Source organism: Cimex lectularius, unplaced genomic scaffold (assembly GCF_000648675.2).
Source record: "Cimex lectularius strain Harlan isolate CLEC.00 unplaced genomic scaffold, Clec_2.1 scaffold94, whole genome shotgun sequence".
Taxonomy (NCBI): Eukaryota; Metazoa; Arthropoda; class Insecta; order Hemiptera; family Cimicidae; genus Cimex; species Cimex lectularius.
In genome coordinates this window covers 312,450-456,628 of record NW_019392668.1, presented here as the reverse complement: position 1 = coordinate 456,628, position 144,179 = coordinate 312,450, and the positions used below count along the sequence as shown (strand labels likewise).

Sequence of the window (144,179 nt, the reverse complement as noted above, 5' to 3'; positions counted from 1 at the left end):
GTATTTTTCCAGAGCTCTATCGTTGGTCTATTATCTTCTCCAGTCCAAGATGAAACTTTCCCGATACATATATATTCCTGGCGCCTTTTTTATTTTCTCCGGCCCACTTATGGTAATTCATGCCCAGTCCTTGGACACGCTACCATTTTCCCGATTACAAACATCGTATTCAACTGGTCCAGTTTCTTTTAATAAATCGTTACTTCGGATCGTTTATATTTATCACTGTCTAGATGGTAACAATTTTCTTTCATAACATCATTTAAGTAAAAGCCTATTACTTAAATTGGGTGTAGTTCGCAGTTTCACAAATCAAAATCGCACGTCATGGTTTTTTTCTCTCTCTTGCCAGTCGATAAAGCGTTATGTAGTGTCATTGTTTATCGCTTATGTCCATGTCTGGGGTCCTTTCGTCATGCACGGAATAAAAGTACAGAAGGCGATAATTTTGAATTGATTTAACATTCAATTACACATTTAAATAAAGTCATTATTCTCAGTTCTACTTAATATTTTTCGATAAAGGACCCTTAACAAATATAATTTTGTCAATTTGGAGGAATTGCCCCCTGGGAGGCCTAAGCGAGTCATAGCCACTCTCCTCAATAAATATTTCCTTTAACATAAAAGTTAACTACACCTGAATTATTTATAATTTAAATTTTATGCTTTGCTGTTTTAATTTAGAATTGTGCTGCATTGCTAAAGTTAGCACACACAATTTATTTATTTATTTTTAATATACACGGATTATTCTTCAAATTATGAATTAAAACTGTCTAGACTTTTTTACTTTTATGAGGGATTTGTAATTCTTCTAATGCCCTAATCGCCCTCGAAACAACTTCAACATTGTCATTTCCGATAAATTTGGCCTGCCTATTCTCGCCGTTTTGGTATGTCAGACAATGTCATCGAGGATATAAGCAGGGAGTGGCAGGAACACAGACCAACCGCTGAAGATGGCGAAAAGCTCTTACCTGTGGTACATGAAGGCTTTTAACTTTCCTCAGTTTATCTGAATCCTGAACGAAAGGATAAAGAAACTGAGTGTATGTAGCTACAGCTCAGTTTTCGTCTAGTTGTACCATTTTTAGAAAATTGCTCAGTGTATCTGTATGTTTGTCTCAATCTAGATTTGAATAGACTGAACGACGAACTGAACTAAGCGAATGTAGCTCAGTTTGCCACATGAACCTTTGATCAAGATATGGTCTTGAAGAAAAATTGGTTACATTGTATTTATACTGTTATATTTAAGATTGTTTTGCTCTGATTATGGTAAAATAGGTCGAACTCTTAGCAGTAAAAACTTAATTTGCCTTTTTCTTCAAGACCGTACCTTGATCCAGAGCATTCAGGAGTGAAAAAGTGGTGTGATACTTCTAACATTGAAAACGGCTCAGTTTCTTAACTGAAAGAAAAAAATTTAGCCAGTTCCTCCATTTTTCGAACCCCATGCATGCTCAGTTTACCTGAATCCAGATCGAAAAAAAAAATAACTGAAAGACAACTCAACTGTCTGTAGGTCATAGCTCGGTCTTTCGTTCCATTTTCTCCATTTGGGGATAAACTGAACAAAGCAGGTTACAGCTCGCTTTTACGTCGTTTCTCAATTTTCATTACGCTGAAGATGGCAAAAAGGTTCATCACCACGTTGACTCTTTCGTGTGTTATACGTAGACGTTTAATTCATAGTTAAGATTGCGCTGAATTTATCATTAATATTGTAACCATATTTCACACTGGCAATTTTAAACTCACCAACGATCTTTTTAATGAACAATTAATTTTTTCTCTGTGCAGAATAATATTTACATTACGCAATTACATTTCTTAGTATTATGCGTACTCTCTATAATATGTTTTATAGTAAAAAAGAAATTCAAGTAATTTTATTTACCATAAATTATAATTTGTGTGATAATTGAAACTGAGTTTAGCAAAAGACCGATATCGATGCGAGGTTATACTAGTAAGGCGTTACTAATGATTCACCATGTGCGATAATTCCAGTTATTACTAATTAGGAGCTCAATTAACCTAAGTTTTAATTGGAAACGCGGCTGTTGGGCAAGCACGAAACCGTTCTTTTTAAATGTATTAAATAAAAAAATACGAAAGTAAATTTTTTTTATATAGTAAATTGATAAAATTTAATGTTGAACTGATAATTTCATAGAATACACACCAAGCTAAGTTTAAGAAATGTTTTTATCTAAATGGCTCTTTCTAAATGTTATTCTTAATCTTTCCTTTTAAATGTTAACTCACTATAATACTATTCATTTGTAGACTTTTGGAACAATTTCCAGTGCTTAATGGGTTTCAGACCTTTATTTTACTTGACAGCCTTTAATTTATGTAGAATTCCCAAATAATAGGCTTAAAATGTATATTTTATGTGAATAGTTTTGTGAATCCTGAACGAAAGGATAAACTTAACGATTAAGTGAACTGAGCTTATGTAGACACAGTTCAGTTTTTCGTTCGGTTGCACCATTTTTAGGGCCCTATTTATCAGACCGATAAATATAAACTGACCGATCGACTAAACTGAGTTGATCAGTTTATTGTTTGTTTCTCGTTTTTTAGTTGTTCAAACACACTCAGTTTATCTGTCAGTTTTATGCCCGGTTTCTTCATTTAGGGCTCAAACTCGATTTAACCTAGTCCATATCAAAATCACTGAACCTAACCAAACTGAGCTTTTGTAGCCACATCTCAGTTTTCGATCAGTTACTACATTTTTAGGGCGCTATACGTGCTCAGTTTAACCGTCAGTTTTTTGCTCGGTTTCTTCATTTTTGGAGCTCAAACACACTCGATTTAACCGAGTCCATATCCAAAATCACTGAACCTAACCAAACCGACTTTTGTAGCCAAATCTCAGTTTTCGACCAGTTACTACATTTTTAGGGCGCCATACCTGCTCAGTTTAACTGTCAGTTTGCCAGAAACCTTAATAAAAGGATAAACTGAACGATTAAATGAACTAAGCATATGTAGCACAGCTCAGTTTTTAATACAGTTTTCCATTTTTAGGACCCCATACATGCTCAGTTTATCTGTCAGTTTGCCAGAAACCTTCACAAAAGGATAAACTGAACGATTGAATGAACCAAGCATATGTAGCACAGCTCGGTTTTTTCATATAGTTTTTCCATTTTTAAGGCCACTAGATGCTCAGTTTATCTGTCAGTTTTCCAGAAACCTACACAAAAGGATAACTTGAACTTTTAAATGAACTAAGCATATGTAGCACAGATCAGTTTTTTATAAAGTTTTTCCATTTTTAGGGCCTCCATACATGCTCAGTTTATCTGTCAGTTTGCCAGAAACCTTAACAAAAGGATAAACTGAACGATTAAATGAACTAAGCATATTTAACACAGCTCAGTTTTTATACCGTTTTTCCATTTTTAGGGCTCCCATTTATGTTCAGATTATCTGTCAGTTTAACTGAATCCAGATCGGAAGAAAGAACTGAAAGACAAACTCAACTGAGTAGTAGAGGCCACAGCTCAGTTTTTCCTCTAGTCTTTCCACATTGCTTTCAGTTATGTCAGTTCTCCTTTCAGTGTTATGATGTGCTAATCACAAAAAGTATGTGGCATGTGCCTTCTCAACTCGACACACAATAATGACACATCTACACAGAAAATAAACACTTTGAGCCCTGAAGATGATCTCAATAAAGATCGAAGCGTTGGCATGATAAAGAAAATGTTTTTCTAAAACCTACGTCACACCAGACCGCATCTCACGATCTCCAAATAAGGAAAATATTAGCTTGCGACCGATTCATCCCACCAACAACGTCAAGGAAAAACTGACACAATTAAAAAAAAGATGAAAAACTGAGTTTTGACTTCAGTTTGTCAGACCACCTGACTCTAAATCGGACGATAACTGAGCCACAGCTCAGTTCTTCGTCCTGTTTCTCATGTTCGACACTTCTTACAAACGGGCATACAGTTGACCATTCAATTTACCTTTTTTGTTTATTGAACTACTTTGTTAAATGAAATTTGTAATATAAGAAGATAACGTTTTGCATTTTTTTTTTCAGGAAGGAGACGTGGTGTGGACATGAGGGAGGGAGCTATGCGGTTGTCGCTTCTGCCGCTTATCTCCATCTTGGCTCTCCACACGTTCGGTTCTCTAGTGGGTGAGTAACTGCAATGTCGTTATTGGCCTTAGCAAGAAGTGTAAGTAGATATTGGGGAGGAAAGGTCTGCGGTTTGTCCAAAAAAGGCTTCTTCCTCGGGTGGAAACTCTGCGAGCGAGTCTTATAAACGCAGTCGTATAAAACCTTATTTACGAAGTTTAAAAAAAAACCTACTCTTAAAACGATGCTCAGAAATAAAATTCAAATCTATTCATTGATCGTACCTCCTCAATATTCCTTACTCAAAAAAAGTTTTTTTTTGTAATTAGATATTTTCTGTAGCTAACGTTCTTTAGCTCAGCTTTGAAACTGGAACTAATCGTGGTTAACCTAGTGCATTTTTGGTGAATTTAAGTAAATATTTCACACGTTACAAATTTGTGAATTTGGTACGCTAACTTTGGTGTTTTGTTTCTGCCAAAATGACGTGTCAATGTTGCACATTACTTTTAATGAACTTTGAGTGTGTTTTGCCAGCCGTACGGCTTTTCATTTTATGTAGTTGACATTTTTCTAATTTGGCTTTAAATTACATTCACTAGTTTTCGTGGTCCGCTTGACCAATTAATATCATTCAATTAATTAAGGTTTAGCTGAATACACAAAGATGGGAAGTTAGGGTCAGAGTAGATCGAAGCCACGAGTCAATTGGTAGAGCAGCGGCGTATTTAGCCGAAGGTCGTGGGTTCGAATCCCGCTCGTGGCACTGACTTTTTTATCTCGACTAAAAACCTTAATTAATTTAAATTATATTATAATTTTTGTTTCGTTGTGAGGTAAATTGTCTTAAACACCATTTGTTCGTTGTTTCCTTCTTTTCCGGTCGTTCTGGTCGATCTTCGTTATTTCTGCGGGCGTTTAGGCATTCGCCGTCTTCAGTCCGTGACATCAAGGTTATAAGCAGGGAGAGGCCGGTACACTGAAGCACTTAATATGGGGAGAAGTCGAAAGCGTCTGACAGACTAAAACACCTTCGATTGCCTGGTCAAATATTGGGATACGACCAGACTCAATATGAAATCTCATTATTTCATTAATTATTTATGTTGTCTATCATCAACCAACATAGCCTCGCAGGGTTTAACAATTTTTACTAATACCACAATAATCTGTGGTTTCCCACATGTGTTTATTCACTTTGATGCATTTATATCACCTATTTCTCGTAAATTTGAATAATTCGATAATGATTTAAATTGAAATTGCCATGCCAAACTAATGTCTCGTGGAAATGTATTGTCATAATTTGTTGAAAACCATTGTAAAAATAGCTCGGACCTGAATGAAATTAAATTTCAATCGTTTATAACTCTCACTCTAACTCTTTCTCTCTCTCCCATTCATTATGCTCTTTTTCAAGTCATTTTTGCCGGTGTCAATTTCGAATTGTTCAATTTTCCGCGGTTTCTTATGGGAAAAAAAGGCAACGAGAGGCTCCAGCATTCCAGCCTCCACGTTTTAGTATAGCATTTCACAAAGATCGATACAAGGAGGTTACAACCCCGAACAAATAATCTTGGCCTCCGCCTACTAGAGAATCAATACACACCAATTGAATCAGATATGAGAACGTACGAGTATGTGTAGAAAGATGGAAAATGGGCCAAGTTTTCAAATGATCCGATTGAAGAGTAAATTTCAATCAGGAATGTCGCGTTTACCCAAGAATTGGGAATATAGATTCACGTGGTCATGCTTCATCAGTTCATTATCCATTAAATTTTTATATTTAACGGATCATATAATTCAAATAGAATTTAGCTTACACGGACCTTTTATCAAAGGAGAAATTTTCATCAATTCTTCCAAGGTGTAGTGTGACAGGAACGAATAGAAACAAGTCTTCACTATTGTAATAAGAAAAATCGGGATCCAGTTTTTATCGTGTCATTAAAACTAATTTTTTACAAAAATTTCTTAACAGCTTTAATTATTGACTTCATAATAAACTATGTTTTTCTTCCGTTACAAATCTCCCAGTATATCTAGAATATTGTCTTGATTTCTTAAAATTTTGTATTGCTGAATTCTTATTGATACACTTGGCTTGAAGCGAGAATAGTTGCCTTATGCAATTCGTTTGTAACTTCCTGCAGACCTTTCAAGTACAACGAACGGGAAGTTAGGAAAGAGTTAAGGTTGTAAAAAATTAACGTATGAACCAACTTTCACCTAATTTGAGTACGTTTAACGGTGAAATACAGGCACTATTGATTAGACATCAATTACAATGACGTTTAATGGTTTAACATCCGTTTGTAATATTTCTGCAAATAGGCAAAACAAAAAATGCCATTTTTCGAAATCCATCTACTCATTTGAGGTGACCATCCCTAACCATTTTATCTAATTACTTTCCCATTAACATCCAATCCAAAATATATCAGTTCTGATTTACACATTGTGATATTGACTTTAGCTCAGGTCATAAGCTCTCGACTATTTACACCCTAAATTACTAATGTATTTACTACTTTTATTACTTTTTATTATTATTACTAATATTTGAGTTTTCTGACTAAACCACACAAAAATCGTGGAAATTCATCGACTTCTTTTGGCTTTTTTTTCTTTCCCTAAAAAATATGCTTAATTTAATATATAAATTTATTTTATTTTATTTAAAAATTTAATTTTAAAATCATTTGCGTTTTCAGACTGAACTACCCTAAAATCGATGAAATTCATCGATCTATTTTGGACTTTTTCTTCTCACAAAAAACATGCTTAATTTAATATGTAAATTTATTTCATTTTCTTTATTTTACATTAACATTCATGTAATATTTTTATTTGTAAATAGGGACAATATTTTCGTTTTCTGATTGTACAACCCTTTTAACTCATGTAAATTCATCGACTCCTTTTGGACTTTTTCTTTCCCCGAATAATTATTATTAATTTAATTTGTAAATTTATTTAATTTTCTTTATTTTACTCTGATATTCATATAATATTTTCGTTCGCACATTGGGAAAATCAAAATTATTTCGTTTTCAAACTGAACTATCCTAAAATCATGGAAATTCATCGACCTATTTTGACATTTTTCTTTCCTCAAAAAATATGGTTAATTTAATATGTAAAGTTATTTCATTTTCTTTAATTTACATTGAAAATCATGTAATATTTTCATTTGTAAATAGGGACAAAAATATTTGCGTTTTCTGATTGGAGACCTATTTAAATCGTGGAAATTAATCGACTCCTATTGGACTTTTTCTTTCCCCCAATCATTATTATTAATTTAATTTGTAAAATTATTTAATTTTCTTCATTTTACGCGGATGTTCATGTAATATTTTCGTTTGCAAATTGGGAAAACCAAAATTATTTACGTTTTCAAACTGAACTACCCTAAAATCGTTGAATTTCATCGACCTATTTTGCACTTTTTCTTCTCACAAAAAATATGCTTAATTTAATATGTAAATTTATTTCATTTTCTTTATTTTACACTGTTATTCATGTGATATTTTCATTCGCAAATTTGGAAAACCAAAATTATTTGCGTTTTCAGACTGAACTACCCTAAAATCTTTGAAATTCCCGATATATTTTGGTCTTTTTCTTTCCCGAAAAATATAAATGCAACACCTAAATTCTTTTAAGGGATTCGTTAATATTTTCATTGGAAAATTGACCAAACCAAAGGTAAATTCGTTTTTTGAAAGACCTTACCAAATCTGAGCGAAAGATCCACATCGGAATTCATCAATTTGTTAAATTAAAGTAAAGTTATTCTTAACCATTTTTCTTCTTTTATTTTAACCAAAAGTTTAAGGTGTCGGAAATCTTTCCAATCTTCAAAACAAAGTACAATCTTGAAGTATGAGTTCGATGTGGATCACTAGGTCTCTTTTATTGCTAATTGCTTGTGAAAAAATTTATGATTAAAAATGCTAAACTTAAAATGCTACAGTTATTGTAATATATATTTGTTAAAAGTTTCGTAAATTTGGCAAAAAGTAAAATATATTCTTCCCACGCTAACCTATTTATTTCTTTGTGTCGCGCCGCGTTTTCGGCCAGTACGAAACAACCGTTATTATTAAATGGAATAAACTGTGATGATTTCCCATGAACTTTAAAGCATGTTGATCAGCTATGAAAGGAGAGCGAGTCCGGAAAGCGGAAACGGGCTCTACTTTCATGGTGCCATGGTTGGTATAAGGGCAAAAAATTGAGAAAGGGAAAGCGAAGCGGACAAGAGAATCAGAATCAGAATGAGGAATCTCTTTTGTTTTACAGACGGTTGGGAAGTAAAATTTCCTGCCAATTATAAAATACCACGGGGCAACGAGTAATAACAATATTGCCACATTTTGTAAACCGATAATTATTTTATTATTATTATTTTAATGATAACAAAAACTCTCATACACATTCGAACCTCTTTATTGTTTGTACAAAACAAAATGAAAATTTTTTCGGACAAAACAATCAATAATTGAAAATTTTTCGAAACTTTTTGCATGAATAGATTTCTAAATGAATTGCTATATAAAGACATCTTATTTCATGATTAATCTCTCTTGGAACTATTTTGTATGAAAAATGAATCAATACTAAAACACCTCGTGGTGAGGATGTCACGTGAGTCAAATTTGACATGAGGTAAGGTATAAAATTTAAATTAATAATCGACTAAGAATTATCCTCAATATTGACAATTAATCCCAATCCTTTTCATACCCAGTAACGAAAGAGTTGATTATCAGGCATGAAATTTAAACAAATTTTAACCCTTTTTGATTCCTGGTTCCAACAATGGTCATAATAGAATGGTGATATCAGGTATTTCAGATATATTTAGCCACCTTGGGCCTAGGATCACATAGACGGACTGTAGACAGGAAACCTTGCCGGAAATAGTATCTGGCTAGACAAAGCTGTCTTACCATCGTCATCATCATCATACGAATACGCAGTCACATATTTATGTATGCCTTGTGTTTTCCGTCTCAAGTAAAAAACATAGTTTCCGTCCTACTGTCTAATCCCGGGTAGATTTCGATCTTTTTTAAATTAAAAACGACACGCTGGTTAAATTTAATACTTTATGCTTAAAATATGTCCGAAGATATATTTAGTCAGTTTGGAAAGAAAAAACTCGTCCAAATACTAAAATATAAACTTTTAAACTGATAAAATGTGCTTATTTTGAGGTGTTACACACCAACTGTATTTTAATCAATTATGATTGACCGCTCGTCTCATAAACTTCGTATGGATCTTTATCCTGGAGCAATTTAGCAAAGGTTTTCTCCTATCCTATATAGTTTCGAAAGTAAAATAGTAAAGAAGTTTTAATTGGATGAAGTCTATTGAAATATTGACCAGTTCGATGATGATGTTAACTGAAATCATATCTGAACTTAAATTACAAGCTCAGAAATTGTCAAAGCTGTGGTTGAAAAAAAAATTATTTAATATATATTTAATACTGAAATTGGTTTAACCTGGTCAAAAGAGAAAATTGCTATAATAGTGGCAGGAAAATGAGATTGCTAAAATTACATCACTTCTGTTAGTTGAGTAAAAATTTTCATTTTATATAGTTCATAAACATATGGGCAATATGATCAATTTATGTATCCCCGTTTCCGATTTGTTTATTAAATACTTCAGTGTGTCATCAATGATATAAGTAGGGAGAGAGAGGCAGGCTCACAGCCTCATAGACTCACCACTATCTTGCACATGTCGGTAGATCGATAAAGGCAAAATTTTTGGTTTGTTTCCCATCGTTTTCGTCTGTGTACATTTGCTGTTTTGCTCTGCCGGGCGGGCTTAATGTTCAGTGCGTTGCATCAAGGATATAAGTAGGGAGCGTCAGGTTCTCAGACCCACCGTTGATTCGTGTCCATTGTGTCCTGCTTATTTCGTTAGATCGACTAAGGTATAATTTGCGGTTTTGTCTGCCCATCCTCACTTTTTGGTTTTAGAAAAATTCCGCATTTCGTCCTTTTGTTACGTGCCATCAAGGATATAAGCAGGCAGAGGAAGGTTCATGGTCTCACAACTTTCTTGTTAATCCTGTCCTCCACATCCAGGTAGTTTGGTAAAAGTAAAATTTGTGGTTTTGTCTGCCCATCCTCACTTTTTGGTCTTCAGAAAAATTCCGCATTTCGTCCTCTTGATCCGTGCCATCAAGGATATAAGCAGGCAGAGGAAGGTTCATGGTCTCACAACTTTCTTGTTAATCCTGTCCTCCACATCCAGGTAGTTTGGTAAAAGTAAAATTTGTGGTTTTGTCTGCCCATCCTCACTTTTTGGTCTTCAGAAAAATTCCGCATTTCGTCCTCTTGATACGTGCCATCAAGGATATAAGCAGGCAGAGGAAGGTTCATGGTCTCACAACTTTCTTGTTAATCCTGCCCTCCACATCCAGGTAGTTTGGTAAAAGTAAAATTTGTGGTTTGGTTCATTCCGATCATTTTTGTCTCTATTTGATGTTTTATTCGGGATGTAAACAGAAAGATGCAGGCTCTCAGGCCCACCTTGTTCATTCTGCCCTGTAAATTTCGGTAGATCGGCAAAAGTACAATTTGTAGTTCTATCGTTTCTGGTTATTTTGACCTGCCTATACTCGGTATTTGGGTACGGCCATTTTGCCATGTTTAGTGCATGGCCTGAAGGATATAAGCAGGAAGAGGCAGGTGCCCAAAGAAACACTAAAGATGGTGAGAAGGTGAAAAGCAACTGTAACCAAACCTGAGGGTACAGGCTGACCAACGACCCAATTGAACGAAAGGATGAAACACACCACAGATTCAAGAGAAATTTCACAAGTTATCAATATTTCTTTTGAATTGTAATTGATGGGTCTGTGTCGTTCATGTCTATTTTATAAGGTTCTTGAAATGCGGATGGAGAATCATGGTGTTATTTTTGCCGTTTTGCGTCAAGGATATAAGCGGGGAGAGATAGGGAAACCAAAATAATCGCTAAAGAAGGAAACAGTACATTATATAGTTTGGTCGTTCTTTATCATTCTGGTCTGCTTATCATCGCTGGTTCGGTCTGTCAGATGCATTTCAGCCCTTTGATATTTTTATTTACGCCGATTCGCTTAGGAACTTAGAAAAGAGATCGGACTAAACAGGAATCACCAATACAATTAAAAATGCAGGATAATCACATCGTAGACCCCAAGAGGAAATCTCACGAGAAAACAAATTATAATCCTCGTGTCCAGTTTGGATGCAAAAACCTAAAATACAAGCCTGTTGAACACAAATCAGAAATATATTCGTTACCGAAAGGAAATAACAACGACTTGGACGATTAAGGAAGCCCTTGTGGCATACTATCGATCTGGCTGTCCTGAAAAATGAAAAAAACTCTTGAGACAGTAGAAATTGTTTAACTGCAAATCAGATACACGACACTGGAATTTTCCTTTTATGAAATTCTTGAAACTCGATTTATTCGTTTGTACTATTTTGGAAGTAGAAAACCGTTCGTGGAGAGTTGGTGTTTAGTTCAACGTCCTTTTTGTAAAGAAGAATATCGGATTGCGTTTCATTTCGCTCGTTTTAATCACTTGAATTCTTCTTATTACAGTTAAATCGTTTAATATTTATCATTTACCCCATTTTCCCTCCAACAGGAATAAAATACAATTGCAATATTATTAATTTATGTCGGTGTGAAAATTATTAAATTTTGAAAGTTATATAAACATTAGTACGAAATTACGTGGATATTTAGAGTTTTGAAATTTACTTTCCTTCTGTACCGTTTTTTTTTTTTTTGGATCTGACTGTTTTCTAGCCTTGGTCCTGGCATTGGATAAATCCTGAATTTATAGGATGGGACCAGGGTGAACGCACAGTCGCGTGTTCTTCAAACAATTAATGTCAGTCACATTATGACTAAAGACTTATTTACGAGGATTTTGTAAGAGAAACGTGAAAAATTGATATGACTGCACGCAACAACCTGCGTGAATTTTCCTTCTATAAAAACGATTACATTTCATTGAGTTGGACTTAGAAACGAAAAAGGTGGGCCATTCTAATAATACAAAAATATTAATCAAGATCATCGAGAGAGCTTTTCTCAACTCTTTTTTTAATTTCAAAGGGCTTGTAACATTTCGATTTATTTCTCAATACAATCCATTGCACTTATTTTTTAATAGACAGCATAATAATTTACAGAACATTTCCCTGACAAAATTAAAAAAACCCTTCAAACATACAATAATGTACTGAATTAAATCAATTACCACCAGTAAATTGAATTTGTAATTGAAACGTATGTGACATTTAAAGTAAAAATATTAGTCATTCAGTAAATTTGAACGCCTTGTAGACATTTGCTTTGAACAAAGACTTCCAATTTTTTTTCTCTGTGGTTAGGTGTTCATAGAGCATTCATATTTTAAGCATCTATGTATAGGAAATATTTTATTGTTAATATCTAAACTAAATAGCACAGTTGATTCGATAGAATTTCCCCTTTTCAGTAAATTGTTCAGTCATGACGTCACACATGAAAACTGCCGGATAAAATGATCGTAGGGGTCATTTAAACGTCCTAATATGACGTCACACATGGATAACTGTTAGATGTGTACGGTGCGTTTATATGTCAGTTTGGCATGTGTGAACGATTAACTGAAGTAGGTGCACAGTTCTTAACGGCGAAACTTCCGGTATCTGGCTTGAGCTTTGGGACCACGGTTACATCCGGTCAACTGACGGTCCGTTTAGGAAATCGTCAGCTCAGTCAATTAAATTCAACACTTCGTGATTGCTCCAATGTAAATTCTTTCATTTATTGAAATGTATAGACTTTTTCTGCGCTACTCAATTCTTGAAGCAGGTTTTCATCGCCAGTTATAGCAGCATACGGATTATAGTTGGGAGGTTTTGATTTTTTCCCTGCAAAGGTGAAGCAGCTGCAAAAAGGCATAGAAGTAATTTTTTTTGTTACCCATGACACAAATTTTTCGCGACATCATTAACAGCAAGGAGGATTCATACAAACTAAGGAAAAACTGAACCTGTTTGTTATGCAGGGCTCGCACATTCTGTGGCTATAAACGTTCTGTCCAGTTAATCGTTCAGTTTTTGTCCTGATAAGGACTCGGGTAAACCTTGTGGGTTTGGAACCGTAAAAATGAAGAAACTTGACAAAAAACTGACAAATAAACTTTAGTGTGTTTGAGGCCCAAAAAATCTAGAAACATATAGATAAACCGAGCGTGTTGGGAGCTTTAAAAATGAAGAATCGGGACAAAAACTCTCCGATCAACAAGTGTGTTTGATGCCCCAAAAATGGAAGAAAAAACTGGACAAAAACTGACAGTTAAACTAAGCGTGTTTCAGGCCTTAAAAATGAAACTGATAGATAAACTGAGCATGTTTCATGCCCTAAAAATGAAGAAACAGAGATTAACTAACGTTTTTGAATCTCTCATACTGAATAAGCTAGCCAAAGCACAGATAAATGAGTGTGTTTGAGCTCCTAAAAATAAGAAACAGATAGATAAACTAGGTATGTTTGAGGCCCATAAAATGAATAAACCGAGCGTGTTTGGAGCCATAAAAATGAAGAATCGGGACAAAAACTGACCGATCGAGGAGTGTGTTTGCTGCCCTAGAAATGAAGAAAAACCGGACAAAAAAAATCAGACAAAAAACTGAGCGTATTTTGAGCCCTAAAAATAAAGTAACGGACAGATAAACCGAGCGTGTTTGGAGCCTTAAAAATTAACATATCAACAAGTGTGTTTGCGGCCCTAGAAATGAAGAAAAACCGGACAAAAAAAAATCAGACAAAAAATCTGAGCGTATTTTGAGCCCTAAAAATAAAGTAACGGACAGATAAACCGAGCGTGTTTGGAGCCTTAAAAATTAACATATCAACAAGTATGTTTGCGGCCCTAGAAATGAAGAAAAACCGGACAAAAAAAAATCAGACAAAAAAACTGAGCGTATTTTGAGCCCTAAAAATAAAGTAACGGACAGATAAACCCTGAGCGTATTTTGAGCCCTAAAAATAAAGTAACGGACAGATAAACCGAGCGTGTTTGAAGCCCTAAAAATGAAGAAACTGAAACTGAAGAAGAAATAAAGAAACAGAAGAAATTAAACTAACAGGTTAATTACCTGAGTGTTACTGCAAACCTTAGTTCAGTTGATCGATCTTTTGATCTGCATTCAAATAAATTGACAAATAAACCGAGCGTTTCTAGGCCCTAAAAGTAGGGAAACCAGACGAAAAAACGATATGTGCCTGTGTCAGAGAAACTGGCAGATAAACAGCGTCCAAGGGGGGCCCCCCCTTCAATTGTATTGTGTTTCGGGTCAATGTTTATTTTCTCGGCTCGCTTCAGTTGACAGACATTAAATTCATTGAATGATTCGAGGGCGGCTAGGGATTATGTGCAACTTGTGTGGCTAGTCGCTGCGTTGACGCGTGGGCGGGATTGCCTTTGTCCCATTGTTTCATTAGCCTCCTAAACGCCGCCACCCCTACTCGGCCCCATCTCGTCCCATTTCCTTTCCCTTTCCCACACACCAACGCCGGCCTCTCGTAAAAGAGACAAAAAATACAAAAAACTATAATCGGTAAAGGTACCACAACCGATCAGTAGTCAATTAAATTAACTGCAATACAAAGAAATCCCAAAATATTTGTCTAAAAAAGAATAGCTATTGTCCAAAACTATCAACGCTCGCTCTTAATCCAATTCTTATTTAAACATGCTGTTTCCTACACTGCTGTTTTATTGTTTAACTGTATGAAATCATTTGCATTTCACTTGCTCCCAGTTCAGGTCGAGAAAACTGAAAGGATGTTCGTTTGTCTTCTTGTGAGGTCGGACATTCTCGACGATCGACTTATAGGACTTATAGCTCTCGTTGAGATTAAAGTCGTCGGATGGTACGCCCCAGTGTAATGCGCATCTCTCAGATTGGTGCCACCATCATAAATTATGCATTGTAGGAAGGGGTGCTGCAATATGCGCTCCCTCACATTGGCGACTGATACAGCTTGCATTCATATGGGTATTTCTATCCATTTTGATTCGATTTGTCCATCTTGCAATTTTACTTTGAAGACGGCATCGTACGTATCTTAGGTCTTGCTAGTATATCGATATTTTATGATAGTTCGGTAAACGACACACCTCTTATCGAGAAAATGATCCGAGGCAGGTTGAAGAGGTCACCGCCTCTATGATATTTTTTGATGTTCATATCCACTCTAAAGAAAAATGCCAGTAAATTAAGACAACTCTTTTATAAAATAAGACCAATCTAGCTCCATTGGCCCTAAAAACAACATATTTAGATTCCAACTGGCAAACGAATCCGTGTTACGGAAAATAGAGTGGGGCTTATTACATGAAAAACACAGCGTTTATGTTGAAGTACATACGGTTCGCAATACACTTATTAATTTTTAAAAGGCACTACAAAAAATATAGCGTCATGTTTCAATATGGAAATTTCGTCCATACGATTGGCCTTTTCAGAAGATTATAGACCAACCAAACATGGATAAAGGCTAGGGCAAACTAGACGACTCAGTTAAAGCTGTGATAGTGTGATTAATTATATATGAATAAGTGAACTATCACAAATGAATGAAAAAATGGTGCTACAACTTGATGTTAAACTGAACTGTGGACAAACTCTCAGTTCAGTTTGTCTTTCAGTTTTTCTTCCGCTCTGGATTCATGTAAACTGACTGATAAACTGAGCGTGAATTGGGCCCATAATAATGGAGAAACTGGACGAAAACCAGAGCTGAGCCTACACACGTTCTATTCAGTTTTTTAATTCCTGGTTCAGGCAAACTGACAGGTTAACTGAGCTCGTATTTACATTTATAATGTAACGAAATTGAGATGTATGTTTTTTACATCCAAAAAATCATCAAAACAAGACATTTCTCAATAGTCCTAAGTTTATCTGTCAGCTTTTCGTGTGTGTCATCATACTTGAACGATTGACTCAATAATAATCATAATAGAACTAACTATACACTTCTATCCGGCGAAACTTCCGGTATTTGGCCTGAAATTTCTCCGATTTTTTCATCGAAAACGTAGGGATAATCATTTCATTTTTCGAAACGAATTGATTCTTCTAGGCTAATTGAGTTCAAGCAGATTTCCATTACCACTTATCCATTTTTCTAACCACACTTTTTTGCCGGGTTTTCATTCTTTTTAACTCGCTAAGTAGCTTAAAAAGTTAAGAACTTAATAAGAACTAAGGCTAAATAGAGAAACCGGACGAACGGTCCAATCGTATTGTGGATATAGCCCTTAAAATTTTAGATAAACGCTAAGTTTATTCTTCCGATAAAGTTTTAAATTTTATGAATTTTATGCTCAGTAAAGTGGGTAGTTATTCTTGTGACTTGATTCGAGTAAACTGACAGATAAACTGAGCGTATATCGAGCCCTAAAATTGGAGAAACAGCGATTTCTCGGCCCCAGAACAAGAATGTGACACAAACGCTCACTTAAATACGTATTTCAGTTTAGTTTTCCAGCCCTGGATTCAGGTAAATTGTGCATATATGGAGCCATAAAAATGGAGAAACTGAGCTGAGGCTACAAACGCTCACATAAGTAAAATAGTTCAGTTTATTTTTCCAGCCCTGGATTCAGGTAAATTGAGCATATATGGAGCCCTAAAATTGGGGAAACTGAGCTGAGGCTACAAACGCTCACTTAAGTATGAAGTTCAGTTTAGTTTTCCAGCCCTGGATTCAGGTAAATTGAGCATATATGGAGCCATAAAAATGGAGAAACTGAGCTGAGGCTACAAACGCTCACTTAAGTAAAATAGTTCAGTTTATTTTTCCAGCCCTGGATTCAGGTAAATTGAGCATATATGGAGCCCTACAAATGGAGAAACTGAGCTCAGAGCCGGATTCAGGTAAACTGACAGATAAACTCAGCGTATATGGAGCCCTAAAATTGGAGAAACTGAGCTGATGCTACAAACACTCACTTAAGTAGATAATTCAGTTTATTTTTTCAGAGCCGGATTCAGGTAAACTGACAGATAGATAAACTCAGCGTATATGGAGCCCTAAAAATAGAGAAACTGAGCTGAGGGTACAAACGCTCACTTAAGTAGATAATTCAGTTTATTTTTTCAGAGCCGGATTCAGGTAAACTGACAGATAAACTCAGCGTATATGGAGCCCTAAAAATAGAGAAACTGAGCTGAGGGTACAAACGCTCAGTTAAATAGTTGGCTCAGTTTATTTTGTCAGATCTGGGTTCAGGTAAACTGACAGATGAACTGAGCGTATAAGTAGCTCTAAAATAGGAGAAACTGAGCAATGGGTACAAACACTCACTTAAGTAGATAGTTTATTTTTTGAGACCTGGATTCAGGTAAACAGACAGATAAAGTGAGCGCGTACGAGGCAATACAAATGAAGAAACCGGCCGAAAAACTAATCCTTGGTTACACAGGCTCGATTTAATAGTTTATTATTCGTACGACTTAGATTCGGGTAAACACAGATAACCGCAGTTTGATTTTTTCATAAAATTCATTATTTCAGTAAGTCAATAATAAATAACCATCAAAGGTACATAAACAGATGCAGTATATCGTACACATTTCTGTTAGTTTACATTTAAAATGCTTTAATTCTATCTTTAAAACCTGTTCTATTATATTTTCTATTGTTTGAATACCGAGATTTGTAACTCTTTTAGTTTGCAGTAAAATTGTTATGTATTTGGTCTAAGTCGTGAGGTGATTAATTCGTCGTCTGACCATCATAATTGCCATTTTGGATAAGACAAAAAAAACAATCGTTTAGTTTATGCTTTCTTTGTCGCATACAGAGAAAGACTAGTATTCTATGACATTTATGTAAATCCAAGGTTTAAATATCATGAAAATCCAATTCGTTATGCGAGACGGTACGATGGTGTTTATTTGTCGGTGTCTCTGAGAGAGACGGTTGTACAGTCGGTTTTTGTACAGTGGCCGGCCTCCCGGGGGTAGGGGCGGCGGGTGGTACGTGTACCCGACTGTACGCTGTACACTTTCATTCATAAGAGACGGGAGTCGGAGTGCATTCCTGGCCAGATAAAAATAACATGTGACTGACTGGAAGGTTCTTCATTCATACCTGGCTACGGAAGTTTCGCCCCTGCCCGACACCTTTCCTCTACCGGGCTCAAATCTAAACCGGCCTCGCTCCCACCGGAAATTACGGAACTTTTATCGAATTAATAAATCTCTATTTTTTTAACACGGTTTTATGATATTTTTACAAATAATAAAAAATTAATTACGTTGTTTAAAAATTTTATTTAAGTTATTGTTAGGATTCAGATCATCCGCAGCCAGGTGCACCTCTATTTCCTCTTGATTGTCAAATTAAATCAACCTAAATGATATGCCTTTCATCTCAATAGATAATTAACTACAGGTCGATTATTTACACCTTTACAAATATAGTTTTAAATTGGTTCTATTGGCAAACTGTCATTAAAGGGGTTGGAGAGTCTTCATTTTTAGGGACTCTCAGATATCTGTCTGTTTTCTTGAATCTTACTAATATAAACTGAACGGTTAACTGACCTGAATGTTGTAAAAAGAAACTTAACTGAGCTTTTGTAGCCTCAGCTCAGTTTGTCGTCAGCTTTCTCCATTTGTCTAGATCTCAAGCGCTCAATTTATCTCTCAGTTTGATCTAGATCGAAAGAAGAAACTTTGTCATCCATTTTCTACATTTTTTAGAGCTCAATTTATATGTCAGTTAACCTGAATTCAGGTCGGTAGAAGAAACTTAAGTGATTCTTTGTAGCTGCAGCTCAGGTTTTCGTCTATTTTCTCCATTTTTTAGGGCTCAATTTATATGTCAGTTTACCTGAATCCAGGTTGGTAGAAGAAACTTAAGTGAGCCTTTGTAGCTGCAGCTCGAGTTTTCGTACATTTTTCTCCATTTTTTAGGACTCAATTTATATGTCAGTTTACCTGAATCCAGGTTGGTAGAAGAAACTTAAGTGAGCCTTTGCAGCTACAGCTCAGGTTTTCTTCAATTTTCTCCATTTTTTAGGGCTCCATACAAGATCTTTTTTTTGTCAACTTAACTGAGCCTTTATACCTGCAGCTCAGTTTGTCGTCAGCTTTTCTCCATTTTTAAAGATCCATATTTTTTTCGCGGTCATAATTGACCATAATAATTATTCTTTTTATCTAAGGTTTATGGTTGAGATGAACAAGCCGACGATCGTGGGTCGCAATCCCGCTCTTGATACTGATTTTTGACCTCAACCAAAAACCTTAGATAAAAAGAATGATTAATTGGAATTTTTAAAAACGTTTATGAATAAACTGAACGATCATCTTATCTGATCGTTTTTAGCCACAACTCAGTTTTTCTTCAGATTTCTCCATTTTTACCGCTCCAAACTCGCTCTGTTTACCTGTCAATTTGTCCCAATCCAGATCGGAAGAAGAAACTTAACTGATCGTTGGTATCCTAAGACCAGTTTTTCATCCAGTTCCCCCATCTTTAGGACTTGTTTCACGCTCAGTTTATCTGACGATTTACCTCCTAATGGGCAGAAGATATTGAACGAATAACTAAACTGAGCGTTGTAGTCTCAGCTTAGTTTTTTTGCAGTTTATTTATTTTTTGTCATTCTTTGCTGTTATTGATATGCGACCAACGTGTCGCGAAAAGTGTGTGGCATGAGTGAAAACTAAAGAAAAATTTCTATTTGGCGATTTCTGTTTCAAAAGAGTTTCAGTTTTTTGTCCAGTTTCTCCATTTTTAGATCCCAATGCACCATCAGTTTATCAGAATCTAAATAGGATCAGTTAATTGTTTGGTTTATTCCTCCGATCTGGATTCAGTCAAATTGACAAATAAACTAAGCGTATGTAAGAATAAAATGAACCATAATATCTAATAACCGTTTGTTCGTTTATTTTGTCCAGTCTCTCCATTTTTAGGACTTCCATAGACGATCAGCTTATCTTTCAATTTGCTTGAATCTAAATCGGATCTCTTAATCATTGAGTTTATTCTTCCAATCTGGATTTAATTATTGCTGACTGAAGAACTAAGGGTGAATCAGATAATACGAAATAAACGATAACTCACCTTTGATTTTTGAGATCGTTTCAGAATAATCTGAATTATTACCTTACCTGAGCGTTTGCAGCCCCGGCTCAGTTTTCCTCCAGTTTCTCCGTTTTCAAGGCCCCCATAGATGATCAGTTTGTATAACAGTTACCTAAATCTAAAACGATTTAATTGTTCGGTTTATTTTTCCGATATGGGTTCAGTCAAACTGACAGATGATCCAAGTGTGTTTATCAATAAACTGAACCATAATCTTACTTGAGTGTGAGCAGCCACAGTTCAGTTTTTTCTTGTTTCTCAATTTTTCTTCATTGTGCCCATTTCCTGAACGTTTTTGATGTGACGGTGTCGGGAAAAGTTTGCTTTCGTGATAAAAAGTTATAGTTTTACGTTTTGGTACAACTAATTAATTACCGTACATTTCGCAGGATAAAAATAGGCAGTTACATAAGTTGTCTTGTTGATGCATGGGCGACTGATAGTTTAAATTTTGAAAAACCTTTTTTTTTACGAGGGTTTGCAACAGCAGAGGTTATATCAACCCTCGGGGTGCCGGTGTTTTTGAAAAAAAAAATTTGTAAGTATGTCGGATTCGAATGCAGGGCCGCTGGATTCGAACCCGGGACCTTTACCTTACAGTGATGAGCGCCGTGTCTACGCTTAAACCGTTGCGGCCACCGACGCCCAAAAGGTGTAATAAAGTAAAGACCTCATTCAAAGTTTACATTACTCACATTAAGAGGAATTATGCGATATTTGGATTGATTGTCTAACGGACAATTGGAGTGTTAATTTATAATGATTTTTAGTGTGATAATTTAACGTTTTTTTGTAAGATATTGCTGTGTAATATATTGCGCGACACTGTCGTCTCAACATTTGCATACAATGGGGATCAACGGAAACGAACCTGTCTGCAGACTGTACGAGAAAGAAGAGGATTCTGACTCACTTATTATCTTCTTCTTCTTAACTGTTAATCCACAGACAAATCTGGCGTGGCGATATTGTAATTAGTATCCCTCCCTACACACAATAATAAATAAATTAAATAATTCATATCATATACCATAGCGCACATTTTTATATACATAAAATATACAGAATTGGTGAAGGCACTTAAATTATGGTCGCAATTTCCATCATTAAACACAGGTGCGTGTATCGTAATTAAAATTAGGTAGCGTTAATTAAGACGGCTCATTATTTACTAATAATGCGTGAGGTAATTCTCTTATGAATAGCAACTTTAATAAATATGAAATAAATAATATTAAAGAGATATTAACGCTTTTAATAAAATTAGGTGGAATAAACTTTCACACAGCGACATCGTACATCGAAGAGTTGATTGAGCAATAAATTATATAAGAAAGTTCTGCTTGAAAAAATTGTTATAATTACACTGGCGGTAATTATCTTGATTTTTGTGATATGTCTTGGGGTTTGTAGGCTGACGAACCATTGGTTTGGTCGATTTCCATCTGTTGCGCCTATTCTCGCTACTTGGGTCTGTCATGATGATTTCGGCTTCTTTCACAATTTCACGTGGGTGCTTTTCATTCGCCCTTTGTATGTTGGAAATCTGCGTCTCAAGACCAAAAACTAAAGGTCTTTTCGCAACAGCCTATCGCGCTTTTTTGATGAAGACAACGTAAAACTGAGTCGAACAAGTTCGTTGTATTTTCTGCCCTTTACGTGAAGTGAATTCCAGTTCAGAAGATCAATTTTATTCAGTTTTTCAACAGCATGAGTGAGACCTTTGAAGGCACGTACGTCCTAGAAACCCTTACCCTCGAATCACGTATTTAACCTAATTTTAATTTGAAAATTAAAGAAGGTAAGGTTCATTGGCAGGGAGTTTTCAATCGCTTGGCCTTTACTTTTCTAAGTCTAGCGTGGGAGGACTGGTAACGCCACGAAGTCAAGATACGGTCCTTTAGAGAACCGAAATCGCCAATATGAGGAAGACAGGGAAATAATGACAATTTACACCACCATAAACGTACCCTTTTCCTCTTAGATTCTGTTTTTTTAGTAAGATGAAAGTATAATAAATATAATTTCCAAACGCCTGACGTATGACCTTCTTCGTACATCTTCCTTGTTTTGCCATTTTCTCGTAATAACCTGAACTATTCGAGCAAATAAGTGATAATTGAATATGGCATGTCGATTGGAAAAATACCGCTTAAATGTTGGATAAAAAATGTCCACTTTTGAACAGAGAGATTAATGGTATGCTGTAGTTCGGTCGTTTCCGATCTTCATGGACTACCTAATCGGCCATCGAACAGTCCCAAAACAGCGATGATAGACAACGGAAAAGGCCCCAAAAGGGAATTTTTTGAATTATAGAACGAGGATTCATCAAACCCACGCTATTTGGTCCTCGAAATTTGGCCACCAAGTTTTCAAATAAGGTCGCATGCGATGGAGGTATTCAAAAAACCCCAAAAACTGTCATCGTTGACCTCTGAAACACGAACGCATCCAGGATCATATTTTAACTCTAGTGTTCCCACCATTAAAAGATCTATATCAAAACAATGCACCATCTCTTCTCTCCGCAAATCTCTTTAGCCGTCGTCTTTCTAAAACGCAGCAAAATTGACGTTGACAATTTTTTCCCTGGTATATGGATAAAGAATAAATTAATATAAGCAAAACGGTCAAATATTGCTAAATAAAAACATTTTTAATATTATAAAATGGCTTTGTTAAGAAGTATCGTCCTCATTTTGGAGAAAGCGTGTACAAAACTTTTGAAAATGGATTAATTGGGCTTTAATGCAACTACGATGGAAGGGTTTTATCAGGTTAAACGCCGAAAAAACGTGTGTCCAACAGTGAACACAGGGCTCCGCTATAAATAACCGGCCCTAACATCGAAAACAGACCAAGTTACATTACTTTTCGTCCTGATTGTTTCATTACAGGGAGCTAAATAACTTTCAAGAGAGACAGAAACTGCCATAACACTGTCAGAAGGTCCGATTGGATTTAAAAAAGCATGGCGTATAAAGTGGTATTATTTGTAATAAATGTAAAAGTAACGAAAAATTTGATCCATTTTCTGTAAGAATAAAAGGCATGAGTTTGAAATTGTTATTTATTTAGGAAACAAAGCAAACGTTTAAGAAAGGTCAGCGAGGTTCCTACCATAGTAGGTCAAGCTTTTGTGACTTATAAAAACTAAACAATTAAACAATTTATTCAATATAAAAAAATAAAATCAAGATTTTTTCAAAAGAAAAAGGTATATTATCCATGCTTTTACTTAAATCAGTATAAACCGTTTGCCAGTTTATTCAGTCGGTCGATAGGTCGTAAACATGCTTAGCTTACTATGTCAGACATTTAAAACTACTTTGTTATGGACTCTTTGTGTGTAGCCAAAGCTAAATATTTTGTCCATTTTCTCAGTTTTTAGGGCCCCCAATAGACGATCAGTTACCTGAATCTAAATCGGATCAATTAATCTTAGGTTGATACTTCCGATTTGGATTCGGTCAAACTGACAGATAAACCGAACGCGTTTAAGAATAAACTGAACTATCATCTTACCTGAGCGTTAGTAGCCAGAGCTCAGTTTTCTTCAGGTTTCTCCATTTTTACGACTCCAGATTCGCTCAGTTCATTTGAATCCATATCGGAAGAAGAAACTTAATTGAGCGTTTGTAGCCACAGCTCAGTTTTTCTTCTGGCTTCTCCATTTTTACGGCTCCAACCTCGCTCAGTTTAAAAAAAAAATCCAAATCGGAAGAAAAAATTCAATTGAGCGTTTGTAGCCACAGCTCAGTTTTTCTTCGGGCTTCTCCACTTTTATGGCNGCGTTTGTAGCACAGCTCAGTTTTTCTTCGGGCTTCTCCATTTTTAGGAAGTCACCATAACTAATAACAGTATATAATGATATTAATGCATAACGAACGCCAAAGTCCGCATAGTTGAAACTAGGTTCGAGATATTGATGTGAAGAAAATATGGGCAGGACAGGCCAATTGGTAAAGCAAATAGTCCTACATGATCGATGCAGTGCTGAAGTCTTTTTATCCACCTCAATGAATCTAATCCAATCCACCTGGTAAAACCGTAATGGCCCGAATAATAAAGGATTAAAAAAACTTGGTTTTTAATCTTCTACCGACCAATTTGCAACTTAGGCTAAGTTGCCTTTCGCGAAATCGCGATAAATAGCGGTACTGAGTTGCAAAAGATAATTCCAATTTTTATCGGAAAGACAAAAAGTCTTAACAATTTATTTTCAGTTTGGTTGTTAAATGGGCCTTTTTTAATTGACAATATAAAATAAACAGATTCAATCCACTTTTCCATTCGTTTTTATCGACAAAAAACGGCAGATTTCGACGGATTTGGAGATCATTTTAATTGGAAACCTTCAAAAATAGCGTTCTACCATATTAATTTGGATTTAATCAAAACTTCCAGACCAGCCTAAAGACCAAAAAGGAGTGGGATCGGGGAAAAACACCCACAGTCAAGGATGTACAACCTGTCGATACAATCAATAATATCATGTCGGTTGGCTTCAAATGTGGGCATGTAAACGTCCATGAAATTGAGAGATGTACTTAATTCAACCTAAATTTAGAATACAAAACCATCAGGTCAGATTACCAAGCAGCTCTGACAAGATTAACAGAGTACAAAGTAAAATATCATCGGTTTGAAAATGGTGCTTAATCGAAACTAAATAGGTTATGTCAAGCTCGCGTGGAATCCACCGGGTTCCAGAATATGAAGTAGAGAGAAACCTAGATGCGGACGCCATTGTCATGACACACCTTTGATATGACTATGTGGCAAAGTAAAAAAGAAAAGGTGAGAATGAGAAAATAGGGCATCTGAAAAAGATTGGCATGAATCAACACGGTATGAGGATGCCTTCAAGGAGGCAAAGGACACCACAAAACACACCTGTTATTAGTCTGTGGTGCTACTCTTCCACGCTGGAGAAAGTGTTTTGGGATCAATGCAACCGCAAATCAAAATTCCTTAATAAAATATGTCATACTATACAGTACAGTCCAGGGGATGTATATCTTAAAAGGGTGCAGTGGCAACCTCGTGAATCTGAATCTCCATCATTTTTTTTTACATATTTAGAGTTATGTAAATATATTTTTTTAATCTTCTTAGACCTAGATAGGTGTGTCATTCATTATTTCTATAGACGCTGAAATGTATCATTAGGCTCATAAGGTCATTAACTTGACGTCTCCCCCACATACGGCGCCCCTCTCAGCTTGACAGTTTTGATTAAATAGTGTACTTTTTTGAACGGATCGGATATTTGATTTTCGACCTCATAGCAGGTATGTTGTGTAATAAAACGGGGCGTGGAAAATGTGGGCTGATGGTGCCGAATGCCATAAGAAGCCTTAGAGAGAGGCCATATGCTTCCGTAATTTTTATATCTCGCCTACCTTTTCGTTATATCGTGTTGCTCACTTCCTTTTCGTACAAAAAATAATTGAAAATTAGACTCGGCCAGTTGTCGTCGGTGAGGATCAAGGCGAATAATGGGATGGAAAACTTGTTTTGAGCGTTACGTAAAATGAGGGAAGCCGGCATCTTTTGAATGAAAGTCGGCTGCTCTGGGACATGAAAAATAAACACTTCGTTATAGTTTTAGTTCACGTCTCATTTATTTTACCAAAGCGGAAGTGCTATTTTATACTAAGGGAATCGATTTTGCCCCTACCATTTTATAAAAACAAAATCCTGTCTAAAAATAGGCCTATCGACGAACTATGAATACTTCCCTAGTGCGACATGGGTTGTGTACTCAAGCAAAAGATTTTTTTTCTATCCTATTAGTAGTAGAAAAGATCGTTTACGATGATTACTTACCCGTTAGTGCTTTGTTTTCTTTAGTCACTGGATTTTCTCAGGGACCGACAAGGTTAAAGTTTTTAGCCTCCTTTTCGAACTGATCCCCGTCATGTCTCACTGACCACGCCGTCCTTTGTCACATTACGATTTCGTGAATTTCGATTAAAGAAGGTATACTACAACAAAAGAAGATGACAAGATAGTTTTAATTAATTTATTCGAAGAGAAATGCGTTTCATTAAATTCATTTTTGGGGTCTGCTGTTTGATCTGCAATTTCGTCATTTTACATTTTACATGCCTGTCTTCCATTCGGCACCTCGGTGCGTTCCATGAAGGATATAAGCAGGGAGAGGCAGGCGCTCAGGTGCACCTGACGGCCCAAAACGATTGAAAATAGAAAGATGTCCGACTCAAAAAAAACAACCGGTATATTTGAAACGTTTTACCGATTGTGGGTTGCTCCTTCGACAAAGTGTGACAGACGAGACCTTTGTTTAATAAAAGATGTGGTCTAGTTCCTTGAAGCATTCGTGCTGCAAGTCTTTTCAGAGGCGCAGTTCCTTTCATCGGCCCAGAAAAAAAATCTCAAAGCGATCGTTTTATCGGAAAAAATATGAACAGAGAAGTTTTGAACTTCACACTGGTATGTTTTATTTTCGTCTTCTGTTGCCTTGTGTGTTTCTCCTTTATGCCGTCAATGATGACCTGTCTCCTCCGGAAGATGCGTGCAACGTAAACCAGCGAAAATAGAACAGCGAACGATCGATGTTGAACTGTGTCACTTCAAGAAAAACTAAATCTAACAAATATAACTGTAAAACCACTACATTTGGAAATAATTAAACATTAAGTTCCAACACGAGGAAGACTATTTGATAAACGCAGTGGTCTATTTAACAAAAAAATATCTGAAAACAGCGAGAATAGATGGACCCATGAAGTGATAAGTCGATCAGTTCAACACGAGTCCATCCACTTGCGACACAAACTTTTACTTCTTTGTTATTAGGGGGTTTTCATAGTTGGATTCACGATAATAGCGTACGACCCACTTTTTACGGTTCTTTTTGTCATTTTCCTTCCTTTTCTGTAGGTTTATAAAATAGTACATGAGGAAATAGAGGGCGTTTAATACTTTAAAAAAAGAATCTTATCGACTAAGTCTATTAGATTGGGGCGTAATCAGTATACATTATACATCTTACGTTCTGTCGGAAATTGAGTCTTAAAAATTTGGAAATACCTGTTGATTAGCATTTCACTCTTATCTTTCAGTTTATCATGACGGAATTTTTTAAGTTTTACTCCTTTTCAGTAGAAAAATATGCACGAAGAGCCGCGTTTTTACGGGCTTGCCAAGCTTACGATCACCTGGGGATATTGGATGTACTTTCACGTTCCTATGAAATAAAATTAAACGAAATTCTCTCCATTAAATTCGAGATATCGAGAACCATATCTGCGAGCAATTAGCGTAATGTACACTATACAATTTTCTCTCTCTCTCTCTCTCTCTCTCTCTCTCTCTCTCTCTCTCTCCAGGTCTTCCAGATTATAAAAGGATGGGCGGTAGCGAGGGTGAGGCAGATGTGAAGGGTCCTCGAGGAAAATTATAGAATTAGGTACCGCATCTGGAGCAACTTTGGCTAAACACCTTGACAAACAGAACGGACCTAATACGGAAAATCGTGGCCTGAAGATAAATTATAACCAAATGTTCTTGTAGGCGTAAAGAGAAAGGAAAACAGTCCTGAACCATGAGAAACTCGGACGGTTTCTGTATAAAGTGATCTTCTGAAACCGAATCTTCAGAATTAGGTGTTTTTATAAATATAATCTTTTATCTAATAACCAAAGTAGGTGGTAATTTCTCTTCTTATTAAAACTGGTCTAATTAGACCAACCATTAGTTTTTACGATGACATGTGTATGAAGACTGCTAAAAACGTTGTAAGTGCAGAAAATCCCGAAATATTTCCATTCGTTCTTATTGTTGAAGTTGCTTCCTACACTAGCACAGCAAAAGGATAAGCGTTTTGAAGCGCTTCTTCAATAGAAAAAGGAAATTGTGCGAACCAAAACTTTCCTTGTGTCTTGTGCAACCTGCAAGGACGTTCAGTCTAGCTTTATCAGTTCCATTCCACACTCCGCAGTTATGGCTGAACAGGTTCTGTATCTTCCATGTCCAAAACAGACATTAATTCTCTGGTACGACAATTGCTAAGGCCAGAAGAAAAACTGAGGTTTTCTGCCAATAATGCTCACATTAGTGGCAAAGGGGTACTTCACAGAAACCCATAAGTTTTCCCAGTGCGTGGACACTTTTGTGAAAAAGCTAAACGAGGCAAAAGACCAGTAGTACCTAGAGTCCTGGTTAAAATTGGTCTTCAACACCGAATTCTTTGTATGGATGGAAGTAGTAGACCAACTTTTGGATTAAAAAAATATGAGTATTTCTAAAGCATCCATGATAAAAATTTGGTGTCATTGGTGTAAACAAATATTTCACTCTAAATAAATGCTGTTCGTTATCAAGTTAATGGTCTAAAGGTCCTATATTCAAGAAAAATATGTCGGAGGAAGGTTGTTATCATTTAAGCATAAAAATGGAAAAAAAGTTCCTTGTCGAAAGGAAAGAAAAAGTACATTAAAACCTGACACCATATTTGTCAACTGATAAAAAATTTTATGAACATTTTCTGGATTGGAATGAACTTACCTTTTTCATTTGCAATATTCTTAACCTCAAATTTTAAGTGCAATTTTTTTTGTAAATTTAAATTTGTTTATCGCGTTGGTTAGACCCAGTTTTAGCCGTTTAAAGGTGGAAACATCGGAAATTCTTCTGGCTTTAGCCGCAAAGCCTTGGTAATCCTCACTTTAACCGGATAAACTTAGGTTTACCTTTTGTTCTTGCTTTATCCGTAACATCTACAATAAATAAATGTTTACATTCTTATAAACCCATTGTACAATAAGATTTACTATTCACTATTCAAAAAATTATTAATTGCTTAACTTCAATGTTCTGGGCTGTAAAGGATGGTCGCTTCCTCATTCTCGTGTTGGCTGAGGCGAGATGGTGTTTGGAGATGGAGTATTGACCATGTTTCCGCATTCTCGTGGCCGAAAACGAGACTAGTGTTTGGCGGCGCATCTTTGCATTTATCGTGACCTCAGGGATCTTAAGATCCCTATTCCTTATGTACCGAGGTGCATTGGCCACGTTTCATATGATTTTATTTTGGAATGTTTGTATACTTTTTGTATTGCTGTTTGGTATAACCCCATAATTGAATATGATATGCCCACACAGGCTTTAGGATTTGTATAATAATAATTTATTTTGTAAAGGATGGTTGGAGTCGCGACCTAGCAAGCAGTACAGTTGTCAACCTTAAACCTATTTCTGTCCTTTTTTCTTCATATGTTCTTTAAGATCCACCAGATAGCTGTATCGTGTATATGTTATAAATAGTTCCATCCATTGTGAGACATGGAACATGATCCACTTTTTTGTTTATAAAATTTAATGTACACATTTATGATGATTGAGCCTGATTCTCCATTTTTTGTCCATTCGTTTATCTTGTTACAAGCCTTTTGAAGGATTTTGGATGAATGGTTGATCGTTAGTCCTAGTGACACCACCATGATCTGCAAACGTTGGAATTTTTACAGTTTACACCATCTATATTCGGAAAAATCACTGCTAATCACAAGTAAAGTAATGGACCTAACATGCTACCTTGTGGCACACCTGCATTTGTTGTTTTTCATTCTGAATGTTTATCAACTTGTTTGATTCTAAAATGTCTGTCAGAATGTACTACGTACTGCTTTAATAGCATCAATTTTAGCTTACTGATGAGTCCTTCATGCTAGACCTTTTCAAAAGCTTGTGAGACATCAAGGAAGATAGAAAATGTTTGTTTTTCTTCGATTTTTTTCTATTACGCCCTTACTCGGTGAATTTGTCTATTGTTTCTTGTTCGGGATCCAAATTGGTAGTCAGGAATGATTTTCTTTTTTTCTACAGTGGGTTTTATTCTTCTTCTTGACTCTAAAATGTTTGTCAGTTAGAGTTTTACATACTGCTTTGCTGCTTTGGTAGCATCCATTTTACCTTACTGATGAGCCTTTCACGCCAGACCTTGTCAAAAGCTTGTGTGACATCAAAGAAGATACTAGAAAAAATTTGTTTTTCTTCGAGCGTTTTTTTCTTCTTCTTTCACACTAAAATGTTTGTCAGTTAGAGTTTTACATACTGCTTTGCTGCTTTGGTAGTATCCATTTTAGCTTACTGATAAGCCCTTCACGCCAGACCTTGTCAAAAGCTTGAGTGGCATCAAAGGAGATACTAGAAAAAATTAGTTTTTCTTCAAGCGTTTTTTCTATTACGCCCGTTACTCGGTGAATTTGGTCTATTGTTGTCTTATTCGGAATCCAAATTGGTAGTCAGGAATGATTTTTCTTTTTTTTCTACTGTGGGTTTTATTCTTCTTCTTTGACTGTAAAATGTTTGTCATTTAGAGTTTTACATACTGCTTTGCTGCTTTGGCAGCATCCATTTTAGCTTACTGATGAACCCTTCACGCCAGACCTTGCCAAATGTTGCGAGGCACCAAGGAAGATATTCGTTTTTCTTCTAGTGATTTTACTGTTACGTCCGTCACTCGGTGAATTTGGTCTATTGTTGTCTTGTTCGGAATCGAAATTGGTGGCCAGGAATGATTTTTTTTCTACAATGAGCCTTATTCTTTTCAGTAATACTTTTCGAAAAGCATAGAGACTGTCTGTAGTATATTCGTCCATATTAGTCCTCCGGTTTTTGTATCATAATAACTTCTGAAAATTTTATGATACTGGGAACATATTTCAGTCTGATTGTAGCATTAGGTATGTTAGTTCAACTAACTTCTTTTTCGGCAATTTTTTGAAAATTTCTTCAGTGATAAAGGTCGTAAATAAAAAATAAAAAAAACAGTTATTCATCAGTGAAAAGTCACTCTTGTAAAATATCAAAATACCTAGTCTGATTAAGTTGTATAAGACTCTAGATTGAACCATGAATATGAATAAGAAAGCATTCAACTAGGCTCAGCGTTCATTTCTACATTTCAGCGTATAAAACATTTTAAATGATAAGTCGAAAGACGAAGATTTATTATGAAATGAGGACTACTTAAACGTAGATTGCCTTGGAAGTGAGTGAAGTAATAGCTGAGAAGTTATCGCGTCTGCGGTTGGTCGCGAAGGCGAACCGGTTTTCGATTTGGTTTCAGCTACTCTACTCTGCTTGTTCTCCGCGCTGCGTCTTTTCTTTCACTCATTATTTTCTATATCTCACCGACCGCAACGTCACCTCCGGTTTTTCCGTCTTGTGGTGGGCTCCCACTCCCACCGTTGGGTGTTTTTTCTTTTTTTTTTCTCTTTTCTACAAACAACCACCATTTGGGTCATGGGAACGAAATGTATTCCTTTTTGTTGAAAATGGGAGCCACTGTAATTAAGGAAACAATTACGGCAGCGTAAACGTTTAAGAACTCGACCTTTCTTTTTACGGTAAAAACCGCAACCGTCACAAGTATACGAAGCTTGAACTGCTAATCGAGACATGGAATCCTTTTAAAAGTCAAAGCCGGTTATTCTAGATTTCATGTGGACGTAGTTTTTAAAATTCCACTCCATCTATTTGCATGAACGATTACGAGAGCTTGAAATTTAACGTTTCGCTCTTAATTACATTACGAAAACACGATTGGTTGTAGTAATGGTTTGGGTATGGCTCAAATTTTGTGATGGTTTACGAGAACGTTTTATAAATCAATAAACCCGTTGATAAATAAGCATCCATGGTTCAATGGACTGGCCTGAACAAAAAGACTGCAATAATAACCAGGCTTGGTCGGGTCAAGGCATATGTGGGGTTTACCTGCATAAAATAAAACAACGCTGTAGTAATCTATGCAGAACATGCAACACCATTGTGGATTTAGAACACGATGTGACGGCTTGATCTACTTATGAGAAGGAGAGAAAAAATTTGCTGGACAGAATATAGCAATGAAGGAAGGGTATTGTTCCACCAATTATGAAACCTTGCTCCTCTTGAAGGACGGTGATATACATAAATGCCTTCTAGACTATGTTTATCGCTGCGGGATCATGGTAAAAATAGAATGGGATGTCCGAGGGCATGCAGTTGGGTAGGTGTTTTTGGGGCGGTCGGGGTCCTGCTCTCTTGTGGGTATAGGAGGTTGAGCTTCCAGAGCAAGTTTAGTACTTGGAAGTTAGAACTTTTCCATTATTATTTTGAAACAAATGATTTTTATCCACCCCTCCAAAAAAAAAAACCTCCTTAATGGAAAAATCCAATAACTGTTAAATGAAAATAAATGGGCATGTCGGCCATCTTTTTCGGTTGCGGTGCCGTCCACTCGGCATTTGCCAAAGGTCAAAAAAATGGTTAGGCTACCATAGCACCAACGTTGGGACGCTAGAAGGAAGGATGACACGTGAAGAGCAACTTTATTACCTTCTCCACATGATTAAACAATTTTTATTCTGTAATTTAATAGTTTCCGATCATTTCGACACGCTACCTTACTGCGCCAGTTTTTCCTGCTTATACCCTAAATATATGTAAGGATAAATGTAACAACTTTCACATACTTACGACTAAATAGGAAGGACCTTACCATTTCAAATTCAAAAGATGTTATTTTATTTATTGACCATTAAATACATGCAATACTTTTTTAATGGGGGTTGGAGTTGATACAGATTATGACAATCCTTTCCACACTGCGACCTGAGTAGATCTATTGTGGAACCCCTAAACCTTTGAAAGTGAGGTTTTTTATATGACTATTGTAAGCATTTTCCTTAGTGCATCTTCTCGGACCTCCTTCTGGACTAGGAAGGACTTCTAGGTCATTTATCGCAACTAGGAAGCATATAGGCCCCAGAATTGACCCCTGTGGGACTCCACATATTAATGAGTCATATATTTCTCCATCGTAGCAAACCATGTGCTACCTGCGTGACAAATAAATTCTAATTAATTTTACACTTTTTCCATCCATGCCGTAGGTTTTTAGTCTTTCCAATAGCAGCTCATGAGAGACATATTCTTATTCTCTGGAAAGGTCACCCAATTTTCATTTTTCTCAAATGCTTCGACTATTACTTTGACTAGATATTTTGCTGCATTGGTAGTGGACTGATTCTGAAGCTATACTGTTCAGCTATGCTGCTAAAAGTTGTTCTTTTAGAACGCTTCAATTATTTAGGAAAATGTGGGCACTTTTGCTGTTGGTCTAAAGTTATGTATCATCATGTTTGCCTCTTTTATGTTTTGGTCAAATAACGGTTTCTTTCGAAGCATTTGAGAATATACCAATATTGATGCTTATACTGGTTAGCATGGTTTAGTGAAGAATCAGTCCATTAAAATTTTTTTATTGAACATTTTGAAAGACCCAATGACCGTTTGGCATTTGAATAAGATAATCTTTTTTATTACATCACTTATTTTGTCACCAATTACAGTTGTAAATTTAAAGCTGCTATTGATTACAGTTAACTTACTCATGGCTATGTCCAAATCGTAGTTTATAGTGCTAGTAACTTTTTTACATTTTTATAAAGAATTTCTTGAAGTCCTGGACATTAAGAGCATTACTTTCGACGGGTTTGTTGCTTTTTCCTGTGATAATCCTTCATGAGGCTTTTGCTACGTTGTTTGATGAATTTATATAGTTATTGGTAGTTTTTTCCTACCTTGGTTTTAATTTTATATTCTTTTAATAGGTTCTTATACTCAGCTGAATATCTTAAAGATTAGAGTTGTCTTTTTTAGGTCTGATAGGCAATTAAGAGGTCATAAGTAATCCGATTTAGGGTTATTTGAGAAGAATCAAAGTTTGTATAGCGTAAGATGGCAAAGACTCGGTTTCAAAGCCGCCCCAAGGAAACGAAACTCGTTATTCGTCTAATTGTATAGGGACCGGCCACCTTTTTCGTTGAGTGGAGGGTGACAAATTACAGAGGGCTAACACCAACAGGAGCGGACAGCTTAATGGCCACTACCAGAAATGAGCGGCGGATTTCTGAAAAGACAGGGCCCGCTTTTTTTTACAGTACAAAGCCGAAAAAGAAATGTCTTATTTCGAAACAACGATGGTGGTCGAATTTCATAAGAAAGACTAGGTTTATTATGAATAAATGTTTACTTGTGAGTTGTTTGATTCTCTGATCATTTTGATCTTGTCTAGACTTTTCGTCATCTTCAGAGGTATCGAATAAAGAGGCTGAAGATTTTCCCTCACTCCGCAGGTCCCCACGGACACCCACGCATCCAACCCACGAGGATAAATGCTAGTTTTTCTGCGACCAAGTTTTCAAAGATGGCGGTTCAAAGTTTAGGCGGATTTGAAAAAGCAAATTGAGTCTTGGAAGCATACAAATTCTAAACTAAGAACGACGAATTCCCTCTGATTCTGTTTACTTTAAATTTGAAGAGTGTGCCGGTTTAATCTTTTCCTGTTGGTGCTTGTCATCAAGGTTCAACAGGGCGTGGTAGACGAAAGACTGAAGATGGCAAAAAGCCGAAACGCCTCTGGCCCATCAGAACAGCAAGGTGGATCGAAATGAGGCCATCTGAGGGACAACTTATCCTAAACCGTCGTTTGAATTTCAAATTTTTGGTCAGTACGAATCAGCGTTACAAGATCGTGAAAGGTGTTATCAGTGTCAACTTTGACAGAGTCTTCAGTTAACCAAGCTTCACGACCATCATCCTGCCGAATCCAAGAGTTAATATAACCAGATAACTAGGTAGGAATGCAATGGAATTTAGTAACTGACGATCTGCATCGTATGATTCTTGCTTTGTCTGGTCCATTTTTTAAATTTGTGAAAACTAGTAGCAGTGTCTCGGTGTCATCTTTGTCTTTCGGTGTTTTCAGGTAACCAAACTTGAGGTCCACCACCTCACAAACGTGAAGAGGAAATCGTGAACTATAATCTTTTGAAATTAAAGTGTTTTGTCAGTGTGAATCAATTGTGTAGGGTCGTGAAAGGAGAAAGTTTACTGTCATTATTGTCAGGTGTCGTCAGATAACTAAATATCCGAGCAACCACCTTGAAGAACTAACAGGAAAATACGCTTTGTTAACTTACTTTTGTGTTTGGGTAGACAATTATAACAATGATTTGGCACAGTTTTTTTTAATGTTCCTCATACTCTAATTATTGGTTGCAGCGAACAATTTTACAACGGCGGAAAAAAATACGTTCCGAGTTAGAGCGCAGCACGCCTTTAGGTCAGGGTATAATCATTTGCGAAAGCGGAGGTTAGAAATTAAATTCGGCTGCGGCATTCGGCCTGGCATTAGTGTGATTAGGGTCTAACAAGAAGAAAAGAGAGGAGCATATGGCCTGCGGGTAGATCTCGACCGCATGCCGTTACCGTACCCCGATACGTCCACCTGCTTGCCGATCACAACTCGTTACGCCGGCTTTGAAATCAGACGGCCCTCCGGAGGAGTGAACTCGGCCAAGGCAGTTGTTAATGAATAGAAACACAGATGCCGGAACAAACCACCGGTCATGATTAGGGACGTTAACCATTTTTATCAAAAAGTATATCGGACAGTTATAATTGACAGATCACAATTTAAGATTAGAAGATGATATTGATATAAATATTGTTATCTAGAACTTAATATTAAAAAGTGTAATTTAATACGCTTCCATCGTATTCAATGCCCTCTAATCTGTGATTATAAAATCTGTGATGTTAAACTTTCTTCACTAGACTCCATGGTCCTAGGGGTAATTTTTGATTCTAAGTTAACGTTCCTGGAACAAATAGAATGTATAAAAAACAAAAACTTATATTTTGCTTTGGTCAGGTCCCACTTACAGTATAACTCACCTGTTTGGTCACCCTACTACAGTTATCATGTATATACTTTAGAAAAAGTGCAAAACAAATTTTTAACATCCTGTGGACTCAAACTACAAATACGTCTTGAACCAGATGACCAAACTCAACTGAGATCCGAATTAGGTATAAACTCACTAGAATGTAAAAAGATCAATGACTGATGTTCTAATATTGTTCAAAATTACAATATTATTAAATGCCCCTTTCAACTAGAAGAGATAAAATTTCATGACCTGCCTATAGAAATAGACAGAGTTGTTTTTTAGCACACCATAAAAACAATTATATGAAAAATGTTCCCCTGGAAAGGGCTTATCAAATATAAACTGTGTAAACGACCAACTTGATATTTTACCAGTCACAAAACTGTTATAAAAAAGAATTATTGTCAATTCTAAACCACTGAAGGAAATCATGTAAATATTCAGGTCTGATTATACTATTTATAATGGATTTGTTATATTTTAAATGCCTCTATTATGAGGTATACATACCGTGTAAATGGAAATATTTTCCGTAAATAAAGGCTTGTACATAATTGAAACGATTGACCCACACTTCAATTTATATTGGAAGAGTCGCCAGAATTATTTGTCTATTTTACAAGAAGGGCAAATACAAAAATTTCCTCTAACTTTTAGACAAGAGAAAGTAACAGAAATTTTCTTTAATTTTAACAGGTCGAGACAGCAAAAATTTGCTTCAATTTAGATCTGAAGAGAAAACAGAAATTTTCTTCCGTTTAAACAGAAATATTTATACAGGAAGACTTGACTGACAGTTTCTTCAATTTGAACAGGAAGATAGAACAGAAATTTCCTTCAATTTAGACTTGTAGAGTTGACAAAATTATTTGTCTATTTTAACAAGGGCGAATACAAAAATTTCCTCTAACTTTTAGACAGGAGAAAGTAACAGAAATTTTCTTTAATTTTAACAGGTCGAGACAGCAAAAATTTGCTTCAATTTAAATCTGAAGAGAAAACAAAAATTTTCTTCCGTTTAAACAGGAATGCAGTTCAATTTATACAATTATACAGGAAGATTTGACAGAAATTTTCTTCGATTTAGACTGGAAGAGTCGACAGAATTTTTTTTTCTCTATATTAACAGGAAGAGCGAACATAAATTTTCTTCTATTTGAACAGAAAAAGAACAGGATTGTAATTCAATTTAGAGAGGATGAGTCGACAGAAAGTTTCTTAAATTTATACAGGAATAGCCAACAGAAATTTTCTTCCATTTATGTTAGAAGAGTCGACGGAATTATTTGTCTATTTTAACAGGAACTTGAACATAAAAATTAGATATTTAAAATAAAGGACGTGTTTAGCTTAATATAAAAAACAATTATAAATAAAATAATAACAAACTTCAAAAGTTGATTGACAGCCAAACAAGAAACACTTCGGATAAAAGATACAATATTTCAAAACTACTTGGCACATGGGAAGCTCTCTGGGTGGCGAATACAAGTGCCCTCATCCCCTTCACCTTTAAGTGTTTTTTCGGCCTCTTTAGGATATGAGCTGTTTAGTCGGAAGAACATGCTTTGAAGAGATTTATAAATATTTTACCCCTGTATTATCGTCTATGCTCGGTTTACCGGCCAATTCTCGTTTTAGTTTTCGGTCGGGCTTGTTCCGGTATTTATTCATTTTTCGCTGGCACGCTATGAAGATGGCGGTGTGAGTTTTTATTTGTATAACTTAGAATACAAACAATTATCCTTAGCATCCTGTTTAATATATTAGCATAGTTCAATTAGCATTCTTGAATGAATAGGAATGTGGTTTGAAATGAAGAAATTCTGTTGCATAATTGCATGTTTAAATTGAATATATATTTATTATATCGCCGCCAGTTTCAGATACATTTATGCCACATACCGTTCTGCCTAAATTAAATTACATTTATGTTGTCTTCTTTTTAAATAAACGAAAATTTCTGCCTACTCTTCCAAACCAAATGGAAGAAAATATCTGTTATCTCTTCCAGTATAAATACAAGACAATATTTGTTGTCTGTCACTGTTAAAATAGAAGAAAATATCTGTTGCCTCCTCCTGTCTAAATTGAAGGAAATTTCTGTTCCCTCTTCCTGTTTAAATTGAAGAAACTGTCAGTCAAATCTTCCTGTATAAATTGAACTACATTCCTGTTTAAACGAAAGAAAATTTCTGTTTTCTATTCAGATCTAATCTGATGCAAATTTTTGCTGTCTCGACCTGAATTCTTTCTGATCGCCCTTCCTGTTAAAATAGACCCAAAATTCTGTCGACTCTTCTAATATAAGTTGAAGAAAATTTCTGTTACATTCTCCTGTCTACAAGTTAGAGGAAATATTTTTATTCGCCCTTCCTGTTAAAATAGACAAATATTTCTTTCGACTCTTACGATATAATTTGAAGAAAATTTCTGATGGCCATTCCTGTTTAAATTTAAGAAAATTTCTGTCGACTCTTCCAATATAAGTTGAAGAAAATATCTGTTGTCTCTTCTAGTATAAACATAAGAAAATGTTTGTTGTATGTTACTGTTAAAATAGAAGAAAATTTCTGTGCCACCTCCTGTCTAAATTGAAAGAAAAAAAAATCTTCCGACTTCTGTCCCTTCCAGTCTAAATTGAATTACATTTCTGTTCGGTCGGAAATTTTCTGTTCGCTCTTCCTATTAAAATAGAAGAAAATTTCTTTGACTTCCACCTGTCTAAATTGGATTACAGTTTCTATCGTTTCTTCTGTACTCTTCTAGTTTAAACATAGATTTCCGACAGAAATTTTCTGTTCAGTCTTCCTATAAAAATAGAAGTTTCTCTTCTGTTCCTGTTTAAATAGAAGAAAATTTCTGCTGTCTCTTCCAGTCTAAATTGAATTTATTCCTATTAAAATATAAGAAAGTTTCTGTCGACTCTTTCTGTTCCGTTTTTCTGTCTAATTTGAAGTAAATTTCTGTTAGCTCTTTCTCTTTAAATTGAAAACTTTTGTTTGTTTTTCCTGTTGAAATAGAAGAACATTTCTGTTGACTCTTACGGGCAAATTTGAAATTACATTTCTGTTTAGGGATGGTTAGGTGGTTAGATTTCTGTTGTCTCTACTTCTTTATGTAGAAGAGTTTTCTTTCTCTTGTCTTTTCCTGTGTAAATTATATCACATTTCTGTTGCCTACTCCTGTACAAATAAAATTACATTTCCCCTGTTTCTTGTGTAAATAGAAGACAACTTCTGTTGACTCTTCCTGTGTAAATTGAATCACATTTATGTTCTAGCTCCCCTCCTTTTGAAATTCAATCTTTCATCTTTAATAGTGTTAATGTTTACTTATAACTTAACAAATTTTTGAACCACCTCTGATTTCGCTGTAGTTTTAAATTTTTGCGTACCAGCAAAGGGCAGAATATGATAGACCAAGGAATTTGAAGATTTTTTTCAACAGATTAGGTCGGTTTAATCTTTTTTTATATGATTGTAATTAATTATTTATTTTCAGAGGGATGCTCAAGCAGATCGACACCGAAGCCGAGGCCTCCGGTGTTGCCCGTAGCCCGTCCGAACCCTAATTTCCACACCACGACTTGTCCCCCGAGTTACGCTGACTCTTTCTGCCTCAACGGGGCGACCTGTTTCACCGTCGACATAGGAGAGTTCCAGACATACTACTGCGAGTAAGTACGAAATGACTTTAATGTATACATCTCTACTTTCTAAGAATCTAGTTCATTATCCTCGGGTCCGGCCTACTAATCCTCCACCGCTTGTGGGAACTCACGTATCGAACAACTGCAGGTACCCACATACAAACGATTTTGCGCTCCTACTTACTCTATTTCATGCAGGTAAAATGTGTCAACGATTCTTTATATACAGCAGGGGGTCTCGATCCTAGCGTTCTTTTACGATCCAGGCATTTTTGACTTTTTCTCGCCCAATTACGAGTAAACGATACCGACGCCTTATTTACATATTGTACCCCCTTCACTTATATCCACATCAGGCTTATTTTAATGTAGTTGTGTAATTACACCGCTTGCCTTTGTAAAGACAGGTCGGCTCTTTTTCCCACACAAGTGGCCAAGGGATTGAAGAAGGGCAATTATTGTATTTTACCTGGGCCGGGAAAGACTATCAAGCCGTGTTCGGGCATTAAGTTTTGAGGGCATGCCCGCGCATCCTAATGCACTACATTCCTCAGCCAGTTGGAAAATGTCCTTTTCCCCTGTCCACTCTTCACTAATTTTCTATTGTTATCCTCGCTGTTCACTCGCTCGATCTTTCCGTGACATTCATTTCTCTATTTCACGTACTTTTACTGGCTTCATAATTAAGCTATTGAACTAACGAGCTTCTAATTTTCAGGTGCGCTGACGGTTTCATGGGAATGAGGTGTGAATTTAAAGACCTTGACGGATCGTATACTCGTAAGTGCCATCAAAATTTATAAACAGGAAAACAATCACAACCTAATTTTTTTTTTTTTTCAATGATTTTAGCATCTAGGCACAGGGTAATGCTGGAGACAGCTAGTATTGCATCTGGAGCGACGATTGCTGTATTCCTTGTCGTCTGCATCTGTATATATGTTTATGTAAGGATACAGAGAAAGCACAAACATAATCTCATCACTAGGTAACTTTTTTTTAAAATTCTGCTTAAATTATCTATCGATTTATTTGACTTACGTTGTTTTTGCTATTTGCAGCCATTGTGAAAGCAGTGGAGATTTGGGAAAGCAGACCCCTTTCGGGAGAGAGATCCCACGGATTGCATTACATCACGTCTCAAGAGTAAGTTAATATCTAACATTATTTCTTGATATTAGTTTTGATATTTTACCAACCCACATAACCAAGATCATAGTCTATGTTTATTGATTTGAAGTATTCCCTGCAATGAATATTTCATTGTTTGTCCAAGAAAAAATTGTATAAAAATCCAATAATTTCTTACGGTATCTGACCATTATTGGATAAACGACCCAACATTTCTTTTCTTAATTTTTCTGTGTGAAAATTGTTCTGGATCCAATTCCTAAATTTTCTTCAAATTAAAAATTCTATCTTCTGGTATATTACTCGTACATAATGTAGAATAAAACTAAATTATTGTAAACAATAAATAAAAAATTATAGCACATTTTTTCCTAGAAAGGTCATTCACATTGCCCTACTCTCACACCCACATTCACTCCTTTCATTTAAAATTTCATTCCTTGCTATTTCATAATAACAATTGTCTTTAATAATATTATTCACAGAAAACTAAAATACAAGCTTAGGCAAAATAATCTGAATACGAAAATTACACTTATTTTTTTCATAATTATTAATATTTATCAATTAATAATCAATTAATCAAAACACAACAGAGCTATACAATTGTCAGAATATAAAATAGGCGATTTAGTCATTTCTGCCTATCCCTTCCTTGTGCTAAGACTTGTTGTCTCACTGTCTTCAGTGCATGGAATCAAGGGTATAAGAAGGGAGAGAGGTGCATAAACCTCATCATTGGTTTTGATGAGAGGCTAAAACATCTCACCAAAAACAGCAAGGTTAGGCAGAAAATGATCGGAAACAACCAAATTTCAGTTTCATCTCCAAAAATTAAAAATGTACCACAATAAATTATAGTAATTAACAAGTGTCATTCATGTAGTTTAGCAATACTTCACCGTTATTGGCCCTCAATAAAAAATATTTTACCCCTAAGTTAATACTGCACAAGTGAAAGAAGTCCATGTTTTATCTACCCTAGAGAGTAAGGGTAACAGCTATGCTTTCTAAAACAGTTATAATTATTGAATATTCATCCGATCCATGGAGTACTCAACTTTCATTAAGTATATACACTACTTTTCATTTAAGTCTCGCACCCTTGTACTTGTCAATTATAAAAACTATGCTAATCAACTTAGTATCTTTGTTTAGGATGATAACTTTCAAAACTTATAAAATATGAGAATCAATGGCCACAACGGTCAAGGCATTGGCACGGGGCTCCTGTAAGGTAAAGGTACCATGTTCGAATCCAGCAGTCCCCCCCCCCAAAAAAAAAAAAAAAAAAAAAAAAAAGACAGTACAGACAGAACAAGTAGGTCAAGGTTAAATGAGAAAGAGGTGTGAAATCAGTCACTGCAGATTGAGATGCTTTGTAAGGGGTCCTGCCAGATTACAAGATATTTAATGGAAGAGTTACCCCGTGCAATAATCCCACAAGTTAAAACAGAGTGGCAGAGAGCATAATAAACAATTTTCAATAACATTTGAGTTAATTGAAGTCACGTTAGCTCAAGCGGTAGAGCACCGATGTATTTAGCCGAAGTTCCGGGGGTTCGAATCCCGCTCGTGACGCTGACTTTCTTTTATCTCAACCAAGACCTTACATAAAGACTAATTAATTGAAAGAAGTAACTTGGTCAATTGACCACTAAAACATAAATTTGAGTTAACATTTTTCTTAAATCATTATTAAGAAATCAAAAAATACTTTGTTTGAATATAAAAAATATATTACGATTAATTAAGGTTTTTAATTGAGATAAAAAAAAGTCAATGGCACGAGCGGGATTCGAACCCACGATCTTTGGCTAGATACGCCGCTGCTCTACCACTTGAGCTATCGTGACCTCGATCCACTCGGACATCTCCCATCTCAACCCCACCTTTTGAATTTTCCCTCCTTTTTGCCATTTAACCCCTTTCATAAGGTGGTGTTGAGGTAGGAAGTTGATGTCCGAGTGGATCGAGGTCATGATAGCTCAAGTGGTAGAGCAGCGGCGTATCTAGCCAAAGATCGTGGGTTCGAATCCCGCTCGTGCCATTAACCATTTTTTCATCTCAACTAAAAACTTAATTAATTGTAATGATTTAATTGGTCAAGCGGACCACGAAATTAGTGAATTTAATTAATTATTTTTGTTCAAATTTTTTTGTTTTTATTTTTGCAGGAAAGGGGCACTGGTGACAATATCAGTTTAGGAGTTTATGATTTTCAAGGGCACAGAGAGCCAACATAACAGGAGGTTTGAGACTGGTGTAACAACTCAAAGACGCGCTTTTTGACTCTTTTGTAAGGGAGAAAAAATCATGTTATTATATTATTGTTTTGTTTTTATTATTATTATTTTTAATACGGACTATTCGCTTTTTGGGTTCAAACATTCCACATCCTCATCAAAACGGATTGGTTTTTTGTTTAGTTTTTTTTTTTTTTTTTACCGAGCGGCATGCGGATAAGCCCTCGTCAATTCACCAAATGAAACACATTGTAAACTATTAAGTGTATTCAAAACTATTTAATGTAATAATATTATCATTGTATTTTGTACAAAGAATTTTTGTAGATATTTATTTTTCCATACATCAGAAGAAGGTGAACTCTATGCTTGTGTAATCGAAAATTCCTTATAATGATATTTAAACTTTATTATTTAATGTTAAGTGACATAATGTTCATATGTGGTAAATTTATATCCATCATGTCAATTAATTGTAATAATAAAAACTTACATATAATTGTATGAACTTGGTTCCTAATTTATTATTAACGTATGTTTTAGATGAATTTCTGTTTTGTGAATAGAATTTTGTTGCCAGTATTATTGTCTCTTGTTGCTCATTGGTATATTTTTTTGTAAAAATTTAATTTGTACAATATACCAAATAATGGCAAATACAAAAATATTGAGCTCTTCTAGCAGAGATAATGTTTCCAATATTTTTTTAAAATACAATTTTAGCTAACAAATAAGTTCAGAACCATGTACCAAAGCTAATTTAATCTAGAGTAAATACCTTGTCCAAAAAAAATTGTTTTGCAGCTTCACCTATGGCTAAAGACTTATTTTAATTGTGTTTTTAAAAGTGGTTGGACTATTTATCTTAAAAACTAGCAAAAATTTAACATAGCATACTAATGTTCCTCTTATAAGAACATCCACTTCCAGTTTAGTGGGATAAAATTAACAACATTATTAAAAAATTAGCAATATTTAATTTAAAAAATTTAACATAATTGTGATATTTTTTCATTAACGTTCAAGACTCTTGGAAAATTATCTTTTACTCGTGGAAAAAATTGTACGTATCGAGTAACAATAGATTAATCATTATCTGATAGTGCAGGTGGAGTGTGCATCTACACATAACAATCTGTGTGTATTTAAATTTATATAAATATTGTAATTTTTTTTTGTACATGTGACATTATTGGGCACTAGTCAGTTAGCTAGCAGCTTACAATCCATAACTTATAGAATAAAATACTTTTTTTTTTCTTAGTCTGCCTCATTATAGAAAAGGGATATATTTAATACAAATATACATAATATATGAACATCTCTATTTTTTTATTTAAACCCTTTTAATATCTTAATTACTATCTAAAGGTTGAAAAATTCCTAATTAATATAAAAAGATTTATCTCAACTAAAAACCTTAATTAATTGTAATATATTAATTGGTCAAGCGGACCACGAAATTAGTCAATTTAATGATTTAAAATGAAGTATACTTCACTAAAGCTCTCCGTGACCATTTCATTTGTCGTCGAGAATCCAATCGGATTACACGACATAAAAAATGGCAAAAAGGAGGGAAAATTCAGGTTGAGATGGGAAGTTGGTGTCCGAGTGGATCGAGGTCACGATAGCTCAAGTGGTAGAGCAGCGGTGTATCAAGCCGAAGATCGTGGGTTCGAATCCCGCTCGTGCCATTGACTTTTCTATCTCAACTAAAAACCTTAATTAATTGTAATAAATCAAATATTTCAACCACAGATAACTTGGGATTTTTCAAACTTTAGATAATAATTGCTACAATCCGTGGATTTTAAGAAAAAGATGATATCTTAATTACTACAAATCACATCTCTCTTCATCAAGAGGTTATTTTATTCTTTCATGAAGAACGTCTCTAGAGTATTGTATGACATATATCTAATTAACTGTAAATAATATAGCCGGTTGTAATCTTTTTATTTGAGGTAAGATTTATCTTAATTTTTAAATATGATCAATTATTTTGCATCGTTTCTTTTGAGACTGTACAGCATGGCCCAAAAATGGTGACCTCTTTGGAAAGGCGTTATTGATTCCTAAAGAAATAAGCAAAAAGGAACCTTTGCTCAACTAACTTTAGATTAGTGCACTTTTCGAGGTTTGGAAATAAAGGAGAGTGAATTAAAAACAAGAAAGAGACCCCCCAAAAATGGGAAAAAAATACTTATCACCTGTGGTGTTTAGTGACTGTTAGTCAATGATTATTCAGAGATCGTGAGATGCGGTCTGGTGTGACATAGGTTTTAGAAAAACATTTTCTTTGCCAACGTTTCAATCTTTATTGAGATCATCTTCAGGGCCTGGGATTTATAACATTGTTTAAATTTTATAAATACATGTAAGAGATCAGAAAAAGTGAATTTATAAAATGACAGAAAATTTTAGATTAAAAAAATTAATTTGTACAATGCTAGAAAATTATAGATTAAAAAATAAGAAGAAATGAATTTATACAATGATGAATTTATATGAATATACAATTATGAATAAAAAAATGAATTTAAACAATTATGAATAAAAAAATGAACTTATACAATGCTAGAAAATTTTAGATTAAAAAAATTCATTTATACAATGATCGAAAATTTTAGATTAAAAAAATTAATTTATACAATGCTAGAAAATTATAGATAAAAAAAAAGAAAAAATGAATTTATACAATGCTAGAAAATTTTACAAAAAAACGAGTACAAATACTTTGATTGAATCTAAAATTTTCTAGCATTGTATAAATTAATTTTTTTATGTAAAATTTTTTAGCATTGTATAAATTAATTTTTTTAATCTAAAATTTTTTAGCATTGTATAAATTAATTTTTTTAATCTAAAATTTTCTAGCATTGTATAAATCCATTTTTTTATGTAAAATTTTCTAGCATTGTATAAATTAATTTTTTTAATCTAAAATTTTTTAGCATTGTATAAATTCATTTTTTTTAATCTAAAATTTTTTAGCATTGTCTAAATTAATTTTTTTAATCTAAAATTTTCTAGCATTGTATAAATTAATTTTTTTAATCTAAAATTTCCTAGCATTGTATAAATTCATTATTTTAATCTAAAATTTTCTAGCATTGTATAAATTCACTTTTTCCCATCTCTTACATCTATTTGTAAAATTTAAACAATGTTTATAAAATTCCAGACTCTGAAGATGATGTCAATAAAGATCGAAACGTTGGCACGATAAAGAAAATGTTTTTCTAAAACCTACATCAGACCAGACTGTATCTCCCAATCTCCAAATAATTCTTATTACGATGTATCATTTTATGAGCAAGCTTTTACCATGTGGGACTCTTAATGTACCTTTCTCAAAGCAGAGTACTAATATAATGACTCGATTCTCAAATTCTTCTATGCAGTTCACTTTGGTCTATACATGGTAAAAAAAGCAAAATTAATAATAAGGAGGTTAATTAATTATTTAATTAATAATCAATAATTTAAACAGTTTGATTTAAAATTGTTTAATTTTATTTCCTTTGCAGTATTGGCAATTATTGGCAACTTTATATTTCTGAAATTTCTAACATCTAAATACGTACAAACTACATATCAACTTAACTATCCACAATTTTAACCTAGCCAAAAGTTGTCCTTTTTTACCAGTGTTACTCAAGTTTTTGTTAGTGTTCCTAGATTTATAAATATTTACATTATGATGTATTGACTCGGTAATATCATTCTTTATTCAAGAAGGTAAGGCTTTGTAGCTTAACTCTTAAGGATTTTTCGAAATTATTTATGTATATAAAAATTATGCAACAATGTTGCACAATGAACCCTTGCATTATTACATCAAGGATTGCAAACATATCTATAGAACAGATAGGTCGATTACTCATAAAAAGAAGTCTGAGAGTCTAGGCTAATTTTGCTAATTATACTAGGCAAACTCTCGATACTGCTTTCAACGCTTAATGTATCAATTGTTTCAATGCTGGCATCACTGTCTTTTAGGTGGTCTTCATGCTCTTCTATGGCCGAAAGTGTCGTTTTTATTTTTCCACCCATTTCTAGACCCAGTCTGTCGTATGTTGCAAAGCTGTCTTCTCCAGCGCGGTCGCTGTACACGCTTGATGTACTTGATGATGATATAGGTGTGCTTACACTCGGGGTGGTTAGGTAGTGCTTTTTAAGCCTCTCTGCTCGTTTCGAGCGTTGCTTGAGAACAAGCGGCTCAACTAAGGAAGTCGCACTAATGGTGACCTCTTTAGGCTTCACTATGATGTCACGGATTTCAGTGCTATCCGAACTAAGCATTGATACTTCATCAGTAGTGACTGAAGAAGTGGTAATGGTGGTGGTCGCTTCGAGATCGCTCGAATCGATGTCTTCGAGTCCCCTTCTGCTGGGACCGTCTGTGTCTGCATCTGGGTCTTTTGCTGTTAGCAACGCAACATCTTCTATGTCGAGAGTGAGGGCATTTATTTCTTTTTCTGTTCCAGATTGGCGCAGTCTCTGTGCCATGCTGCGCCAATTCTGTTGCAGAGCCCTCACTCTTCTCTTATTCGCCAGCACGAGGTTTCTGTCAATCTCTCTGTTCTTCATTCTTGTAAACCTCTTGGCGTGCCTCTTCGCATGCCTGTTCTTAGTCGTTTGATATTCTTTCAGTATTTTCTTTTGCCTGAAGTGTTCGGCTTTGATGATTTCAAACTGCTCGGATAGTGAGAGGTTCCTGATTTTGCTGTTTGTTATCCCGTGGCGAATAAGTTTGTTGACCATGTTCTCTGACGATTTTAAAATCTGGCAGATGCCCACCATGTGATCTACACTTTGAGATCGTATTTTACTTATGGACATCTCAAAAAGAGCTGTCTTTTCTTTTATCTGTTCCAACTCATAGCTGACCTTCTGAAGCCTCTGGAGGGACATGAAAAGATCGCTCAACCCCTTATTGTCCTCTTTGAACACCTCATCACGATAACCTTGTATTTTCAAAAGCACCTAAAACAACAAATATTACAATCAAATGTGAACTTTTGCAGAAAAATTAAGCTAATTCATTTGCTTTAATAATATAACAAAATTATTTTATAATATAAATAAAACATCACCTTGGTATAGGTCAAATAAATATACAATCACTTACATCATTGTATTTGCTTGCTAAGCGTTCTCTTGTCTGACTTAATGCTTTGTATCTGACAGCAACACTTTGGGATGAGGAGTAACGGACAGAGTGGCCGGCTACTTCTTCCATGAACGTCACATAGCAAGTGTTCGATTCAATGAGTTGTTCAAGAGCATCTTTGATGTACAGAAGATCCTGCGCACATCTTATGTACCGTCTGTTCTTAAATGTGCACTTATTAAGTTCCTCCAGGTTTTGCTCCATTTGCTTCAGCGTACGTTGCCTCTTTTCAGAGTTGTGCTTTATGAATGTTGTGAAATTGAGCATTGTTTCTTTATAAGCCTCGCACATTTTTTTCACTTCCTCGAGATCCTCTTCTCTTTCTCTCTTTTTGATCGCACACTCTTCAATTTCATATTTGAACGCTTCATGTAAATCATGAACCGTTCTGTAAACAAGGAATGAGTTTCGGCCATTTGAACTAAAAACAATTTACTAACCTTATCGTGTCGAATTGCTTGTAAGTCGTAGTCAAAGGAGGAAGCATCTCTTGTTTTTCATGCTTGACATAATCTTTTTCCCACCGAAGGACCAAAGCATCGCTTATAGTTTTCGCTATAGTCTTGTCTATTGTCACCGGCTTGAATATTGGAGGTGCTTTGTCATCTTCATCCTCATCACAGTTCAACATGTTTGAAAAAATTGTTTCTTCACTTAAGAGCTTAACTACTTGAAGCCTAATTTTATCTCTACAGCTGTTATTTAATTTTATAAAAATAAAAAATATTCACTTGAATTAAAATATGTTTGGGGATAATCAATAATGTAAACTTTATTTAGTTCTTTAAGATTTAATCCAACTATAATGTACCTTCATGCGATACAATAAGCTGAAGTGCATAAAAACTTAAGAACCGAACAGCATACTTTAAAAAATTAACTTATTTCAATAATTAACCTCAACATTTTTGGAATTGTGAGATTTCTTTATGTGGTCTGCAGGATGATCAACCTGTAATTTGGTCATTACTGATCACTATGATCTATCCTCGGTGCTTTGACCTCTAGCCATTTTCACTGGTGATTTTGTGCACCTGCCTCACCCTGCTTATATCTACCATGCACTGAAAATAGCAAACAACAGGTGCAAGGAAGGTAGATTAAAATGTTAGTTTATTATTTTTGATGGAACTTGGGGTACATTGTTTTCTTCCATACAAAGTGATAAGGCTTAAATAATACATTTAAAACATACACATCCATACTACTATACACCTAATCTATGTTTGGCAGTGCACAAGTTATTCAATATGTCACTAAGGTCTGACAATTCATGCTAATAAATACATTCACACAACTATAACCTTTCAGTAGCAGTATATACAGTTGTAAGCGGACGACGGCGCGGCGGCCGAATTATCTCTCGATATTCGCTTGTTTTTCTCTAAGTGACAAGAGATTAGTCGGCGTAAGCGCGTCGCTACTTATTCTTGTGTAGGGGAAGGTAAGGTTCCAGAATTCAATAAACCAGAGAGCGTATTCAGTAACATTTATTGTACACAATTCTTTCTCTTAATCTTTAAAACCTCAGAATCTTACTTAATCTACAAGTCAGCCACAACTCTTAATCTGGGATGAGTCTATCAACAAAGGGACTTACCCCAAACGATGCTCGCCACGATCAGTGTCCACAGCATCTCTTCTCTCAACCTCTGACTTGGCTCGATTGGTCGCATCGGCTGATCCTCGCTGGCTGAGTCCTCTTGTTGAATCCCAGACGGAGTGTGGCTGCTTCTCTCCCGGTCCTTGGTCTTGACTGCCTGGGGTGAGTCTCGGCTGGTTCTTTGACTGGGGTGAGTCTTGTATCTTGACTGACTTTTGATTTTCTAGTCATCCCTTTTATACCGGGTCTCTCCCGGAGTAGGGGTGGAAAGGAAATTCAAAAGTCGGGGGAGTTCTCACGCCGCGGGTGGGCCGGCAAAGTCGGTGGTCTAGCACAGGGTTGACGCGTCCCCAATTTACGATGTCCCCCTGGCTATGGATTTCCGACCGTTCTTACCTGTCTACCTGGGTAACCATTTCCAGGCTACATTTGCCAGATGTGTCACGTTGTTCCTGTCTGGGTGGTCGCCCCTTCAGAGTACTACCTTTGTCCCTTTTCATCGTTTACCCTATTTTGTTCGTATTTTAACAATTTAAACTTATCGCTAAGACGGGAACCGGCTTACACAGTTAACAAGGACCATAAACATTTAGTAAGTAACTTACTTTAGGGGATATTTGAGATATTATGTATTTTGCCATTCCATACTCAAACACTCACACTAATAAATGCATTCATGGATAAAGGAAACCTTTCATATGGTATGTTGTTACAAAGAAATAATGAGCAATCAGAATATTTGATATTACACTGGTGTATCACTGTATAAGCAACTAACCTACTTTGCTAGGCCTGATGGTGCTCTATATTCTGCTTCAAACACTTGCACTAATAAACGCATTCATGCAAAAAGGAAACATCTCAAACAGTATTCAAGTTCAAAAGAAATGGTGTGAGATCAGAGTATTTGACATTCTGTAACCAACTAACCTACTAAGGTGATCTGCGGAGCACTCTATTTTCTGCTACAAATCTAAATTCTCAAACACTCATACTAATTCATACAAAAAAGAAACCTTTCAAACAGAATGTAGAGTTAAAAAGGTTGGCAAGTGACCTACTTTGGTAGGTCTGTATGGTACTCTATATTCTGCCACAAACACTCACGCTAATAAATACATTCATGCAAAAAGGAAACCTTTCTAACAGTATATACAGCTAAAAAGGATGGTATACTGGAGAATTCAGTATGTCGCTGATATGTCACCATCATTCACTGTACAAGCAACTAACCTACTTTGTTTGGTGGGTCTGAAAGTTACACTATATTTTGCCAGATAAATAAATTTATTCATAAATAAATATATTCATGGAGCCTTTGTTCAGTTACAAAGAAATGAGCCATCAAGGTATTTGGTATAACACAGGTGCCCCACCACCCACAATAAAAATCTAGCTAATAAATACATTCACTCAATAAAGGAGTGAGAGAGCTTTCAAATTGGAACCTTGTACATCCACTTCAGGTAACCAATCAATTTCTCGCTTCAATCTTAATTAGATTAGATTAGAAAAAATGTCATCCTCTTTACGACCTACGTGCTGTGACTAGTTTTAGTCTATTGTACATTGTTATCTAGAGATCCTCATTTAGCTTATAGCTTTTTACCAGATCCCAAAGCTGTCATAAGGTGTCCCATGTTTAATTTTCCTTTACCAGGAGTAGGAAGGAAGTCTTCACACCAACACTAGACATGTTCCACTGTTTTTTTCTTCTTCTGGTAATGTCTGCTGCCCTGTATGCCTCTGGAGTCTGCAGAGTAGTCGTAGATTTAGAAGTTCTGCTGTTAGTTTCTATAATAAATTTTTTTTTGGATGACTAGGTCCTGAGATACATTACCAATAGAACCAAGGACTATTGTTAACACAGGCAGTTTGGTATGCTACAAAAGGGTTCAAGGCCAATAGGTGTCCTCATTGAACATTCCTTGGCAATAAATCAGTTAACTGACCACTTACCTACTACTGCTATACCTTTTGTTTTGATCAATAATTTTAGTCAATTATAATAATTCTATGTACATTATATTATATACAAATAGAATCCAACTACGGCAGTATAGGAGTAAATAATAAACACAATTCATTACAAAATTATTTATTTACAAATAAATATGAAACCAATAACAATTATATTTTGTGTTTAATATTAATTCAATGTGAACTAATATAATTTTTTTTTTCATATAAGACTTTGCTAACTAGAAAATATACATTAAAGACTGTTCAGTGATTTCAACCTGGAAAACCTTTTGCATAAGGTTTGTTCGCATTAGTTGAAAGGTAAAAAATGCCTCGAGCCCTGAAAAATCGAATAACCATTATATAATGAATGCATTAAATATTTTATTTAATTCCATATTTACTTATGAGACAAATGTTCGCCCATAAGGACGTATTCGTTAATATTGGACGGTTTACAAAGGCCAAGATTGTATGAGAATCTGTTTGGACAAGGAACAGCCCAAAATCCAGTTTTGCTGTTTATCGACTCGATAAAATACGGAGTCACTTTTGTATGATCACAAGAGAGTGTTTCTAAAATAAATTGGTAAAATATTAGTTAAGGTTAATTACAACTTGCACAAGGATCTTACTGATTATGCTTGTGCTTAAGCACCCGGGCTGACTCGTTCCACCGTTTACATAAAAGTCTGCGTGTCCGTTTGGTCCCCACTGCCCTAAAATTCCAGCTCCAGTGTGAATAACGTCTACAAAATTTGCATCGGTCGGATCCAAGTCATGCGAACGGTTGGTACCCATGTAAAATATAATTGTTGGGTCGAGCCCTATAAAAAGTTAATTAATTCAGTTAATCATTTAGACAAGAATACACATGAAAAATTAGAGTTGATCAACTTTTGCAATAATATAACTGTTCATGTCGTTGCATTTGACATAACACTGTAACCAACTAACCTACTATGGTGCACTCTATTTTCTGCCACAAATCTAAATTCTCAACCGCTCACACTAATAAATACATTCATGCACAAAAGAAACCTTTCAAACAGAATGTACAGTTAAAAAGGGCCTGGAGTGTGTATGAGGGTCCTTATAGAAATGTGACATTTACCGTTTGCCAAATTACTTTACCTCTCGTCTCTTGTCTAATTCAACCGACCTATCCAACCTAATATTCTTTATGAAATTGATACACAAAAACTAGAAAAGCTGAATGAAATATTGACCAGTGTAAAAAGCATTGAAACACACTCTTAGATCTATTGATTGTTCAGTTTATATTTCCGATCTGGGAAAACTGAGCATGGATGGAACCCTTCAACTGTTCATGCATGATGTCTCATTAAAAACTGATAATCTGAGTGAATACAAGGGTCATTTAAATAAAAATATGTGACATTTACCCTTCGCCGAATTACTTTACCTCTTGAGTCTTGTCTACTTAACCTATCATACCGTATACAATAAATCCAACCCCAATCTCTTTGTCTTGACATACAAAACAAGAAAAAACTGAGCTGTGGGTACACATTCTTAGATCACTGATAAATTGAGTGCATAAGTTCAGTACGGACCCTTTGGCAAATTACTTTGCTGCTTGTCTCTTGTCTACTTCACCTAACCTCTTATACAACCCCACTTTCTTTGTGACATTGTTACACACAAAAACAGCAAGAAAAATGACACAACTGAAAGTAAAAAAATAGATTATTTGGAGATTGTGAGATGCGGTCTGGAAAAAATAGAAGAGCCGAGCTGTGGGCAGTTTATATTGATAATTTAGTATATAAACTGCTAAAAAATGAATAGGGATATTTGTAATTTATTCTTATTCTATTAATTTTAATTAAATTAACTAATTGATATATTCGTGTTAGTCAGATAAAATGAAATAAATACTCCTCATTTTTAATAACAGATTTACTTAAAAATAGTAAACATGAAGATTACTCTTTTTGAAAACAAACATCTTTTCTCCAGTTGTATTTTCTTTACTCTTGGTAAAGCATCATCTTCAACCAGAAGTTCGCAATATTATTGTGAGAGTGAGCAAGTGGGTATTGCCGTTGGAGTTTCCCAGTGCGTGGTCTCCTGGGTTTTAGCCTCAGGAAGTGCAAATGAGAGGCCTGGTAGTGGATATCAGCACATGACGACACTAGGGAAGACAGAAATATTTCATTGCTGCAAGGCGAAACCCTTTCCTTAGTGCCCGCCAGATCCTAAATGAAGTTTATCGGCAAGGCTTTTAATGTGAAGTTCGCATCACATCGCACGCCCCTTTGAGACGAATTGCAGAAATAACCCGCCACCAGTAACTCAGGAGAATATGGTGCAGAGAGCGCCTAGAAGTGAACACCAATTGGAATGCTGTTGTGTTTAGTGAAGAGTCACATTTTTGTCAGTATAGTGATACCAGGTGCTTTGGAGTCTACCTAGAACAGGGTACAATCCCCCAGATCATGCTCCCTTCAGTGCAGTTGGAGGAGGCAATTTAATCTAACTAGACTCTTGTATTGTTGAAGGCAACCTGACCGCAGTTCATTGAGTCTAAGAAATTATCGAGGACTACATCCCTCAAACCAGGGATCTCATTGGCAGGGAATTCGATTTATGGATAAAAATGGCAAAAAGGAGGGAAAATTCAAAAGGTGGGGTTGAGATGGTTAGTTAGTGTCCGAGTGGATCGAGGTCACAATGGCTCAAGTGGTAGAGCAGTGGCATATCTAGCCGAAGATCGTGGGTTCGAATCCCGCTCGTGCCATTGACTTTTTATCTCAACTAAAAACCATAATTAATTGTAATATATTAATTGGTTAAGTGGACCACGAAATTAGTGAATTTATGGATAACAATGTCACACCTCATATACGCAGAGTGGTTCATCAATGTTTAGAAAACTTGAGAATTTCCTATCTGCCCCCATTGTCTCTAGACCTCAATCCCGTTGAGCACAGTGTGAAACATTGCACAGAAGGCTTTTTGCTCACCATCCGCAGATGACCGGCAACAACTGAGAGCAGCGTTGCAACATCTATGGAGTGAAATTCCTTATAAACAGTATTCCTAACAGGTGCACAGAAGTTTTAGTTAACAGAGGACATTATACAAGGTATTAATTGCTTAAAAAATTGTGTCCAACAAAATTATGTAATTAAAACCTTTTTTGTTATTTTATAAAATCTATTAATTAAATTTTCCTTCAGTAACAAAACAATTTCTAATAAAATTTACTGCAATTAATAATAAAAATGATAGGGAAAGTAAATATTACAAATCTGGCAATATCCCTATTCATTTTTGAGCAGTTTAGTTTCCAAACATAAAGTGAATTGGATTTCTTGAACGAACCCGTATCGGTGGATGATTTCTAATCGTTGGAAGCTGTTTTGAGTTTTGCTATGACCTGATCCACCGTCAATTGTGAATCGGATATGAGAAGGACTTTGTTCTTGGATTTGTGACCGGTTCCGAGTGTGACGGAGCTTTTTCTAAGTCCGAGGAACTGGGCCATGAACTTGATCAGCTCAGAATTGGCTTCGCCGTCGACGGGCGGCGCTCCGATTTGCACGAGGACGCCTTCATCTTCGAATCCGACGACTGCACTCGTCTTGCACCCGGGCCTCGCCGACACTCTGATCCTGATGTGGCCGTTTTTGTCCAAATCAACTTGCTTCGGAGTTTTGCATTCAGGCTTTTCCTTGTTTTTCTTAGACATGCTACGATGTTGGAAGAACGAAGGGACGATTCTCCTCATCAATTGTTAACCCAACTTATTCGAAAACCCGACGATTTTTAGCACGTTCTCTCCATCACAAATTCCGTCCGTAATTTCTTTGTAAGAAAACAGACACTCAGCAATCACGAATAGGGATGGCAACAATATATCGATATATCGAATGAAGGATGAATCAGGATATCACCAGAAAGAGATCAGGGAAGCATCGAGTAGCGACGCATGACATAGCAACGGGTAAGTGTGTTCCCGGCTTAATACACGAGTTTGGATAAAAATATGAGTGTCCGGGTCTTTTGTCTTCGACTCGATGCTACCCGACGAAAATCTGGGCAGTGGGGATCGCAGAGCGTAGAGTAGGGTAGCGTTGCGTGGCATCGGGCAGTTGTGCACAGGGGTATACGATCTTATGGAAAAATGTACTTTGGATTTGCGTCGGGTGTGTTCTCCGCTTTACTTGTTTTGATGACCGCATCCCTGATCTCTAACTTTCTGGTGATATCGATATATCACATATCGACAAATCATTTTTTTGGTAACGCACAACCACAAAGGGTGATGATAGAAATGACGAATGGTGAATTGTTGTTCAATATTTTTAAAAAGATAGTTACTACTCACACTAAGTTGTTTTCAACGATCCGTATTTCGAGCTAATAGCTCAACATCAGGTTCAAGGAGTTCTACAACATGAATGAGAAAAAAAATCTTTTCAAATCAAGCAACAAATTCATTAAATCTGTTCTTTTTTGGAAACGCTATGTCGACGATAATAATTTATGCATATGATCGGGAATATTAGAGGATCTCAAAGAATTCCTCTAACTAATTAATGCTCTACACCGTAATATAACTTTTATATTGGAAATTAATAAAGATGATTGTTTGAACTTTTTATACCTAAAATTGTCCATAATAAACAACCTAATTGAAATAGACGTATATAGAAAACCCACAACTACAGACACTATGATACCAGCGGATTCTTATCACCTATCTCTCATGGGCCCAAAAGGCTGCTCGTTTCATTTGGCTCATAGACTGTATGTTAAAACTTCCATTAACTCCCACTAACTATAAAAAGAATTATAAACTATTAAAACTTTAGCAAAAACAGTGGATATCAGGAAATATTTATTGATAGGTTGCTAGTTAAAAGAATAAACAAATTAACTTTAAAAGAAGGAACAATAGGACTCAGCCACCACCATGAATCATTAGGTTTCCGTTGTTTGCCATACATTGCTGAACTATAGTAAAATTCTTAAACAAGAAGGTTTTGGAATAGCTTTTAGAAGTGCGTGTTCACTTAGAAACATCCTCTTAAAAGGTAAGACTAGGTAGACAACTTGGCAAAAAGAGGGGTTTACCAGTTTAATTGTAATGATTGCGATTATGACGACTATGACTCTCTTCCGATTTTAACATACATAAACATATTGTTCCAATACGTTACTGCCACAAAACCTGTGAAATGGAAGGAAAAGTTGAATTTTCGTGATGATGTAAACAAGTGGTTAACGACAGCAGAAGCATTTCGCGACTAGCGAGCAACCTACACCTGCCACCTCTCAGCTTTTCTGTGAGTACTCTCAGAGTACTACACCACTAGCCAAAACAGCTCTCGATAGCCTCTCAAGAGTAAAACATCTCAAGTGGACAGCACCTTGAAAAGAGCCTCGCTCAGATTATCTGAAGTTTTCCATATGGGCAATTATAAGTTTCCATACATCACGTACATCTAATTCCTTTAGAACCGTTAGTGGCTGAGTCTCTAAGACTGGAATTCTAAAAAATACAATACAAACTGAAATTACCTGTTATGCGCCCCAGTTTGGCTCCTTCTAAGTAATTAGCTGTAAGACCAGCAATGTGGGCTCCTATGCTGTACCCCATCAGGTGGAGCTTCTCCGGCTGAATTCCTCGAGGGTGCTGAGACAGATAATACACCATCTGGGCGATGCATTGAGCACAGAATCCTGGCGACCACTGCATCTGACTCAGGCATGGCAGACGAACGAGGGTCGAATAATCGACTATGATTATGTTGTAGTCTCCTCTTTTAAAATAAGCTGAAAATATTTTTAAAATTATATAGTCAAATTTCTTTTTTCAATTCGTGCGTTTGACTATTAAAAAACCAAAAATTATTTGTACTGTTACCCGAAAAAGGTCAGTACCGTCTGCACAACGTCTTGACCTCTATACAATGAATTATTTACCATCTCTTAAATCAGTGCTCGGGGAAAAATTTCTTCCACCCTGAAAACCGTGTATAATCACTTTTGTAGGATGTGCAGGATTAAAATGGCTATTGTACAGGGATTCGGGATTCGTCGTGTCTAGAAGTTCAGGGTTCTTCTGTGTGTACCTGAAAAATATTTTTGAATTGTGGCAATAATTTTGAAATAATGTACCTGTTCAGTTTGCTTTTGCAAAACAGGAAGAAGCATATATATACAACTTAAAATACACGTTCAAAAAATTGTATTTTACAAGTAAAATATGTTAAATTGATTACCACGTAACAAAAAAAGAAGTCAAAAGTCACTTAAAAAAATAAGTTCAAACCCATGAAAATACAATAATAAAAATAAATAAGAAAGAATCAGCTTTATTAAGCTCCTCTACAACCTCATTGCAAGCAACTTTTTCAACTATTACAATTAATTAAGGTTTTTAATTGAGATAAAAATTCAACGGCACGAGAGGGATTGAAAAATGGCAAAAAGGGGGGAAAATTCAAAAGGTGGGGTTAAGATGGGAGATGTCCGAGTGGATTGAGGTCACGATAGGTCAGGTGGTAGAGCAGCGGCGTATCTAGCCGAAGATCGTGGGTTCGAATCTCGTTCGTGACACTGACTTTTTTATCTCAACTAAAAACCTTAATTAATTGTAATATACTAATTGGTCAAGCGGAACCACGAAATTAATGAATTTTTCAACTATTTCGCCCTATTGTTCCTTAAACCTTTATTAATTAAGTAGTTATCATCAATTAAATTTGTATGAAATGTTTGGTTTTGTATTCATAGTTATTTATTATTTTATCTGTCGTTTATCAGAATTCAGTCAGGAAGAATAACTTAAACGATTAACAACACTGAGCTTATATAGCCACAGCTCAGTTTTTCTTCCAGCTTCTCAGTTCAGTCAGTTCTCCTTGTCGTCTTCCAGTGTCGAGGAATGTGTGGAAGGAAATTATCATTTTGGCTTTTGGTAGCGAGTTCAACTTTGTAAAAGGAACAAAATGAAAAGCATCCCTAAAAAAATAAGAGTACGTACCACATGCACTATCAACATAGTTCAGCCAGTCACATGTTAAACTGAGGATTGTAGCGGTATGATGGGTTAAGGACTTTTGATTTTCTTCCTTTTTCAAAGTTGACCTAACTGGCAAAATTGGTAATTTGTCAAGCATGACAGTTTTGCGACACCATTATACCAATAACCGCAAGGAGAAGGGACACAAATGAAAGTAAAACCTGAGAAACTGGACGAAAACCGTTCTGTGGCTGCACTCGTTTATTCAGATAGTCGTTTAATTGTTTTCTTACGATATACATTCAAGAAAACTGAGTATGGGTGGAGCTTTTTTTTCTGATTTGCATTCAGGAGAACTGAGCGTAGGCGGAGCCTTAAAACTAGATGAAAAATTGATCGGTGTATGCACCCACTCAGTTCAGTTAGTCGTTCAATTGTTTTGTTTCGATTTGCATTCAAGCAAACTGAGCGTGGGTGGAGTTTTAAAACTGGATAAACTGGACGAAAAACAGAGCTGTGCCCGTACACTCTCAGTACAGTTTTTTCTTCCGATTTGCATTTAAGAAAACTGAGCGTGGGTTGACCCTTAGAACTGGGGAAACTACATGAAAAACTGAATTATGGATATACCCACTCAATTCAGCTTGTTTTCAATTGTTTTCTTCCGATTCGCATTCAAGAAAACTGAGTGTGGGTGGAACTTTTTTCTCCCGATTTGAATTCAGGAGAACTGAGCGTGGGTTAATCCTTAGAACTGGAGAAACTAGATGAAAAACTGAACTGTACACCCATTCAATTCAGCTAGTTTTTCAATTGATTTCTTCCGATATACATTCGGGAAAATTAAGCGCAAGTGGATTCTAAAAATATAGAAAAACTAGACCAATCACTGACTTTGGAAACACCCACACAATTCAGCTATTTGTTCCGTCGTTTTTTACGATATACATTCCAGAAAACTGAGCGTGGGTGGATCCTAAAAACTGGAAAAATCTAAGAAAAACTATGGTAGGACTAGCTATGAATGGTTAATTATACTGCTTATTCTTCCAATCTGAATTCTAATTCGGCAAAACATAATATAATATAGTTTCAAATAGAATACCTGGTATATAGGAAAAATTGTATTCTTGGATGTGGACACACGAAAGGAGGATCAATGCATGATGTCGTTACATAAAGGTCGTTGATGTTTTTCACCTGCGTCTCGTTGTGAGCCTGCCCAATGCCTAAAGTGATCTCTAAAAAATCAACATCAATTTAGGAAGAGTAAGATATAAGATTATCTTTTTTTTATGATTTATTTTAATGTAGTTCATTTTCCCAATAAAAAGGAATTTTCCTTATGAAATTTAGGGAAAGTATTAATTCTTTTCTACTACTTTCACCGGTAGGTATTGGCAAACTTTCTTAACACCTACGAAATATTATTTCCTTTTATGAAATGATTTTTTTAATTATTATATTCTATATGTTACAGAGACAGATATTTCTACTTTTGAACAGTTTTGGTTTATACACTTTTATTAGGTTGTTTACAGATTTTTTTCTTTTCTTTTGTGTCGTTTCCTTTATATAAATCATACCATAGGATTTTTTTAAATGCATTTCGTATCTCGTGGAAAATTTCTTTCTTTTAATCTCCCAGCAGTGATATCAACGGAGAGAGTTTTATGTAAATGTCTGTAGATTAAGGATTAAAAAAAAATTAATAACGTGTCGAGAGGAAAAATACGCGTGCAATATCACAACATTCACCTTACTTGACTTTAGATTAGATTTTTGACTTATACATCAAATATGAAATTATTTACAAGTTTGTTGTGAATTAATTAATCTGCCGTAAGTCCCCGGGTCCATTTTTTTTAGATTGAGAGGCAAATTCTTCGTCTCACAAAAGTAATCCGAAATTGCGCTTTTTATTTGAAATATTACGTTTAACTATTAGAGCTACCAATATTTTTAAAAATTCCATGTTATATTTAAAATATGTCCTTTTTCAAGCTAAACTTCTGAAAATGATAGTCTTACACAATTAGGATTAATAAATTAGTTACGCAAAAATAATTGTGGATCCAATCGCCAGGTCCCAGCCAAAAAATGCAGCCCTCTCCCATGGACGCGAACCAATACTAGTACACTGGAATGTGCGGATAAGATGGAATTGGAAAAATGGCTTGAGATAGAAAATCTTTGTACATAAGTACCAGGCAAGTTAAGAGATTTACAAATCTTCCAAAAAGGAATGCGATGGTTCTCTTCTCTCTCAACAGGCAGGACTTAAGAAAAATCATAGGCCCTCCTGCTATCACCAAAAATCATCTAAGATGGGCAAAGCAGAGACAGAAACATGCCGTCAGGAGGAACCGGAGACATCGTCTCATGCCCTTTGTGAATGGAAAGCATTTCCGGTTACGTTACACCCACTTCGCTAGAGTAATTCTCACACCGAAAGAGGTGTGCGCGAAAAGGCACAAAGGAAAGTGCTTTGGATTTTAGGAAAAATGGCACTTTCCAAATTTTCAAAAAATGTCTATCATTTATAGGGTTCCACAATAGATTAAAAAACAAAATAAAATAACGTCGACAGGTCACAAAAGTAATCGGAATCGGAGTTTGTTATTTCAGTTTAGTTTTCTTCTATATATCGCAACATCTTCAGCCTGTATATCTCGTTTATTCGATCATCTCTCTCTCTCTCTCTCTCTCTCTCTCTCTCTCTCTCTCTATCTATCTATCTATCTTTCTTTACATAAGCGACAGAGGAGTAAACCTTTCTTTGTTCTTCTTGTTCAATCTCTTTCTCTCTATCTCTCTCCCTCTCCTCTATGTCCCCTCTCTCTTTATCTTTGACTCTTTCCCTTCCTCTCCTCTCTCCCTCCACTTTCTCTCTCTCCTCTCTCTCTTTCTCTCTATCTAACTATATGTCTTTCTTTACCCGACAGAAGAGTAAGCCTGCCTGTGTTCTTCTTCTACTCTCTATCTCCCTCTCACTCCCTCTTTCTCACTCTTTTTCACACTCTCTCTCTCCCTATCTTCTCTCTCTTCCTCATTCACTTTCTCTCTCTATCTATCTCTATCTATCTATCTCGATCTACCTACCTATATATCTATCTGTCTATGTTTCTTTCTTTACTCAATTTTTATTATTTTATTAAGGATTTTAATTTTGTTATGGTATATTTAGTTATCGTAGCGTTTTATTAGTTTAAATTGTCAAATCTATACGCAATTATTTTTGGATTGAGGTAAGCGCACTGGCAACGGCGAAAATCTAGATCTGGGAAATTCTATTTTAACATAGCGCCCTTACCTACATCCCAAACACCTAATAAAAATGGTAAAATTATACTGTTTTCCTGTATTTGTGACCTTTTTTTTTTACCATTGATCTTTGCTACATTTGCTTGGATAAAAAGCCAGTGCGATAATAGAATTATTAATTTAAAATAGTGTAAAACCTATTATGAAATCTAACTAAAGTCAGTCAACAATAATCTATAAATGGTTATTTATTAAAATTCTACTAGATAAGCTATATTTCGCAACGCCTTACCTTTGTAAATTAAAATCAGAAGGAGGGCCCAGTGTGAAACACTCATGATCAACTAACTTTTCCTTTTGGCGAACACCATCTGAAAATTTGTACAAACATAATTGAAGATTGTTGAAAATTTGTTCTTTTAATTTAAAATTTTATAAATGGAACTTCGTGTGATTATTCAGTATATGAAATAATAGTTTAATTTTTTCCCCGCAGGTATTATCTGATAAAAGTAGTAAGAACTCGCTCCCATGCATTATTTCAATAATGCGGAATAGTTTATCAACTATTGTTTTATAAATGGATAATTAGTAGATGGAAGCTACAAAACGGGTCGTTTAATTTAATTTGTATTATTTATCTTTATTATTATCTTCTTAAAGTCTTTAGTAAACAAAGAATAATATGGAGGGGGCGTCGGTGGCCGCAACGGTAGACGTTGATACGGCGCTCATCACTGTAAGGTAAAGGTCCTGGGTTCGAATCCAGCGGCCCTCCAATTGAACCCGACATGGGGGACAAATGGGCTTTTTTTCAAAAACCCGGCACCCTGAGGGTTGATATGACTTCTGTTGAGCTATCCTCCGTTCTGTACTTATAACACATCGGTGAGTTCTAGCTAATCAAGAAATTTGATTGTTAGGTACGGTTTCAACCCAAAACACTTCCTCCTGCGGGCAAATGTGGTGCCACAGTTTTTTAGTTGGCGTGTTGCTTCCTTGCAAAATCTGCACGTGCCCTGTTGGGTTTTCAGGCAATTCAGTCTGTAGTCTCCAGTCAAGAATGCTGTCAGGATTCAAAGTTTTTTCCGGCCTCCTTTGATGCATTCGTTGTTTCTTTCCTACCAAAATTTGTTAGAAGGTTCTTGCACCGTTTATGTCCGACGAGTGAACTCCACTGTTTTCTCATTTTCATTTTGTCCTTTTGTATATGGTATCCATTGAAATTCACAGAAGGACCATCCGCAAAACTTACAAAAGAATTACTGGGGGGCAACCGCAACCGAACCAGGATTCTGGTTTGAATCCTGACGGGGCCCTGCCACTTAAGAAAAAGATGCACCGGATAGGAGTAAAGACAGAAGAAACACTGTGCAGATACTGCCAGGAAGAGGAGGAGCCCGCAGAACACATTTTATGTTTCTGCGAAGGTCCATGTAGGTGCAGGTTCTTGCAACTACGACAAGAAAAACCACAAGCAAGATCTTACAGCAAGGAACCGCTGGCAAAGCTGTGGAGGCTGATTAATAGCCTGAAGCTGGCCAATGAGTTATAATCAGCAGAGGAGCACAGTAGATCTATTTAGGTCGAGGTGCAGTAGGCCTTGTGGCCGCCTCTCTTATCCCTACCCATTGATATTGTGAATCCGTATGCCAGGACCTAGGAAGGCCTCAGGACCTAGCAGAGGGTGACTTTATTTCGCATATCTAATCTAATTAGTTTAGTTTTGCAGTCCAGCACCATCATTGAGCAGACGTGATGGCTATAGTCTTATTTTTGTATCCTTTGTTCAATTTGAACTGGGTAAATCTCTCAATTTTCCCAATGTGTTATGAATATTTGGTTTTAGGATCGAATGCTCCTGCCTCGTACCTTCCTGCCTTCTAGATCTGTCAGTGTACCAGCAGATGGTGACGTTCTTGACGGTTTTTCTCCTCTTTCCCATTCCATTTTTTTGGAAATTTTTCTCGAACTCGAACATCCTGTCATGTCATCTCTCGGGGCCATAATTATTCCTTGATTAGGTTGTTATTTAAGAACGTGCGTTGGAAATCATCAACACAGTCAGTTTAGCGCTGAGATCTGTGCACCATAACATAAAAGTGCCTGAAAGCAGAACTTAAACACTTTCATTTTGGCAGAAAATGCAATTGAGCTTTTTTCAAATAATTAATCTTTATGTACGGTATTGGTTGAGATAAAAAAGTCTACCACTTGAGCTATCGTGACTTTGATCCACCAACTTCCTATCTTTGAAAAATGGCAAATAGGAAGGAAAATTCGAAAGGTGAGTTGAGATGGGAAGTTGGCGTCCGAGTGAATCGAAGTCACGAGACGAGCGGCGTATTTAGCCCAAGGTCGTGGGTTCGAATCCCGCTCGTGACACTGACTTTTTTATCTCAACCAATACCTTACATAAAGATTAATTAATTGAAAGTACTTATTTGGTCAATCGGACCACGAAATCTAATGGATTTACTTCAAATATTTGCTTACAAATTGCATTTACACCTTGTATTATTTAGATTATTTTCGTCGAGATGCCTATGATAAGAAAGAGTCGGTAGTTATGCTGATTTGTATTATTTATAATAAAAGTTTGTGCAGCTTTTAAGATGAAGATAAAATCGTGGATAGCTCAATACCTTATTACTCAAATTCGTTCAGCCTGTATTGCAATTGTGCGTATTTCTTGTATAAATTGAAAACAATTACGCAACCATCAACATCAACAGCGTTTCACTGGATGAAACTATAGTCCGGAAATGTTGTCACCTTTTAACATATCTTTATCCTTGAGGTTCCATGGCCTCTTGCCTAACATCCAGGCCATCGAAGTGCTTTCTGGGCAGATTGTTGCCAACAGTCGTCGACGAGATAAACAAGGCTTTAGGAAATCCGTTTTAATGTGGTCATGTGGTTTATGTTTTAACCTTCTGCTAATTATTTTTTTGGTTTTGCCATTACCTTAATTTGACAATGTACTAATGTTTTGTACATAATGGAATCCAGTGGATACAACTCAACCTACCGAATGAATTTCTAATCAATTTAACTTTAAATCATTTTAATTAAAATGCCAAAAACCGCATTACAAAGCAAATTGGTAAATAATAATTATTGCGTAAGAGAAAACATCTTGACTTTCACTGACCGCAAAATACGACTCGCAGGCTCAGATATGATCATACTGCGGATAACGGAAGTCAAGGTCGACAGATTCTCGATATCACCCACTCTTTTCTTCAGATCATAAAATCACGCTGATTCATTCTCACACCTAAAATAATTTTTAGAAGTTCATCATCGATCCTTGTGCATAATAGTTATGGAATTCATAGTTGTTTTCTGTCTATTTAGTCTTAAAAGTTTATTTTTGGAACTGAAAAAAAAACCGCCTATGTAATTATTATTGTGACTTTTCTCTTGCGGTCTGTGGCTCTATAGGTACTTGGTCATTTTTTCTGCCGATCCTTGCTGTTTTTTGGCTGTCAGACGCGCTTCTCACCATCGTCAATAGTTCATGTTCGGTATGTCAAGAAAAGTAAAATATGTAGCGTTGTCGTTTCCGATGATATTAGTCTGTTTATCCTAATTAGCCTGCCATGCTTCGTGGATAAGGGATATAAGCAGGGAGAAGCATACCTACGACTAATTTCATTTTGTCTTGCATATTGAGTCAAATTTGTATTTTGGTCGTTTTCGATCATACTATCCTGTCTATCGGCCTGTCATTCATAGACTTCCTGGCATTAAGGATTTAAGTGGGGAAAGGCAGGCGCCCAAACTTACAACTAATCCCTGTCCATTCTATTCTAAAAATAACCGTGGTCTGGTAAAAGTAAATTGTGTAGTTTTGTCGTTTCCGGTCATTTTTGTCAACCTACAACACAACATTTTGGCCGCTTTCAGTGCGTACCATCACGGATATAGGCAGGGATTGGCAAGAGTAAATCTCCACCACTGATTCTGGTTTATTCTGTCCTGTGCACAACCTTTATATAAAATTTGCACTTCGATCGCACATTATTCGTTTTCGTAGGATTGTGCGCGTCTTCATCTCCCTGCTTAAATCCTTGATTGACGCCACTCAATGCATGATAGTGAGAAGCCAAAACCTTTTGAAAGATCAAAACAACGAAAATAGGCAAAGCAAAAGGATCGGTAATGATTAAATAACCAAAAAATATAATCAGGATTTAATCAATCAGATATTTTGAGTAAAAATGTAAAAAAATTTAAAAATAATTTCTTTCGATTTCGTCATTATTTTCATTAACTTTACTGTAAAAAAGTAGCTTTATAATAGTGCGTAAATTTTAAACTTCATTAATGCTAAATAAAAAGTGTGTGTTTCTTAGTGACCGGTTTTTTCATAATTTGTTGGAAATCGTGAGGAGCGGTCAAGAGTGAGGTAGTTTACAGAAACACCTTCTTCATTTTTGCCGACGTTTCGACCTTTATTCGGGTCAACTTCAGAGCATAAAGTGTGGTGCTATTTTTGTGTAGTCATATCGGTTTTATTTGAAATGTTGTGGGCATAAAGAGTGGTCTTATTCTTGTGGTGTCACATCGGTTTTATGTGAAATGTTGTGGGCATAAAGTGTGGTGCTATTTTTGTGGTGTCATATCGGTTTTGTGTGAAAGGTTGTGGGTATAAAGTGTGGTGCTATTCTTTATCCTCTGAAGACGATCAAAATACAGGTCGAAACGTCGGCTGTATACTGAGGACCCCAAACCTTCCGAAAGAACAAATCAACGAAACTAGGCTGAGCAAAAAGATCGGGAATGATTAAATTACCAAAAATTATAATTAGGATTTAAACAATCGGTCATTTTGTGTAAAAATAGAAAAAAGGCTAAAAACAACGACCTTTTAAATTGCTTTCGATTTTTTGTTATTATTTCCATTAATTTTGCTGGAAAAAAATATCTTTTAATAGTACGTACATTTTAACCCTCATTAATGCTAATTAAAAGTATATTTAAATACTTAAGTAATGGGCTTTGACAAACAGGAAAATAAAATTGTCTTTAAGTGAGACCCAAACCGTTTCTAGAGGTGTGAAAATATTCTGTTTGCGATTAATGCAAATGTCCTCGTTTATTTTCGGTTTTAAATTTTCTCATCTTATAAAAATTCCCAGATACGTAATATAATAATTAAGTAAAAATAAAAATTGTTATGTACTGTTTGTACATGTCGCCCGATTATATAATATAGACCGTGTTGGAGGTTTTTTTTTTTTTTTTTTTAGTTTGGAATTTTTTTTTCTTTTTGTTGCAAGTATGCTAAATCGAGGCGAAAGAGTCTCTTTAAGTAGGTTAAGTCTTTATATTATGCAACGAATTCAGTAACTTTGGCGAACGACGAGTCACCGTATTCCGAAGTTACGCGTTTGATTATCAACATTAACTTCTTTGAGGACGATAAAGGACGATTTGCGCAATACAAAACGGCGTGGGATTGTCGTTTGTCAGGGTTCCTCGGCTCTTCGTTTCGTAACACCTTAGCCCGGATGTTAAAACTGGATTAACAGTCGTATAATAAATAAAAACAAAAGGGAAAACCGAAAAACTTTCCGTATTTGCATTGAGCGTTACCACGTTGTAACGTAGTCCGACTCCTCATCCACTACATCCAACGTGAAGTTGGAAACTTGCTTCCTTGATTACAGGATTTACAAGATTTTTCTTATCTACGATTAAATAGAAAGCTAATATTACATTAATAAAAAGTTTTATCAAAAAACAATGATAACGCGTAAATCTTATCTTTAATTCATGCGGCATTTTTTAAATATAAGGAGTTTGATTAAAAGTAAATAGTACTAATTAGTAAAAATACTAATTTGATTTTAAATTTTACTACTTAATAAGTAAACTGTTCCGCTTAAGCACCGCGTGTAATGTACCCTTCCAAAATCTTAGGTAAACATTCAGGTTGAAACAACTCACCCTCAGTATACATTGTTGAAATTTAAAATTCAGACCAAAAACTTATTTAAACATGTTGAAAAAACGTAATCGGCACTCACGTGAAATATGGAGAGAAGCAGTTGAAAACGAAAGTGGTAGAAAGTCGTGCTGGTGCGAGTGGTTTGTGACTGACTCTGACTGTGAAAGTAAAAGAGATTGCCCCTCCCAACTGTTCTGCGGAGGCCGGGGTAGACCAATTGCCACATCTATTCCCTCCAGGCCTGAGGGTCAAGCCGTGTTGTAAATGATTGGAATTAGCGACGGAACTTTTACATTTGGGGACAGCTATGGCAAAAAACCGTATCGGACAATTGTCATATGTGGTGGTGATGTTTGATGGAATTCAATTTCCATGGGCATCGATACTTAAAAAAGAAAGATGTCACTGACAGTAATATTGACTTTGCAGGGTTTCGTCAATATTGATTAAATCCTTATTAGCACGTGCATGAGATAACTGGTTGTGACACTAAAATCTAGTTTAAGTTACATCGATACTTACCCTTATTATTACAGACGATGTAGGTTGGTATATATATTTCCGCACTCTCAACACGACACACAAGAATGGCACAATTACGCAGAAAACAAACACTTTGGGCCCTGAAGATGATCTCAATAAAGGTCGAAACGTCGGCACGATAAAGAAAATGTTTTTTCTAAAACCTACGTCTCAACAGACCTCATCTCACGATTTCCGAATAATTACCTATAATATTGTTCGGTTATATTTTCCCCTAATTTTTCAGGAGTTTTCTCAGACGACATTGTCCTACGTTGAGCCCTATCATTACTTTTTTATCTTGTATTTCCTGCTCTTATCCATTTCTCGTTTTGCTTTGTGAAAAGCCCTTCTGAGATAGAAGATACTATGTTTAATCTTGTTATTCTGATTGTATGTTCTGGGGCGTCCTCGAATCTTTTGACAAAATTTGACCGTGCAGTCCTCCTCTGACTAGTCTGTTTGTTCTTTACTCAAAATACGTTGGGCTCTGGCACCCGTGTAGTTGGGTTATATTTTTCATGGTTTTAGGTTACGTCTCCATCGGCAGTTTCTTCCTCTTCATTTCGTATGTTAAAAATGTGTTCATCTTTGGATATACCCATGGTGGGGATGTTTTCTCAGTGACCAGTGACTGTTCAAACTGTTGAACTGTTCAGTTTCTCACTGAAGATGGCGCAATGCCGAAACGGGTAAAGACGGACCCAATGTCGGTTCAGCATGAGTCCACAGACTCGCAAACCAAAAGCATCAACTCTAAAAAGAAATTACCGGATTCATGCGGCGACTTTGGCATAAAAGTTGCCAACAATTGATGATGACACGATTTGATGAATACGAAAGGGAGAAATCGTTGAGTTTTATTTTAAAATACATGAGCGTGAGGAACATTCATAGCAATGTGGCCAACCAATTAAAAAATAGATGAGGTTAAATACCTTGGTATAATCGTAAATGCCTCGAACTCGCCTTCTCAACAGCCGACTTGGCTACTTACTGATCAGTTGCTGCACTCGGCTACCTGCTGCCCTAGACCTTCAACCTCTGCAGCATTACCTATACTCGGCCATGGACCTTAGCCAACGACTCTCGGTCACGGACCACTACCAACGGCACCCCCGGTCCCGGCCTCATCCATCGTCTGTTCACCACAGAGCAACACGGCCCCTTATTATGGCCACCAAAACTCCCAGTCAATAACCGCGTAAAAGAACGTAGTAGATGATGGGGCTTGATCTGCGAGTTGGTGAACTCATGTTGAACCGGCACACGGGCACTACTGGGTCCGTCTTCACTCGCGGGTTTTTTGTTTGAATAACCCAAAGTGCCCGTGTGCCGGTTCAACAAAAAACGTTGTTTTAATCACATTTGTAATATGTACGAATATTTATAGGGTAAAAACAAAATAATGGTTATACACAAAAAAGAAAACCGGACGAAAAACTGAACTGCTGGCTCAGTATAGTTGAACGTTCAGTTTATTCTTCCGGTTTCGAACTGATAAGAATTGAGCTTGTATAACTGCTTAGAGTCATTATTTTCATTCGCATTTACTTTATTATTTGCAAAATCATCAGAATACCATAGTCGGTTATTCATTTGGCATTGTATTATTACCTCCTCGGCTATATTTTCTTTAGAGGTTTCTAAACGGAATAGAATATTGTGATTAAACTATGGTTTGATATTTATTTTTTGCTCGGCTTCATCCGACTGAGGATCTTCGACTTAACTCTAGAAATTGCTTGTTTGTGTTTTTTACTGTAAAAAAGAATGTAAGTTAAATTTTAAACGAGCAAATACAAGTTATTTGAAGAAATTGGACGTCGGCGAGACATCGCAGTTTTTAAAAATTGACGATCTATTTCAAAGTGTTTACGGAGTAAAAAGTATTATGGATCCAGTTTAAATCATGAATTAGAGGGAAGAAAAAAAAGCGGCAATTATGTTTTGAAGAGAGGAAATGAACTTGACCAATCATGGGTTCATGGGTTGCGGCTGCGAGGAAATGAACGGGAAAGGGGTTTCTTTTCAAACCAGGTCAAGCGATGAAAGCTTTTTCCGTAAAAAATTGAGCCTAAGCAGAAAAATACTTTCGGAAAATATAATCGAAGTGCATGCTTATTACCCGCCGATCCAAGCCGAGGGGACAGAGAAAACGTCAAAATCAACACAAACAGAACTCAAAATCGTTTCGAAACCGAGTCAGCTGGCAAACATGAGCGTGGATGGGGCGAAAAAAGTTCCAAAATCTTTCAACGAGCTGAAAAAGACCGTTGAAGTGGCTTTGGGTGTTCGGCCGGATTTGTGCCGTTCTCTATCGCTACTTTTTTCAGAAGATTCAATCAGACGCAACAAGAGGAATGTATACGAGAGGAAGGCTTCGAGTGTCCCCAAAGACCTGGAGTGCCTGGAAAAACTACTCCTGGAGGCTCTCGGCGAGTTCAGGTCTAAAGGTGCAAAGGAACGTGCGAGTAAAAAGGGAGAAGCCGCGGTAAAAGTGCACAAAGAGATGACGATGTCGGACGACTCCTGTCTAGAATACCGTTCGAAAGTATATCAAAAAAGATGCAGAAAGAACCTCCAACTCGATAGTGTGCAAGAAGAAAACGTCAACACGTTTCAAACTCTGAAAGAAAACATACAGCATATACTCGGCCGCATAGAACACCCATTGCACAAGGAAATGTAAATATTTCAATAGCATTATAAATAATATACGACTGACATTACATTTCTCACAATACATAATCGAACGATACATAAATGTATCATGGCGCCAGTCCATGAGGTCACCTATTAATCACCTCGTGTTGTGTAAAACTAAAGCATATTTGCACTGAACAAACAAATCTCTATTTACTACTGACTAGCCAGTAGAAAAAAGGCATTTTGTTATTACAAATTTCATTAAATCAAGAATAAAATAATGTAACTAAATGGAGAATATATTATTTTCGAACGGCCTTCGAGGGGAGTTTCCTCTTTATTAACAATAAAGAATTATCGGCAATTTATAAAAACAAGAAATCATATCAGATCATATATATGTATTTTAAATTATTTTCAAATCCAAATTTTAAATTTAAATTTTCGTCTTTTTAAACTTTATTGAGCAAAGCACATTACAGTTGTGAACTTATACTAAATATAAAATATGGTTAAACATTTGGTGAAGACAAACGCCCAAGAATATTAATAAATTTAGTAAGAGTATCTTGCAATAATTAATTATCTAACAATATTAGAGTAGGATTGTACAAGATTAGATTATCTCTTCCTTTTTCAATTGTGTTTGTGATCTTGGAGTTGGCTCTGGGCGATTTGTTCATGCAACTCCTGCCTTGGAGATCTTCCCAGAGAACTTCCCACCACTCCATATTTTAATCCAAGGAGAAGACAGAGCAGCTGGTCACAGACTCATAAATGGATAACCATCTTCAAGGATAGCCCATGTAAACAAACAATGGAAACTGAGGGAGGAGATTCAGGCAGATGCCATAGGCATGCCAATCGATGCTACTACTTAAAAGGAACACCTAGAGCCCCATAAAATCCTGGTTCGGTCACGGTTGCCCTCCAGTAATTCCTTTGTAATTCTTGCGGATGATTTTTCGCGTGCCTCATTCCTGGGGTATTGTTTCACTGCGCTTTGTACTAATTAAGAATCCGTTTTTGGATGTGTCCTTTTTTTGGTAAGATGCTAGGCCACAGTAGGGTTCGGGACCTGGAGAATTGACATTCAGAATTGGCTCCTTTTTTAGCCAACATGTTCACTTTCTTATTGCCTCTGTTCCGAATGCCCAGGAACCCATGCCGGATCAGGTCGTTGGTTTCATTGACATTCTACCAAGGCTCCCATACAATTCCATGCACTTTTTGCCTTTACCTCGCTAGGGCTAAGAAGTGTCGACTGATTGTCAGAAAAATAGCAAATTCCTACCCTTTTTATTTCTCTAGCGCAGTGTTCAATTGCTGTGATTTCAGACTGTAGCGTATTTACCTAAGTTTAAAGTCAGTTCCGTCTTCGACGATTGTCGCTCCTGTACCCTTGTCGGTTTTTGAGCCGTCTGTGTACCAGTTTTCCCATCTTTCCCCCAATTCATTCCTGGCTTGGGGGTTTGTTTTTCGACCGTACCTACCCTTTCGGGCTTACCAGACGCCGTGCTTCCACTTTCAGCCACCCCCCGGAGAGGTAGATAAGGGTAGCTTTACCTTCGGCTCCGGTTGGCCGGCGCCCTTCAGCTAAGACGCAAGTTAGTTTCAAACCACGACCACCACGAGTCCAACCTCAATTGGGGGCTACTTGGAATTGCCCCCTCCCGTGGTTCAGTATTATTTTTAAGGTGGGACTGATCGCCCACCCGGGGGTTGGGCCCTACTGTTACTACCCCCCTACTGTTCTCACCCGTTACCCTTTTTGCCACCGCAAGGGGGGATTGACGGGAAAAAAGGATAGGAAAGGAAGGAAAGGGAAGGGGGAAGTTGCCTCCATCATGGGTTACCCCTAGGCACCAGGGTTGATGGTAGGACTTTGCCTAGGCCTATAGGGAAGTTACCCTTTGAGCCGTCTGTGTACCAGTGGAAATTTGCCTTTAGGGCACTGCTGCCAAAGAAGGCACATACATCGGATAGGAGTACAAACAGAAGAAATACAGCAGATACCGCCACGAAGAAGAGAAGACTGCAGAACACGTTTTATAATTTTGTGACGTAGGACATTCTTGCAACTAGGAGAGGAAAAACCGCAAGCAAGATCTTGCACTAAGAAGCGAAGCTATGATGGTTGATGAACAGTTACCTTAAACTGGCCAATGAGTTATAAAGATAGAGGCGCACAATAGATATGCTTAGGTCGAAGTTCAAAAGGCCTTGTGGCCGCCTGTTTTATCCCTACTCAAATTTTAGTGTTTCTCTAAAGAAAAAAAATTAAAAATCTTTTAAGTCACTCGACAAGTTGGCTCTAGAAATGATAATTAACTGATTTTCTTTATTTTTGATTTTAAGAGAGCTAAAAGAATTAGTAACACTACCAAGGTAATCAAGAAGTTATTAATGTTGTGTTTATGTTTTAAGAGGACTTTTAATGTTTATACCTAGTTATTATGGAATATAAACAAATACATACGGGAGTAAGTTATTTTTTTCTTTGCGTGTATGTTAATAGGTAATAACTATGGGCTAGTGCTGATGGAATTTGATTTTTGCTTTGCAAAAAAATTTAGAATTTATTCGAATCTCAAATCTGTCATAGAAAATTTAATTGACCCAAGAAGTGGCTAAAGTTAAAAAGCGCTTTTTACTTGTGACTGTCAACAGTCATCACCTTTGTGACCGCACTCTGCATTTATCAGTTGAATCGTCTCTAGTTTCAGAGAACAGAGCCTAGAGGGCGACGCACGTACGTGTATACTGTATTGACGTTTTACTTGGTTGTTGACCATGGTTCTCTTTGTCTCAGTATATATTATTCAAAATAAATATTAGGGGAAGTGTTATTAAACTTCCAAGTTTATTTTATTGTCTGTCCGATTGGCTAATTTGTAGTTCAGGAGTGTGACGAGGTCAGAGAAGAAAGCTAACATTTAATAGTACCTTATGACTGTCGCGTGAGTAGATTTTGGATTTCGATAATTAATCATCTGGCCTAATTGAAGATGACGAAATTCTGTTCCTCTTATCTTTACAAGTGAGCTTTCTAAAGATCCCGTCCGACGTTAAAAACGTTGTTAGTTATAATTGATAACGTAATTGTTGTGACTGTCGAAGGAACAATGGAAGCTGTGAAAGTGCTGAGCCAACTGAAAGAGGTGAAGAATTATCTGAGGACTGTTTTTAATCACTGTATCAGTTCTGTCAATCCCAAGACGCTGGTTTCAAACGAACTGCTGGTCCAGAACGGAGAGCTGATAGTACGCGGTATCAATTACAAACTTATGCGAAACTGCTACCTTGTCGGCTTTGGCAAGGGTGTGGTGGACATGGCTGCAGCGGCTTGCGTAGCGTTGGAGGGACATCTTCAAAAAGGGATGCTGAGCATACCGGAAGGCACCTCTCACTCGCTCAGGGGTAATATAGACGTGTTCGAAGGAGCGAAGAATAACATACCAGATGAGAAGGCTGAAAAAGCTGCCAAGAACATTGTAAAATTGGTGACATCTTTGAGTGAAAACGACAATCTGATTATTATGATAACAGGCGGTGGGTCGGCATTGCTGCCGTACCCAATACCTCCAGTGACGCTCAAAGAGAAACTAGAACTAACTAATTTGTTGCAAAAAAGAGGGGCGCCGATTGTGGAATTGAACGCAGTGAGAAGGAAATTGTCACTTGTCAAGGGCGGTAAGTTGGCCAAGCTCGCTTATCCAGCTCAAGTCATATCATTGATATTATCTGATATCGTTGGTGATCCGCTTGACTCTATTGCAAGTGGTCCCACAGTTAAAGATATTTCCTCAAAATACACTTCGATTGAGATTCTAAAAAAATATGAGTTATTTGATAAAATTCCAAATTCAGTAATTGAAGTATTGACGAAAGAAGACCCAGAAGATAAAGAAGACTATTTCATCAATACGAGAAATTACATAATCGGAAATAATAGTCTAGCTTTAACAGCAGCGAAAGAGATGACAGTTAAGGATGGATACGTGACGCAGGTTCTTACTAACAGCTTGCAGGGTAAAGTGGAGACGGTTTCTCTTCTTTTAGCCAAATTCTCCAGCCTTATCTGTCAAGCTTTGACGAAAATTGTCAACAAAGATACTTTCTTATGTGAAATGGAGAAACTGGATACAGGGCTGTTTATCTCAAGTGATACAGTTTCAGAGTTAGCAGAGAAACTGTACTCCGAGCCGACGAATAAACTACTTCTTTTGTTTGGGGGTGAAACGTCAGTGGAAATCAAAGGCAATGGAAAAGGAGGGAGAAATCAGGAGCTCGCGTTGAGATTTTCGACTGCAGTCGATGAGCTGGCCAAAACGAATCATGTCCTTCAACTTTTCAATATCGTTATCCTCTGTGGTGGGACGGACGGTTTGGACGGCCCGACAGATGCCGCAGGAGCGCTCGGTTACATAGGTCAAACCCAATGTGCAGAAGACCAGGGTTTGCATTTTACCAACCATATAGCAAACAATGATAGTTATACTTTTTTCAGCAAACTGAACAATGGTGAAGACCAAATTAAAATTGGTCACACAGGTACAAATGTAATGGACATTACAATGATATCGATACAATCCAAAATTTAGGTTTTTGAAAAATTTATATAAATAATTTGTAAAAAAAAAAGAAAATTATATATTTTTATATGCAGTGGATTTCTTTTTTGCTTGGCTGTTGGTTATTACAGTACATTTTATTAAGCAAAGTTAAATTAATTGAATAAAACAATTTTGTCTCAATTACTATTGAACCGATTATTCTGGTTTTGCAATAGAAATATTACCACAAAGCTTCTTACAAGTTGTTAAATTCAATTCTATCGATGGTGACCAAATTCAGCCAGTGTAGGCAATATTTATTGTTCAAGTCAGTTGTAGGCACAGTAGAATTTTCCTGAATAAATAAATAAAAAGTATGACTATGTTAGCTGTAGCTTAAATTATTTTAGCCTTGCCATTTTATAAATAGGGCCAGATTAGCCCAATTAATAACTGATTAAATAAAAAAATTCTCTGTGAGGGACTTTTTATTTAAAAACTGCACCCTATAATAGTTGAGGATTGGTCATTCAGAAACAAATCGGAAACAGCATTTAGATCAAGGACTCGTTTGTTCCTGAGTTTAGAAGTAATTTGTTGTTTATTGATCAGCATGGATTTGTCAAGCATGAGCTTGTTATATAAAGACTATTTCAAATTCTATTGAATCTGGCAATAATGTTATGTACTTTTATATCTCAAAAGTGTTTGACAGGGTGTATACACATATTCTTGTTGAAAAGCTATAAGCCTGTGGGATTGGTCATCTCTTACCAGTCTGGTTGTGTCATTCTTGGTTAATACATCAGATTTTCCTAAGGACTTACACACCAGGCCAATTTTATTTTTGATCTTCAATGATGTTACTAGGGTTATTAAGAAGTCAATTAGTGCTGCTTTTTTGCCTGATTGTCGGAGTGATTGTAGTCTTCTTCAAGAGGGCCTGACTGCATTTAGAAATGGTGGCGATGAAACAAGTTGGACGTTATGGTGAAAAGTGTAAATTTATCTGCTTCTCCAAGAATAAGGCTACAAATTCCAATATTAACTTTCGCTATACTGTCATTGAGGAAGTCACCTTAATTTCTAACCTCGGTGTTATTTTCACTTCTGAGACCACTTTGAAGCCATCACGAAAAATGCCTACGGAATGTTGGTTTTATTAATCGAATGACTGCAGAGTCAACAATCTTTTCACAGTCAAACTCCTTTATCAGCCCCTTGTTAGAAGCCTTTTGAAGTATGCCAACTTATTTGGTTTCCTGCCTATCAATGTGAGTTGGATAGGCTTGCAAAAGTTCAACTAAAGCAGGCAATATTTAGTGTGTAAACCTATCTGTCTTCAGGAGGAAGACTTGTCTAATTACAATAAACTTAAAGCCGATGTGGATATTTTAAACCTGTGTAAATTTGGTTCACTCACTGTTTGCTGAAGAGTTCTTAATGGATGCTCCTAAGGTGGCCTCCACCTTTCGTTTTAATGTTCTTTATTGGGACTCAAGAAACTTTAACCTCTTTATGTGCCTTTTCCTAAACTAGTTATGGGTTATCTTCTCAATGACTCATCAGATAATGGAGATCTATTCTCTTACATTCCAATGTGTGCAAACGATTAACTTATTGCTGGATAATTCCTTCAGCAGGGCAAGTTGGCCATTAGTACAGTCTTTAATTATATTAAATATAAATTTACTTTTATATCTAGTTTTTAAAAAGTATTTTCATTTGTTATTTGATGACTGTCCTATTTTGGGAATGAATAAATAATTTCTCTGTTTACTGGGTAGGTTAATCTGCCTCTTAAATGATTTGACAAGATTAATACATAAAAGAAGGCAGGTTTAGACTGAAAGTGAACATAGTATTCTTTCCAATTATAAAAAGCATGTAGGTGTATAATTAGGCAGACAGAACATCCATTTTATTAATAATCTCTTGTAGAGCTCATGTTCCCATATGTGACAACAAGCAAGCTGTTGGTTCAAGTTATGTGTTCAATTTCCAGATAGCAGCATCATTCAGAAATGCAGAAGCAAATTCAGTACATTCTCAAACTTCAATTTTTTTCACACAAATAATATTTCCCCTTTGGTATCACTATTAAATTCCTGCCAAATTCACTATTTCAAATTATCCACTAACAAATGTTTTAGAAGCTATTCTCTCATAAAAAGACACCAATTGACTATGTGGCATAATTACTCTAGATTAGATATTATATCGGGTTCTTCAAACTATGTCGACCAATGTATATGAGTGTTAACCAACCGGATGGTCTTCCCTTCACTCACATGTGTGTACATCTGTATCCTGTCTGGAGTTCACACATACATAGCTATCCTCCCACAGAGCTATCTACTTTTGTGTGAACAGTGGTAGTGGTGAGAAAAGGTCGGTTCTGGCCCAGGTGTTACTAGCACAAGGAGCTCCTGGCACACCTGACGACTAGCTTAAACTTATGAAAGGAGCTATGCAAAGTAATCCATGCGAAGGTGCTACTGATCAATGTGACGTCACGCCAGACAAAGTGCAGGGAGCTACTAGCCCATGTGAAGGTGATACTGCCCCATGTAAATTCACGTCGGACAGAATGCATGAAGATGCTAGCCCATGTGGTGGTGCTACTGGACCTTGTGACGTCACGTCGGAAGGAGTACAGGAAACTACTTTCCTACGCGAAGGTGATACTCCCCCATACGAACACTCTGGATCAATTTGATTTAGTCTTGAAGAAGAAATCAAATACTATTCACAATCAATACTATTACAGTCCTTGGCAATTGTAGGACTGAATCGGTCTTCAGGAAAATTTGAGTTCGCCTGTAAAAACTTAAACATGTAAATCTGTAGACAAATTTAAGGTTGTTTTGCTCGATGATGAGCTTAATATAGGTCGAAAGTTTGGGCAACTAAATTTGCTTTCTTCTTCAAGACCATATCTTGATTCTTGTAAGTGAAAAAGTGGCCGATACTTGTAATACTGAAATACTGCCCCGTGTAAATTCACGTCGGACAGAGTGCACGAAGATGCTAGCTCATGCGAAGGTGCTACTGGACTATCTTTCCCCACATCGGTCAGAGTACAGGGAGCTATCTATGTAGTATGTACTATCTCATGGTAAGGTGATACTGCCCCTTGTAAGTCACGTCGGGCAGAGTCACTGAGCTGCTTGCCCGTGTTACGTCACGTCGGACACTGCAAGGAGAGGCCTTGTAATGTATAAGAGGTGTTACTGGCCCATTTGACGTTTCAACCACCATTTGGTTTTTGAAAATGTGTTTACTAAAGATTTATTATGTTTCTTCTATTAAAAACATTTTACTACTATTATTGAATAAGCGATATAATAATAGCACTCAATTACTTTGATTAGACTGGACATTCTTCCACTTATGAAGAAAATATTTTAAGATATTTACGGGAAAAGGTTTTTTAAAATTGTATTTACAAAAAGGGATGAAGTTTAATTAAAAAAATAAGAAATAAATATTTAGATATTTGGGGAGGGGGGAGAGTGAACCTCTAAAATATGCGCTTGGTCGGTTTATGTAGCATTAACTATATAAATATGTAGTATGTATATGATTGTTTACCATCCAATAACTTTTTCTGTTTTTCTTTTTCTAGGTTGAAATATTGATTTGACAATTAGGTTTAACAACTTTTATATTTTAGTCTACATTAGTCAACGCCAGTCCTCTCTTTGTTTCTTAGCTTTGCATTTCATTTCTTATCTTTCTTGCGTTTTAGTCGCGTCAAAAGGAGGGAAAATCCAAAAGGTGGGGTTGAGATGGGAAGTTGGTGTCCGAGTGGATCCCAGTCACGATAGCTCAAGAGGTAGAGCAGCGGCGTATTTAGTCGAAAGTCGTGGGTTCGAATCCAGCTCGTGTCACTGACCTTTTTATCACAACCAATACCTTACCTAATGTATTACATTCACACACACCAGACTTTGTTCACTCTCCCACAGAGTATTCGATTCTTCAGGGTAAATGGGGATAAACTCTGCCATTCAATCTAATAAGTTACATACTCACAGCATACATCATTTACACTCACCCAAAGTTCTTGATATTCGTCGGGGTAATTTGGGATAAACGTTTCCATTCACGCTAATAATTTACATACTCATAGCATACATCATTTACACTCACCCAAAGTTCTTGATATTCGTCAGGGTATTTGGGGATTGGGCACCCCTCATTAGCACGTAAGATATTTTTAAGGTGCGACCCTCACGTCAGATCCCGACCAGGCACCTCCCCGTGGTCCATCCTGGGAACGGCTGCAGCCATGGCTGAAGTCTGGTGACGTGAGGGTTGGGCCTTCAGGGGTATATGGTTGCACGACCATCCTGTGTAAGTCCGGAAACGGATATAGGAACTGGCAGCCTTAGACCTTTGAAGGGTATTTGGGGATAAATAAATTTGTTCCAATAAATTACATACGTCACATACATGAAAGTACAAAATCTATATTCAATTAAAAATATTTATCCTCTACCGTGATAAGCTCTTCACCCAACGGGTACCCCATTAGAAGTGTGATCTTGGTATGACCTATGCGCAACCTGGTAAGTTTGACCTTTGACCTTCTAGACTCCGTCCAGGGACCGATGCCTTTTTTACATTTATTTAATGTAAATGTGTTTTTTCGTTCCAGCGGAATATGACAAAAAGGAAGAATTAAACCAGAAAGTTAATAAATAAGAAGAAACTTTAATGCTTTGATCTTTTTCTCGTTATTTGTTTTTTAAATTTATCATCCAGTGAGAACTTTTATTTCGTTACTTTCAAAAAGTGTTGTTTAATTAAGTTTTCTTACTTTATATCTGGAAAGTAATTATCTAGGAAAATCAGAATAAAATCGATTACGCTCTAACTTAGTTACAATAGAAATTTAATTTTGTTTTCTATACAAAACCGAAGGAAAAAAACCTTGATAAGGCTCATTGGACGTTTCCCGAGCGATAAGATCCCTCCCTGAACAGTAAAAAAGCTCAATTTACACAGTTGTGAGTAGTTGGTAAATCGCTGTTTTCGACTGTATATCCGTTTATCAGCGTGTTCCTGGTTTAAAATCTGGGTGAGTTTAATTTAATTCTTAGCATTATTTTTATGCAAGATACACCTCAGGGGACATTTGAAAGTAAAATGTGACGACTCGACACAACAGCCTGGAGAGCTTAGTGATAAAACTTTAGTTAAAACTTAACGTTTGACTCATCAAGTGTATTTGTTTATTTTAATCGTTTTAAAATGTGAACAATAAGCGAATAAAATTAATAAATAGATGAGCCAGCGTCAAAATCAAAGCGAAATCAACGATTCAATATAGAAAAACGTGCTTTAAATTCAACAAAAGTTCCAATTTGTTACATCGTCACAACAAATTAAAAAAAGAAAGAAAAAAGGAATGAAAGTATAAGCGAAATAGGTTTATGATATTGAAGTGACCGTGACCTTGTGTGGTGTGGGGGGTTGAGTTAGTGAGTCAATAGTAGTACAATGTACCATCCCCAAACTTGAACCATTGTGTGGTCAACTTGTAGTTTATACATAAAATGGTTTTGATAAGAAATAAGTAATTAATAATTTTTGCATGTATGTATTTGTAGTAATTTAAACAATGTTTGCAAATCCCAGGCCCTGAAGATGATCTCAATAAAGATCGAAACGTTGTCACGATAAAGAAAATGTTTTTCTGAAACCTACATCACACCAGACCGCATCTCACGATTTCCGAATAATCATCGACTAACGGTCACTAATCACCACACAGAATTATTACAGTGGCAAAACATAAATATAAATAATCAAATAAAAATGAAAGATAACCAATATGATTTGTTTATTATGTTTACATATTTTTTTCATAGATATGAGAGATGATAGGCGGGTTGAACTATTCCTTGAACAAAACATTGAATTGAAGTCATAAGTTTCTATTCTATCATGGGCCAGGCACCACCATAATTCCTCATATCGTACCAGTAGGTCGAATGGCATTGTCTCCTCCTCCTCTCTCTTTGTCGACCTACACAGTCATATCATTAGGTGGCTTGCTTATTTCAACTTAGTTTTCAATATGCTTGCAATTTTCGACTAACTCATTTGGGCTCTAATCCGAGTGTTCTTTTTCCTATTTATTCTGCTTTAACCTAATATTTTTCCATGGTTCTTAATATTAACAGTAGTTCTTAATTTATGTAATGATCGCCCATAAGCCAGGTTTCACAGGTGTCCGAAGGATCTTCCGTCATTACCAAGATACTGGAAGTTTCTCAAGAAGGCACGGATCAGGCCGCCATGGAGTCACATCCGCAATCGATATTCTACTGCTGTTAAGATCAAACGACTTCAACAAATTAGAAATGTTGATTACGAAGGCGAAAACTTTCAGAAGCTGGATTGTGCGAGAAGGGCTGCCATTGGTCAAGAAAGTCTGACAAGACACAGAACATCTCGATTTAGTTTCGCAAAAAATCACATCAATTGGTCTGAGCAAGATTGGACTTCATATGTTTTCGGATGAGCTAAGGTTTTATTTGAGGCGTTCTGATGGCCGAAGATTGGACTTCATATGTTTTCGGTTGAGCTAAGGTTTTATTTGAGGCTTTCTGATGGCCGAGAGAGGGTTTGGAGAAGACCAAGGAAAGCAAAATATCCACGTAACATTTTCTCTCCGGGAAAACTATGAAGTTGGTGTTATGGTTTGGGCTGGCATTTCTATGAAAGGTCGTACAAACTTGATCTTCATGGAGGGTCCCTGATAATTGCGCGATACGTTGAAGAGTATTATCAGAAGTTGTTCCTTTTATGCCACTAATTGGCGAAGGCTTCTTTTTCTGGATGACAATGTAAGGTCCCCCGTTGGTGACTACTTGGAACGGGCTTCAATTCAATGACTTGAGTGGTCAGCATGTAGTTCCGACTCAAACCCTATCTAACCTTCGGGACGAGTTGTCAAAGGGGGTAAAAAGTCACCTAGCGATCAGAGAATTTGCAGGAATTAAGAATGGCACGGTTGGAGGAGTAATGAAAATATTCCACAACAAATACTACGTGCTGAATTGAATGTTTTCTTTATTGTTTACATAGCAATATTTTTGATAAAATTGTTTTACTCAGTTTAATTTTTATCTATTTTTTTAAAATATTTAGCTGGGCATCTGGCCATCCATCTATCGGGGGATACTAGTGACCGAGCTACACAACAGGATAGTAAACTCCCTGACGTATAGACCCTAGGGGTCAGACCGGACAGATTGACAACCCTTCGGGGTGAAAGACCAACAACGTTTAACATTTTCATTTAATAGGAAGGTGTGTGGTGATTAGTGACCGTTAATCGATATTTATTTAGAAATTGTGAGATGCGGTCTGGTGTGATGTAGGTTTCAGAAAAACATTTTCTTTATCGTGCCAACGTTTCGATTTTTATTGAGATCATCTTCAGGGCCTGGGATTTACAAACATTGTTTACATATAACAATTACATTTTGTATGTGGAAAAGCGAATTTATACAATGCAAAATATATTTTTTATATATTCAATCAAAGTATTTCTACTCACTCAAAGTGTTTGTCTTCTGTGTAATTGTGCCATTCTTGCGTGTTGTGTCGAGAGTGCCAGTGAGATTTGACTATTTTGTGTTTATATACGTTGGATTTTGAAGGGGTGGGGAAGGACACATTTTTCCCCTTCGTCGGCTCTTTTCACCTCAAAGAAACGCCTTATACAAAAATGTCTTTTCTATACCGACATCCTTCCCCACCCGTTCAAAATCCAACGTATATTAACACAAAATAGCAAAATCTTACTGGCCATCTCGTCACGAAACGCAAGAATGGCACAATTACACAGAAGACAAACACTTTGAGTGAGTAGAAATACTTTGATTGAATATAAAAAAATATATTTTGCATTGTATAAATTCACTTTTCCACATACAAAATGTAATTGTTATATTTAAACAATGTTTGTAAATCCCAGGCCCTGAAGATGATCTCAATAAAGATCGAAACGTTGGCACGATAAAGAAAATGTTTTTCGGAAACCTACATCACACCAGATCGCATCTCACGATTTCTAAATTAATAGGAAGGCTTGATAATTCAATGTAATATTATCAATGATTTCAAGTATTCTTTACTATTTTTCTCTTTGATTTCGTTTTAGCCGTAAGTTGAAAGCGATTATTTTATGTTATGTCTGATTATATTTGTCATGTTCCCTTGTAAAACGCAATTAGCCGAAACAGTAAAACATTATGGCTGTTCATGTTCATTGGAATATCCGACGTTACTGTGTTTCTTTCGTCCCTCCTGGACGTCCTTCTTCCTTCGTCCCAGGGGAATTAAAACTAGATATAAAGTGTTAAGTTCGAGGGGGGCGTGGAAGGGAAATAAAACCGTGCCAAACACGCAATTTATCGTGGCCCGAGGATCGAATCGCGCGATATTAGGGATCGGTGGGAATGCACTTGCGCGTTCGCCGACCAGCATATCGACCCCGCTCATCGCCATATTGGCGGAGCTCTCGTCAGTCTCGAGACCTTCGCCTCCACGAGCCGACTTTATGGACAGACACCGATTCTGATCCTCCGTTCTATTCAGGTGAGAGAGCGAAACCCGGCGGAACCAAGTTAACCTTAGAGAAGCTTCGCCCAATTATGAAAACCTTTTGTATTCAGCTGACCTCTGCTCACCCGGAGTACGCCAAGAGAAAACGGTCCAATACTTTATTGCTTCCTTTGTGCCCACATAATTTTATTACCTAACATTTAATATCATTGTGCGATGAAACCGTTATAAAAATTATTATGTTTATTGAAAAACTAGTTTGTTACTTTTCTCTCTTGTGAACAATAGAACAGCATACAATTTCCCCTTTGATACAAAATATTTACATCAAGCGGCAAAGAGTTTCGAAAAAATCGTGTTTATAACCGCTGAAATCGGCAGAGGGCAAACGAGGGCAAAAGTTCAAACCTAGCCGAATTTACTTTTTCAAGGATTAAAGTTTGATCTAAAAGTGAATCCACTCTTATGATATGAATGAACTGTGAAAAGTCAATGGTGGGCTTGCGCGCGCACAAAATTTTATAAGGTTCTGTAAAATTGACTTGGTCCCTCAAGTAAACTCTTTTGACTTAGTTTCAAATTACTTTTATGAGGGAGTTTCAATATCTTAATCGTAATATATTAAAAAATCAGGAATGAAATGAATCAAAAATATATTAAACGATCAGGATTGAGGACGATTAAAAAGAAAACACTCACTACGTTCATCGAGCTTTCTACAAATATATTATTCCATCAGGACTAAAAAATATAATTTAATGATTAAAAATGTATAAGTTTTACAGTCCCGATTAATGTTATTCATAGAAGCTTGAAAACTACTTCCTGTTTTCTTTCTAATTGGCTTATCTCTGATCTCTTAAAAAAAAAAAATTATAATGATGAAGGCTGATCAGTAATCGTATCAGAGATCATTTGTTAATAAAACTGCCTGCCTTACAATCAATTATATTATTTTACGACCTGGCTGCTAAGTTTCATGACAGTCCTAAAAAGATTTCTAATGCTATTTGCAAAAGATTTTGCTCTTGGTGAACTTGACATGGCGCAAAAAACAATAAAGTTACGCTAATTTTGGACAAAGTTTCATCAATGAAACGATATTTAAAAAAAGCAAATTAAACTTTTATTCAAACATTAAAGATTTGTCATTGCAATAAGTTAAATATTTTTATTATTAAGTATTCATTCGAAGAAGAAGGGCCATATGTAAGTACGACAGATTCATGCTTAATTTTAACCGGACGGGTCGTCAAAAATAGACAAATACGAGGCGTTTTTAAGCAATGATCGATTTTATCTTATTGTCAGAACATAAAAAATAATATAAAATTAACATTTTCGTTTAATGGATGTACGTAACGGAACTGGCTTGCGCAGTTTTCCATAAAACATATTTATGATTGGGTGAGGTCATGTCGCAACCGTGTTTAATGCTAAGAGCCCATAAGCCTTTCGAGTTAATGACTTGTGTTAAAATTATGCTTTAAAAAACGGTAGAAAATTAAAATCATATTTTTAATCGTTTTCAATATATACATTTTTTCTAATTGAAAATACTTTGCTATAAGTTAAATTTATGTGTGTTTTTTTGATAGAAAATCTAAAAAAAAGAAAGAACACGATTATAAAAATGAAAAAATCAGGGTTTTTCCATTTTTCCGTTGTGTCTCAGTTGTTCAACCATTAGTTTTCCACCATATGGAAACAGATGCGAGATCTTTCTATTAAAAATAAATTAAAAGCTAAGAAGGGCCGAGTGGTTAGGGCATCCGACTAGTATTTGCCAATATAGCGGTCCTGGGTTCGAAACTCGGCATAACTCATGAAATTTGTAGCAGTGAATTATATGGAAAAAACATTGTAATGTGGTTTGACCCAACGGGTAATTGGACGTAACCCCTCTTATATTACAGGAATTATTTTACTTTGTAAAAGCTAATAAATACTGCATAGATTTATCCTGCAGAAGACAAGGAAATTGAAAATGTTCGCTTTTCTCTTTCTTCTTGTACGTTATCCGTTAACGTTGGTCATCACGATCGCAATGCGCACTCGGTCAGGTTTTTCAGTTATGAACTTCTTCTCCTACTAGGACCTCGTCTCCTTTCGATTTTTCCTTTTTAGAACAATCTCAAGCAGTTCATTTTTACCCGGGTGACATAGAAAATGTCTGACATACTCAAGTTATTTTTTTGTTGTTTTTTTCTACCCTTTTGAGCACCACCACGCTAGTGATGATTTTTGTTCAGCTTATTTTTTAGCACCCTTCTGTCCTCATCTCGAATGGCTCAAGCTTTTGCATAGAGGTTTCTTTTAAGGTTCAAGCTTCGTCACCGTATAACAGAGTTAAGAAGACGTAGGATTTCATTAATCTTATCCTTAATCTCACTGCACATTGCTCTTTTTAGTAAATTAAATGTTTTTTCTCTCCGTGATTTTATTTCTTTACTGTGGTCTAACATGACGTTCAACTAACAGCCTAGGTTTATTGTCTCTTGGACCATATCTGAGGTCTTAATTCCTATTTCTAATCTTGATTCCATGATTGGTGTCTTGTTAATATCCATTAAATTAGTCTTTGCAGCATCTAGTAACTTGTAGAATTCTTGAGGTCTTGACCGCTCCTCACGGCAAATTATTAAACAACTAAAAAAACACAGACGCAGCATTTTGTTTTAAACCATCTTCATTACACCTTGTCTTGTAGGCTTTGTAGTTCTTCTTGGCTGTCTGTAATTAAAACGGTATCGTTCCACACAAGGGCTTCCCCCAATATGTTTCGGAGCATTTGTTAAATAGTAGAAGCAACAAGATGTACCCCAGTCTCACACCTCTCCTGACAAGGATGTCAACCTATGTCCACCCTTCTATCTTAACGTTTGCTTTTTGATCCAGTAAAGGTACGCGATAAGGTGGAAATCTTTATCATCCATTTGGGTGTATTTAAGAATTTCTACCATTTTCCTATATTGTACTCGAAAGCCTTTTCGAAAGAAATAAAACACAGATATACCCGACGATTCCTATACCTACAGTATTTGAACTTAGATGCACTGCAAGGCTGCACTGGTTCCTATTCAATTTCAAATTGTAATTTACTGATTTGGTCTTGATTTGTCTATGATGAACTCTTAAGAGTTTAGGACATGGTTTAGTAAACTGAGACGATTTTCTTTAAATTTTTAAATTTTAATATAGAAAAATCATTTTAAAAAGTGTTTGTAACAGATTTTCGTATAAATGCTTATGGAAAGGACGAAAGAAGGATGAGGGCTGAGGATGAGATGCTCTTGAACAAATCTATTCTACTTGATGAAAACTTCGGGGTCTCTTACCTCCTCCAATTTACAATTTTATCCCGTAGGCCGACAGGAAATCGATCACGGTACATGTACATAATAGGTTTTCTATTGAAAGGAACGGATCGGAAAGGTAGTCAATCGATCTTCAACAACAGAAAAGGAGAAAACTGATTTGAGTTTATTTTATAACCCTATACAAATTAATTTCAATGTCAAACCCATTTTTGCAAGTTCAATCTACTTTAAGCTGTGTGACCTATCACACGATCAAAAGTCAATACTCATATGCTATCTTTATGGAATTATTTATGTCGAGAGATCATTCAATTAAACTTTCATGCAAAAGTAGGAAAAATCTTATTTCTATGGTAATTCATGTACCGCCTTTGGTTGAGGTCGTCAGGTCCGGACATCTCATGCCACGTACGCGACTCTTGTAATGATTAACCTTGGGATTTTCTTTAATAAGTTTGAGGGAATGTTGTGAAGTGATCTGAATCCAATTTCACGCCATCCGAGGTCGGGTGTAAGTAAAGCCCTTCTGAAAGATATTGCTTGCATTACTTTCTATATGTACCTAGCACACATGAATACTATATGGGTTGTCAAACCAAGTTTTAAGTTTTATAATATAAACGAAACGACGAGATTGGTGGAATTAAATCGAATCGACTTTTAGTATCGACAGCGGGTCAATTGTTAGAATTTTCGTGCTCGGGTTAGTTTTCCGGCCTGATGACTTTTCCGGACGTCGTACCACGATGTAAACGTAGACATTCCACTACTCGGATCAACACGACACGATGGGATTAAATTTCGTTTTTATCGATAAAAGACGCCCACGGATGTTCCCTTGGTGACCGTGTCAGTGACGTCAAATCGGGTGCGTCTGCCCAGAGAAAAGCTCAGTTTCCTAGGTCGGGCAGACCTTCTGATTGGGCGTAACCCTTCTGCAGCAGCTAGGACAAGTGGGTCGTGTCCTATGTAAGTATAACGGGATTTCACGATTACCTTTCAATAAAAGAGATGTCGACGTTTTTCCTTCCAGAGACTTAAAAAAAGGTCAGATTTATTATTTATAAACTTAACAACTGTTCGATTCGACGGTGCGATAATCTATCCCCAAACATAATCTAAATCGCATACAACCTTTTGACCTCTCGCACAACTCCTATTCATAATCTAAGATCATTTATAAGCGGTTTCAAACTCGAACTTAATAACAGTGTGATTAATTTAATTGAGATTGGCCTAATGATGGTCGTGACATGGAATGCATGAAAGCTTGACAGAATCTCAACATACCTGAACAACAATTACAAGCAAATTATGTTTCATGTCAAAAATACTTTGCTTTGATGACAGTCGGAAAAATAGAACATTCGTTTTATACTTGACTTGCTGTAACATATTGTAATCGAATGGTTTGCATTATTCATAATTCAATATTTGATTATTGTTTTGCTCCAAGAGTGTTTTTAGTATCTAGTTTAAATTTTTAACTAAACGTCATTTTGAGTTGATTGATTGAATGAGATTTCAGGATGTTAAACCCTGTAAAAACTATTGTATCCTCCGTTTTGTTCTTATAGAACACCAGCGATAAATTTGTACGTGAACCGATTATTTGCTAATAATAGAAAATGGCTACATCTGGGAAAGAAAGTGCATCGATACCCTAATCACAACATGCATCAACAACGCAGAACAAAGCAGAACATGACTTCAAGTCTTGTCGGTTTTCTTGACTGGGTACCGCAGAATTAATGGCCCTCTGGGAAAGATAAGCACACGTGACGTGTTGATCCTTTAAAAAATGCACAGGATATCCAAGATAGATTTCTTCCGACATTTCCATCTGTAGTCCTGTAAAAAAATTTAAGTATTTTGGGATACAACCAAACACGCATTAAAAATGCTGGATCAAGCAGGCGACTTCATTTCTTGACAGGTTTGTTGACAGGGAACAACAAACGTAATGAGCATTTGAGAAAGGTCATCGCCAAACAAAATCAACCTCAACAGACATGCTAGACGTCATGCTACAACAATAAGTGTTGTAAGAGAAGGTGTTTTGGGACCGTTAGCATAAAAAGCATTAAAAATTGTAATTTCAAAGGGCACCTAAAATAGATGAGCACCAAGCAACGGAAACCATCAACCGACTTGTTTTTACACTCAACAGAAAGAGACAGTGTTTTGTGATCTAGAAATATGCTTTCAAGCTGTTGTTACAAGAAGAGAAAGTTTTCTAGGTCCTTCAACTTAACAAGTCAATTTCCTGATAGGACACAAATTGACAACTGAGAAAAGTCAGCCAGCACCAAGGAAAGTAAATCCCAATAGATATGCTCATAATCTGTGGTGCTCAGGAAAGGGAAAGTGTTTTGAGATCTGAAGACTATTTCAAATCCATATGTCAAGAAACTTGAAATTTTAACTGGTTTCTTGACAGGACTCAATGGGCGACTGAACAAGGACATCACCAAGCTGCACGGCGGGTGTGTGTTTATTTTGAAAAGAAGCAGAGGAAACCTTGACAAATATCTTTCAATTAATTAAGGTTTTTAGTTGAGATAAAAAAGTCAGTGTCACGAGCGGGATTCGAACCCACGATCTTCGGCTAGATACGCCGATGCTCTACCCTTGAGCTAACGTGACCTCTTGTGCCGAAGATCATGGTTTCGAATCCCGCTCGTGACACTGATTTTTTTATCTCAACTAAAAACCTTAATTAATTGTAAGATATTAATTGGTCAAGCGGACCACGAAAACTAGTGAACTAGACAAATATGCTTTTTTATTTTGATGCTGCACGAAAAGGGAATGTGTTTTGGGACTGACATCACAACCTTAAAAAAACAATCAATATACTATGAATAAATAATCAAGTGTTTAAGAAAAGTGAAAGTGTTTTGGGACCGTTAACATAACAAGCATTAAAATTGAAGGCACGAGGTATAAGACTTCAAATAACGCTCATCAACCTATGGGCGTGTAAGAAAGGTCAGAACCAAGTAAAGTACATTCACAATAGATATTATTTGGGACTGGTGTTACCAGAAGAGAATGTGTTATAAGACCCGCAAAAAACCTGCATCAGAGAAACCAAGAACAAGCAAAAACTCAAGAGGTTAAGCATAAGTTTTTAGATGGGACACTGCAGACTGACATCTGGGAAAGACCAATACTACGCAATACGGTTCTTCTGATTTAATAAGATATTACATTTTATAAGATAATTTGGGTTGTATTTTTGTTCAATAGTTGTTGTTGTATTGTTGTTTTCAGTCACAAAACACTTTCCCTTTTCATGTAGTACCAATTTCTGACTGCAGATGTATTGTGGTTTTCTTTGTTTTTCTACCGATCTTTCTTACAGGCATATGGTGTTCTATCAAGAAATCTCTTAAAATTTGAAGTCCACTGTTTAGCAATTGTTAATGCTGTAGTTCCTGCTAACTATGCTGTAGTTCCCAAAACAATTTTAATTTTCTTGACGTATTAAAATCTGACTGCTTATGGTCATCAAAAGATAGGGTGTTGACCTTTCTCAGAAAGACATTGAGTCCCATCAAGAAACCTGTTAAGATTATGAGTCATTTGCTTAATCCTGCATTTTTAAGCATATTGTGTTGTAGGTCTTAATTATTATGTTCCTTGGTGCTAACCTTTCTCAGTTGCCCATTGTATTGCCCATATTTCCCGTCAAGAAATCTGTTAAAATATAAAGCCTTACGATTTGTCCTGAATGTTCTTACATTTTCATATTATGTTCGACTCTTGATAGGCATGTGGCGGCTCCTTGTTTTGCCAAGACATCCTTCGTTTGCTTTTATTCCTGCATATGTTGGTTCGCAATAGAGGTTGTTACATTTTGGTCTTAAAATTCAGAATGATCATCGATTGATATTTGTTCCAGTGCTGTGATGCTGTTTGTTTTCTTATTCTTACCTCTTCTCTTCTTTGATGTTGCCTTATGGCATAATCTCTATTCTGCAGAGAGGAAACGAATCGTGTAAACTTTAAAGAGGTTGAAAGTTTTGAAAATAGAGTAACAAACCACCAAATACCACAAAATACAAAGGGTTATAGCTTTGATGCTGCTTGTATCCTCATTATTACCTCTTCTCTTCTTCGATACCTTTTGGTATGATCTCTATTCTGCAGAGAGGAAACGAATCGTGTAGTGCTAACCTTTATATATATATATATANATAAATTCCACTCCCTAAGGAATTGTTTCATGCCCCAGTTATTGATACTCTCTTTCGCTGTGCTCATAGAGTGAGGTAATACCGGTTGTGGCCCGACAAACGCAGTATTAGAACCTTCCATGATAAGACCTATAGTTTCCTCCACCAGTCGTGAGGTTGACAAATCTTTTTGTAATGCCCTAAGACTATCCTGACTGTCAGAAAAGATTTTAATATCTTTTCCCTTAACCTTTAAAGTTAAGCCTTAAGCTTGAAAGTTTTGAAAATAGAGTAACAAACCACCAAATACGAAAAAATACCAGGGGTTATAGCTTTGATGCTGTTTGTTTCTTCATTCTTACCTCTTCTCTTTTTCGTTGTTGCCTTATGGCATAAACGAATCGTGTAGTGCTAACCTTTAAAGAGCTTGAAAGTTTTGAAAATAGAGTAACAAACACCAAATACGAAAAAATACCAGGGGTTATTGGTGCTGCTTGTTTCTTCATTCTTACCGCTTCTCTTCTTCGATATTGCCTTAGGATATGAGCTCTATTCTGCAGAGAGGAAACGAATCGTGTAGTGGTAAACTTTAAGGAGCTTGAAAGTTTTGAAAATAGAGTAACAAACCACCAAGTGCCAAAAAATACAAAGGATTGTAACTTTGATGCTTTTTAACTGCTTTCAGAATGAAAAATAGGTTAAATCGAATAAGCCTTAAGTGATGGAAAGATATTGGAAGGTTTCATATAGAGAGGATAAAACGGCTCACAAAAAACTTGTAACAACGAAGCAAAAGTCCCTTTATAGTTTATGCTTTACTTATTATTTTAACTTTTTAAAATCATGTCAACTAGCAACCTTTTGATTTCTTTAAGTACCTACTCGCTGTACATTGTTTCTAATTGATTTGTTTTACTATAAATTGTTCTATGGAAAAAAACAAGAACAACAAACATGACTTTTCAATAAATCGATTTGTTTCAGAATAATGCCGCCTTCTGTGAACCGTTTTGTGAGGGAGGTGGCGAAGGAAGTTGGGACGATGGCACCCGTTCCTGAAGCATCCGCGCAACCGGCACCGCTCGAAATGGCAGCCAAGACAAAAGAGGTGGTGACAACCTTCCTGCCAGAAGCAAGTCAGTCGAAAACGCCTATTCATTATTTGCCTATATAAGCAAAAAACATACTGATAACTGTGCTTTATAGGTTCGACATCGGATGAGGGCCTTTCGACCGAATTGCCAACAACTAAAGGTCCTAACGAACTGCAAATTGTCGTCGAGGAATTGAAGAAAGAGACAGGGCTGGAAGGATGGGTCATCATCTCTATTTTAGTCGGTGGGTTCCAAAATCTAAGAATTATATACGGAGTTGATAGTTGTCTGTAAAATCAGTACATTTATTATAATGATATTGTTAATAATTTTTTTAAAGATTTTATTTGTCATATATGTCGGTTGGTATGGGAGTATCTGATGAGGAATTTCTTTTCTAGTTGAATCTTTTCCTATATAATTTTAATTTTTTTCAGGCATTGGGGTGTTGATATTGCTGATATGCTTCTGCTGTATCAGGCGATGTTTCAGAAAGAGGAGATCAAAAGATGGGAAGAAGGGCAAAGGGATAGTGGACCTGAAGTCGGTCCAACTCCTCGGCTCCGCCTACAAAGAAAAGGCAAGCATTTGGGTTTAAAAGAGGAACGGTTAACTAACATAAGTCGATTACATTAATACATGTAACTAGGTTCAGCCGGATATGGAAGAGCTAACGGAGAACGCGGAGGAAATTGCGGAAGAAGGAGAGAGCAAGCAAAGTGAACAGAAACTCGGAAAACTGCAGTACAAGGTTCGTTTTGTCGGCTTTCGTGACGTTTCCATTATAGAATATCGTTTCTGTTTAGCTGGAATACGATTTCAACAACAACAGCCTCTCAGTGACGGTCATTCAAGCTGAAGATTTACCCGCTTTGGACATGGGCGGCACTTCCGATCCTTACGTAAAAGTTTATCTGCTGCCTGACAAAAAGAAGAAATTCGAGACCAAAGTCCATCGAAAAACGCTCAGCCCAGTTTTTAACGAAACGTTCACGTTCAAGGTAATCTATCCGCGCGTTTGATTGTGATCTTACGACCCGGGCCAATTCCATTTTCGTTTCAGAGTGTACCATATGCCGATGCTATGAACAAGACTCTCGTATTTGCCATTTTCGATTTCGACAGATTCAGCAAGCACGATCAGATCGGGGAAGTCAAAGTCCCGCTTTGCCAGGTCGATTTGGCCCAGACGATCGAAGAATGGAAGGAACTGCAGAGCGTCGAGGGAGAAGGTGGACAGGTGGGGTCAATAGTTACTTTTTCCGACAAAATAAATTGAATCACGGTCCAAAAACCGGTGAAGATCGTGTTTTTTGGAGTTCTCTTAATCAAAATTCCATTAGCAGCTTTTTGTTAATCCTCAACAGGAAAAAAAATCTTACGATTAAGTCTTCTAATTAGGCAATAACATAAAATTTAAACTTTTTCAAGGAGAACATGTCATTTAGAAAATTAAGCCGCAACAATTGCCGAAAAAGATGCAACAAGTGGTTCAATACATTTTAATCGAATACTTTATTTTTTGTTTAGAAAATACATTATTCTATTATTTATTTTTTCACACTAAAAACGGATTTTTATTTCCCCTGCACTTTTTGATTTACTTTATCCTAGGTTTTCATTCTCAAAACGCCGGATAAATTATTAGTTTTTAGATATTTTTGCTTGCTGAACAATAGCACTTTTGTCTCATATTTTTGGCCTTTTTATATCTAAAAATAATATTAATGCTTAAGCGCAATGGCGAAGCTAGCAAGTGTCTTGATTTTTCAGATAATAAAACACCCTAAGTCCCCTCTTTTTTTCGCCAGTCTTGAAAACGATCAATTGCTATCTAATTAAAATTGTATGGTATTTCCCGTGCTATTGTTACCATAATTTTTAAAATTGTTATTATGCACTACCAGTTCAATGAATTAAATTCACAATAGAACCTGTTTATTACCATCATTGTAGTATTTTTTCAATTTTTTTTTCAAATTTAATTTTTTTACATTGTTTATTTCTTTAGAATTTTTTACGTTTTACTGTATTTAACAGAAGAAAGTCAAGGGATGAATTTCATTCACATGTTTAAAAATTATCCACTTTGGACAAAGTCCCTTTACGTAGTTTATATTGGAACCTTGATTTTTGTATATTTTTTTTTCGTTTTTTCTCCCATTTTTCATCACTCACATTCCATTTGCATGTTATCAGCTTAAAAACCTTCAAGTAGATTTTTCTGACTATACAATATCATTTTAGATTGTTTATACTGTTTTTTATGTATTTATTCATACCTAGTTTTATAATTTTTTTAATTCAATCTTATGCTGACTGATTGCATCCTGGTTACAAATTTTAATTATTATTATTATTTCATGCACTTAAGCAAATTCTTTCTGTACTTTGTAATATTGCAAGATTTAAAAATATATATTTTTTTAACAAGGACATTTGACAAAAATAATATGCGATGATTATTCTTTTTCTTATTTTCGAAATCGTAGATGGATTTTAGTTTCATTTAGATTTGACATCAACAATGTGAATGTAATACTTCGTTTATTTTTTTTACATTTAAAACAATCAAGCCGTTTAATTTAAATAGCATTTAATAAGAATTTTATTTAGAAAATATGTATCGACAGTATTAGGAAAGGTAAGTATTGAATGTTTTTAACAAAAGAATCTAAAGAGAAACATTTAAAATTTTTTTTTAACTGGCACAACAACACATTAAAAACCCACTTTTTATAAGGTAAACTACTGCATTATGTATTTGAATTTTTACTCACGTTATAAATTTTTATATACTTTTACTTCTATTTTGCAATTTTTTTATTTGAAATCGATTTATTTTAAAATTAATTTAATTTCCATTCTCTAGGATGTATGCATTTGTATTTCGTTCATTTAATTACGATCATTTTGATTACTTGCAGTTTTTTGAATATATTTTTCTATGATTCTGTATACTTTTCACGTGTCAGACTGATTCAAAGTACATAAATTTTTATACTTTTTTTTATATACAATAGAATTGCTTTTTAAGAAATAAGAAAATAAACAATATTTAAGCAGAACCATTAATATCATAAGAATCAATTGAATGGATATATTATATAATAAAAGTAAAATCAATTTATCAATTTAATTAAACTGGGCTGTCAGTGTGAAAGACAAAATTATTCATGTTTTGTTCCATTTTATAAATTTCGTTATCACCAATGTATTTTACATGCATAGCTTCTTAATTTTGTATTAAAAAATCAGGGATAAGGCCAAGTTGAAATAAAAGAAACAATCAGTTCCTTCATAAAATTTTCGAAGAAGTTGACTTTAAATCTATTATCATCATAACTTTAAAACTACCAAGTTCTACTTATTGTAATCAACTTGTATCCAACCAACAGTCAAGAACCGATTTGTAATAAAACAATTTTGATTTTTCCTTCACAAAGCCTTTCATGTAAACACGATTCCGATAATGAATGGACGTGTTGTAGATTTCGTTCCAAGTAGCAACTTGCAACTTCATTACAATGGCTTAAACTATAAGTTTAAGTTTTGTAAGTTGATACCTTTATTTGATAATTTTCTGAATAGTTAAAAATAATTGACGATTCTTGGTGAAAAATTGAGTGTTTTTCTTTTCTTCAAATTGGCCTTATCCTTTATTTTTTAGTACAAAATTATAATTTTGTGACCTGATATTTCTTATAACAACATAGATACATAATTTTGGTCCATTTAAGTAAAAATTTGCACATCCATACAACATAAAAGTACTTATGTTATAAAAATTGCTGATGTTAAACTTCAAAATAGTTTCAAGTTTCATCAAATGTAAAAATCTTACAGTATTATTTATACTATTGCCTTCTTGCTTTTTACTTCCTGCACAGGGTGGTCCCAAATTTCCAGGGCAGGCTTTGTGATCTTTCAGTAATTGATGCCACAAAAACCAGGGCAAAAATTCTTCTCGTAAAAAAATTTCTCTTAATTTGTACGGCCAAAAAACCTGTTTGTTTCTACGTTTTTGTAAATTTCTCGGAACTTATTAACTTTTATGAAACAAATTATTGTATAAAAATGTTGAAAAATACATTTCTTTTAACGGATACTTCATTAAACTTTGCGGCTAAGATAAACAGTCATAAACAACTTATTTTATAAAATGATGGATACTCTTCTAAAGCCTTAATTGTAAAACAAAGTGCTAACCTACAATAAAATCATGATAAAAAAGAAATACTGAATACCCGGACACCGGTCTGGAGGGTAACGAACAGGAGGAGGCGGCTAAGCCTGGAGTCCTAACCTTCGTACCTACTGAGGCTAAAAATTAATTCAAAAACATGATTAGAAAGTAGCACCGTCGGGGGTCCTAATGGCAGAGAAGCTCTCGCATGTAAAGAGTACTGTTGATGGGTGACCCTCGGAGGACCTGACTCGTGGAAGAATGGTCATCCTAACTCGATTAAGGATAGGCCAAGTGAGGTTGACACACGGTCACTTACTTTGGGCCGCGATTGTGCCCTCCAAGTAGAGAAAGGTTGGTCGATGTGTTCACACAATTGAAAGGTGCAAATCATGGTTTGAGCACGGCAGCGATTATCTGGTTCCTCCGTTCTGAATGCTGGAAGAAACAGGTCTATTTTATTGTTTATAGCGCAACCTTTTTTGTAAAGCTGTGTATATATCTCATTCTGTTTCTTTTTGTACATATTGAGATTGAATGTATTTATTAGCGTGAATGTTTAGTGTGGCAGGGATGATGGTATAATAACAAGTACCTAATCGAGTTTATGTAAAAGGTGATGCAGGATTTGGAGTACTTGAAAGAATGGTATATAAATGGGAAAGAATATATTTAAGAATGACTAAGAGTGAGGTTGTTCTTAAGTTTAGAAAATGCTGGAGCTGATATGACCTGTTGACCGCCCCTGGACGCTATGTTTCGATTCTGGGTGGAAACAGGTTTTCTCTGTATATAGTACTGATAGTTTTGTTGAGTACCCCATCCACCATCAATTAGGTCCGTTACATAAATAGTGTAAACTGTGATGGAATATCGATTATCGCCCTAATTGAGTGAATGGCATGTCAATAAGAAAGAATGTATTTAACATGTGAGTGAGAGTGTGATTCGTTGAGGGCTGCTATGACTATGTTGGCCTGGAGCAGAACCTCAGCTCATGGAAGGATAAGACCGAGGTCTGACCTTGCCAACACCCGAGGTGGGTGATTCTCGACGTGTGCCGGTAATTTTCTTGTAAATAACAACAACAAAAGCTGGAATTGGCTCATAAGGTTCAACTCTATACACGTGTGTTTATATGTACATACATGTGCAGATTTGAGCTTATGTAGTCAGCCATTAATACTCAATAATCAGTAAAAAACACTTTACTTTGTACTATCTAGAAAAAAGTTCCTAATCTGTTCTATCGTGTATCCGCTTTTTCGTTCTTATCCGTTGATACTCACTCCTAAAGCGAAAAATCACTGGTAAGGGCTCATTTTAAAGGAAATTTATAATTTTTCATAACTTTTACTTTGTTACTTTTTTGACAAAAGTTACCACTTACTGGGCTATTAACAAAAATGTATGGAAAATGATGTTTTTTGGTCTTAAAAATTAAATTAAGGGTTTTTGACCATGATTATATAGTATTTTTATGTAAGGTATTGGCTGAAATGAAAAAAATTAATGTCACAAACGGGATTCGAACCCACAACCTTCGGCTCAATACGCCGCTGTTCTAACCACTTGAACTATCGTGACTTCGATCCACTCGGACACCAACTTCCCATCTCAACCTACCTTTCGAATTTTCCCTCCTCTTTGCCATTTTTCAAATGTCGTGTAATCAATTTGATTCTCGGCGACAAACGAAATGGCCGCGGTGAGCATTAATGAAGATTTACTTATTAAATCCGTTATATTTCGTGGTCCGATTGACCAAGTAACTTCTTTCAATTAATTAATCTTTATGTAATGTATTGGCTGAAATGAAGCTCAAGTGGTAGAGCAGCGGCGTATTTAGCCGAAGTTCGTGGGTTCGAATCCCGTTGGTGACACTAACTTTTTCGCTTCAGCCAATACCTTACATAAAGATTAAATAATTAATAGAAGTTATTTGGTCAATCGGACCACGAACTATGAAGGATTATATAGTATATTTGTGATCACCACGTCAATTACTGTCTGATAGATAATTGAGTCTGGCCTGTTTGGGACTATCCAGTACATAGATCAACTTGAAATTAATTTCTGTTGTTTTAATTTTTAGTCTAAAATTTCAAGGCGTATTTTTTTTATCCCTGTTTGTTAATTATTATACATTTGATCAATTGATTTTACTTTACAAAGCAATTGAATTGTATGTTGCTATTCACAAATTGTTTAATTTCTTAATTTCATACAGAGCTTTGCAATTAGATAATGAGAGATATCTACAGAACATTTGCATCAGGTACCCTTTATTTTTTTGTCAAGAAAAAAATATTACATTTTATAAAATGTTTTTGCCCATTATGGAAATGAAGAGGGTTACTGATGCAATGAAGCTTTGCTCTTGCGGCGGAGCGATTTGCCGTAATAGCATACTGTGTATTCATGTTGGTTTTTCTCTCTTTTTGTCTCTGTTTTTGGCCCGATATTTCTCTCTCTCTCTCTGCTTATGGCCTGTGTTTGGTTATGTAACCGGGTGCATGATGACGCTACATCCGTGACCACGTAAGTATACACACCATCAGCATGAGAGTTTTCAGTGTCTGTCCGTCTGTCCGTCTCTATGTATGTCCAATAATCGTGCTCTGGTTTGCAATGTTTGTTTAGCAGTGTGGTGCTTTTTGCGTACAAAAGTTAATTTTACATTTTTACAAGAAAACAAAAAGAAAAAACAACATATATGAAATTCTTTGTGGTTTATAAGGGAAATTCTTAAACTAAATATTTTGCCTTATACACTTGTCAGCTGTGGTAAGGATTATTACGGTATATTGTATTCTACTTAAGTTTAATATGCTTACTTTACTCTTGTTATACCTTTTAGATCCAGGATCGATATAGGTAATGTCTGATTATGACTTTTTTATATATATCTATCGAGAAGTAAAATATACTGCTTGTTAGCAAAGAGTTTCATTATGCATGTAAATATTCTCACAAAAACTATTTTCTATGAACGTTTAGATGAATGTTATCATTGCATGACATGTGCATTATCACTGTTTGTTTAGGCCGAGCACAACAAAATATACATTTATTGGTGTATCACAACCATTTTTATCAAATTACATCACTTTTGTTTTCTTTCATATTTTCATCGTCAGTCGTTGGGCTAGTATCACTTTTGTTTCGTTTTGTTTTGATTTTCAATCGAACACCTGTTCTAACATCAACCAATGATTACTATTTTTTAGAAAGACCAATATATTTTTTGTTTTATTTTTTGAACACAGATTAAAAATAAATATATATTTTTTCAAAAAGAAACATGTATAAATAGATGACAGTGAATTGTTCTCTAAAGAAAATGTAGTTAAGTAGATAAATCGTAGACAAAATACCACCCACCCCGTACAATTTTTATCAACCCTTAGGAAATAGAACTGTACAGTATTAGGTCTATCGTAAATGTTAGTATGTGTTAGAGAACCTAATTTTAAAAATACAACACTTATTGCCTCTGTTATTCATATAACGTGCTCAACCATATCGCACTCCTTACAAATTTCCTCTGGCAACTGCACAAATATGAATGAAATGTAAGGCAAAGGTTTTAATTTACAATGAGTTTATTTATGTTTTTTGTAAGGTACTTCTCTACTATTTCTTCTATTTCATGTACATATATATTTATGGTATTATAAGCATTAAATTGTGACATGAATGCATTGTACATTAAACGTTGGCAACATTACTTTCAAAGCACTGAGTGTTGGTATGAAAACGTGTTTAATGTTTAAGAAAACTATTACCTGGCGTCGAGTATTTGCTATCAGTGCAATTTTCTTCAAAGTTATTTCTAGCACTGAATCTGTATTCTGCCAATAAATTGTATTTGTTTAAAATTTACACAAATCGAATGAATAAGACAATTTATTCTGACTTGTTTTTTTTTAAATTTCGATTAAAGGTCATTATATTTTCTTAACTTTTATACAAATGCAGGATCGTTAAATCCAAGAATCCTAAAGTTCACATAATGCCTGACAATAAAAAAAATTATAATCACAACATATAAATGGAATACAAAAACAGAAAAAAATGTGTGCATGTCACAAATCAAAATTTTAGTAGCTTTTAAAAACTTGTGTGAGTAAAGTTGCCACGCTTTTATAGTCTAGAGTTTCAGAAGCTTCTTGGTTGTTGGTTCAAAATTTGTATAGACAATTGAAAATGGAGAAAAAAAAAATGACTTGAATTTAACTTCATGGAGGGATGTGCTTATTTGTTTTAATTTGTGGATTTTGTTGGAAAGAAAAAAAAAGTCAGGAGACGGAATGTTAAAACAGTGGAAAGTTTGCGCCTTGTGAGCAATGTGGCAGTACTTAGCGGGCTTTATATTGGCTAAGTTGTTTTGCATTTTATAAATTCGATAAATATTCAAGGCATATTAAGTCATTTTGAAAATAAACAAATGTGATTGTTGATTGAGAAAAAAACATTAACAGCACTAAACTTGCAAAATGTTGGCCCTTTATCGATTCTAACAAAATTAACAAGTAAAAAACACCAATGAATAATTTTCTAAACAGCGACGGTAAAAATTAAAAATTATTTATAAAACAGTGAAATATTTTTAATGCAGTTGTGAAGCATGAAATTTTTATGGTTGTAAACAATTAATTTTTGCTAGTTGTTGAAAACAACACCACCGGAGATTTCCATAAGTTCACCCCATATTCTATATATTTTAATATTTTAATTTGATTTTTATCCTGCTGTTGATTACTCCTTTATAGACTCGTTTGTTTAAAATCGACAATCACAAATGTTTAAACATTTAAATGAACCGTATCAACATACCTCGATGTCATTGTTAATATGTCTTCAGCATGTTTTTCATCATGTTGTTACAACTCATCTGAATTATTGTACATAGAACGACAACCAGTACGCTTCCTGAAACTAGTTGTGTGGCGTCGCGTTATTGCGTTTTGTGTGCGTGTAACGTGGCCCCATTCATTTACTATCCTGAGCCTAATTGTTGTATGTAAAGATATTGTTGTCGAAAGCAGGATGAGAACTGATCAAATTTATCACAAGTTGTGCATTTGTACCGAATTGTGCTTCTCTCAGTTTTATCAACGTTTTTTGTGTAAATTAAAAGCTGTTTTTCCATGTACGGTGTTGTACCTAAGGAGAAACATTTTCAAATTTTAGGTGATATTTAAAAAGAAAAAAAATTCATGGCTGATCGGGCAGGAATCTTCATTGCTGATTTTGTTCTCTACTGTTCTATTTTTAAATTTATTTTATGAAAGAACTGGTGAAGAAGATTTCAATTTTTTTTACTAATTAAACATAAAATAACATGTTTACCACCTTAGAAAATTTTCTAGAACTAGACTTATTCACACAGACTGTTTTAATCGTGTTAAGTGTGTAAAAATCGGCTATTTTAAAACTAACTGCGCGTGACACTAATAGGGTCTGTTAACTAGTGTGATATTTTGTAGAGTATCAAGTCAGACGAATCAAAAGGACTCAAACTCGCTTTGAACTCGCATATTTTATCTTTTATCATGGATATGTACTCTAACTAGACGTAAACTAACCCTACCTAACTCTAACTTACCCTGCCTACCCTCAACCAACACGACCTTAACCCTACCTGGCCATACGTAACCTAACTAATCTATCCCTGACCATGTGGGGTCGTTGATGTGAGAGATGAGGTACCACTCTTTCGTTGACGGTTGCGGGTTCGATCCCTGCCTTATCCACTTGGGTTTTTAAAAAAGGTGGTCAGTACATGCTGGCAAAGCAACAGTTGAGTTTAATCTATCCCTAACCATAACTCACGTCTAACAACCTAAGCTGCTTTTAACTTAACCCTTAACCTAACTCTACCTAACGCTAACCCCTAACAAACCAACATTACATAACTAAACTTACCAAAATTTTTTACCCTAATCATGCCTAACCTAAACTATGCTGTCCCTAATCTTAAACGAGATCAAAAATTCATGAATTTAATAAAAATTATTAAAATTAAGATGCTTTGAAAGGAAATTCACAAGGAATCAAAGTATAATACTCAGTATGATAATCAGATCCGTAAGCGTATGAACGTTGATTCCACACTGTGTTTGTAAAGGGTGTGACTGGCACATGAAGCAAAGCGATTATTTGCACATAGTCACATTCTTCTCGATGCCTCTCCCGCAGTAGAGAACCTGATGCGGGGCGTCTAAAGACCAGGATATTCTCTCTCAGCTTTGTGATGACGTCTCAGAGCTCTTACGTTACGGAACGTTTGGAGTTGACTACCTATCAAGTAATCAGTCCAATGAAGGTTCCTTAGTGCGGTAAGAGCAATAAAAAGATGTCTCTAGCCATCGTACATCGAAGTCAACCACAACTTTCTCTTCGATCGTAACTCCCGATGGACCACAGCTTCCAGACAAACTTCCTCAGTGTGCTGTCAAAAATCCATTCTGTATGACAATCAGTTCGGTACGGACTTGGACGTTGATTCCCACCCTTGTCATAAATGACTGTCTTTGAAAAGGCTCACGCATGGCACACGAAGCTAAGCGTTCTCCAGTTCTTCTCCACACTCGGTCTCGGTCATCTGATTAACCGGTACTCATCTGTGAAGAGAAAAGCCCTCATTGTTCAAGTATCCAAGCGAGATGCTGATTTGCGAATAACCGCCTTTCTACTCAATGCCTCTCCAGCAGTAGAGAACCCGATGCGGGACGTCTAAAGAATAGGCTATTCTTATGAACGCTTTTGATGAGTGTTTTAAAGCTTACATTACGGATCGTTCGGAGTTGACTACCTATCAAGGAGTCCGTTAAATGACGGTTCCGTAGTGTGGTAAGAGCAATAAAATATCGTCTCTAGCCATCGTACATCGAGGTCAACCACTACCTTCTCTTCGACCGAGACTCCCGGTGGCCCTAAACCGTTGTAGACCATCGCGGATGGTAGAACGCGGCACACTTAGGACTTGAGCTGTGTAACAGGCGCTACGACCATTGTTGGCCAAAGTGTATGCCCATGCAAGACCTTTTCGATTTAAAAACAAAAATTTTTAAATCAGATTTATTGTTTCATCATAGAAAAATTTAAAAAACCAATTAACTCACTCGACAAGTTGGTTCTGCAAAGGATGAATAATAATGATTTTCCTTATTTTTAATCTAAAGAGCGTAGGGATAGGGATAAAAGAAGCGCCCACAAGGCCTACTGCACCTCGACCTGAATAGATCTATTGTGCTCCCCTTGTTATTTATATCTCAGTGGCCAGCTTCAGGTTATTAACCAGCATCCAAGCTTTGCCAGCTTGGTGTAGGATCTTGCTTGTGGTTTTTCTTGTCCTAGTTGCAAGAACCTGCACCTACATACACCTTCACAGAAACATAAAATATGTTCTGCGATCTTCTCCTATTCCTGGCAGTATCTGCACAGTTTTTCTTCTGTCTGTACTCCTATCCGTTGCATGTGCTTTCTGAAGTAGCATTCTCCTGCAGGATCCAACTAGAATCCTGGTTTGGTTGCGGTTGCCATCCAGTAATTAATTATTTTGTAAGTTTTGCGGGTGGTCCTTTTATGAATCTCCGCGAGTCTCACACCTGTAGTATCATTGTTCCACCAGGTTTTGGACTTATTAAGGATCCATTTTAAGATGTATCCTCTTCTGTGGCAGGCTGCGAGGCCGCAGTAGGGTTCTGGGCCCAGAGAGTCCGTGTTGGCTCCCCTTTTGGCCAACATGTCAACCTTTTGTTTGCCTCTACGCCCCGAATGTCCCGAGACCCATGCCCATGGAAAGAGCCTAGACTCGTATATATTATTTCATCATAGAAGCATGAACACCTTTTTTTTAAAAGCTACGGATAACATTCTTTAACATGTTAGCATGTTTAACAAGCGAAAATCTTATCGTTCACTGTTGTTTACATAATTGACTAGTTTACTACAACAGACCACTTAGTTAACTAAAAGCTAAATCAGAAGGATATTACTCGATGTAGGTATTTTAACTTTATTATGCCTTTTTCTATCAATTAGTAGTATATTGAACATGGCAAAAACGATCCTCATACAGATAAAATCATACGTAAGATATAAGTCACGAAATACAAAAAGGAAAGAAAATGTGAAAAAATATGGGATATGAATACTAGTAATAGTGATGATTTTTTGTTCAGTTTCTTATTTATAGAGTATTGTTCAAGTTATGAATTAATAATTGTAAAAATTGTTTAAAGGCTTTTTAGGCAAGATGCTTGATTTAACTTCTTAAAAATTAATAGATAACGACGTTAATCAACGTACCTTTATAGTGTATAACTTCTAGTGTTGAAATATTAAAATGTCCATTAAAAACCGACCTGTCGACCACAAAAATAATTAGTCTCACTTAAATTTTAGCCGTGCAAATCAACATGCATTCGAATGGAGCACAGTAAATTAATAGATTCAATGAGTGCGTATGTCTGGTGAGGAGAAAGTGAAAGCACCTAGAGGCCACACAGCACTCACGACTAGAGCCGGGTTTTCTGACGGGAAAAAGAAAAAAAACTGGGAGAAACACAATTTTATCCGTTTATCGGAGAAAAATAACCCATGCATTTTGATCCATTTTTATAAATACGTTTTTAAAGCCATAATCTTTTGTGGCAATTTAGGACAACAAGCTGGGAGACATATGCTTCTCGTTGCGATACGTTCCTACAGCTGGAAAACTAACTGTTGTCATCCTCGAGGCTAAGAACTTGAAGAAAATGGACGTCGGCGGTCTTTCTGGTAAATACATTAACTATATTAACATTAAAATAAGTTTTATGTTACTGATGTTTGTTATGCTTGTACATATTGTATATCGTTGAGACCTAATTACTCCTGAAGTGTGATTATCTGATCCGTTTGTATTTTTTCATTGTTGTTTTGTCTTAACAAACTTTTTATATGTATTTCATCAGTTCTTCCTTACGGAATATAAACACACCATGTAGATACCGATTTGTCCCAAATGGCAAGAAAATTATTAATATTTGGTATCTTTTCCTGCTTCCTTTGATGTTTTCTGAATTTATTTCCTTTTTCTTTCGTAAAGTTTGATTGGATTGTTTTGACCCAGTGAGTGAATCAGGTTTCATCACTTTCAACCTATCGATGTTCCATGATGGCAATCTGGCAAATAATCAACAATTTGGCAGCTGATTGTTTTGCAAGGGTATCCACTTGTTCTTTTTCTTCTATAATTTCAACCCCTTCTTTTCAAGCCCCCCGTAGCTAGCAGATGATGTTCCAGATCAGTAATCTAATGACTTGGACTTTTTCTCTTCTGTGATGTTTTCTGATAGCTTCTTGTATCCTTCTTTCCTGGGTATCTATGGATTTGTCATGACTGCTCAGTTTTTATTTTTGCATTTTCTTTCCATTTTGAATAAATAACGTTCTCAATTGCTAGGTCATATGATTTAATACTGTTGTAAGTACCTTGGGCTCTTAGTACTTTAATTTGTGACCAAACATTTCTGTCTTCGTGTTTTCTTCCGTCCTAAATCATGTCAGTTCTGATCGCTTCTTCTTTGACCGTTAGAATTTTTCTCCTTCCCTATTCTTTTAGGTTTCAAGTTTTGTTTCAATTCAAAAATTTAGTTCACGTAATCTAGTGGGTGTCGAATAATTTCTTAGCAAGATGGATCGAACTTTCCACACATGTTTTCATGCTGAGGCACGTTTTTCTTTACTGTGATTGTTATCAGCACTGTATCAGGGTACAAAGGAATTTTGGGTAACAAAAAAAGGCCAGAGGATCTGCACGACCACATATAATCCCTGAACATATTCTTGGGAGGATAAAAGCAAACATGAAATCCTCCTTCTCAGCATAAATCCAAAATAGAGAAAACGAGAAGTGGATAAACTACAGACGTGCTGCATAAGCTTATGTTAATGGTGTCACGCTCACCAAAATTAGCAAACTCATGCTACAGTTAGAGAGGGCGAAACTTAGAGGAGTCATAGACCTATATACCTGCAACAGTCATCTGAGGAAACATCTACATAACATGGGAATATTCACTGATGTGTTCATTTGTAGTTAATGCAAAAAGGAGGAAGAAGCAGGGACCCATACCCGAATGCGAAGCAACAGCGTAATGGACAATAGCATAGGATTCAAAGAAAATCCAGGGAATTGTGGTAAAGGCAGTCAATGAACTAGCAGTTCTTAGGAAAAGGATCGAGTCGATTGCACTGGATTAAAGAACTAGAAACAAACAATAAATGTTTGGGGAACACAAACCCTTGCTTCCTAGAGTTCATTCTTCTTGATTATCATCGTTTGGTGGAGAGGGAATATCAGTCTTTTCTTCAGTCGTACTCGTAGTACAGGCACTTCAGGTTGCTACTGTGGTGCAAGACATAAAACCTTTAATTTGATTTCTTTCTTTTAGTTGTTTGTTTGGCCTTATTGAGGCTGGGTTTCACTATCAAGGTGTACACCTAAAACAGAACTGTTGAATTTAGAATTTTAATTCGTATTGAAATGATAAATAAGAAGCATCTGGCAGAATTTCAGTAAAAATAATCAAATTATTCCTGTTAACCGTCAAATTTATGAGGGATGTAGTTGAGTACTATTTGCTTTATGTCGCGACGGACGGCGTGAGGAACTTCTGAAAAGGCTGATTCTTCATAAAATGACTATTCTGCCCACTAATATACTTTCTCCGTTTGGAAGCGTAAAACACTTCGTTTACATTTGCTTTAAAACCGAACTTTATTTTTTGTTGCCTAACGTTTTGTCAAACTAGGGATAAATGGGTGTAGTACTTATTGAAATAACGAAACATAAAATATCGTAGTGTCATGCTGGCTGCAGTGGTTGATAGCCATCATATCCAATTATATGAAGTGCCAAACGATTAATAGTTTATTAGGTTGAGAAGTCTCTAGATAGTGTGACTGTTTTTGATGATTTTGTTCTGTTTATTCCCGCAGGTTTGGCCTGTCATCTTTAGTTGTTTTTTTTTATCATTAAATTCTCTAATGATTCACTAAATTCGTGGTCCGCTTGACCAATTAATACATTACAATTAATTAAGGTTTTTAATTGAGATGAAAAAAAAGTTAATGGCACGAACGGGATTCGAACCCACGATCTTCGGCTAGATACGCCGCTGCTCTACCACTTGAGCTATCGTGACCTCGATCCACTCGGACATCAACTTCCTATCTCAACCCCACCTTATGAGTTTTCCCTCCTTTTTGCCATTTTTCAAATGTCGTGTAATCGTATTGGATTCTCGACGAAAATTGAAATGGCCACGGAGAGCTTTAGTGAAGTGTACTTCATTTTAATCATTAAATTCACTAATTTCGTGGTCCGCTTGACCAATTAATACATTACAATTAATTAAGGTTTCTAGTTGAGATGAAATTGTTTTTTTATGTTTTTGACTGGATGTTTTTATGCAAGGTTGGTGTATAGCTTCATAAACTATGCGTTATTCTACATAGAAAATATTTAATTATATGTTGGAATACTCTTGTACTTATTGGAACTTATACTAACGTTCCAAGCACCATCTTCATATGTTTACGTTTTTTGTAAAAACTTATTTAATAATATAATACATTGTGATCATTATAAATTCATATTACAGATCCATATGTGAAGATTGCTATAATGCAGAACGGAAAGCGATTGAAGAAGAAAAAAACCAGCATTAAAAAATGCACTCTGAACCCGTATTACAACGAGTCCTTCTCGTTCGAGGTTCCGTTTGAACAGATCCAGGTAATCGAGTTTACTTTTTTTTGAAAACCGATTATTTACTGTGTCTCAAAACCCTTTGAATTCTCCATTGCAGAAAGTGCAGCTGGTGGTAACCGTCGTTGACTACGATCGCATCGGCACATCCGAACCCATCGGAAAGGTGGTCCTCGGCTACAACGCGAGCGGTACTGAATTGCGCCACTGGTCTGACATGTTGGCATCACCCAGGAGGCCCATCGCCCAATGGCATACTCTGAAAGATCCAGAAGACGAGAAGAAAGATTAAAAGTGAGTTGGTAGGCCAAGGATTAAAGTAACCTAGAATATTACTATTATTTTTCACATCAAAGAAACCATAACGAAGGATCTTCCAAAATTGAATTAAAAATAGGATGTAATAGAGAATTAAATCTCTGTTGTGCTTATTAAACATCGGAAACTACACCATAGCGTAGATGCAACAGGCTATTGCGAGGTGTTGCCTTTTTAAACAGCTTTTTGCTGGATTTATTTTCATTTTGTTGAACCAAAAAAGGATTCTTTCCAAAGAAAAAATCCTTGATATTGCTGGATAACCAAGACTTTCTTCAACTCCCACACAAGAACTAGTTTTCTTAATTTTCAATCAGAAACCTGGTTACGCATCCTATCTACCAGCTGGTTCCCATTTTTGGAAAAGAAATCGAGACGCTTCTCCTTACCAAAATGTAAATCATATTACCACTGAACCTCATTCTTGACCATCATTCCGACGTCTATCTAATTGAAGCAGTACTGCTTGAATGTCTTACTGGAAATTCTATCAAGCGTTTAAATGGGTATGGCACCTGGGGTTGTTATGAAAATTGAATGCTACTTTTCACCTTTTCACATCATAAAATCTTACTGATCCTATCACGTAGTCTAGGTAGGTATTTTCTACACCCGCCATTTATCCGATCAACGCTGCTGTTTTGCAAAGTAGGCATCGTATTTTCAGTCCTATATCTTCTTTAGGATGCTGACCTCTTCAGCGCGATTCTTTAATAATTATTTCCCGAAGACATGTCATCTTCTGACTGATCCTGCTCCACCAGTTCTTGCACATCCTGGAACAATGGGCTTGAAAGATCAAGGTCAATGAAAACTAATCTCAAATGATCGTTTGCATCTTAAACAGAAAAACACTTCCACATGTGTACCTGTTCCCTCTCAGCTACTTAGGACTGAATCTGGTACTGGAGCCCCCCCCCACGACTAAATTTGCAGACTGCGCCAGTTACAATGTAATAATAACGTAGAATAAACGAAGAGAAGAGAAGAACAAAATGACTTCAAAAAGTCCAACTTATACACGAATGGTAAAATAAAAAAAATTGTAAAAAACATCTCCTTTTCTTTAATTATGCCAAATCCCACTTAAATTATCTCCTAACGCTAGTCCATTAATACATAATTTCTACCCCAGGTTTCTTAACATTTATATATGAAAGCCTGGTTAACATGCCTTTTCCAAAAGTGGTGAAGGCCTTTGGAGATGATTTGTTATTTTAATAAGTTTTTATATGTAAATATGTCTCAGCGAATTAAATCCTAGAAAAATGCCACCAAAAAAATAAGCTTTGCTACAATTTATGTAAATCTAAATGCCTGCATATAACTAAATAAACAAATCGACCAATTGGAAAAAAATGATACATAAATAACATTTTTACAGGTGAGCTCGGTTCTAAACAATTTGAATAAAAAAGGATAAATAAATAAAAATTGAAAAACGCCTATTTTCGATATCAACTCGGTTCAAGAAAAATTGAAAAACGGCAATTTTCGAATTGAACTCGGTTCAAGACAAATTGAAAAACGCCAATATTCGAGTTGAACTCAGTTGAAGATTAATTGAAAAAGTTTTTTTGAGTTGAACTCGGCTCAATACAAATTGAAAAAAAATTCAGTTGAAACCCACTCAAGATAAATTGAAAGAAAAAAAAGAAGAAATAAATAACATTTTACTTAGACGATTAGACATATAAAAGAAAGAACTAGGCTCAATACAAATTGAAAAACGCCCATTTTCGAGTTGAACTCGGTTCAAGACTAATTGAAAGAAATCTCGGCTCAAAGGAAATTGAAAAAAAAATTAGTTGAACTCGGTTCAAGACAAATTGAAAAACGGCAATTTTCGAGTTGAACTCGGTTAAAGACTATTTGAAAAAATATTTTGAGTTGAACTCGGCTCAACATAAATTGAAAAAAAAAAAGAAATAAATAAAAAAAATTAAGTTAAACTCGGTTCAAGACAAATTGAAAAAAAAAATTCAGTGGAAACCCGCTCAAGACAAACTAAAAAAATATATTTTGAGTTGAACTCGGCTCAACATAAATTGAAAAAAAAGAAATAAATAAAAAAATTAAGTTAAACTCGGTTCAAGACAAATTGAAAAAAAATTCAGTTGAAACCCGCTCAAGACAAATTAAAAAAAAAGAAAAATAAATAACATTTTACTTAGACGATTAGAAACACCTAAAAGAAAGAACTAGGCTCAATACAAATTGAAAAACGCCCATTTTCGAGTTGAGCTTGGTTCAAGACTAATTGAAAGAAATCCCGAGTTGAACTCGGCCCAAGACAAATTGGAAAAAAATGATAAATAAATGCCATTTTTACAGTTGAGTTCGGCTCAAAGAAAATTGAAAAAAAGATAAATAAAAAAATAGTTGAACTCGGTTCAAGACAAATTGAAAAACGGCAATTTTCGAGTTGAACTCGGTTAAAAACTATTTGAAAAAGTATTTTGAGTTGAACTCGGCTCAAAATAAATTGAAGAAAAAAGATAAATAAATAAAAAGATTTTAAGTTAAACTCGGTTCAAGACAACTTGAAATACGCCAATTGTTGAATTGAACTCAGTCCAAGACAAATTTAAACACGCCAATTTTCGATTTGAACTCGGTTCAGTATCGAGGTGAGTTGGTGGTGTCACCAAGTTGGTGTAAAGGGCCCTTAACCTCTTGTTTTACATCTGCTTGTTCCATATTTTTTTTATATAGTTGCTAGTATAAAAGAAACTTTTTTAAAAGTTCTAAAAATCTAACAAAATATGCATATAATGTTCTTCATTTTGTGTTTTCAGGTAATTAACCATTTAATTTCTTGGTTTCCTGGAAGCAGTATGGATAAAACTATCTTTTGAGCTAACAACTGTAAACATAAGATACTAGATGTTGTTTTGTCATGTAATTTACTATGAATGATTACAAAAAAAAATCATATAAAGAATATTGTTATTGTTTTAGAGAAAAATTTATAAATATCGAAGGAGTAAAGAATTTGTAAATAAATAGACCAATGCATGAGATTAGTTTTAAAAGAAGAAAACACTTCAAACACATTTTTCGTCTCTTCTTTATCCGTACTATCTTTGTTGTGAAATGCTACATCTCAGGTTCGTTTTGAAATATTAGTAGTTTTGTTTTTAAATCGAAAAATGTTAATTCTACTCATTGCGTGATTTCAAAATATCGTGACCCGAGTTGCTTGAAAGCTGTACGTTTTTTGCCGCACGGTTATTCCTAGTTGAACTGTAGGGGAAAAACTTGGAATAGTTGTCGATAAGAAATATAGAAACGTTTAAACCACAAATTGAATGTTTAGTACAAATGAAATAATTCTTAGTATGTCGTCCAGAACCAAAGATTTTCAAACTACATTCATTTGCATTCCCTTAGCGATTACTCTAATTAACGACAAGAGCTTCCATGGGTTTGAGCAAATATTTAGTAAGCGTTAAATTTGGGGAAAAAAGATGTAAAATAAAATCCTCAAAGTTAGGCGAGACAATAAACTAATGTATTTAAAATTATTTTATTTTCTCTTTCACGTTTTGATCTTGTAGCGTTTATAAAAATGAGAAACAAGAGAACAGAACATTACTAAAGAATTATAAAGAATTAGTTAATAAGGAATGAGCACAAGTCTGCTAAATAATGCTTGTGTGTAATCAATGTGTTAAGTTTATACAAAATATATGTGCAATGTAATCAGTTAAATGAAAAACTTTTATTTCACTCCCTCCCCCTCAAAATATATAAAATCTAATACACACATCAAAACCTCAATTGCCGATGCTAATAAGCAAAGAACATTTCATGTCATTCGAGCAAAGAACGTTTACTCTGAAACGATCTCTTGTATTTTGAACCAAAACTTTGTCATTGCACATTTATCTGATCATTCTTGTCAACCCCAATCGATGTAGGTTTTTTATATGTCCCGCTCTTAAGAGTATACATATACATATAAATATATATATACATTTTGTAAATATAGTATGAATTATTGCTGAGAAATTTGAATCGTAGTACATACTTACTTTTTCCAATAAATCTGTAATATTATTAATGCATATATATTTATTTCCTTTTTTTAAAATGAAATATTATTTGTTTATACTTTGAAAAATACTCTTTTAAATTGGGTGTATTATTGTAGTACTAATTATATGTATTATTGTTATGCTGAATCGAAATTCACGCTGAATGTAAACCATATATAAATATGGTAAATATGATGTGATGCACACTCTATGTAAAATGTATCTGCATATCTTATTTTTAAAAAAATATATAACAAATAAAAGTATATAAATATTGAGTATAAATATGTATAATACATAATTACATGTGAAATGTCTTCATTGAAAAGTTAGAGGATGTTGAAAATGTTGATAGGACTTTGGCCAAGACTAATTGTTTTTACATTGGCGAAAGGCATTGTTGAAATTTCAATATGTTTAAAGGGAATTTAGTGAAATAAAGAATTCCATGAATATTTTATCATGTGTTAAAATATGTAATGCATGTTTGGAAAAGAAGAACAAAATCAACACATTATTCAAAAATAAAATATTACCAACTAAATGGATGTTGTTTTTATTATATCCAGATTAATTACTAGACTTTATTGAATGCCTTTTCAGCACTTATGCTACAATACTTACACGTACAATAGAAGACGAATTTATAAATGGTCAAACAGATTACTTTTTGGTGTGCGTTTGCACTTCATAATAAAAAGCATATACGTTCAGAAGAAAACAACATCGAAATTAATACAACAAAAAAACTAAAAATTAACAACGCACAAATAATAACCGACAAGGGAATAACATTCAAAGTAAATAACCGACATCACTACCGACCAATGAACACCTTGACAATGTTCCTTCCCTTCTGCAAATGCCTCTAGCGACAACCGACGGACCCAACGATATATAAGGCCTACTTGGACAAAACGAGTTCCTCACTGAAGACAGCGCAATGCCGAAACGCATTTGAATTGTTCAAGTAGGGTAAATCTACTGTCGTCAAGTGTCGAGTGTCATCAACAATAAAAACGCGTTTCGGCATTGCGCTGTCTTCAGTGAGGAACTCATTTTGTCCAAGTAGGGCTTATACGTCGTTGGGTCCGTCGGTTGTGAACAAACCCGCGAGTGAAGTGAATCCTAATACTAAAAACGTTCAGTATTAGTAAACTTATGCCATACAAACAGAAGTATGGTTGAAACGATAAAGGAGTAATTTGAAATTTTACTTAGAATTTCGATTAAAGAGATTTGGGACGTTGGGAAATAAAATCTGTCGTTGGCACACAGTCTTCAAGTCCCGATAAGTCATATCGTAATCTTGTTAAGTAAAAGTTTTTTCAGGACTATAAACGCTAAACATTTTTATTCGTAGGATTTGTTGGGAATGATTGGACGATCAGTTCAGTGATTCTAGAATCGGGGCAGGTCGAAAAAAGCAATCAGACGGGTGAGGGTGGTGACTGGTTAATGAAAAATTAGTTGTTTATTGCTGTAATTATCATTTGATTTTATATTTCGATTTTTTTTATCTACTCGTTCATAAGAAAAAATTAAAAAAATTGCTGGTTGTTAATTGTAATGTGAACGAAACGACGAACTGTTCAACCTTCATCGTTTAATTCTTCGTAATTGTTTTTAAATTAAATTTTTTAAAATTTGTAATAATAGAATAACTGTTCAACCGTTCGCCATTTATTTCATATAACGCTGTAATTGACACCATGGCGCTGACACACTGAAATTCGAAAAACCCGCCGAAATTTACGCATGGAATTTTGGTTAAGATGAATTTGGTGAGCACGAGTGGTGGACCATGAAAAAAAGGCTGATTCGTTTTACTGAGTGAGTGGTTTTGATCCTTAAAAAGAGCGGTTTTTCCCATCTATAAATCTGACTCAACCCATCATCACTGACTAGTAATGCTAAATGTTTGAAGCAAAAAGAGTAAAAATTGTGTATCCACCAAACTACTATATACTTTATTATTTTAATTTAGTGCAAGATTTTTTTCGGTGTTAAAGAAATTAAAATAATTGTAGTCAAATTATTATCTATTACAGTTTATTATGTAGTATCTTAGTAAAACAAGTGCCGTTTTAGAAGTATAAATAATATAAAAAATATTTCTAAAAAGTTTTCTTTCTAGTTCATAAAATTGAGTGATGCAGTTGGGTAGGTGAAAGATGTGGAAAACTTAACTTTTCGTTTTGATGTGTACTTACAACGATTTTTTTTAATATATCATTTTATTTTAATATAACTTAAACACTAATGCAGAAGTTTGTTTATAATTTAAAACTATCGTTAATTTAATAATAGGTTCGTATTGGAATGATTAGGTCTAAGATTTATTTTCAAATAAAACAGTGCATTTATATTAAATTTTTGTGAAGATTTGTACTATTTCCTAAATTCATAAGTGAGGTTTCGAGTTTTACAGTTCGATTACATTTGTGCTAGATGGTGGTACAGTACAGTTACTTTCTCAAAAAATGACATCTCCGACTTTCATCACGGTTAGCTCAGTTATCTGAAAAAAAATATAGTTCAAAAATTACAGTTATACAGTAATGTACTGTAGTATGGATTTTAAGAGTAAAAATTGTATTTACATTGACCCCTGGAGGTGTTGACAAAACGTATAGTACAGTATCGCTGACGTCCTCCGGTTTGAGTTGTGGGACTTCGTCGGGTACGACTAGGCCATTTGTCATTTCCGTTTCAACTAGGCCTGGGCTGAGGCTCTGCAACATAATGAATGGATGATAAAACAACACTATAAACATAGCGGCTCGTCGAAATCCAACCAAACACACGTTTAATTTTTATACATGATGGTTCGACTCACAGAATTTGTTGTTTACAACAATGCGGATTTCGAGCATTAAACACTCATCATCAGGTTGAAGGAGTAAAACATGTCTTTCGACATAAATACAGTGACGAGATAATACATAAGCGATGCGAATTTCTAATGAGAAGCTGGTTTTGATGCCGCTCGATTTTCAACATGCGAAAAATATAAATTAGAACTACTAAATGTTATTCTAATACATACTTCAATTAATTATTCTTTTTATGTAAGAAATCGGTTGAGATGAAAAAGCTACAGTCACGAGCGGGATTTGAACCCACGACCTTCGGCTCAATACGCCGTTACTCTAACCACTTGACTAACCAGTATCGTCTAAACACGATCAATTAAATTGCACAACCCAAAATATTGTGCAATAATATTGATCGTCTATGGGCCGCTTTAGACAGGTTTCCGTCAGACACACTGAAGATGGCGAATTCCTGGTAGGAGTCACTTTGCCAACGATAATAAAAACTCATTATCCTGGCTTCGATCCACACCGAAACCAACTCCTCATCTCAACCTACAACCTTTCAAATTTTCCCTCTTTTAATCAATTTGTAGCTTTTCTGTGCTTTACGGATTTCTTTAGCGTGTTCACTGTAGTTACAACTTCGCAATTCCATAGTACAATTCATAACTAATCTTTCTGTTCTGTCTATCCTCACTGGGTTGATCTGTTAAGCGGCCCATAGACGGTCAATATTATTGTACAATATAGATTGCACAATAATTTGACGGNGAGCAGCGGCGTATCTAGCCGAAGGTCGTGGGTTCGAATCCCTCTCGTGCCATTAACTTTTTTTCATCTCAACTAAAAACCTTAATTAATTGTAAGATAATAAAAACATTATGTTTAATGGTCTAATTGACCAAATTACTTCTTGCTATTAATTATTCTTTTTATGGCGAAACCTGATTACACGACATTTGAAAAATGGCAAAAAAGAGGGAAAATTCGAAAGGTGAGGTTGAGATGAGAGGTTGGTGTCGGAGTGGATCGAAGCCAGGATAGCTCAAGTGGTTAGAGTAGCGGCGTATTGAGCCGAAGGTCGTGGGTTCGAATCCCGCTCGTGACACTAACTTTTTCATTTCAACCAATAACTTACATAAAAAGAATAATTAATATGGTCAATTATACCACTAAACATAAATGGTTTAAAATCTAATACATACTGTAAAAAAACTAATTTTAAATTATTTATTAATAAGCGTAACCCGTATACCGTACCGTACATGTTTAAAATAAGGGGTAAATCAAAATCTATTATATTATTTATGCATTCACATCCACGTTTGATTTTACATTTTTTAATTTCAAATTTCTCAAACCAATCTAGTTCCCTCCCTTTGTTGAAACAGAGAAAAACTGTTGTATTTAGTTGTAAACTAAACGTTCTGTGAATAAAACTGTCATTTACAACCAGTAAATCTTCGTACTCACCCCGAGTATAATTTCTTAAGTGGACTCTTGAGCTTTATAACTATTTATGATCTATCAAGGTCCAAGAATAAATAAAAGCCTTTACCAAACGTATTTTTCATGTTGTTTGTACGTCAGTCAACGAGTCAACCGATCTCATACAATGCAGTATATTTTAATTAGATATTTTACGGGTAATAGGTTCTTCTCATACCTATGTGCCTTCTCATACCATCCTTTCCAGAGAGGAGTCCCCAAAGTGGTGTTAGTCCAATCCTTTAATTAACATATATGACATCCCTAATCACCCCATTTCCTTGTCTGCATTTTCAGATGACATTACTATCTTGTTAATTCACAATGAACCTGTCCTTGTTCGTTTTCTAGTCTTCTCACCTTGAGCCTTGACTAAAGAAATGTAGGATAAACATAAATGAAAATAAATGCCAGTAGAGAAATTTCACATTACGGCGCGCATTCCTTCCTCCTGTATACCTCAACTATCTCTACCCAAGACAACTGTGTTCCCTACTTAGAACTATACATCGACAAACGCCTCACGTTAGGAAGACGATACAAATTATCACTTAAAAATAAAAGACTAATATAAAATTCAGTAAACCAACATGTTTGAATTATAGGGCTCAGCCAAATCATACAATTCCTATCGAATCTAATCCTTCCAGCCCAAAACCTGCAAAACCAAAATTGCAAATGCTCCTTTGTATGTGTCAAATCGTACACTTCACCATTACCTAATGTTACCCACGCCATCAAATCAAGATAAAGAAATTTCCCTCTTCACAGGCCAATACCTTAATAACTCAACTTTTCTCAACCAAATTTGCCGATATACCACTACGCAGATGGACTCGTGATCTCAACTTGAGTGATAGCAAGTGACAAGTGCTTAGGTTTACTTTTATTGGAGTGTCACTACTGAATGACCTCTCAAGTCTGTACAAGTCAGTTATAATATCTAACACAATTGTATTTCCTTGTTGCAGTTAATTCTACAGCTGTAAATTTACAAAGGAAATGATGAGCAGATATATAAAATCGCAAGATAGATAAAAAATTAAATATCCAGGTAAATAATTATTATAAAATAATGAAACTTTGGGATTATGGGTGCACTTGTGTTCCAATAAATGTTCTAACTTTGCCAAAATCGGCAGATAGGAATTGGCCCCTAAGGGCCAAACGTGTACAGTTTCTTAAGGGGACTTCAAAACTCGTTTTCTTTAAAATATCGCTGATTGAACGAACCGTATGAAACTAAATCTATTTATCAGTTATAGTGTAAGGTTACAATCAACTTGCTTTACGATTTCAAATTCCACTTTTTCCTCAATTTCTTGCCAATTCATTATTTTCCTTTTCTTTGGGCATATCGAAGTTTTGTGATATTAGCGGTATATAACGGATTTCATCTTGAACGAAAAGAATATTTAAGTATATTTGTTACGTTCGATACATAACATGGAACATCAAGGTTTTTTCGTAGTATTATTGGGCAGCTTGGATTAAAGCGTTTGTCGATGTACAGTACCGCACCTTGTCCGCAGTTGGGAGCGGAATATTATTTATGCAGACTGGAGAGGAGATCGTTTTAGTGGAGAGTGAAGGTAATATGGGTGAATTGGACTTTGTTGAATTTTATTATTTTCTTTTCACTCTAAGACTCTAGTAGAGTGAGGTGTGGAAATAACAACAGTTACTAGAGAGCTGTATCGTCTGCAAATATGAGTGTGATGGTTTGAGGATATGACAGACAGTCAGCTCTGCAAACCTGGTATAGTGTGTGGTCAGAACATCGAAATTCTTACTCTTAACTCTTGATATTAATTTTTTTTCTTATGCATCGATATTATTGATCAGCTAATTTTTAAAATTTAGGATTGATAGTGATCAACGTCTTGGTTAGCTTGGTTAGCTATGATATATATATATATATATATATATATATANGGTGCTATTAGATTTTCAGAGAAATGTTTAGATTAAAAGATATCACGATTTTCCGACGCCAGGACGTGATATCTTTCAAAATCGATAAAAAGCGAAATTACTCTGAAATGGTTGAGAATCGGACCATAGACAATATGAACTTTTTTGTTCATTTTAGGGTGAAGAATCTACTGGAGAAGTTTGTAGCACGAGTAGCAATTCACCCTGTATATATTAGCTTTCGGCCTATATTTGATTTTCAGGGCTAAGATATAATGTTGATATATAAATTACAAGAGAAACAATCAACAATCAATAAAATTATTTTTATGACTACTTTTTGTTGACAACACACTTACAAACTATAGGTCGAAAGTTGGTACTCGATAATATTATCACAGCTGAATGATCACAACCCTGACCAATATCAATCATAAATGTAACAATGTACTTCAAAACTTGTAAAAAGTTATATTCTATCAAATGTAGGATGTATGAAAAAATATTTCATACTACTCATGTTAAATTGAATTTGTTAAAGAAATATTCTTATCAACGTCATTATTTGTTATAAAATATTTTAGGACTCTAAATACCCTTTCCCAAATTTACTGAGCACATATAAACAACTGGTCATTTTTAAAATACGTGTATAACCTTTTGTTAAACTAAAAAACAACATAAATTTATACTCATTAAATTCACTAGTTTTCATGGTCCCCATGACCAATTTATATCTTTCAATTAATTAAGGTTTTTAGTTGAGATAAAAAGTCAGTGTCACGAGCGCGATTCGAACCCACGAATACTAAATACGCCGCTCCTCTACCACTTGAGCTATCGTGACTTCGATCCGCTCGGACACTAACTTCCCATCTCAACCCCACCTTTCGAATTTTCCATCCTTTTTGTCATTTTTCAAATGTCGTGTAATCTATTTGATTCTCGGCGACAAATGAAACCAAATTACTAACCCTAACCATAAATTTATACAGTTACAGCGCAATTTCGTAAAGAATTTTGATCAGGTAATAATTTGGCTCGTAAAAAAATTGGTTAATTCCTTTTTCTATAAAAAGAATTGAGATAATATACAGTGTCTCTCTACGCAATAAATTAACTTCACCAGTACATTCTAGGTCCCAAATAAAAAAACAAAACAAAAAAAAACACTAAATAAACCATAGATTTTCAAACCTTTTGAAGATATTCAACATTTTGAATTTTTTCAACTATCTACGGTTTTCGTCATAAATTTACGCGCAGGTTTTGAATTATTCATTATTTTGGACATCCCCACCCCGCTAAAAAAAAGCATTGAAAAGTTTAGTTCAAGCGTTAAGTTTCTTTAAGAAGGCACATTTCAAGAACTTTCAATTTAATTTTTGGTAACAAAACAAACATTGAATCTTTCAAAAACCGTTAAATGTAAAATTAGAAAAAAACTACGTTTGCAACCTCACTATAAAAATTGTCGGTAGATCTTGTCAAATTTCATAAAAAAATCTTCGTTTAAGCTTTATAGCGCTGCACCCTTTTCTCTAATTAAATCGAACCAAATTGCAGAATTGTTATGCTAAATTGGGGGGAAAAGTGGTGACGGTGTGAAAAAAGGCGAATTAGGGATTATTGTAGTAATTCTACAGTAACTTTTTCTTCTGAGCAAAATTTATTTCTCAACTATAACATAATAGAACGAATCAAAAAGAATGAAAATTGAAACAAACCTACAAAAGAAAAAATAAACAGAGATAACAACCAAAGCAGAAAAATTAGACAAAATTTCAATAAATCTACTTTAAAGCTTATATTTAATATGTAAAAAAATTAATGCACATGTCGAAATTCAACTTCAAAATTAATGCAAATATGTATATATGCAGTATGGAACTTATGACTTCCCCTAGCAGGCTGTGAGAATCTCCTACTTAGGCTTTTCGTCAGATCTTACACGTCCTATCGCCTAAGAAAGGCTCCAGGAGCTACGAATAACTAGGTGATATCAGCCCCTAACGCAGTTTTTAAACCTAGGCACACTCTCACTCATTCTTACAAAATACATTCTCTAATAATCGCTGTCGTGGTCAAGCACAATTCTCTAGGGGTATTCCTACTCGCTCTCTATACGGAGCCAAGGAACGACACCCTCAACCAAGTGAGACAAACAACCTTTCTCTATCTATTTTAAATATTAAGATCACAAAGTAAGCTGACATTATTTGATACCAATAAGAAATTCATGTTAGCTCATTTTTGAATTAGAAAATCAACATGGAAGAAAGCGGACGAAATATAATTTTTACCTCTGGAATCCGAAACTAAAACTTTCGGTAAAAAAATTAATTTTATCTTTACAATCAAAGATAAATTACGTCCCTTCATCGGATTGATAGACGTGCCTCATTTAACTTTAGAAAAAATGCCTGTTAGATCCTGCAAGCTGTGCTTGTTCTGTCAGTTGCCAGTCATTCTAATGAAGCTGAAGGGAATTATTAATATTAAAATGAGACAACAGCTCCATTCATAATCCAAATATCTCTGTACGATAGCCATCTCACCTCGTTATTTCACAAGACTGAGCAGTGTGCACCATCCATAACGTTACAGAAATCTTTAAAACTATTAATCGGATTTTTATAAAATTAATAATTTTTACAGGCCCATTTATGACTGTTTTATCGAAGATGTTCTATATTTTGTAAATAAAATAGATAAATACAGAATTCCATCAGTGATAAAATGAACTAATTATTAATATAAATAAAAAAATGTGCAGATGGTTACTGTGACTTTGATGTTCTTGTTGTGTGCGCCCAATTCGCGTCTGAAAGCTTCCGTCAAAACGGTAACTGCGTTCTTCGATGCACTGTAAGGTGCCATTCCATGTACTCCAAAAATCAGGTGTCCCACATAGCTGAAAAGGAGAAAATCGTGTACTGTTTTCATTAAAACAAATAAAATTTTTTAAAGAAGTAAAGTTTTAGGATTTTTAACCAGTGAGCAAGTGTGTTATTTCGTAAACCTTTTAAAGGATTTTAACAACCTTGTGTTTTCTATAATTTTGTCCCGATTAAGTCGAAGACTGAGAGATTTTCTCTTGAGATCTAAAGAGTGACGAATCTGCAGCTGGTTCTGTTGCAATCATCACAGACCAAAACAGCATAGGCAGACCAAAATACCGGCTATAAGTCCAAGATATTCATCCGAGGATCGGATAAATTCATAGATTTGTAAATTATTTGCGAGAAGTGAAAACGGGCAATAGTTGAGAATGACATCCACAAATGATGAAGATCAGGAACAGAATGGGGCTGGAGTGACATCCCTGAGCTAGTCCGGACGCGACAAAGACCTGACCAGGTACACCATCTTTCGAACATGACCACTTTTTTTTATATATTTGCCCTTGTCTCAATGTGACCAAACTTATCCGAAAGTGAGTGTTTTAAAGCTCAAATGGAGTAAGTATTTTCGAATATTACACACATGGAAGATCATTCACAAAATGAGCTTGGACAACCCCTGTGCTATACCAGAGAAAGCAACACCAACCTGACTACAATATTGAAATATGACTTGTTATATATTTAAAAGAACTGTGTAAATGTGGATCAAATAGTCAAAATTAAGTGAGTCCTGGACTTTTATATTTATCCGGAATGCGGAATAATCATTTAATTGAATAAAGTGAAGATTAAAAAACAAAACAAAAATAATCCCCCAGGTGGAATAATAAAGCTCATTCCAAACCTTTTTTAGCATAGATTATTCTAATAGACATTTGCGACGGATGTTGGCAATATGGACCAGTCGTTTCGTAATAAACCTTGAAAATGTTGAAATCGATTGAAATGGAAACGCTTTCGAGGACTCAGACTATCACATATACAATTCCACAACAGTTTAGCCTTAAATGATAATAAAACCAAGTAACTTCTCCATGCAATGCATGTGTACTTTTAATCTAATACAATATTATAATTCAATCAGTTATGCATTTAATACGTTTGATTGTCCACGCGGTCAAAAATTGAAAATTATTATCCAAGAATTGACATCCAAGTTGGAAATTTCTCATCAATGAGTCAAGAGATACAGTATAATAATAAATAATAATATTAATCTATATACCGAATGAAAGATGAATCCACCGTCAGGATATTTATAGTAACTTCTAGATCAGGGATTCCATCATCAAAAACCAAGTTTTGAAACTTATGCCAAGCTTTCAACCTTTATTGAAGTCTTCATCAGGGCTATACAAGTAACAACAACGTTAATAAAACCAATTGTGGTTATAGACGCAGAATGACACATCACAGACAGAAAGGACTAAATTAGGCAACTGTAGAGAGCGCTAAGATTATTGATATCACTTCTCAAATATAGTGAATTGACATGAGCTTTAATTCAATTAATTAATCTTTATGTAAGGTCTTGTTTGAGATAAAAAAGTCAGTGTCACGAGCGAGATTCGAACCCACGACCTTCGGCTAAATACGCCGCTGCTCTACCACTTGAGCTATCGAGTTATCATATCTGTGCTGTATCAACCTGGTATCTTGGTATATGATAAGCTTGGGATAAGTTACACGACTTGTTTTTGACGACCACATCCCTGATCTCAAACTTACTATATATATCTATATTAGTAGTCATAATTGACGTTTTAATTAAAATGATAATAATAATAAAAAATGTAAATTTATTGCACTTTATACAATTTTTGTGTGGTGTTTAGTGACCGTTAGGTAAGGATTATTCGGAGATCGAGAGGTGCGATCTGGTGTGACGTAGGCTTTAGAAAAACATTTTCTTTATTATGCCACCGTTTCGATCTTTATTGAGATCATCTTCAGGGTCTGGGATTTATAAACATTGTTTGAATTTTATTATCATCATTATACATGTAGGTTGTGAAAAAAATGAATTTATACAATGCTAAAAATTTTAGATTCAATCAAAGTAATTGTTTTCATTCAAAGTGTTTGTTTTTCGTGTAGATGTGTCATTCTTGTGTGTCGTTTTGAAAGTGCCAGTGAGATATTGCTGTTTTACGTATATATATGTTGGATTTGAGAGATTACAAATACTTTGATTGAATCTAAAATTTCTAGCATGGTATAAATTCATTTTTTTTCACACCCTACATGTATTTGTAAAATTTGAACAATGTTTATAAATCCCAGGCTCTGAAGATGATCTCAATAATGATCGAAACATTGGCACGATAAAGAAAATGTTTTTATCAAACTTACTTCACACCAGATCGCATCTCACGATCTCCGAAAAATAATTTATACAATTTATTTTATGCAATTAAACTTCCAATAGACAATGGACAATAGTTCGTTTGCCAGGTTTATGATGTCTTCAAATAAATTCTTATACATCGTAAATAAATAATAAATAAAAATTATAAATATAATAGTGATATAAACAATTTTAAGATATAATTTATTTTTAAGTTACCAATAATATCACAAAATTTTTAATGTAATAAGGAATTCTTTCCTCTAGACAATTTTTTTCTTTTTAAAAATTAAGTAAAGCAACACATTATAACATTAGATATACTAGGGTAATTTTTTTTTATTATTTATAATATTTCTACGTAGTTGAATTCTGTTATGAGAAATTTCCTGTATTTTAACTAATTTAGTAGATATTTAAAAAGTTGATTCCAATCCCTACTATTCAAAATGTTAATAAAATTTTCACGGATAATGGTTTCAAGCCCCATACATCAACCATAAACTCCTTCACCATCTTACGATCGGCTAGGAATTGATAATGTTCTTCCGATGTGCCCATATTACACATTTTATTTCTGCAGGTGAGCTCCAGAGTTTGCAATTCATGTTATAGAGCACTCTTCTCATTCGGAAATATAATTGATCACACTTACCTGTTTATATTGATTATGTGGCCTTCTGGAACTGCCGAATCTCTCATCAATTTCAGAGTGTGCTTAGCAAAAAGGCTGAGGGCGACGACGTTCGTGTCGAACATGGATTTCAACACTTCCCCTTCGCATTCTGAAATGAAAGATAGTTTTAAGTTTATTATTAGGGAATTATACGAAAAAACAGGTACAAAGGTTTAAATAAAAAAACACTTTTGGGTTATTTTATTTAAATATATTTACTCTAAAGAATATAAAAAATGTATTAAATTGATACATGATGTAATATAATAGAGTATCATTCGGGATTAATATATTGCATCCTTTAAGAGCTATTGCATTCCCCGTTATGTACCTACAGCACAGGTGAGTCCTAGTTCAAATCTCAATAGTTGAATTTTTTCTAGGGCTATATTGTAAACAGCTCAAAAACGAAAAGGGATATTGCCAATTTTGTTGCATTTACTGTCACTAACATTGTTATTTTATTTATATTATAAATTGCATTAAAATTTATTTGAAATTGTTATGTTGAAAAAATAAAATTTAATTAAGGGATTTTGAAAAGTTATAAAATAAAAGGTTTTAATTCCATAATTTTGTTTATTAGACTGAAAATTTTTTTAAAACAATTAATTCATGTATGTTTTCTGTTAGAAAAAAACCTCTGTGCACCTGTTAGGCATATTATTAAGAAGGTTGTCGCTAATTTTATAAGGAATTTCACTCCATAGATATTGCAACGCTGCACTCAGTTGTTGTAGGTCAATTGACTGCGGATGGAATTCGAAAACCCTTCTCTGCAACGCATCACACATGTGCGCAGTGCGATTGAGGTCTGGAGACAATGGAGGAAGGGGGTGATAGAAATTCCTAGGTTTTCTAAACATTGACGAATCTCTCTGCGTATACGAGGTCTGGCATTGCCATCTAGAAATCGTATATCCGTGCCAGTGAGATCCCTGGTTTGAAGGATGTATTCCTCAATAATTTCATGGACATAACGGACTGCGGTGAGGTGACAGTATGTCCTCCAGTGTACATCCCAGCACAGCCGATACACCGCCTGTTCCAAACTGCACTGAAGAGAGCACGAACTGGGGCATCGTTCGCATCCCTTTTTCTCGGTAGACTATGTGGCGCCTGCTATCACTATACAGACAGAAATGCGACTCATCAGTAAACGTAACAGTATTCCAATTGGTGTTCTCTTCTAGGCGCTTGCTGCACCATATTCTCCTAAATTGCTGGTGGCGGGCTGTTGCTGCAGGTCATCTCAAAAAGTCATACGGTGTGAGACCAACTTCCCATAAACGATTACTTACCTATGGTAAGTGAATTTTATTATTTTTAACATGACCAGTCAATTTTTAAAAACAACAGTTAAAAACCGTGTTTTATTATAAATTTTATGAAAAACGGTATGGTGAGGGGTTCCGGGCGGCTTGCGGCTCGATCGAACGAGCGCGAACGCTGTCGCTCGCTAGGGTGCTCCGAGCGAGTAGCGTTCTACTCCACTATAGGCCCGTCAAGCCTTTTAGTGGGTAGGATGTGTCAGGTCGCCCGGACTTGACGGGTGAACACCCTCCCACCACTTTCTCCTAACTTCTAGTCTACTATCCAAGACTTATAGGGATATGGTTGGAAGGAGATAGAACTACTAGTGTGAAATATTGCAGTGCGCAACGAGCGGCCTTGCTGGCCGTCACGCAGGCGTACCGCACGGTGTCCACGGAAGCCTTAAATGTGATAGCCGGGCGACCCCCGATGGACCTGCAGGCGAAAGCAGCGTGTGCCGCTTGGGAACTCGCCAACGGTTACCAGCCATGCATACCGGTCCAGTCGAAAGAAGAAGCTGCTTTATGGGTAACGAACGAATGGCAACGACGATGGGAAACGTCAACGAAAGGAAGACACACATACTGGCTTCTTAGCATTGTGGAGAGTCGCATGGGCATGACCCATCTTAAGACGGACCATTACATGTCCCAGCTGCTGACTGGGCACGGGGACTTCTAGGCCAAACTTCACGGTTTTGGGCTAAGAGATAGTCCATTGTGCGAGTGCGGCATGCCGGAGACGGTTGAACATCTGGTCATAGAGTGTGAAATGTACACAGTCCCACGGATGAGATGGATCTATGAAATCAATGTTGAATATGCTACCATGGACACCGTGCGCCGTGTGATATCAAGCCCAGCCGGTTACAAGGCAATGGAAAAATTCTGGAAAGCCATCATGAGGCAGAAAGGATGGCCAGCCTAAATATAAATCAGATCCCCTTTTTTTCAAAGACTGAGATTGAATCGACAATCATTATGCAAATCAATAACAAGGCCTATTCCCCCTCCTCCTGATATCCCGAGCGAGCCGCCTCCGCGAGGCCCATCCTGGATACCAACCAAGAGCTCGCCAGGAGTGAGAGAGATGCGACCGTCACTCATACACGCATATAAAAAAGCAGTGAACATATAAAAATCAGCCACCAAATTGTAAAGAGCCGAATACGGCTTAGATGCAGTACATGAAAGGCCAAGACGGCAGTGTGAAATATCCAGTTCCCTTTATTCTACCAGAACAATTTTCCGACAAATATAAATTAACGACAACTCTCTTTCTACACTATTATACAATTAATAAACAAAACTTATAAATTGAATGACTATTTCTATATTCAAGAAAACGCTCTTATTCCCATTAGAAAATCCATATTATTTACGGCTTAATTATTGGGGATCGTATTACTTAAGATTAGGCCGCAACCCTAAATCGCCCCACTGTTTGACAAATATTGTACTCACAGAACTGAGATGTTGGTATTGGTTTCGCTAACTCCTGGTCGACTCCTGTGGATTTCTGCCCGACTCCTTGCCGACTCTTACGGAATTCTGACCGACTGCTCGTCGATCCTACGGAATTCTCGCTGATTCCTCTCTACACTGGCTGTCACGGCCACACCAGCCTTCTTCTCAGATCCTGACTGAGATCTCCTTGAGTCTGCCCTCTAGACTGCTCTCTCCACTTCTCCCTCGTCTTCCTTCTCGACTTCTCTCTCGACTTCATGTCGGATCCTGGCCAACTCCTGGCTTACTCCGGGCCAACTCTTGGTCGACTTCGGCTCCTTCGGGCTAATTTCTCGCCGTCGTCTCCTCGACGACTCTCGGCCAACCCCGGGCCAATTCCTGGTCCTCTCCGGGCCTGCTCCTCTTCGACTTCGGCTCCTCATGGCCTATTCCCGACCGCTGACAGCTCTCCCCTGACCGCCTCTACTTTTCACCTCTTCGTTGACTCGACGGGACTGTCTCACTGACCCAACTCAACTGCACTGACTCGACTGGGCTGCACTGACTCGTCTCTCCGCCTAACTATACTGCACTCTCCGACTGAGCACTGCCCTGCGTGGATTCCGATTGTGTTTTTATCAATCAGTCCGAAGAGACGGTGTGAGAGTTAAGCTTAGGAAATACTGCTAGGCTTTCTGGTGACCCGACTGCTCTTGTTCTCCCCAGGTCATTGAGCTATTCCTGATGGGTCCGGGCATTAGCTAATCCTGGGGGTTGAGCAATAAGGCCACTTGTCAGCGCAACAGTAATTTTTCTAGGGCGATTGCCCAGGATCGACCCACATTTCTCAATTGTAATCATCCAGCTGTTACCATTTTGTCATCTTTGTTTATCTGCGTCGGAAGACGGGGTCGGCTGATTCCAGGCCACTTCCGATTGCCCAATTTTATTCTATTGTGTATTGTGATTTGTATTTATTACACTAATACAATAAATTAATTGTATTCGCTTTCCTTTCATTACAATTAGCAGAAATATTCCTACTTTTAATCTTAATATTTACAATTAATTTAATTTCTATATAAACCTGTTTAAGATTCCCTTTTGGGAACCTTCACAAACGGCATACTCAAAAAATCAGAAATTCGGCAAAAATTATTTGTTCGTTATGTGATGAAACCCTATAATTAGAAATTCGCCTCACGCACTTCTACGTTGTACCAGAAATAAAAATAACATTAAAAATCAATTAAGTTAATTGTACGATGTTGCCCATCATTGCTACTCGTTAAATAAAGTTTTCTGTGTTCTGCTTACCCAACTCAAGGTTCATTTTATTCAAGTTCAGATTGTACTTAATACGTAACATGTACTTTTTTAATTTGTAAAAATTAAGTTTTTTTTACAGTTACAGCAAGCCAGTTTGATTTGAATTGTTGGACATTATCTGGAACAGGGAAATCGTGGTGGTCAAGTGATCAGGGCGTCCGACTCCTACTTGCCACGCTGGTACCGGTTTTGGGTTCTAATCCCGGTAGGACTCATCGCTTTTTAGTTGATTATAGTGCTCTAAAAGTGGGGTTGAGATGGGAAGTTGGTGTCCGAGTGGATCGAGTCACGATAGCTCAAGTGGTAGAGCAGCGGCGTATCTAGCCGAAGATCGTGCGTTCGAATCCCGCTCTTGCCATTGATTTTTTTATATCAACTAAAAACTTAATTAATTGTAATATATTAATTGGTCAAGCGGACCACGAAATTAGTGAATTTAATGAGTTGAAATTAAGTTATTTCGACCGCATTACTGGCGGCCCTGGAATCTGGGCACATTAAGGTATTGGCTCTGTAGGGAATTGGAGCAATGGGAATTTTCAAGAACTGGAGATAGTTGGGAATGGCAGATAGTAATGAAAACAATTTCCTGAGAAAGAGGGCGTTGTACGCTCCTCTCCATTGTATAATTGATATTCCTAAATCTGGCAGCCATAACATAGAATTGATCTACAGATTGCATTGAATACAGAGTATCTCTCACCAGTAGAGGTTTTGCATAATGAAAGGAGACCAAGACATATTAAATGCTGTTTTGGCATCAGAACTTTTTTCGAAATATGTATGGACCAAAAAATATTAGGTGTGGGAATAACTCCTAAGTATTTGTCCTTATTGACTGTTTCGATTCTCTCCATCTCTTGAAGATCATGATTTTTGATTTATTAAGATTAACATGCAAGTTCTATGACGCTAGCATGTTAATGTTCTTTCGAAGGCCTATTACAGTGCATGCCAGTATGACAATGTCATCTGCATACATTAGAATACTTATTTTTGGGCTACCTAGTTTGAACTCGACCTAGCTTAGAACTAAAAGAAGGTTATCAAGGTAGAGGGAAAATAGAATTGAACTATTGAATTAGTAGACATCCCTGCCTTATCCCATAGCGTCAGCAGTATATATGACGTAAAGGATTGGAACACAAAGAACACTACCTTGGGTGATCTGACCGAACTTGGGTGATGTTACCAGGAGTAATGGTAGGCATGGTAGGACTTTAAAATGAGGTAGTAGGTGGTGGCGAAGATGCCTTTGAGTATACACAGCATCCCAGCATACCAAACTCGATCGAATGCTTTCGAATCGAGAAAATATCGGGGTAATACAGTTTTTTCTCAAAGGAGTGTTGAACCTACAGTGCTGATGTCGCAGCACCCATCGTGTATTACAGAAATTACTTTATTTTATCTCGAACACCATCTACTAACAAGCAGACTTAGTTATTGATCAACTATCATTATATATTATATATTATTATATTATCATATATTATACATAAAATCATAAACTTTTATCTGTTCCCTCCGTTTTCCGTTGGTTAAGAAAAAGTGATTGCAGCACTTAAGATTGCCAAAGTTCTATTTTAATAATGAAACTTTAATTTCTGAAGTTATCCGGAGATTAAAAAAAACGTATTAAATAATTGCATAACTGCATATTTGTGTGAAGCAATTACTGAAATAACGATTTTAAAAAATTCATGGATTTAAGCTAGTTGATATTCGCGCTAGTTGATAGTTGATATTTATATGAAGAGCAAGTTAACTAATAGTTTATTAGCTTTCGGATATCTCGGTAGGTTGGTAGTTTCTGAACGTTTTTGCCTGCCTATCCCTGCTTGTATTTTTGACGCCACTCATTGAAGATGGCGAAAGACCAAAACGTAAACTCGATGATGACCATGCCAGACTGAACGGGTACATAATCAGCCAAATCTCACAATATGAGTAATTGTCTCCTTTAGAAATTCTATCAGCCTTCAATATTACAAGTTTATGAAGTTTATGATTGGTTAAATTTTTATTTTATGAAGGTGGTTAAAGAAATTTTGAAATCTACGACGTTTAGGTTTAAATATTTTAAGTAGTTTATTTCTTCGGGGTATAAAAATTTAAAAAATACATCGTTATGAAATAGTAACCAAACAACAAACATGGCTGCTTAAAATAGCAAAGAAATAATCTACTTAAAATGACACAGGAACCTGAAACGTCATAGATTAGAATATTTCGTTAGGAACTTCAAAAAATGTCTAAAGAAATAATCCATCCATGGTAAAAAATCAGGACAACAAAAACGCAAAAAGAAAAAAATTGTAATTAAAAAAATCCTGAATAAGGTGAAAATATATAAAAATACAAGATTAACAAAATTATAAACATCTATGTATATCACATTATCAGATTTTCTACATCAGATATATCATACCTTTTGATATAAAATGAACAGGTCATGTTTGATCTCGTTCAATATAAATTTAATTGCTAATTTCATTATAGTTGAAACCATAGGTTCAAAGAGATCTTCATATTAGCTAACCTTATATATGTAAATTACTTGCAAACCCTGAGAATCTTCCAAAACGGTATTTGGTAGTTCAGACCTCGATTTTACCATTTTACTGGCGAAGATAAAGCCTCCGGGCTGTCAACATGTCACTTCATCCCTGAATTTTTTAAACTTAAAATTCACACACTCACTCATTCTTAAATGTATGCTTTTCTATTTCATAACATTCATTCAAGTACAACCTATTCTTCCATCATCTTTTAAATAAAGTCGATGGGGTATTCGATATTCCACCATTATTCCTCTTACACTAAACATTCACGCTAATAAATTACATTCAATCTCAATATACACGAAAAGAAACATAGAATGAGTCGTGCTCAAGCACTCACAGGGGATTCTTACCCGTTCTTTTCATGGAGCCAAGAAATGTGACACCACTCTGTTATGTGGGACCGGTCCATATAAATCTCTCTACATGTCGAACACATACGCGCCCAAAAGCAAGTGCCTCACATGGCCTTCTTAATTCTATTAGGTTGATCCCTTTCTACAATTCAGATCCTTTAGGTCTTCTATCTCTACCGACAGACCTTGCCATTCCTTCTGATCATGATTTTTTGATATTTTTATTGCATTTTTAATGATGTCAGGACGACCTGATCTGAGCAGCCTCCGCGTTTTCGTTATCCCATCTGGGGAGCCAGACAACCACCACCGTTTTGCCAAGATGCTCTAGTTGATGGTACTTCTCTAATAAGAGCACGAGCGAGTTACATGGAGGTGCTTTCACCTTCGTTAAACACGGTGCACGCTGAACCCTAGAGGTGTAGATCGTCCGTAGAAATTATAGAAGTTTATGGCCACTTGCTTCAGAATTTTTTTTTAAAGAGTGTATCAACACATCAAAACAAAAGATTATTGAAGGGAAAAACGTTCAAAAACCCTTTGCGTAGGCGAGAATTAAACTAAAGAGCTCTTCATTCCACTATACCTGTAGACAAAGTCCAAGTCATAGTGCTCAATTTGTCGAACTAACAGTTGAGAGAGATTCGAAATTTCCTATCATATAAAAATAAGTGAATAATTTTAATGAAGTATGGTGGAAAGCTATAGTCTATCATCCTGCTGGCCATTCCAGCAAGCCAAAATGAGGCGAACGCCTTCTGGATGTACACCAATACCAACCTAGTATGCTTTCGTTGGTTAAACACCCCAGTTCCGACATTAACAACTCTAGCTAATTGGACTGTAGTGGAGAGTTCTGACCGAAACCCAGATTGATCATACTGATTAATCTGATAAACATCTAAATAACGGTAGACCCTAGCTAACAGTATTAGGCTGTTTAAATCATTAAGTAATTTGGCAGCTTTGTGAATCAGAAACAATTGAAAAGTTTTCAGAGAGTGGGGAAGGTACGTAATGTGAGACATTTGTGGAACAGAATAGTAAGGAATACTATGGCTTTTCGTGATAAGTTTTAGCAAAATGTTTTGGATATTGCCTAAGCTCCAAGGTTTAACAAAATTTATTCGAAATCTTTTCCATCATAATCTACATCTTTGCCAACGTGTAAAAGCGCTTTTATTCCGCTGACATGAAAATCTTTATTTCGACTTACAATAAAACCTTGGAAGGCGTTTTCGGCTTCACCTCGTTCTCTGAAAATTTTACCCCTCAAGAAGTGATCAAAATGCGTAAAAAAGTGAAGTCTGTAGGCGAGAGGTCGGGTGAATATGGACATTTCATATTTTAAGTCCTTAAGGATCCGCAGGGTTTGTCATACTTTTCACCGTAGTTCACGAAATTATAGTGAGCAACACGAGCAATACACCACCAAAACAGTCACCATTACCATTTTGCAGGTTTGGTTTCTGGAAATGTTTTGGCGCTTCATCCTTGTCCATCAATTGACCAGTATGCCTCCTGTTATCGTACAGAACCAATTTCATTTTGGTGGCGCAACAGAAGAGACGTACAAATTTTCAAACCGACAATTACTTTGGTCTTCGGTTAGTTCGTTACCCACTTGCCGTACTTCTTTACTTTACCAATTTGCTCCAGATGGGGAACAACGATTGAGTGGTCAACACTAAGATCTTCCGCAATTTCCTGTGTTGTCCTACGTGAATTTTCTTCAAACAAGGTTTTGAGTTGGTCGTCGTCCACAACGAAAGGCTGAGAGATTGAGATCGAAATCTTCAGGACAAATCGCTGAAACCATCGCATTCGCTAATCCCTCCTTTCGCCCAAACTGTATTGCTGTTAGGCGCGGTTGGAGCTGCACTTTGCCCAAATAAATCTGACGAAAATTTAGTTTGGGCATAATTAATTTCGTACTCTTAAAAAGTCAATATAAACTAAAATGTTTTGGGCAAAAGATTACAGGTAAAAGTATTTATTATAATCCATAAATTAGATTTGAGGATTTATCATTGTTTACACGACAAGCAGATGCGAAAATAAAACAAATTTTCAAAACCTGCATTAATTTTGATCCAACCCAATACCTCTTGGAGCCGATTTAACAACGTTCTAAGAGATTAACATCTACGCTTTTGAAATTTTCTCCTTCCATGAAAACGAAGCGTCAACCTGGGATGGGATACAAAACGTTCCAAGGACCTTGTATACTGTACATTATATACTATATAACTACTTTGCAATTTTGTATGAATTCGTATGTTTTATAGGAAATAGACTAAAAGCTTCTAGAACTAAAAATTAGAATAATTGAAAAAATTTCATATCTTTACGAGTTATACTAAGCGATACTTTGGTTATACTTTGGACGGAAGTTCTACTTACAATCTTTTTTTTTTTTTTAATTGAAATTTTACGCACCGTCGAGTGGCTGAACTGAAAGGACTGCTGCGTTGTTGACGAGTACGTGAACAGTACCCAAATCTTTCTCAATCCAGTCAAAAACTCCTTTTATCTCGTCTTCGTTTCTGATGTCGCACTTCATCGGTTTAAGTTCGCCTTTGCTCCCTTTCAACTCTTCGGCCAATTTCTAAACACACATTTTAAACCAATCACAAAAAAAAAAAAAAAAACCAACAACAGAGGGAACTTTTCTATTGTACACTATTGTCAAAGTATGACAAGGAATTCAAAGATAAACTAATGAGTTTTCTTTCAAGTCAATGGGTGATTTATTACTCCTTCTTAGTTCATTGAACCTTTAAATTATATGTATACAAGTGAACCAGGTAGTGGCATGGACATCGATCTTCTGGTTTCTTACAAAGAACAAATATTTGAATGCAATTTAAATTTTATCAAAGCTTGCAGTATATTTTTAATATTGTATAGAAAAATGTGATACTGAGTGATGCATGTTGCAGACCCATTGTCCTATTCATGTAGTGGTAAAGCAAAAATTGCGTTTTAGAAAGTGGTATAAAATAATTTATTAGATTTATTAGACAATTGGTTAAATTTAAATTGGTCTCTATCATAAATGAAAAATAATTGGGTTCAGGGCATTTCTTAAAAACGTTAAATGTAAACTTATCATGTAACTTTAATGTTCCCCACCTTTAATAACCCCCATGTTATATAATCACAAAATAGCAAAATCTCTCTGGCACTCTCGACACGACACGCAAGAATGGCACAATTACACAGAAGACAAACACTTTGAGTGAGTAGAAATACTTTGATTGAATATATAAAATATAGTTTGCATTGTATAAATTCACTTTTCCACTTCCAAAATATAATTGTAATATGTAAACAATGTTTGGAAATCCCAGGTCCTGAAGATGATCTCAATAAATATCGAAACGTTGGCACGATAAAGAAAATGTTTTTCTGAAACCTACATCACATACCAAGACCGCATCTCACGATTTCTAAATAAATATCGATTAACGGTCACTAATCACCACACATTTAAATTGGTATTTATGATAAATGATTTTATCATAAATGCTTTGCATAATCCGTCGAATTAACCTAGAAAACTTTTATTTAATTAATCAAACAGAAAAAGTTTGTTCGTACAAGTTTAAGATTTAGTTTACAAAATAAAAATAATAATTGAACAAAAACAATCTGCAACAAAAATAATTGGGGTCAGGATATTACTTAAAAACTTTAAATGTAGACTTAGCATTTAACTTTAAGAATAAACATGTTTAAATTGGAATAATTTGCAAAAATGGAAATCAGGCAATAGACAAAATTTTATACTGAATTTATTTTGCTGATACTGGCGCAAATTTAAGTTACCCTGGGTACATTTTAATACAAACCAGCCAATTTTTATTGTAAATAAAGCAGTATATCAACAACAGTTAAATTGTAACCATGTAAATTGTAATTTTTATTTTCGAAGGTATCTATTTTTATTTATTTATTTATTTTTAAGTTAAACATATTATACTGAGAAACGCATGTTGCAGACGCATTGTTCTATTCATGTCGTGGTAAAGCCAAAATTGTCGTTTAGAAAATTGTATAAAAGAATTTAAATTGGTATCTATCATACATGATTTGCATAATCGGCCGAATTAACCTAGAAAACTATTATTTAATTAATTCAAAAGAAAGGTTTGTTCGTACAAGTTTAAGATTTCATTTATAAAATAAAAACAATATTTGAACAAAAACGATCAGTCTAATTAAATTAATAAATGTACATAAAAAAAATACACTTTTGCTTTCAAGCAAATGAAATGTTCTATCAGGAGGGTTGTAATATTACGAGATGGCTTGATTATCTTTATTATTACTTTTGGGTTATTTTATACCTCGATTATCTCGACTCTCCGTGCCAGGCCGACGACAACCAGGCCATTTTGGACGAGGGACTTGACGATCGCTTTGCCAATACCACCGCTGGCCCCTGTCACGACTGCCACCTTTCCGCACCACCGTTCCATGCCGACTGAGCCCTAGACCAATAATTGGCCAACGCGGCCCGTTTCTTGCACAAATCTTTCGCCACCCAAGGACGAAGTTTGAAGAAAGCATAAACTTTTACGACAGTTTACTCTACTAAATCTTGTAGCTTATCTGCTCTTTTCTTATTTGCCTTTTATTCCTTGACAAAGATTTTTAATTATTGTATAGGGGAATTGTTCGTAATGTTAAAAACTAAAATCTAAGTTTTGACTGTATCTGACATTTGTATCTTACTGTTTACATACATAATTAATTATTCAATATAAAAAATGATTTAGCAGCAAAGACAGAATGATACAATTTTTTCAGGCTTATATAAAATTATTGTTGTTAGTCATAAATCTGAGTTATGAAAACACCTCCTAACAAATTGAACTCAAACATACCCACTTACAAGCAACTATAATGTTTTTTTTTCTAGAAAAGAGACATTATAAAACCCATTGTAGAAAAAAAGTAAATCATCCCTGACCATCAATTTGGATTCTGAACATGATATTCAACAATAGACGAAATTCACAATGTAACGGACGTAATAGAAAAATCTCTTGAAGAAAAATAAATTTGTTCTGTTATCTTCTTGGATGTCTCACAACTTTTTGATAATGTCTGGCATGATGGACTCATCAAGAAACTAAAAGGGATGCTACTAAAGCAGTATGCATATATTATCAGTACCTATCTATTGGGTTGTCCGGAAAATAATGCAGGATTTTGGTATTAAACAAAAAAAAAGAAACTAGTTACTTTAAAGCAATGTTCTTTAATCAAAATAATTTCCCATACTCTCAATACATTTCTCCCAACGTGTTGGTAACTTATTAATTCCGTCTGAGTAGAATTCAGAATTTTTAGAATTGATAAAGTCAATAAATGCATTTTCCAGTTCCGTTTGATTTTTGAATATTATGTGTTGTAAGTAGTGGTCCAGGTGTCTAAAAAAATGGTAGTCAGTAGGCGAGAGGTCCGGAGAGTAGGGTGGGTGAGGCAAAGTTTCATAGCCAAGCTCCAATAATTTTTGTGACGTTACACGTGACACATGTGGTCGAGCGTTGTCATGCAACAAAATGGGCCCTTTCCGATTGACCAAAGAGGGCTTCATTACTGCCAATTTCTGATGCATGGTATTAATTTGGTTACAGTATGATTCAGCATTGATGGTTTCGCCAGGATTTAAGAAGCTGTAGTGTATTAAACCAAATGAAGCCCACCATACCGTAACCATTACCTTTTTTTGATGAGTTGGGGGCTTTGGAAAATGTATTGGAGCTTCTCCTTTGTCGAGCCACTGTCCAGAACGTCTAGTGTTATCGTAGAGAATCCACTTTTCGTCACATGTAACAATTCTGGCCAGAAATGGGTCATTTTTGTTTCGACAAAGAAGTGATGCACAAACATCAAAGCGCTGATTTTTTTGGCGATCGTTTAATGAGTGTGGAACCCAATTTTCGAGTTTTTTCACTTTTCCAATCGCCTTGAGGTGGTCAGCGACGGTCGTTTTACTGACTTTGAGTTGCTCTGCAAGTTCTCGAACAGTTGTTTTGGGGTTTTCTTCCACCACTGATCGCAGAACATCATCATTAAGAGAGGAAGGCCTTCCACGACCTTCTTCATCTTCAAGGCTGAAATCTCCCTCCCGAAATTTTTTAAACCACCTTTGCACAGTGCACTCATTAACACAACCCTCGCCCCAGACTTGGTTAATGTTTCTAGCCGTTTGGGCTCCGCTTCGGCCGAGTTTAAACTCGTAAAAGAAAATCGTACGAAATTCTCGCTTTGACATTATAAGGATGACTGAATTATTTCCAAGTAGCGGAATGCTACAGAGGTAAACAAACAATATCATTTGGAAGAGGATTAATAAGTGTTGACATTCATACAAATGAGTAATCCTGTAAACGTAAACAGAATATTTTATATAGATTTTTTTTAATGAAAACTTAAAATCCTGCATTATTTTCCGGACAACCCGATAACTGACAGGCTGTTTAGAGTCAAACAGGAAGTTCAAAATTATAAATTAAAAAAAAAATCAGGAGGGCCACAAGGTAGCATATTAGGTCCAGTTCTTTATTTGTTGTACACCAGTGATTTTCCAAAAATAGATGGAGAAATAGCAACGTTTGCAGATTACAACAGTTTTATCAGTAGGAACGACTTTCAACCATTCAACCAAAATCCTTCAAAATGCTTGTAATAAGATAAACAAATGGACAAAAAAGTAAAATCAAGTTCAATCAGCTTACATTAGTACATATAAATTTTGCAAACAAAATGGAAAATCATGTTCCGTCGCTCACAATCGATGTATTATACTGTACAGCAATATAGCTAAATGTCTGGGAATTATTTCCAAGCTGAGGTGGAAAGTGCACGTGAAGAAAAAAAGGACAGAAATAGGTTTAACGTATAAACAACTATACCGTTTGATAGGATGTTGCCCAACCTTACTATACAAAATAAAATATTATTGTACAAACAAATCTTAAAGTCTATGTGGACATATGGTATTCAACTATGGGGTTTGTACCAAACACAGCAATATCAAAACCATACAAACGCTCCAAAATAAAATCTTACGTAACGTGGTCAATGCTGTACGCAAGGAATAAGGACTTACATAGGATCTTAAGATCCCTGCGGTCACAGTGGAAATAAAAAGATTTGCCGTCAAACGCCAGTCTCGCCACAGCCAGCACGAGAGTGTGGAAGTGACCAAACTCCTACATAAAGAACAAAGCCATGAACTAGTGTAGTTAAAAATTGGTGAATAGTGAAATGTATTGTACCATGTATTATTGTACCAATGGGTTTATAATGATGTAAACATTTATTTATTCTATATATATCAACTTAAAATTAATGATTGATCTAATAAGACAAGTTTTAATAAATAAATTAAATAAAAAATAAATAAGAAACAGTTTAAAATTCAGAAAAATTAATCAAAAACAACTTTATATCTTGGTACAAATTTCAGAACATTTCGGTTCAGGATATTACTTAAAACCTTTAAATGTAAACTTAACATTTAATTTGTGAATAGTGAATTGCAAATCTTATTGTACCAATAGGTTTGTAAGAATGTAAACATTTATTTATTCTATATATGTTATTGTAAAATTGATGATTGATCTAATAAGACCAGTTTTAATAAATAAAGTAAATAAAAAAATAAATAAGACAGTCTGAAATCCAGAAAAATTACTTAAAACATTATTTAAAACCTTTAAATGTAAACTTAACATTTAATTTGTGAATAGTGAAATGCAAATATTATTGTACCAATGGGTTTGTAAGAATGTAAACATTTATTATTTATTACATATATATATATATTTGTATTTATATTATTGTAAAATTAATGATTGGTCTAATAAATTAAATAAAAACTAAAAACAAATAAGAGACAGTCTAAAATCCAGAAAAATTAATCAAAAACGTTATACCTCGGTACAAATTTCAGCATATTTCGGTACAGGACATTACTTAGGAACTTAAAATGTAAACTTAACATTTAACTTTAAGAATAAACATGTTTAAACTGGAATTAATTAATTTTGTAATTTGGATATCAGACAATAGGGAAAATGTTATACTCAATTTATTTTGCTGATACTTGCTCAAATTTAAGTTACCTGTGTCCATTTTAATAAAAAACCAGCCACTTGTTATTGTAAATAAAGCAGGATATCAAAGACAATTGAACTGTAACCGCTCGTTATCTAGTTTTTTTGTAGAAGGTATCTATTTTTATTTATTTTTTAGTTTTTCTACCACAGACATAGAGGGTACATCTCAACCAATTGTTTTTTCAAATACAACCCTTCGTTTTTTGATGCGTATGCTTAAAGTGCATCTTTTTTTTTATGAAAAAGAAATTTTTAATCCTTTACATTTTTTTTGAGAATTCAAGGACAAGGTTATATGAACCATCTGGATTTTAAAGCACATTCGTATGTTAATTCACGCCCGCTGGTTCGAACCCGAGACCTTAGATGAATCACCGTGTCAGTCTCCGTAATTGTAGTGGCCAATGGCGCCTACTCATGATACATTTTTTTTACGAGGGTTTGCAACAGCAGAGGTCATATCAACCCTCAGGGCGTCGGTGTTTTTGAAAAAAAAGCCCATTTGTAAGTAGGTCGGGTTCGAATGCAAAGCCTCTGGATTCGAACCCGGGACCATTACCTTACATTGATGAGCGCCGTGTCAACGTCTAAACCGTGATACGTTAAAATAAAATGATAATTGTGCAGAGCTTTACTCTCCCTTTTTGCAGGCAAGCTTTACACGGGGTAAGAGATTTAGGTTCATACCTTTTATTTACAGTGAATTTTTATAAAAATCACTCAATTTTTTGAAAATTTTCCATGCTACACGTGTTGCTATGTAGTTTGCTCGATCGATGTCCTCCTTCTAATTCCAAGTAATGTGTCTCTTGGACAATCCGTGGACAGGCAACCGATGTCCTGTTTCTAGGAAACCGCATTCACCTGGTTTAACCCCATCACATTTTTTCTTTGGGTTTACCTGAAAAATTTACAGTCGGTCGGAAATACGAGAAAGAATCCAGGAAGCATGTAGTTAAATTGACAGAGGGTTTAACGGAGGAATGGGCAAAAGAGCATATGAGACTGTGAAAGAGGAAAGCAGTTTGAAGCTCTTTTTTAATTTTAATTAAATTAATTTCTGGTTTATACACTTTTGTCGTTTATTTTTTTATAATTGTAGTTAAACGTATTTTACTTTTCTGATTTTTATTGTTGGTTGTGTTAATTATGAAAATTTTGCTATTTTTATTGAGTTTCTTTTTCTCCGAAAAAGCCAGTCCCTGTCTAGAAGATAAAGGGGAAGGGCAAAAGTCAAAAATAACTAACCCCTGTACCATTTTTTACAATAACATTATTATTAAAATAACTTGCTACTCAACAGATAGTAGATAGATTTCAATAAAATAAACCATTCGATAGTAAATGATGTACTTTAAGAATATGCAGCAAAAACGAAGGCCATTTAAAATCAGTGCGTACGTCAATTATAATCCAGTAACCTCAGTTGAAGAACTGTGACAAGGGATAGAAAATGCTTGTCCATCTATCGCTCTGAGAAGTGGTTGAAGAGTGGTTACAAAGAGCAAATCTTTGCATCTTTACGCAAGGCAGGCAGTTCGAAAATGAAATGTGATTAGTAAAATAGCAAACCAATTGACGCCTGAGGTACCTTGTANGTCTCTATGTATATATAAAAACATTTTCTTTATCGTGCCAACGGTTCGATCTTTATTGAAATCATCTTCAGGGCCTGGGATTTACAAACATTGTTTACATATTACAATTACATTTTGGATGTGGAAAAGTGAATTTATACAATGCAAAATATATTTTATATATTCAATCAAAGTATTTCTACTCACTCAGTGTTTGTCTTCTGTGTAATTGTGCCATTCTTGCGTGTCGTGTCGAGGGTGCCAGAGAGATTTTGCTATTTTGTGTTTCAACAGGTGGGGTTGAGATAGGAAGGTGATGTCCGAGTGGATCGAGGTCACGATAGCTCCAGTGCTAGAGCAGCGGCGTATCAAGCCGAAGATCGTGGGTTCGAATCCCGCTCGTGCCATTGACTTTTTTATCTCAACTAAAAAACCTTAATTAATTGTAATGTATTAATTGGTCAAGCGGACCACGAAATTAGTGAATTTAATGAATACGAATATCAATAATTTGGCACGTAACTCCGATTTCTAAGTTATCTTACAACATAACTTTATTGAATTAAGAAAAAGATTTAGAACATTTCCCTGCTTTTCACCAATTTTAATATCAAATTTACCCATTCTATTCACTCCAATGTACCGAGGATGGTAAGAATTATATGCCACTAACTTTTGAAAAGGAAATTCGCAGATTATTTACCACGAGGAAACCCGTCGCCTTTTACATTGTATCAATATCGTCTTGATATACGAATAAAGATTCTATTTAAATAGTTGATTCATGAGTTAAATCAAGTTTGGGAATTCCTCTCATTTCTTAACAATCGCCTCTTGTTTCATGCAGCCATTAACGAGTTGAACAACTTGTTAAATAAAACAATACCTTAATCAGGGGTCCTATTAAATTCCTCTCATCTCAAATTGAACAATAATCGAGCAATTAGTAATGAATTCAGAACTGACTAGACCTTTTCTGTCCACTATTTTGCTAACGAGCGCACGTTTATATAGAAGACGCGTACATTTGCAACTATTTTAACTGTTAGGCCTATTTGGAGAATTAAAAGTCAACCCATTAGAAGGGGATTTCGTTTTGTAAACGAACTTCATAAATTATACTTATTCACTATCAAAAGTACACCCAAAGAAAGCATTAACATGTAAAAGAATCACATCAAAATTAGTCAGTGAATGTACCCAAAATCTCCAAAACCTGGGAAAACACAACAACCTGATGATATCTTGGGTGCCAGGGCACAGGGGAATTCTGGGTAACGAAGAAGCAGACAAACTGGCCAGAGGAGGATCTGCAAGACCATACATAGGCCCCGAACCTATCCTTGGGATAACAAAAACAAACATAGAATCCTCCATCGCAGAATGGTTCCAAACAAAACGAGGAGAGAAGTGGATAAACTCTAGCGGTGCTAGACATAGTAAACTTATGATCAAACAACCCTCACCGAAATTGGCAAAAACACTGCTGCAATTGGAGAGGGCAAAACTCAGAGGAGTGGTGGGACTAATAACCGGTCACTGGTATCTGAGAAAACATCTACACAACATGGGTATATACAATGATGATCCCATTTGCAGATTATGTAATTAGGAGGAGGAAACAGCCACTCAACAGCTCAATGGAGGTTTAACCTAACGTACGAAAAAGACTCAGGGAACCGAATGCAGCAATAACAGTGAATGACCTGATACTTCTGAGAAGAAGGATTTAGTCTATTGACTTAACTAGGGAACTGGGAAGGTACAATAAGCCAGAAGGCTGCAGTGCCTGGGGAATACAAGCCCCGCTTCCCAGTATCCTTTCCACCATACCATACCATACCATACCACACTAGCTTTTCCATTTCAACCAAAACCTTATATAAAAAGATTAATTAATTGAAAGAAGTAATTTGGTCAATAAACCACTAAATATAATGGATTTAATAAGAAAAACGAATTATAACTTCACAAACAACTCCCCACTTCAATGTCGCCGAGAATCGAATCCTGATGACAATA

General features: G+C 35.6%; 7 protein-coding genes across 15 annotated transcripts in view; 3 read left to right on the top strand and 4 right to left on the bottom strand.

The window, feature by feature from the left end:
* Nucleotides 1-44,421, top strand: part of LOC106670284 (protein spitz-like) — a 106,421-nt gene extending 62,000 nt beyond the window's left edge. For all 3 annotated transcript variants that reach the window (XM_024225187.1, XM_024225188.1, XM_014400470.2), the window contains 6 exons: nucleotides 4,073-4,171; nucleotides 39,574-39,748; nucleotides 40,440-40,501; nucleotides 40,574-40,709; nucleotides 40,783-40,867; nucleotides 43,030-44,421. In XM_024225187.1, the coding sequence (XP_024080955.1) occupies nucleotides 4,093-4,171; nucleotides 39,574-39,748; nucleotides 40,440-40,501; nucleotides 40,574-40,709; nucleotides 40,783-40,867; nucleotides 43,030-43,098 (606 nt within the window). In that variant the 5' untranslated portion in view covers nucleotides 4,073-4,092 and the 3' untranslated portion in view covers nucleotides 43,099-44,421. The remainder of the gene's footprint in view (nucleotides 1-4,072; nucleotides 4,172-39,573; nucleotides 39,749-40,439; nucleotides 40,502-40,573; nucleotides 40,710-40,782; nucleotides 40,868-43,029) is intronic.
* A 2,384-nt stretch (nucleotides 44,422-46,805) lies between these two features.
* LOC106670292 lies at nucleotides 46,806-48,978 on the bottom strand. The gene is made up of 3 exons (XM_014400481.1): nucleotides 48,718-48,978; nucleotides 48,236-48,665; nucleotides 46,806-48,090 (listed from the first exon to the last, which is right to left on the bottom strand). Exons 1-3 carry the CDS (start codon nucleotides 48,906-48,908, stop codon nucleotides 46,981-46,983), a joined length of 1,731 nt encoding a protein of 576 aa, XP_014255967.1. The 5' UTR covers nucleotides 48,909-48,978; the 3' UTR covers nucleotides 46,806-46,980.
* Nucleotides 48,979-52,018: 3,040 nt separating this feature from the next.
* On the bottom strand, nucleotides 52,019-68,242 carry LOC106670270 (inactive pancreatic lipase-related protein 1). Of its 2 annotated transcripts, XM_014400454.2 has the most exons (9): nucleotides 68,145-68,216; nucleotides 65,261-65,386; nucleotides 62,399-62,477; nucleotides 59,948-60,083; nucleotides 57,801-57,949; nucleotides 57,396-57,650; nucleotides 52,478-52,669; nucleotides 52,247-52,418; nucleotides 52,019-52,182 (listed from the first exon to the last, which is right to left on the bottom strand). In XM_014400454.2, the coding sequence occupies exons 3-9, from the start codon at nucleotides 62,442-62,444 to the stop codon at nucleotides 52,116-52,118; spliced, it is 1,017 nt and encodes a 338-aa protein (XP_014255940.1). In that variant the 5' UTR covers nucleotides 62,445-62,477; nucleotides 65,261-65,386; nucleotides 68,145-68,216; the 3' UTR covers nucleotides 52,019-52,115. The 2 variants fall into 2 exon arrangements, with proteins under 2 accessions (XP_014255940.1, XP_014255939.1); XM_014400453.2 differs by lacking the exon at nucleotides 65,261-65,386 and having other exon boundaries at nucleotides 52,020-52,182; nucleotides 68,145-68,242.
* On the bottom strand, nucleotides 52,478-55,853 carry LOC106670271 (UPF0235 protein HY04AAS1_1378). The gene is made up of 2 exons (XM_014400455.2): nucleotides 55,194-55,853; nucleotides 52,478-52,669 (listed from the first exon to the last, which is right to left on the bottom strand). Exon 1 carries the CDS (start codon nucleotides 55,597-55,599, stop codon nucleotides 55,213-55,215), a length of 387 nt encoding a protein of 128 aa, XP_014255941.1. The 5' UTR covers nucleotides 55,600-55,853; the 3' UTR covers nucleotides 52,478-52,669; nucleotides 55,194-55,212.
* Nucleotides 68,243-73,985: 5,743 nt separating the features above from the next.
* LOC106670282 (glycerate kinase) lies at nucleotides 73,986-76,272 on the top strand. Its single transcript, XM_014400468.2, has one exon. The coding sequence runs from the start codon at nucleotides 74,362-74,364 to the stop codon at nucleotides 75,838-75,840; it is 1,479 nt and encodes a 492-aa protein (XP_014255954.1). The 5' UTR covers nucleotides 73,986-74,361; the 3' UTR covers nucleotides 75,841-76,272.
* Nucleotides 76,273-80,774: 4,502 nt separating this feature from the next.
* On the top strand, nucleotides 80,775-113,828 carry LOC106670255 (synaptotagmin 1). Of its 6 annotated transcripts, none has more exons than XM_014400428.2 (11): nucleotides 80,775-80,878; nucleotides 92,864-93,015; nucleotides 93,086-93,217; nucleotides 93,411-93,553; nucleotides 93,623-93,724; nucleotides 93,780-93,974; nucleotides 94,037-94,213; nucleotides 105,832-105,949; nucleotides 108,820-108,953; nucleotides 109,027-109,220; nucleotides 112,043-113,828. In XM_014400428.2, exons 2-10 carry the CDS (start codon nucleotides 92,868-92,870, stop codon nucleotides 109,216-109,218), a joined length of 1,341 nt encoding a protein of 446 aa, XP_014255914.1. In that variant the 5' UTR covers nucleotides 80,775-80,878; nucleotides 92,864-92,867; the 3' UTR covers nucleotides 109,219-109,220; nucleotides 112,043-113,828. The 6 variants fall into 6 exon arrangements, with proteins under 6 accessions (XP_014255914.1, XP_014255917.1, XP_014255916.1 ...); XM_014400431.2 differs by lacking the exon at nucleotides 80,775-80,878 and adding an exon at nucleotides 84,293-84,411 and having other exon boundaries at nucleotides 93,629-93,724; nucleotides 105,841-105,949; XM_014400430.2 differs by lacking the exon at nucleotides 80,775-80,878 and adding an exon at nucleotides 84,295-84,411 and having other exon boundaries at nucleotides 105,841-105,949.
* A 1,794-nt stretch (nucleotides 113,829-115,622) lies between these two features.
* LOC106670299 (farnesol dehydrogenase-like) lies at nucleotides 115,623-136,990 on the bottom strand. The gene is made up of 6 exons (XM_014400492.2): nucleotides 136,795-136,990; nucleotides 134,882-135,050; nucleotides 125,414-125,543; nucleotides 122,290-122,419; nucleotides 115,888-116,019; nucleotides 115,623-115,805 (listed from the first exon to the last, which is right to left on the bottom strand). The coding sequence occupies exons 1-6, from the start codon at nucleotides 136,924-136,926 to the stop codon at nucleotides 115,761-115,763; spliced, it is 738 nt and encodes a 245-aa protein (XP_014255978.1). The 5' UTR covers nucleotides 136,927-136,990; the 3' UTR covers nucleotides 115,623-115,760.
* Nucleotides 136,991-144,179: the final 7,189 nt, after the last annotated feature.

Bases quoted from the DNA above. Each gene is read 5' to 3' on its own strand.
- LOC106670271 (XM_014400455.2), bottom strand. From the start codon at position 55,599: ATGAGGAGAATCGTCCCTTCGTTCTTCCAACATCGTAGCATGTCTAAG.
- LOC106670255 (XM_014400428.2), top strand. From the start codon at position 92,868: ATGCCGCCTTCTGTGAACCGTTTTGTGAGGGAGGTGGCGAAGGAAGTT. The intron at 93,725-93,779 runs GTTCGTTTTGTC...GTTTCTGTTTAG, and splicing joins TCGGAAAACTGCAGTACAAG to CTGGAATACGATTTCAACAA. The intron at 94,214-105,831 runs GTGGGGTCAATA...GTGGCAATTTAG, and splicing joins TCGAGGGAGAAGGTGGACAG to GACAACAAGCTGGGAGACAT.
- LOC106670292 (XM_014400481.1), bottom strand. From the start codon at position 48,908: ATGTTGAACTGTGATGAGGATGAAGATGACAAAGCACCTCCAATATTC. The intron at 48,666-48,717 runs GTTAGTAAATTG...CCTTGTTTACAG, and splicing joins AAGCAATTCGACACGATAAG to AACGGTTCATGATTTACATG. The intron at 48,091-48,235 runs GTAAGTGATTGT...TTGTTGTTTTAG, and splicing joins TAGCAAGCAAATACAATGAT to GTGCTTTTGAAAATACAAGG.
- LOC106670299 (XM_014400492.2), bottom strand. From the start codon at position 136,926: ATGGAACGGTGGTGCGGAAAGGTGGCAGTCGTGACAGGGGCCAGCGGT. The intron at 125,544-134,881 runs GTGCGTAAAATT...CTTTCATTTCAG, and splicing joins TTCAGTTCAGCCACTCGACG to AATGCGAAGGGGAAGTGTTG. The intron at 116,020-122,289 runs GTAACCATCTGC...ATTATGTTGCAG, and splicing joins ACAAGAACATCAAAGTCACA to AGCCTCAGCCCAGGCCTAGT.
- LOC106670282 (XM_014400468.2), top strand. From the start codon at position 74,362: ATGGAAGCTGTGAAAGTGCTGAGCCAACTGAAAGAGGTGAAGAATTAT.
- LOC106670270 (XM_014400453.2), bottom strand. From the start codon at position 62,444: ATGAGTGTTTCACACTGGGCCCTCCTTCTGATTTTAATTTACAAAG. The intron at 57,950-59,947 runs GTATTCTATTTG...AATATTTTTCAG, and splicing joins CAATTTTTCCTATATACCAG to GTACACACAGAAGAACCCTG. The intron at 52,670-57,395 runs GTAATTTCAGTT...AACTTTTTATAG, and splicing joins CAAACTGGGGCGCATAACAG to GGCTCGACCCAACAATTATA.